The following is a 144,179-nucleotide window of genomic DNA, read 5'->3' as shown; positions in this document are numbered from 1 at the left end:
TTCTTTATGCTGTTGAAGTCCAATTTATCAGAAATTGTTATGGTTTGTGCTTTTGGTATCCTAAGAAATTTTTGTCTAACCCAAGGTCACAAAGATTTTGTCCTATTATTCTCCTAGATGTTTTATAGCTTCAGCTCATACAATTAGGTTTTTAATACATTTCAAGTTATTTTTGTATATGATGCAAGGCATGGGGTCAAGGTTCATTTATTTGTTACATGTGGACATCCAATTGTCCCAGCACCTTTTGTTGAAAAAACTGTCCTTGTTTCATTGAATAATCTTGGAATATTTGCAAAATCAATTACCCACATATGTGCAGTTCTATTCTGAGATTATTATTCTGTTCTGTGGACATATCTGTCTATCTGTGTATCAGGGTCAGGCTTTTGAAAAGTTCATTTTGAACTGGCATTTTAAGGGAGTGTGCGATATGCTGCAGTCCAGACCTAACTGGGTGTCTATTATGTAGCAAGAGGCTTTGCTTACTTCAATATTTTGAGGTCAGTATTATAACCATTCTATAGATAAAGAAACTGAAGGCCAAAGAGGCTAAGCAAGTGGCTTAAAGCCATGCCGTTTGTAGTAGAGTAAGGATTTGACCTCAGGTCTGTACAATTCCAGGCCTCATTCTCATTCCACCACCTTTTGTCCCACTCAATAGGAACCAGCGAACTGGGAAGGAATAGGACATAAAAGATGGGTATTTTTCCTACTTCCTTTGAGTCTTCACAAAGAATGTATTTTTTAAGTACATTCCTAAATGGCCAGTTATTCAAACATAAATGCAAACATGCAATTACAAATTGTTTCTTCTGAATTCGTGCTATCTTAAATACTGGAGGCTGCACCAACCTTAGTATGTTCTAGAAGGTATCTGTGAAGTAGTAATACTTTTGTCCTATATTCATATTTTTCATAGTAAATCAATTCCCTTTTGTTTATATAAACAGCTGATTTCTGGTCCTGTTTTGATTTCATTTTTTTCCCCTACTTAATCCTGACGCACAACTTTCTCCAGAACGTTGAGTGTTTTAGTTTCCTGGTAATGTCATTTTCACCAGATGACCTGGATTCCCTGGCCACACATTTCTGCAATTATGTTAGCAGCTTCTGTGACTAAACAAAATCCATGCTGGGATAACAGCACACTGGCGAATCTCATCAGATTGAACATAAATCTGGAGTCCGCAGATCTGACCCAGCTCGGCCTCACCCGTGCTACGTGACTGGCTGAGTTGCATAATCTCTCTGTGTTTCAGGCATGTCAAGAGTAGGATAATTAATTGTCTCAAGATACTCAGAATGTCCCATAATCCACGAGGTTATCCCTTCCCTGCAGAGAAAGCAAGGAATAGAGCAAAACAAGATGTGGGAGAGCCAGGCTGCAGGGCTGGCAGAGGGTGTGAAATGTGCCCTCGATGCCCAGCCGGGGCTTTGTTTTTCCCAGACACCCTTTCTGAAAAGTCGTGTCTGGGAACTCTTTCTGTGCTCATCCCTTCTAATACCCTGAGTCACCCTTCCTCAACTCATGCTTGCTAGCATTCCTAGCACTTGGAATAAAACAGGACTAGGTGTTTTATACTGTGTAACAAGACCCACAGACCCTCCTATAACACCGGCCATGTGGCTCTAGGCAGGTTCTGCCTGGACATCATCCAAAATTGGCTGGACTGGAAGACCCAGAACTTCTGAAATTTAAAGTGCCTGGTAAAGTTGCCATTAACTGATCTTTGTTATTTACTATTCAAACATGTTTTTCACCTGATATTTATTTAACAAATACTTCTGTGATGCCTAAAGTGTCTCGGGAACTATTCAAAGCACTTTATACATTTTTATCTTATTTAATCTTTTTAAAAACCCTATGAGGTTGCCTCTATTATCATCCCTATTATGCAGGTAAGGAAACTGAGGTACAGAATGCTTGGAGTATCCTACCCTAGATCACACGGCTAGTACATGGCTGAGCAGGCATTATCTGGGATTTTGATCCCAGAGTGTTTGTATCTAAGTACTACACCATGTGGTCTCTTCTAAGTATGGAATGTTTCTAGAGACTAAGTGTCCCCTGCAGCCTGCAACCTGCTGGACACAGAGGACTGAGGTCATACCCAACCCTAGAAAAATCTGAAGGGTGAGAGACTGGGTCCAGCCCCAGCTCTCGAGAGAGGTTGCTGAGTTAGGGAAGCCCATGCTCCCAGAGTTTGTCAGAAGAAAGTTTATTAGTTATTACCCTATGCTTGACATTGAAGTGTTTGTTTCCAATAGGCCAGAAGTTGGCCACACAGGAGGGCAGGAGCACACAGCCCTGGGATACAGGTTAGTTCTCTCCCAGGATGGCATCTCGGGCTGAGGGAAGAGTGCTTTCCCCACCTCCAAAGGAAGTCATGGCCCTGCCCACCAGTCTTCCAGTCTGCCCAAGGTCCAAGGGAGGTGGGGGCAAACGAAGGGGGAAGGAGGGGGGGTGGCAGAAGCAGCTTCAACTCTAAATGAATTTGAGAAGCTTTGACTATCACATTGGAATGGACATTTTAATTGCTGAACTGGGGCTGTTTGGGGATACTAGAATAGCCAGGGGATTTTTATGTAAAAGTGACCAGAAAAGTCATGGGGTCTGCCATAAGATATCCACCACAGAGCAGGGGAGGAACCGGCCCTAGAGAATGAATGTAAAGAAGTAATGGGACTCATTGTGAATGTTTGCTTTATGGTGACACCCTGCAAGTTCTGCGAATGTATTATAAGATTACATGTACAAAGTGCTGGAACAGTACCTAGAATTAGCAAGTGTTCATTTATCTTAAATATTAAACAACAAACAAAATGCAAAAAGACAATATTTGGGGAGCTCCATGGCATTGCCTATCTAAAACTTGAGTTAGGGAACCGTAAGTGATGGTGCACTGATTTGTTCCCAGTGCCTAGAATGGTTTCTGACCCCAGGAGACCTTTGAGAAATATTTGTTGAATGAATAACAGAAAGAATGTGCAATGTTCTTTACAGACATACTTATTTAATCTTTTCAACTGTCGAGTGAGAGCTGTTATGAGCAGAATTTTATAAATGTTGAGATTAGGTACGGAGTGAATAACTCATCCTGCTCACACAGCAGGACAGAGCCGACCAGGACCGATAGTCCTGCCTCCTACTGAAACCCCACCAGACACGTACTCCATTCCGGGGATGCACACTTCTCAACGCTGGTCCCTTCCTCTGCTCCCTGCTATCCAAGAAGTCAGGACCAGCTTTGGAACCACATGGGAAAAGGGTGCTAATGAAGGACAAAGTTGACTCTCTTTTTTTAAAAAAAAAAAGTTTTGAAGCCCTTAAAAGGTTTTCTTAAACCTTCTAAGTACCAGATTACCAGATTACCAGAATCCAATAAGAACAAGAAGTGGACAATAGTTAATAATATGGTTTTGTGTAGAGAGCGCCTGGGAAGGCACATGGGCATTTCTTTAATTATTGTCAGCTGAATCCAGTGGCGTGGGCAAAGCCACGCCCTGGAAACACATTCTGCCAAAAGGCAGAAGTGTTGTCGCTTTGACCTTCAGCCCAGGTGCCAGGGGGTGGATTTTGTTATTTAAATCCAGCCAAGCACCAGGAATGAATACTACCCGGGCCCACACTAGAATTCAAATGGTCTCCTTTGTCTTGACTTTTAGTAAAACTTCCTGTTTTTCTCGCTATATAAAATAAACACGCTGTATGGGCTCGGAGTCACTGTTTCTGTCCCTGTCCATGTCAGAGGACAGTGGTCCCACCGGCCCCAGCTTTTTCCTTCTATCTCTGTGTCTGTCTCTTTCTTTTTCTCAATCCCCAGCCGCCCTACTCAGGAACTGGACTGCTCTTTAGCCGCGCTGGATGTGGAAAAGAGAGAAATATTTACAGTTTTGTATATTTGAAAGTTACTGAGAGTAGATCTTAAGCATTCTCAGCACAAAAAACTGTTAGCTAGGTTAACTATGTGAGTTGGGATGTGTTTATTATTTTGCTCTTGACAATCACTCTACAATGTACATGTATATCAAATCATCATATTGTATGCTTTAAATATCCTATATAATAAATAGATAATATGCAAATTGACCATTACACCCTCACAAGATGGCTGCCTAAAATCAGGCCAGCAAGGGGGTTAGTGAGAGATGACCAAACGACTGAACAGCAGGCTGCGTGGGGCAACCAGGCCGGCAGGGGGGCCGTGAGGGGCAACCAGGCCAGCAGAGGGGGGCAGTTGGGGGCAAGCAGGCCAACAGGGGGGGCAGTTAGGGGCGACTAGGCCAGCAGAGAGGGGCACTTGGGGGGAACCAGGCCAGCAGGAGGGCAGTTGGGGGCGATTAGGCTGGCAGGGGGGCAGTAAGGGGTGACTAGGCTGGCGGGGGGGGGGGCAGTTGTGGGCAACCAGGCCAGAAGGGGGGGCACTTAGGGGGAACCAGGCCAGCAGGGGGGGGGCATTTGGGGGCAATTAGGCTGGCAGGGGGGCAGTAAGGGGTGACTAGGCCAGCAGGGGGGGGGGCAGTTGGGAGCAACCAGGCCAGCAGGGAGGGGGCAGTTGGGGGTAACCAGGCAGGCAGGCAGGTGAGTGATTAGGAGCCAGCAGTCCAGGATTGTGAGAGGGATGTCCAAGGGGTCCGGGATTGGAGAAGGTACAGTCTGGGCTGAGGGGACTGCCCCCCCATACAAGAATTTTGTGCACTGGGCCTCTAGTATACAATTATATCTGTCAATTATTCCTCAATAAAGTGTAAAAAACTAAGAGATAGAACTAGAGTCTAAAGCACAGAGCAGCCGAAACCGGTTTGGCTCAGTGGATAGAGCGTCGGCCTGTGGACTGAAAGGTCCTGGATTCGATTCCGGTCAAGGGCATGTACCTTGGTTGCGGGCACATCCCCAGTGGGAGGTGTGCAGGAGGCAGCTGATCGATGTTTCTCTCTCATCGATGTTTCTAGCTCTCTATCTCTCTCCCTTCCTCTCTGTGAAATATCAATAAAATATATTTTTTAAAAAAAAATAAAGCACAGAGCATACCAGGGTCAACAGGCCATGAAAAGTGTATTTTGCCACATTGTACAAGCATTCAGGGTCAGCCCAGCTGGGCAGGAAGATGGGCAGCTCATAAGGATAGCTTGCCCATTGACATCATTCAGGCAGGATTAGCCTATAGCATCAGTCACAGCTGGAACCCAAAGATACCAAAGCCAGCTCTTCATGCAAAGAGTGGAATGCCTTGTCCCACAAGAAGCCAAGGAGAAGAAAGCCCAGATCTTGGAAGGTTGAATCTAACTTATGGCAGAACCACAATGTTTCAAATTTTATACCTTCATAGTAAGTTTTGAAATCAGGAAGTGTGAGTTCTTTTTTAAAATTGAGGGAAGGCAAAGGGTAGGAGGGTAGGGGGAGGGGACAAGATGAACCAAAGATTTTATATGCATAAACTCTGGACATAGACAAATAGTGTGATGAAGGCCTGGGATAGGGGGGAGTGTGGGCTAGAAGGGTCAAGGGGTGGGGGGACATCTGTAATACTTTCAACAATAAAAATAAATTTTAAAAATAAATAAATTTAAATTTAAAAAATAAATAAAAATAAAATTGTTTTTGACTATTCTGGATTCCTTGTAATTTCATATAGGTTTAGGATCAGCTTGTCTATTTCTGGAAAAGAAAAGAGTTAAAATTATGATAGGATTGTACTGAATCTGTCAATCAATTTGGGGAATGTTGCCAACTTAATAATATCAAGTCTTCCAATCCATAAACACAGGATGACTTTTCATTTATTTAGGTCTTCTTTGATTTCTTACAGCAACATTTTGTAGTTTTCAGTGTACAAACCTTGTACTTTATTTGGGAAATTTACTATTCAGTATTTTATTATTTTTGATGCCAGGGTAAATGAATTTTTTTTTCTCATTCTATTTTCAGATTGTTCATTGCTAATGTGTAGAAATGCAATTGATTTTATATATTGTTCTTGTATCTTGCAACCATGTTAAATTTATTAGTTCTAACGGGATTTTTTGTGAATCCTTAAAATTTTCTATACATAAGGTTATGTCAAATAAAGATATATTTATTTATTTATTTTCAATCTGCGTGATTTTAATTTTCTTTGTCTAAATGTTTGTTTTATGACTTTTCTGCACTAATTCTGCACCACCTGTATTCTTTGTCACATGTGGCCACTGAGGTCTCTTCTCAGTTTAGTAATTAGCTAATGACTGGACAGAGATTTCTTTTACTTAAGCTCATAGAACCAATAATTTTCCTAGTCTTTACCATGGGTTTCTGTGTGCATGTTAGGGGACATTTTCAACACTCAGGCAGTTTACAGCTCTGCCCTTGCCTTCAGTTCCCACTTGCACGGAGCCTCAACCCAAAGGTGACAATGAAGGTCTATTCAGGTCTTTCCTGAGCAGACCCCACCCCCACCCCCATGGATGTGGGACTTTCTAGATTCCCAGAAATATGTCAGAGCTTTACAAAACCCCTATGAATATCACATCCCTCATTTTTTTTTCTTATAAGTTTTTACTGTTGCTTTCCTTATCAGTTTCTTGTTTGCCCAACTATTATCCACTGCCTTGGGCAATTGCAAAGTTAACCAATTGCTTCTAATTGTTTCAACAAGTGCTCCTGGGTAAAAGGCTTTTCTCTTTGGACAAGCTCTGAGTCAAGCAAAGAAAGCCAGTCTTGCCAACATGTCTCCCAGGGCACAAGCAGGAAGGTAAAATAATGACAATTCTCTGCTAATGAGGCTTTAAAGCGGCTCCCACCCCACTCTACTCCCTCTGGTGGCTGCCAGACTGCTAGATTTCAGTGTCCTTTCATTTTCAAGCTGTTAATCTTCAAGGCTACTGCTGAGCTGAAGGGAAGGATGGACATAGAGCAACTTAAGACACCTTAACGCTTGCTGTACTTGCTGAGATTTTGGACATTTTTCTTGCATAAACACTTCCCAGATTGCTGTACGCCTTTGGTTAATTTCCTGAGTTCTGAAAAAGTTGATTCTGACCACTTTTGCCAGTTTTCTTATTGTTTTTGTGGAGGAGAGAATTTTCAGAGATTCTTATTCTGCCGTTTTCACTTACATCACTTCTGCCTAGCATTTCATGTGCATTATAGCATTGTGTTCAGAGCTTGGGCTCTAGCAGCCACTGCCTGGGTTTAAATTCCAACTCTACCAGTTACTAGTTTGTCACCTTAATCTAGTATTTCAACTTCCCTGTGCCTTAGCTGCCTTTTCTACGAAGTAGAGACATAATGACAGTATCTTCTCCATGGGATTGTCACAAGGATTAAGAGTGAATACCTGGTTTGGCTCAGTGGATAGAGCGTCGGCCTGTGGACCAAAGGGTCCCAGGTTTGATTCCAGTCAACGGCACATATCTCTGTTGCAGGCTCCTCCCCTGCAACCTATGAATATCACATCCCTCATGGGCCCTGGTTAGGGCTCATGCAGGAGGCAACCAATTGATGTGTTTCTCTCACATTGTTGTTTTTCTCTGTCTTTCCCTCTCTTCCACTCTCCCTAAAAATCAATAGGAAAATATCCTCAAGTGAGGATTTAAAAAAAAAAGAAGAAAAGTGAATACCTGAAGAAAACCTAGTGTGCTGCCTAGCATGTAGTAACTACTCAATAAACATTGGTATTCTTGGTACTGCTATTATTGTTATTGTTATTGTTATTTCTCATTCCTCTAAACATTGCTGGAGACGGTGCTATTAATTCTATCTATTTGACAAACGAAGAAAGGGAAGCAGAGAGAGGTTCAGGAACCTGCGAGGGGTCACATAGTTGTAGTCCTGATTGGGCTGCTACACACCAACATGCCAGGTGATCCCCAAGTTTACATCTTCATATGCCCCTCACTAGCCATAACAGAAGTCAAGGCCTGAAGACAAATATAACAAAGACTGAGCTATGAATCTGTGAACACTGATCCCCTGAGCCTGGAGGCTCCCACTGCACCTCCCCATCTCAGTATACCCAACAGAGAAGGAAGAGAGAGACAGGCTATGCATACAGATGGCACAAAGTAAGACTAACGGGAACTAACAAAGTGAAAAGTACAAATGGAGAAATGGCTCGAGGGAGTAAAAATCAATGAGATGAAGCATGTCATTTTCTCCATTTCTTGATTTTCACCCCTACTTACCATTGAGAGGAAGAAGGTTCTTTCATCCATTCCAATTTATATTTATAGTTTATCCTACTTTCTAGAATCTGGTGGCATCCAGAAGACACAACCAGCAACTCCAAACTTCTCACCTTGCCTTAGTGAGCACTTAACTAGTAGGTACAAAACCCTTGCAGGCCAACTCCCAGCAGTTGCCTCCTCTGCCACCTGCCTTAACCAGTTCCATTTAACAAACAAATATTGAGCACCATCTTTGGTTAAAGGACGCCGTGCCCCTCCCCACCCACCCCCCAGAGGGGTTTTTTGTTGGTGGAGGAGAGTCCAAAGGTAAGGATCCATTTCCAGCTCCAAGAAGCCAAGAGTTAAGTATGAAAATAAGGTAGGGCTCAAGCAACAGAGAGCCATTAGCTCCAGGGGCCACCACCCCATCTTCTTCCCAAGTGCTTTGCTATGGCTGACTTATGGTATCTAAGTACTGTATTTTATGAAGCAGAATGTGATACATGTCCACCAGGCTGTAGACTCCTGACTATGAGGATGACATCATATTCATATTTGTTTCCCCATAGAACCCAGCCCAGGTCTCAACTACTAGTATATTTATTATATATTTACTAGAGGCCCGGTGCACGAAATTCGTGCACGGGGGTGGTGTCCCTCAGCCCAGCCTGCACACTCTCCAATCTGGGACCTCTTGAGGGATGTCCAACTGCCCATCTAGGCCCGATCCCACCAGACATCCCTCTCACAATCCAGGTCTGCTGGCTCCCAACTGCTCGCCTGCCTCTGCCTGATTGCCCCTAAGCCCTTCTGCCTGCCAGCCTGATCACCCCCAACCACTCCCCTGCCAGCCTAATCGATGCCTAACTGCTCCACAGCCAGCCCAATTGCCCCTAACTGCCCTCCCCTGCCAATCTAGTCGCCCCTAACTGTCCTCCCCTGCAGGCCTGGTCCCCCCCAACTGTCCTCCCCTGCAGGCCTGGTCCCCCCCAACTGCCCTCCCCTGCTGGCCCGGTCCCCCACAACTGCCCTCCTTTGCTGGCCCAGTCACCCCTAACTGCCCTCCCTGCTGGACTGATCACCCACAACTGCCCTCCCCTGCAGGCCTAGTTACTCCTAACTGTCCTCCCCTGATGGCCTGATCCCCCCCAAATGCCCTCCCCTGCTGGCCTGGTCTCCCCCAACTGCCCTACCCTGCTGGCTTGGTCCCCCCCAACTGTCCTCTCCTGCAGGCCTGGTCCCCACCCCCAGCTGCCTCCCCTGCAGTCCTGACCCTCCCCTGCAGTCCTGGTTCCCCCCAACTGCCCTTCCCTGCTGACCTTGTCTCCCCCAACTGCCCTCCTCTGCTGGCCCAGTCACCCTTAACTGCCCTCCCTACTGGCCTGATTGCCCACAACTGCCCTCCCCTGCAGGCCTGGTCACTCTTAACTGCCCTCCCTGATGGCCTGGTCCCCCCCCCCAACTGCCCTCCCTTGCTGGCCTGGTCTCCCCAACTGCCCTCCTCTGCCAGCCTGGTCACCCCTAACTGCCCACAACTGCCCTCCCCTACAGGCCATCTTGTGGTGGCCATCTTGTGTCCACATGGGGGCAACCATCTTTGACCACATGGGGGCGGCCATCTTGTGTCTTGGAGTGATGGTCAATTTGAATATTACTCTTTTATTAGATAGGATTGACCTAATCCATTATTTAGCATTTGCCACCTTTCTGGACAGAATGGCTGGAATTGTCAGAAAGTTCTTGTATCAACCTTAAATAGTATCCCTGTAGCCTCTGACCTTCAGTCTTACCTTTCTTCTCGTGACTATCATAATTATAGAATACTAGAGGCCCGGTTAACAAAATTCGTGCATGGGGGGGTGTCCCTCAGCCCAGCCTGCACCCTCTCCAATCTGGGACCCCTCAAGGGATGTCCAACTGCCCATTTAGACCCAATCCAGCTAGGATAGGGCCTAAACGGGCAGTCGGACATCCCTCTCACAATCCAGGACTGCTGGCTCCCAACTGCTCACCTGCCTGCCTTCCTGATTGCCCCTAACCACTTACGCCTGCCAGCCTGATCACCCCCTAACCACTCCCTGACAGCCTGATTGATGCCTAACTGCTCCCCTGCCAGCCCGTTTGCCCCTAACTGCCCTCCCCTGCAGGCCTGGTCCCCCCAAACTGCTCTCCTCTGCAGGCCTGGGACCCCCCCAACTGCCCTTCCCTGCAGACCCGGTCGCCCCCAACTTCCCTCCTCTGCTGGCCTGGTCACCCCTAACTGCCCTTCCCTGCAGGCTTGATTGCCCCCAACTGCCCGTCTTTGCAAGCCTGGTCCCTCCCAACTGCCCTCCCCTGCTGGCCATCTTGTGGTGGCTATCTTGTGTCCACATGGGGTCAGTCATCTTTGACCACATTGGGGCAGCCATCTTGTGTGTTGGAGTGATAGTCAATTTGCATATTATTCTTTGATTAGATAGGAGGATTAGATAGGATAGAGGCCTGGTGCACGGGTGGGGGCCGGCTGGTTTGCCCTGAAGGGTGTCCCGGATAAGGGTGGGGGTTCCCTTGGGGCATGGGACAGCCTGTGGTGGTTGGCAGGCTGGCCACACCCCCCGGCGACCCAAGTGGAGGCCCTAATATCTGGGATTTATTTATCTTCTATAATTGAAACTTTGTAGCCTTCAGCAGAGCCAAGCCTCCTGCTCGCTCCATGGCCACAGCCATTTTTGTTGGGATTTATTTATCTTCTATAATTGAAACTTTGTAGCCTTAAGTGGAGGCCAAGGCAGGCCAGGGTGGGCGGAAAGCTTGGCTTCCTCCTTTGCCAGGGAAACCCAAGCCTCCTGCTCTCTCTGTGGCCGAAGCCATCTTTGTTGGGTTAATTTGCATACTTGCTCCTGATTGGCTGGAGGGCGTGGCTTGTGGGTGTAGTGGAGGTACAGTAAATTTGCATATTACTCTTTTATTAGATAGGACTAAAGGCCCGGTGCACGAAATTTGTGCACGTATGTGGGGGGGGGGGGGGGTTCCTCAGCCCAGCCTGCACCCTCTCCAATCTGGGACCCCTCGAGGGATGGCTGACTGCCCGTTTAGGCCCGATCCCACTGGACATCCCTATCACAATCCAGGACTGCTGGCTCCCAACTGCTCGCCTGCCTGCCTTCCTGATTGCCCCTAACCACTTCTGCCTACCAGCCTGATCACCCCCTAATCACTCCCCTGACAGCCTGATTGATTCCTAACTGCTCCCCTGCCAGCCTGTTTGCCCCTAACTGCCCTCCCCTGCAGGCCTGGTCACCCCCCAACCGCTCTCCCCTACAGGCCTGGGTCCCCCCCCGCAACTGCCCTTCCCTGCAGGCCCGGTCGCCCCCAACTTCCCTCCTCTGCTGGCCTGGTCACCCCTAACTTCCCTCCCCTGCAGGCTTGATCGCCCCCAACTGCCCTCCCTTGGAGGCCTGGTTCCTCCCAATTGCCCTCCCCTGCTGGCCATCTTGTGGTGGCCATCTTGTGTCCACATGGGGGCAGGATCTTTGACCACATGGGGGCAGCCATCTTGTGTGTTGGAGTGATGGTCAATCTGCATATTACTCTTTTATTACATAGGATAGAGGCCTGGTGCACAGGTGGGGGCCAGCTGGTTTGCCCTGAAGGGTGTCCTGGATCAGGGTGGGCATTGCCTTGGGGTGTGGGGACCCAAGCAGAGGCCCTGGGATCTGGGATTTATTTATCTTCTACAATTGAAACTTTGTAGCCTGGAGTGGAGCCAAGCCTTCTGCTCGCTCCATGGTGGCAGCCATTTCTGTTAGGATTTATGTATCTTCTATAATTGAAACGTTGTAGCCTTAAGCGGAGGCCAAAGCAGGCCAAGGCTGCAGAAGGTTGGCTTCCTCCATCGCCGGGGGCAACCCTAGCCTCCTGCTCTCTCCAGCTCCGTGGCTGCCGCCATTTCTCTTGGGATTTATTTATCTTCTATAATTGGGATTTATTTATCTTCTATAACTTTGTAGCATTGAGTGGAGGCCTGGGCTGGCAAGGGCAGGTGGAAAGCTTGGCTTCCTGCATTGCCAGGGAAATCCAAGCCTCCCTCCTGCTCTCTGTGGCTGCAGCCATCTTGGTTGGGTTTATTTGCATATTCCCTCCTGATTGGCTGGCAGGCATGGCTGGTGGGCATGGCTTGTGGGTGTAGCGGAGGTACAGTCAATTTGCATATTACTCTTTTATTAGATAGGATTCTCCTCCATCTCCAACATGACAGCTACCAAATACTTGAAGTCTGCATTCATCTGCGGCCCTGCCCCCTCAAAACTCTTCTTTTTCTTCTTAAACATACTCATAGTCTGAAAGGGGCCATAATCTTGACTCAGTAACTAGACACTGGGGAGAGGAGGGAGGAAATCTTGAGTTCAAAGACAATGAATGGCTTGGATTGGCTTGAGGTTTGGATGAGATCCAGTGGGATGATTCTATAATTCATTCTCAGGGAAGAAAGACACAAGTTCCTGGAATGCTCAGGGAAAAGAGTGGACTTTGGTCACTCTCTCAAGGGCATCCAAGGAGGGACATTCTGTAACTGGACACAGCAGCTGGTGATGCTTTCATCTGCCAAGCAGTTGAATGTAGGTTTTCTGCAGACTATTACTACCTTACTGGAGAACTAAAAGGAGCATGTGTTTTATTCAACCCACAGAAGAGATCTCAGAGATCATCTCATGCAGCCCTTTCCATTTATAGACAAGATATCTGAGGTTCAAAAGAAGAAATGAAGTAAACAATCACCTAAATGTATCTTCACAGATAAAAATTTCCAACATCATTGACTGGGCTCAGGTCTGGTCCTCTGCAATTACAATTTTAGGCAAAAACAGAAGGGCTCTCCCTTCACCTTGTCAACAGTTGTGCATCATGAATCTTTCTCCTGTTTTAACTCACACAAGTTGACATTTCAGCACCAAAGCCTAGATGTTTTTCTGCATTTACAAACCCAAAGTCCTCGGATGAAGCAAGGTGAGAAGGCCTTTTTTGACGAAGGGCTACTTTCCTGGTGCAGAAGGAATGAAAAACTGCATTGGCCCAACAGCTCAGGATCAAATGCCATTCTACACAGTGACTCAGGAGGGAACCTCACCATCGGTACCTTCGCAAATATGTGCCTTTTTAAAAAATATTTTTATTGATTTCAGAGAGGGAGAGAGAGATAGAAACATCAATGATGACAGAGAATCATTGATCAGCTGCCTCCTGCACACCCATTACTAGGGATCGAGCCTGCAACCCAGGCATGTGCCCTTGACTAGAATCAAACTCGGGACCCTTCAGTCCACAGGCCAATGCTCTATCCACTGAGCCAAACCAGCTAGGGCAATATGTGCCTTTTTAAAAACCAACAATGACATGAAGTAGAGGGAGAGAAAATTCATTCTTAGAAAAATTAGATCTGAGACTGATCAAATAATAATTCTTAAAATTCATATTTGTGGAAACTTAGCAGGCTTTTTCTTATTTGAAAATTGCCTGTGTAGATTGTTTAGGATTAAAACGTTAAGATGCATGTCATTTAACCATCTGTCTCGTGTTTGCTCTCAGCATTGAAATTGTGGTTAAATGATACATACTGTACATTTAAATGTTTGGAAACACGGCCAAGACTCATTTTTTTATAAAGCAAACATTTAGCTCACCATTTCCTCTGAGTAATTTTCAGAACACGTTTGTCTATGCCTGTCCTGGAGGACCACGATTAATTCAAAGATAGATATGCTCATTTCAATGCTTTCCATAACATAAGAAATGAAACTCATATTGCCCGAATATGGGTATTAGGGTTACCTAATCCAGTAACTTCATAGAAAATCTCTGAGGCACAGCTAAAGGAATTCCTTGAATCTACGGAAGAAACTGACCTTTGCTTGGTCACATTCTCCTGCGCTGCTCAAAAAGACGAGTTTTTGCCCAAAGTAATACCAGGTTGGATGGATGGGACATTTCTACAAGCCTCAGAATGTGCCATTTCCTTAGGCATTTTCTTTCTTGCTTTGATTAAGGTCGAAAATGCCATCAACTTGACTCTTTGAGACTTAAGTATCAAAATGCCATGCTTAGTTGGCAATCATCCAACATCCCTTAGCTTTTTGTTGCCAGTTGTGGCCAAGATAACTAGCTGTGCACCGAAACTTATGCCCTTTTGGTTGGAGCATGAACCAAAGTGGTGAATGTCACAGCTAGATAAATGGGGAAGAAGCCAGTGCGCCTATCCACACGGTGAAAGGGGGCTGGATCCTCGAAACACTGCATGGAAAGCAGGATGCCAAACCCACTTTAAACTTTATGGGAGTGAGCAATAACTTTTGTTGTGTTAAGCCACTGAGGTTTAGGGGTTCAGTTGTTACAGAAGCTTGCTCTATTACTAACACATAAATCAAATGGGAAGCATCTCAAACACATAAAAATATATCCCAGCCCAGTAAATTACACAGAGACGCCACCTGCATGCTCTGCTGATTAAGTGATGAGACTGCAGATCCCAAGGCTATGACATCAGTGCCCTCACCTAAGAAACAGCAATGATCCAACTCAGGTCAGTCCCAGGAAAATCCACAGTAGCCACTAGGGAGGATTCTGCTGAGTTGCCCAAGATACAGCAGCCCGAGTGTGTCAACATAAAACCCCAAAATGATTTCTACCCTTTCTTAAGTGTATTAAGAATTAAAAATTGCATTAAAAATTGCAAAGAATATTAAGACACACAAATCATTCTGTTGTAAATTTCTAGAACTCCCTTAAACCCTCTGTTCTATCCCACTCAATAATGACAGGCTTGGCTAAAAATGCCCTTTACAAAAAGGTGCCCGTTTTTTATGACTGGACTTTTTATTTGGTTTCATCAACTTAGTCAAAAAGGTCACAATTAAAATCAGAAAGGAAAGGGTAAAAAAGACATTGAATTCACTTGGCACGCGACCCACTGAGGAAATGGCTACTGTAAATACAGCCCTAGTTTAAAGCCCTCTGTTTGCTTAGCTGTGCTTATTTAAATTAAATATTGGCCTTAACACAGTCCAATATTTACTGTCCAACCCCCATCTGCTCACCTGAACTTGGGGTTCTTAGTTTGCAGAGAAGCAAAACCAATGAATTAAATGTTTATGATGTTTTTATTTGCATTTAAATCCAGGTGAATCACCAAAAGTTTATTCCAATGGTTCCACAGACACTAGCCAGACTAGCCTTAGAGACTTGAAACTTCAGCCTGCCTTGAAGCAAAGCCCTGAGCATTTCAAGCACTTGTTTAGCACTGGAGCCCATATTTCTAAAGAGAACCCAAATAAAGCAAGTAGGCAAATTCTGAGCTGCTGCAATTAAGACAGAGCTGGTGGCACCAGAGCCCCTTTACCACTGCCCCCCTTTCTCTATGACACCCCATAGGGCTCCTTTGCCAAACTTTGATCATATTCTGAAAACTATCCATCTAGTCAATCCTTGTTGCTACCAAGAAAGAAACTGAGGCACAGTGACATGTCTACATCCACTGAGCAAGTTCGTGGCTGTTCTAGGACTGGAAACTCTCCAGACTCTCAGCCCCGTGCTCTTGCCAGACAGTGGGTTGCTGCTGCCAGTGTTTCCTCTCTAGATGTGTTCATTAATCATTTTTTAGAAAACTGTAACTCCCATGACCACCCAACCTCCTACTCAGCTTGGTTGTAACTGAACTCTGGGTGAGAAAGAGATCATTGCACAGGACTACCCTTTGGAAAGGAAATACATGGAAGTTGACACAGGAAAGTGCTCTCCTAAAAGACACGATGCATCACCCATCACTGGAGTATTGGTTCATTCTGCCTTCTAGGCTGACTGTTCAAGAGCAGGCCATGTTATGTATTTATGGCCTTTGGCGCCTTGCAGGATTCAGTCAGGTGCTCAGTGTCTACTTGTGAGCCAGGACTGTCCTTCTGGGTCACTTTACTGTATTGAGGACAATGATGACCTGCCCGTTACCCTTCGCTGTGTCAGACCTGGGCAGCTTGCAGCAAAATCACTGGAGAAGACTTGAAATTTCTAGGGCTGATGTGCCTAGAATTGGACTACTTGGCATTTATCCAAATGTGCTAGAAATGTGTGGGAGAAGGAAAATGTTTAAAAAGCCCTTGGAAATGCAGAGTGTACAATACAAACTAATCAGGCATCAAAGCAAATACAGGCTTCTCTATTCCTGTGTCCTTTTAACCAATGTTATCCTCCAGTGTATCCCTTCACACTAGGGTTGGTCGGAATTTTTCTGTATTGGACTGGCAACTGCCTCTCCTCCAATTCACGTTATAAATAAATGAGGCCTGATAAACATAACTCCAAGGGAAGACATCAGTCTAGCAGACTCAGGTAGTCTTGCCAGAGTGAAGAGCAGATGCCTCTCACCCTAATAAGAGCTGGAGAACAAGGTGAGGGCACAGAATAAGTCTAATTCCATCCAAGAAAGTGCTTTGCAAATTCCAACAAAGCCTGTTGCTGTTTTCTATTGCTACACAACAAACGACCCCAAACTGTGGCCTAATGCAACAACCATCACCTATTACCACTCAGGGTTCCAGGGTTGACTGGGCTCCACCAGGCAGTCCTCCTCTGCTCAAGGTCTCTCCACGGTGGCAATCAGAGATCACTTTGAAGGTTTGTCCACTCACACAACTGGTGCCGGGTCTGGGGAGAACCAAAGAGCTGGGGGTGAACAGCTGGTGCTCCTCAGACATCCCTCTCTACCCTCTGGGTGGTCTCTCCACATGATCCCTCCTGCATGGTGGCCTCAGTGTAGCTCTTCTCACATGGTTGCTCAGGGCTCTAAGGGCATGGGGAGAGGGGGCAAGAGGCAGAGAGAACAGAGAGAGACCAAGAGCCAGGTAGACGCTGTATCACCTTTAATGAGCCAGCCTTGGAAGTTGTGTGGAGATACTTCCAATACATTCTATTGGTTAGAATAGAATTTTGTGAGAATTTTCAACTGAAAATATTCAAGAACACCCAAATAGTGAGTAATATATTTATTTTTATAATATTCATTGCAAATTGATTTTTTAAATTAAATTCAAAATATTGTGGTGTGTGAGGATGGTTTCCATTTTGGATGCATGGCAGTTAACTTTAAAGCCCCCACAGTGGTTTTCAATCGTGCTTACACATCGGAATCACCTGGGGAGCTTAGCAACTCCCAGGCCACACTCCAACCAAAGTAGAATCTCTCAGAGGGGAGTCCAAGCAACACAAAATTTAAAATGTGCTTCAAACTTAACTCTAATGATGCTCACATTTTAACCTGAGCAAACTCAATGCCAATTTCTTATCATAAATATGTTTTATTGATATATAATTGACATATAGCATTATATTCATTTGAGATTCTAGACTTAGCTCATTAAAAACTGGTCTACATCTGAACAAATGTCCCGTTGGGCATTTGATAATCGTGAAGACCGAGAAACCAGTCATTTGTGCAGGGCTGTTGGGCTCTGAGACAGCCAGGCACCACCAGTTCCCTACTAAATGCCAGTAACACTACTTCAATTATTGTCACACTCAGGATGCTCCCTAGAGGGCAGAACCGGCTCCACTGAGAATGTCTGATTTAAAGGAACCCAAGGTTAAATCATAATCTAAATATTTCTCTTGTCCGAGAAAATGACTAACCCCTATTTCATTTGCTTAGTTCATTTTAATTTTGTTATTAGCTTTTCTAAAATTGGGGGCAAACTATTATTGTGTCCCATACTTGACCTTCACCATGGGGGGATATTATGTACTGGAAGTTAGCCAAGTCAAAGAGAATCCAAATAAAAGTTGTTTTAGTTTTATGCTGTTCCAAATTAGCCACACCAACCATTCTGTTAGTTGGTCTAATAAATATCCCAATGTTGATAGCCTGCAATGAGGGAGTAGAATTTTTCTCCTTGTTAGGCTCTTGGGAAAAACAACAACTAAATTTGCCATCCATCAAATTCCCTTAAAATCTTTAAAGTTTGAATGCATACCATTAATTTGAGTTGGTATATGTATACTGAAAAGAATAAAGAACAATATAAAGAAAAGGTTTTTGGAAGTTGTGTGACAATACTTCCAGTGCATTCTATCAGTTACAAGGCAGTCACCAAGCTAACCCACACTCAAGGGGAATTAGACCCACATTTTGATGGAGAAATGTCATAGAATTTGCAGACATATTTTAAACAAATAATATTATTGTGTCCAGAATTCCAGCATCTTCAGATGAGGAAGCCGCATAAACAGCCCAGGTCTGTCTGACACCAGAGTCTGATTTCCACCTCAGCTCAACACCACATGGATGGGATGTCTGGGAAAAGGGCAAAAACAAGGCAGGGACACACTATGGAACCTGCAGCATTTCTCCAGCAAACCATGAGAGCTGTCCTGGCTGGGGGGTTGGGGGCCATGTGGGACAGTCCCTTCAAGTACGCTTTCACTTTCACCTTTAGATGTTGGTTTATATTTAGACAAGTCCCAAATTTCATTCATATTATTAATGTCTAAGTCTAGAGAAAAAAAAGACATACTAAAGCAAACATGCTTCAATTCCAAATCTGGGTATTTATCCAAAGAAAATAAGAACACTAATTCAAAAAGATATATGCACCCTTATGTTCATTGCAGCAATATTTACAGTAGCCAAGATATGGAAGCAACCTATGTGTCCATCGAAAGATGAATGGATAAAGAAGATGTGGTACATATATGCAATGGAATATTATACAGCAATTAAAAATGAAATATTGCCATTTGTGACAACATAGATGGATCTAGAGGGTATTACGCTAAATGAAATAAGTTAGGCAGAGACAGACAGATACCATATGGTTTCACTTATAACTGGAATCTGAAAACAAAATAAATAAACAAACAAAACAGACTCATAGAAACGGAGACCAAAAGGATGGTTACCAGAAGGGAGGGGGGCAGGATGGGTGAAAAGGGGAAGGGGAACGTAGTCAATAACATTGTGATAACTTTACATGCTGATGGATGATTGCTGGATTCGTGATCACATTGTAAGATATGGAAATGTCAGATCACTATGTTGTACAGCTGAAACTAATATAATCAAGATAAGATTGTGCATCAACTGCACTTAAATTTTAAAAAATTTTAAGTACATGCTTAAATAATTGGGCTGAACCTGAACTTTTAATTTTTTAAATATTGTTTACATTATTGCTTTAATTATTAGATTCAAAATGGCCTGAAAATTGACACTATTATTCCATGTTTGGTAATTCCCTTCCTCAGCACATGAAAGAGTTTACTCTGTTAGGTCTTGAGATGTGCCAAGGTAATTATACGTTTGCACTCCTGGAGGCAAGACTGTCTCACATGACTAGATATTGTCCACCAAGACCTTGTCTGTTTCAGCTCTCAGTGTCCAGTTTCTTCTCCAGGAGAGAAGAGAGAAGGAAGCCAAAGTTCTAATGTCGTTGACTCTTTTTAACTTACTTTCTTTTGACTACAGCTATTGATTCTTTTACAGTACAAGTAAAATTGTTTCCAGTCATATCTATATGTTGAAAAATAACAGACACCCTCCAAAATATTATCTAGAATAGTTTTCATCGTTTCCAAGGCCCATGTGAATCATAGTGCAAGTGATGACATTTATAGTTTGACACAAAATGAATCAATGACTGAATAAGCAAATTAAAACATAAAATCACTAGGAAAGTCAAAGTGGAATGGTGAATATGGTGACAGAAATGACAAGAGTGTCATCTGAATGTTATCTTCTAGTGGTTTGAAATGAGATTTTATTTTAGCTAAGGCATGCAAAACCATGTGTTTTGGATAATTATTTTAGATGCAAGCATTATTTGTGTTTTAAGTCATTAAATAATTCTTAAGAATTCTATTCTGGAAGAAGAGATTTTGTTTATAATACATTAGATGCATGTTATAGTACTTTGTGTTGTGTAATTTCATCCCGAAATCCCAAGAGTCTCCACCACAGACTCTATCCCTCTGATACTGGGGAGGTTGTAACAGTGTAGGATTAAAGAACAGGCTGTTTGCCAATGGTGTGCAACCACTGCTCTCAGAGATTCCACAGGTTTTCCTGTGACCCTGTACCCCCTGGATCATAGAATATACATGTTGCCTGGGAAGGCATGTGGAGACCCACATGGGTAGAATCTTGTTTGTCATATTTGAACACAGAAATCTGGTCTTTGGTCCTGTTGACTAAGGAGTGTCATCAAAGGTCTCCAAATAGGTGATTGACATGACTGTGTCTTACTTATTCTGGGAGGAGAGAGGAGAGATTGAGAAGGGGAGATAGCAGAAGAAGTGAGACCATAGAAAATTATGCCAGAAATAATGAGAGCTCAAATAAGATCCATGATGGTAAGAGCAGACAGCAGGGAGTCTAGGTAGATAATTCTCAAAGCACCAAAGGATACAGTGCTTGCCTTGAAGTCAGAGGGCAGATTTCACTCCCCAAGTCTATGCTTATTTTCTCCCTGTTAAATACACTTATTCTTATTATCAACCAATCAGAGAGAATCAGGTTGTTGAGGATCATATTCCTTTTCAGACAGATTCTCTTGAATTTGTACCATTTTTACTTTCTTTAGGGCTTTATTGCCTTTCATCCTGAGTCCACTAGGTCTGTGATAATAGCTACTGGCTCAGCCATTTCACATGCCTCCTTCTTTCTCATGCCGTGCTATTGTTGAAAAAGACTAGTCCATTTGGCCAGCCCTGTACTCCAATTGCTCTTCTCCCTTTTGCTTTCCTTTTGCACAAAGGCCACAGAAATCTGTTCTATGATTTCTCTGTTGTTTACATAATAGCTACTTCAGTCCTCTGTCGTGTTTTTATTTTCCCTTGGGAGGAAAAAAAATCCTATTCTCCCCATGATTCATGAGAAAAAATGAAGAGTGTAGTTCAATTAGCACTCATCAGAAGCAAACACTGGAGTGTTCCAAGTAAGTAGCAATAAATGAAGCTAGTGGAGAAATTATTGAGGGCTAAGAAAGGATGGGGAGGGCAACGCCACAGCAATAAGTTAAAATATAGCATTAATAATCTTTTTTTTTTATCAGACTGTGTCTTTGTTCTCAAGAGTCTACAGGATGATTGGTTTTATCTTCACATATTCTCAGCAGCATTCTGAGTGGAACCCTTACGGGGTCATGGGCAGCAAAACGTAAAACTGAGTCATAAAAAGGAACATTCGATTTCCAGACATCTCAGTCTATGACTAAAGTGGTGGTCTGCTCGTAAGGAAAGTGTAGGGAATTCTGTTCTCTAAAATAAACATTCAAAATTATTCTGTGATCAGCTACTGACCAGTCAAGACATCCTAAAAAATCTGATGGGGCTGGGAAGCTGGAAACTGCTTAAATCAGGGTTTGTTAATTGCAAGCAATAGAAATTGACACTAGTTACATTAAGTAATATCTATAGATATAGATGATATAGATAGATATATAGATATAGATATAGATGATATAGATATAGATAGATATAGATATAGATATAGATATAGATATAGATATGACACAGACATGGATATAGATAAGGGCTATGGAATAACTCTCAGAAATGAAAGTAAAGCAATAGAGAGTGGTCAAAATTTCAGAAAAGCATATATTCAGGGATGCTCTGGAGATCTAGGTAAGAGGAACCAAGGAACAGTCTGTTCAGGGCACTGCCATCAGGATTCATCAGTTCAACCATAACTCTCTCTGATTATTCCATGTGATAGCCACATCCTAGGAAGCGAGCTTCTTACTAATGTAGCTTTGATTACCCACCTATTTCTTGTTCAGGAAAGACAGCAGTTCAGGAAATTCCTTGATTGGCAGTTCCTCCAAACCTGAAAGCAACAGAGGAAGTGTAGTTGATCCTCCAAAGGAAATAAAGGATGCTGGGCAGGCAGGAGCATCAGGTGTCCTCTAAGGGTCCCATGCTAGACACTATTCCACCCACTCATCTAAAACCCACCCACCCTCATGGTATACCTTCAGCCCATTTTCACTCCAACCCCTACTGACCTCTTTCTCTTCTGAATACATACAATACCAGCAGTCATTCACATAATTATGCATTCACAAAATTTTTTGAACCTTCACTATGTGCCAGGTACTCTGTAAGATTCCCATTCTTCTCCCAATAATCCTGCTTCTCCTCTCCATGGTGGTCGAGTAGGCCTGACCATGCCTTTGGCTATGTTACTGTACTCTTATCTGCTCTCAGAACACCTCATACTCTCTCTGCAGAACTTACTATACTTGCATTGAATCAATAAATTACTTGATTAGTATTTCAGTTTCTACTTCCCACCTTGAAGACGTGGTGGAATAAATAGCCCATCACATTAATAGAAGAAAATAAAGTCTTAGATGTAGCAGCCCCAGAGTTGACCAGATCAGATCATCCAAACATTTACTGGACTGGTTCTATGTTTTTTTAGTTTTTTTCTGCATCCAAGTCTATTCAGATTCCATGAGGTGAAGTCATTTTCTTCTTTATCCCTTGTTAATTAATTCCTTGGGTCAAGAAGTACAATATATATATTCAAGTAACTCTAAGGGTAAGTGGTTTTTACCTCAATAAAGATACTAAATTTTTAAGGAAGGAAATAAATGTGAAAGTACCTAGCACTATTTGAGGCACATATGGGTACTCAATAAATGCTTAGTAATCAGGAATCTGCTGAAATTTCTTTCTGAGGACCTCTCAGCTTTTTACATCAGGCACCAAGATAAACTTTCTCCTTACCCTATTATGGTATAAATATACCAGAAAACAGAGCTCTTTTGAAGGCCTATTCCCTTGCGTAAGGATTTCTGACACGTCAAAATACCATTAAGTAGTTTGAAAGTCAAAACACTTCTTACCACAAACCCTGGAGAAATAAAACTGCGACTCATTAGAAAAGCTGAGAAAAAGCCATCTTGAGGGTTGTCCAAAATATTGTATCACTATTGGAAATTTTCTCTGGGATGTTTTCTCTCTAAATATTGCAAGAAAAAAAATAGTGGTTTCACCCATGGCTGTGTCTAAGGCCATAGGCTCAGATTTCACACACAGATGCATTGACAAGCTCCCTTCTTTTTAAAAGAGAAAGGAAGACCAGACTGATGCTTCCTCATTTGCATTTGCCTCCCTGAGCTGTCTCTCAGCGTGAATGCCATAATTTTAAAACCAAGTCTATTTTTTTTCCACATCCAAAATGTCTTTATTTACACCCTGGAAACGCTGATGCCAATTGCCTTACAAATCTGGGGGGTGGGGGGATCTTAATTAATTGTTGTTGACAAGACTGTGGCATTTCTGATAATGGTAGGCACAGAGCTTGTCAGCACTGCGTCTGTTGCCATGGTTACCTGAAAGGTATGACAACAAGTGTAGCACCTGAAATTAGTGTCGCAGAATACAGAATGACTGCATATCGCTTAGCTAAATGACCCCACATGGAACCTTAGCTGATTATTAGAGAGGAACACTATCTATGTTCCTTCAGGTGACAGGGTTGTCTCTTCTAGATCCAACAGACTATAGTAAAATGATCCCCTTGAAAACTCTTTTTTTTTTTTTAAGGTCTCACACATTTATTACTGAACCAACCTACTATTGCAGGGGAAAAAATCAACAGAGCAAAATCACAAGTCCATTAATTTTCCAATTAAAATGCCCCAACTGTCCAGATGGTAGCATCTTTTTAATCATTTAAAGGTGTAGGAAACCTGGATACAGCATACATATGTGAGTCATCTCTCATGTGTGATTTCTCATGTCCAGTTTGGTTCTTCTCCAATGTCTCCTCTTCGAGTTGTACCTGATTTTATTACCAGTTTTTAGCCGAATCCATTGGGGAATGGGCCGATTCTGCTTTTGTTTCTTGGCCAGGAACCTCTTGATCCTGAAAGTCTTGTGGGAAGACATGGTGAAGGAGAAGCGAACGCGCACACTTCAATGGCGGAGAAAGAGCCCCTTGAAAACTCTTTAAAGCAATCTTATTTTGTTGTTTGAACAGTTTAGAAATGCTATGCCACCATGATTGACCAATTGAATGACTTTAGGCTATACAATGCCAGCTGTGGCCACTACCCTGAAATGGCTGGTTTTGTTCCAGCCACCATAGTCATGGTGGGAATCAATCTAAGTGTATATTTTATTATCTCAGTGTATATTTTACTAACTTAAATCAATGGAACAAATTGACGAATGTTTTTGAACTGTTTATACATGTAGATGTGTTCACAATTTAAAGATTCTTGGCAATGTTTACTGAGCACCCTGCCCTGTCTCCTTCCATCAAAGGAGAAAGTTGAGAGTCGGAAATAAATCTATTTAAGGTTGGCCCCACTGGTTTTAGAGGCTCACACAGAGCCATTCTCAGCACCTGGGAGGTCCTTTAAGGTAAATAAATATAAGAATCAAATTTCTCCATAGAGAAATAATGTTAACTTTATTACAATATTTACCAGAGAGGAAGAATTAAAGTCTTAATAATGAGAGAAATAATGCTTTCCCTAATTAAGACTAGATTGTCCTGTTAAAAAGAAACACACACACACAGGGGGCTCAGTAAATGCTGCCAACACACACACACACACACACACACACACACACACACACTGTTGTGAAATATACTAGAAGATTGAGGGATAGTGCATCAACCCACCTGTGAAATGCTAGACATCCTAAACCCACTGCATTTTTCTAAGAGGAAGCATCCCCATGATAATTGGAATATAGGAACCTACAAAAAAAAAAAGATGGGATGCCCAGATTCCCCACAAAACCCTGCCCCAGAAATATACAGGAGAGAAACTCTTTCTGGCCAAGAGCTGAATGCTGTTTTTCCTTTGCATCCAGAAAAATAAAGATAATACAAAGGGAGTATTATTCTTTCCCATCTGATACAAACGCTGGTTGGAAGGGGGAGGGGGCGCGTGCACATACACAAACATACTTGCACATCTGCATAGGCATAACACCTTCATAAGCATGAGTATGCCGTCATGATTCGCGTTCTGGCATTTAGTGAGTCTAATCTCCCTGTTTCTGTGACCTTTCTGAGCTGCCTGGGATAGCCTGAAAGTTTTTAGCCTCATTTCCCTGGTGGTTCCATGTCAGAGAAGGGGAAATCAAAAGCCCTTATTTCATCAGCTGACACTGGCGGGGACAGCAGAGGGCTGGCAGGCTGAGGCTGGCAACCAGCCCCTTTTGTCACAGAGGAAAATTACCAGAACTCTCTGCAGAGTGAGCTAAGAGCAGCGGGCAGGGCTGTCCGGCACTCTCCTCTCATCTGAGACTGAGCAGACAGAGCTTTGTAAACAAGGGACAGAGCGAAGCCAGGATTCCACCCTGAAGCAGAGCAGGCCACCTCTGACCAGGTGGTCCTCCCGCCACTTCCAGGGACATTGGACAGAAGCATGAAACACCAAAGGGAAAACATCGCCGATGCTTTCTAGAACAGCAGCAGCACTGGGAGTAAACAGAATGGCCCTCACGGCTAGGGTGGGTGTCAGCTTTTCCTAAATACAGCCGTGGAAAGGGAAGGCCCTGAGACACCATTGGCTTCTCCAGTCACCTGGCAGACATGAGCCGGTGTCGAGGCATATATTAGTTATATTAGTTTTGAGCCTCATGAGGGTAAAGACCCTCTGACTTATTCCCTGCTACATTCCAGCTCCTCATAGAGAAACTGGCTCACAATGTGCTCAAAAAAGATTATGTGAATGAATGAATATTACCTACTTTTCCACCAGAACCAACTGTAATCATAAAAAAGTGGATATGTGCATGTGTAGAGGGTGCACATGCACACGTGTGTGTGTGTGTGTGTGTGTGTGTGTGTGTGTGTGTGTGTGTATCAGTGTTTCCATTAAATTCTGGTTTGTGAAGTACTAAAGCACTCAGGAAAATGTAATCTTTGTCTATGGGTAGCAAGTTAGGTCATGCAAGTAGAATATGGTCTGGTCAAAATGTCTAACTAATTAGAGATTTTGAGTCTAGCAACCCCTTAGATAAATCATACATTTGAATATTTTAATATTCCATTCTTATTTTCCCTTTGTGGGTAGAAGCCTAGGAAAGGGCAAACAGGGACAATTGCACCAAGATCAGCACTCTGTGGGAGTGGATAGAGAAGCAGGCAACTGTCAGCTGGCAGTTGAAATAGAACTGCTGCCTGTTAGTTCCTGAAACGCAACTATAGGTATCTTACCATTGTCTTCACCCAGGGCAAGGAGGGGCTTATGCTCTGTGGATAGAGGTCTCCTTGTCAACCCTCAGGTACTTGTTATCTCTCCCTGGTACCTACGTTCAGAAACACTTCTTCCCACCAGCTGTACTTCCTATTGTTAATGCTCTTGTTCTACTGATCACATCTACTCTGCACATTCTCATTAACCAGTTCTGTCTATATGCCAGTTTCAGGAGAGGAATTAGTCTCTTTCCTCTCCTCTGGCCCTTCAGAGCTATGGCCCTGAATGGAGGGCAATTGGTCTGGATATTCCAGAACAGAAAAGAAGAACCACTCTGTCTTTGGCCCCTTTCCAGCAGAATTTTCTGTGAGTGAGGTAGCTTCTGCTTTCAGAGCTAAACATGGTAGCACAACTTCCTGGAAAGATCGCTGTCAATGATAAGGGCAGCCAGGCTCCAGGTGCTCTTGTCTCTATCACCACTTCTCTTCTTTAAACTAGAAAAATGTTCTTAGAGTACCTTTTCCGTCTGTATTCACACATACAGGGTAAAAAGGCACAGCACTAAATATTATTCATCTAAACCTGCTTCCCAGTTTAGGCCAGCCAATAGTGCCACCCACATGGATGCCCACCCAGTCATTCCATTAGAGGGGCCAACATATTTTCATATAGTTAATGAGCACAGCCAAGGCATTGGACTCTGAGTTCTTAAGCAAAATGAGCCGTCAGTGGAAGACAATTGATATCTAGCTCTTGGATTGGAAATAAAGGAAGCCTGAATGGGCCCCATAGGCCCTTTGTGTTGCAAAGGTTATGTTTTCCAGTGAACTGCAGCTAAATAGGCTGAAAGGGAAGGTTTCTAAGTGCTGGAAGAGAGTATAGAAAGGAAAACAAACAGAACAGAGAGACAGCTGGAGTGTGGAAGCCCGAGTTCCTCCTGAACTTCCTCCAGGGAGACCTTACATGTTCTCCTCTCTTCTCTCGGGAGCAGGAATAGACGGACACTGCTCTGGCACATGTTCAGATTGGGAACCCCAGCTCAGTTTCTGAAAATCCATGGGGGTTGTTCTCTCTGGCCCTGAACTTGATATACTAATATAAAGAGGTACAACCTTGTTTTTACTTCCTTCTTGTCTCTAATTCCCTCTCCACGTGCTAATCTCTTCTAATTTCCTCCCTCTCTGTATCCTACATAGCTCTGTCCTTAGTCTCCATCCCATTCTCACCAAAGTAAATGGGAAAAGAATTCTCAGGAGGGGGGAAAAAAGTATAACTTTCTCATCACAAAAATAAACTTTTAGTGTTTATCCTTAGAGATTTTCTTAAATAACATGTGTTTTCACTCTGTGCATAGCTATTAAACACCAACTCTGTACCCAGCTCTGTGAGGAAGATATCAAGGTGAATAGAGTACAAATCCTGCTACTCTAGGACTCTCAGTATTAGAATAATTTGTGTAAGTGCCTTAAGGTTTTTATACAGAGAGGAGTAAGGCATTGTGGGGATTCAGTGAAATAAACTTTTTAATTGTCCCCAAAGATATTGAGGAAAGCTTTTTGGAAGGGGCAACATTTGAACTGACTCTTGAATGAATACTAATTCTCTATGCAGTCAAAAAAAAAAAAAAAGAAAGAGCTATCAGGATCAAGAAAAATCATCTTAAAACATGAGAAGATGAAAATAACTTTCGTATTCAGGAGATTGTATTCAACAGCAACATTAGAGATGAAATCCCACAAGTAGGTAGAAGCCAGGGCAAGGAGGGCCTTATGCTCTGTGGTTCGAGGTTTGGACATTGTCTCATGAAAATTAGAGAAATTTGAGTGTTTTAAGCTACAAAGCATCATGATCAAATTTACATATTCAAAAGATCCCTCTGGCTATGGTGCTGGGGATAACCCAGCCAGTGCTAGAGCAGAGGCAGGAAAGCTAGTCAGGAGGTAACTGAGAAGTCCAAGTCAGAGATGATGAGGGTCTGGAGTAAGGCGGTACCATGGGTTTGGAGAAGAGGGCTTCATGTTATTTGTCATTCAGTTCTCAAGGCAACATTTTTTTCCATATATTGTAATGTGGGATCAGACCAGAGACTATCTGCATCCGAAGGCAAGAATTGTGTGTTTTCTTTGCTCCTCTTTATTCAAAATTATCTTATCCTGAGCCTAAACTAAGCTCTTCCACACAAAATCAGTGTTGGTGGTGGTGGTGGATTGTCATTGATGATGACGATGATGATAACAACCCATGTAGAATGTGAAATTAAACTTCAAGCTATCCTGAATTAAGATTTCCACAAAAGGTTTGAGGTTGTATCTTCAAAGAGAAAGTCACCATTATTGGTTGAGGCCATTGTTGCCTTCAACCAGGACACCCCCAGGCACTGAAGAATCAACGAACAGAAATATCTACTGATTTAATGATTCTGTAACTTAAGTATAGAATGAGAGGCCTCATTATATGCATTCTTGTTGATATTGACTCTTCTCTTTGCTGCTCTAACCACACCCCCAAAATCTTCTACTATCCTGCCCCTTCACACCAAACTTTCACCAAATTTCCCATATCTCTTGTCTTTGTAAATGCTGTTCTATATAACTAGGAGCTTTTTTCCTCCACCCCATCTGCCTGGGGAAAAAACTCCTCTCTCAGTTTTCAGCTCCAAGGTCATCACTGCCTCTTCTCAACCTTCTCTTATCCTAGAGTGGACTTGGTTGTTTAGTACTTCATGTGCCCGTGACACTGTGCTCAAAACTGTTACAGTCCTTAGATATCACATTGAAAAAAAGAAAAACTGGCTGAGAGAATGAACCAGTTAATGAGAAACTATAATCATTGGAAGATAGCAATAAAACCAACAGTGAAATACAGATTAAAAATTAATATGATCCAGCCCTAAATGGTTTGGCTCAGTGAATACAGTGTCAGCCTATGGACCAAAGGGTCCCAGGTTTAATTCCAGTCAAGTGCACTACCTTAATTTCAAACTCCTCCCTGGCCCAGGCCCTGGTCAGGGCTTGTGCAGGAGGCTACCCTCAATGTGTTCCTCTCACATTGATGTCTCTCTGTGTCTTTCCCTCTCCCTTCCACTATCCCTAAAAATCAATGGAAAAAATATCCTTGGATGAGGATTAATAACAACAACAAAATTTTTTTATGTGATCCAGTAATAACCAATGATTAAGAACAGGACAAAATGACATGTATGTGTAGATTTTTCTAGAGAGAGCATCAGTAGCATATCAGATTCTCAAAGAGGTCTGAGAAACAAAGTGTGTAGAAAGATACTTGTTATACACAACGTGAGAAAGAATTAACATAAAACATTCTGAAAGAAGTATAATACTCCAGTGTCTTTCTGTTGAGTCTTAATTATGTTTATGTAATTGATTCAACAAAGAACAGAAATTGTAAATGTAAATACATCAGTTAAAAAGGCAGTTTTTAATTCAAAGAGGGATAATAATAGAGTGATCAAGAGTTCTGGTCTCAAATCAGACAAAGCCTTAGAAAATATGCAAAATCCAATAGGATATAACTTAGGTATCTTTACCTAAAGATAGGATATGTGTTGTATGGTCCTAAGAATATAAAAAGATATAAGGATTCTAAAGTGTGTGAAGTTACATTTCTTAAGATCCTATCAAATTCAAAGATTTAGACATAGAAGGGGAAAGTCATGTACATACCAAAAGAGCTTATCGGCTTAGTGGGAGCCATGAGCTTTTCCCAGAAAACAGAAAAATTAGGTAACATGTATAACTTGCATTCACGGAAATTGACTAAGGGAACGTTCCCCTCATAAGTCAAGGAATCATTGACATTACAACATAAATAAGGTTAGCACATACCCTCAAGTTCTCAAACAAGAATCCAGATACCCTCCTGGCCTACAGCTCTTGTAGTAATAATATAAATTGCAATAAAGCTTCACATGCCAAGGTCTTTCCACTTGTCCTCACATGGTCTGCAGGGTCAGGGACTGAGGGTTCATCCAGAGTCAAAAGAACTTTTTATCATGTATTCCTAAAACTTAAAAATGGGGGCAGGGGAAACTGACTTTTTTTTTTTTTTGAAATGCATATATGAATCATTTTTCAGAAATATATTTTACTTGCCCTTACTGAGATTGCCTTTGCTTTCAAAATGCATATTTGAGTCCCTTTTTAGATGTTTACTGTAATTCCCACATATATACATATGAATCTTGAAAATAAAATAAAAAGACTCAGGCAAAATAAGATGATCTTGGCCACAGGAAGTATGTAATAGCCATTCCAGGACCTCCCAGCAAGAGTCAATCTCCGTATCTCTGGAGAAGAAAGCGTGGGAGCCTGAAACACCACACCAAACCAGAACAGCTGAACCCCTTGCCTTCCTTTCCACCCAATATTCTGGATGGGTTCCCTCCTCCATGTCAGATCATCGTATAGGTTCTTGCTATTCAAAATGTGGTCCCCAGACCAGAAGCAGCAGAAGCACCTACTTGTGAGAGAAATTCAGAGTCTCAGGCCCCACCCGAGACCTATGTGGTCATAATCTGTATTTTCCTAAGACTTGCAGGAGATTCCTGTGCATGTGAAGATTTGAGGAGTCCTGATGTTGCATATACTGCCTATCCTGCCATGGGCACCTGGAGGAAAGGAGAAAGAGAAGGCACTCACATGTCTACTTCACAGATAGAGAAAGGCAGCACAGAGCTCTGGGTTCTTACCTGGTGGGGCAAGAATGAGATTTGGACAATGATGACAGCATGCCTCTCTAAGATGGACTGGGAGTTTGCAAACTTGAGTGATTTCTTTAATTTAATTAAGTCTCCTTCTACTTTTATTTTGACTACAAGCTAACAATTTTTGACCATTTACTGTATGCCATGGACTGTTTTAGCCCTTCGTGTGTACTATCTCAAATAATCCTTTCAATGATCTATGAGTAGCTTCTACTGTTACTCCCATTATGCAGAGGAGGAAGGTGAGGCACAGAGCCACTAATTAATGTGCTCCAAGTCACACAGCTAGTAATCCATGATTCCCTTCAGGCAATCACCCCAGAGCTCTCATTCTTTTTCTCAACACCATTATCACTGCTCCTACATGGGGTAAAGGTGGGCTGCAGGGCAATGAGCAGAACCTTTATACACATCCATATTCAGATGCTCGAGCTGCAGGCTGGCCAAAGAAGGCAACAAGGAAAGTTCAAGGTTGCAGAGTCAGAGGCACACATTTACTTCAAAGAGAAGGTCATCACTCCATGGGGAGGGGCCTTCCTCTGGCCACTCAGAAAGAGCTCCCAAGCTGCGATACATGGTGGAAAGGCTGTTGGGTAAAGCATTTTGCTGAAAGAGGGAAAATTAAAACTGATGTCCTCCTGGAATGAAGCACTCAGAGCTACTGGCAGTCACCCCAAGATGCATGACTGAGATGAGTGTTTCCCCACCTCTGCTCTTCTCCCTGAAGAGATTAGGCAAGGGGTCAAGTTACGAAGAGAGCAGGTGGAGAGCAAGGAAGTAGTGGGGACAGTGGTGGCTGGCGGAAGCACTATACAAGGGCAGCTGGGAAGACGGCAACTAGCAGGAGACAGGGGCAGACGTCCAGAGGAAGTGGTTTTCATTAAGGCTTGCTAAGAGCAACAAAGGTTCTGGGAAAACTCAGGATGCCGTGGGAAGGTGAGTGACCCAGAACTTACAATATGTGCTTCTGGAGATCAGAAGATGTCTACTGACTGTGACATTTTAAAATCTGAGTCCCAGTAGATACACAAGGCTTCAAAGTCTTAAAAATCTTCATGTTAGTCAAAATCCAGCCTGATTCCCTTGAAAGCCACCTGGTCATGCTCTCAAGGCTCCTTTGCTCTCCTGGATTTCAAAGTACAGATGCCAGGTTTCTAAACAGGGCAGTCTACCTTCAAGGATCAGAGGAAAAAGCAAGAGCAGGACGAAATGACAAGCACAGCTGGTCTGTTGCAAAAGGAGTTGTTTGTGGAAGGCACTGGGGCTGCGTCAGTTCTGCCGGATCTTGTGCGAAAATCAAAGTGATTATACCCAGGGCAGGAGGCTGACGTGTTCTCACTGCAGAAGCAGGACTTGAGAAGATGAGTTTTCAGAAGTTCTATCTGAGATCCCAAGGCGTGAAGATTTCGGTGGTGTGGCCAATGGGAGAAAGAGAGCTGGTAATGTTGCTTTCTTTAATCTGAGCCTTTTATTTTATTTTATATGGGAAATTCTCTCTTCTTTAAAAAATATGTCTTTATTGATTTCAGAGAGGAAGGGAAAAGGGAGAGAGAGAGAGAAACATCAATGATGAGAGAGAATCATTGATTGGCTGCCTCCTGCATGTCCCCTACTGGGGATCAAGTCCGTAACCTGGGCATGTGCCCTTGACCAGAATCAAACCTGGGACCCTTCAGTCCTCAGGTTGATGCTCTATCCACTGAGCCAAACGAGCTAGGGCAGGGAAATTCTCTTTACCCTTACAACAAAGAGATTTTTTTTCAATCTCTTAAATTAATGTTTGAGCCATAGACCAGAAATAAAAACATGCTTCATTCAAGAAATAATCACAGATTTGTCTTGTATTGTCTTGTCTTGTTTTCTGTTGTTTATTTTATTTTTTGTGTGGTCCCCATTTCTGAATTTTTTTTTCAGCATCTTGTATTTGTAATCTGCTTAGGAAAAGGTGAAGGCAGCCCAGTTCTGCAGATGAAGCTGAGAGAAGGTTCTTTTCCTGCAGGGAGAGTGTGTTCCACTCTGTGAACAATGGCTTAGCAGACCTGAATGACAAAGGAGAGGGTAATTGATGCCAAAATTTACAGCTTTTTATAATGTCTATCTACTAACCGATTTTTGAAGTTATAGGTGTTCTTAATTCATTTGTCTTTTAATTTTACATTACATTAACAGTGATTAACATGCAACCTTTACACTACACAGTATTCTCTGTCTTTGCATTTACCTATATAAAGCAAGTTTTAGGCTTTTGTATGCATGTGTCCAAACTCATCAAATTGCATACATTAAATTTGTGCAATCTTTGTATGTCAATAAAGCTGTTAAAAATAGCTAGTATTTTGCCAAAACCGGTTTGGCTCAGTGGATAGAGCGTCAGCCTGCGGACTGAAGGGTCCCGGGTTCGATTCCGGTCAAGGGCATGTACCTTGGTTGCGGGCACATCCCCAGTGGGAGGTGTGCAGGAGGCAGCTGATCGATGTTTCTCTCTCATCGATGTTTCTAGCTCTCTATCCCTCTCCCTTCCTCTCTGTAAAATATCAATAAAATATATTTTTTAAAAAAAATAGCTAGTATTTTTTTAAAGAGGGATAGCAGGTTCTCAGGCTACTTCATCACAAAGGGAGGAAGGTGGGGAGAGTCTTAGTGCAGGAGAGACAGGAGACATCTTCCTCACTACTCCAGGTGGGACCCGGAACACTCATCAGACTGCATTTGAGAAAGGGGCTAGACCTGTGTTGGGGTTTGTCCCAGAAGCCTTTGAGCATAGTAGAAGCTGAAAAAGAGCCTCCCTAGTGAGAACGACATCTCCTGGGACTAGCTTCACAGATGGGGAGGAGCAGCTTCCAGCAGGATACAAGCATTGCAGTGGCTGGAGAGCAGGTCGGTTGGGTCCGGCTGCCTACAGAACCTTCACAGCATGACTGAGATGGAGACAAGGCTGCTAGGAGCTACAAATTAAGCTGCTTGTGTACAAATAACCTTCCAACCAAATTAAATCATTAAAAGCAATCATGCTATTCTACTTAAACATAGCATTTGCTCCTAAATTCTTCCTTCTGCACTATCACAAAATGGTGTATTGTTTTCCATTTTAAGCCTAAAATCCTCAGTGATGGTTTTGGAGAATTCAGTGGAATCCAAGGGAGAGAGCCTAATTACGGAGACTTAGACACATAATGAGGTTGGGTTTGTTCACCAGGAACCACTACCAAGGAAGAACCTTAGGAGTAAAACTAAGATCTTTCTGGGGTCATAAGATGGGTGTCCACCCTGGTTTTCTCACTCGTTGAAATGAGACCTTCCTCTAGTCACAAACTCTCCCAGGAGCACCATCACCTCATCTGTTCAACATCCCATAAGCACGTCTTGAGCCCTAAACATTCTCCATGTTCACCAAACTGAGATGGTTGTTATAAAGGACCAACCTTAGCACCAGAAAATTTCCAAAACCCTTCCACAAGAACATGGTTGTGCATTTCCTATTGCTTCATTCTAAAAACTATCTAAATGGTAGAAAGCAATGGATTCAGTGATACTCTTAATACATGTCTATTTACTAATTAGAAGAGCATCAAAAAAAAGAGCATCTATGCCCATCAGAAAAGTAGTGGTAAATACATTTGCAAGATGCAATATTCACAAGTCTAATGCTTGATGCACAAACTGATCATTGGTTCCTCACAGGAATTTATATTTCCCAGGACCACAAGGACCCCTCTCTGCTCAAAATGTGCCTTGTCAGTCTAGGTGTCCAAAGGTTAAACCACATAACACCAAATACCGGAGCTCTGGAAACAGTGCTGTGGACATGGTCCCCCTCCAGGGAAACCACCTCCCCCAACTTAAAGTACCATTGGACTCAAAAGAGCCGTGTCTGGAAATAGTCCTGGCTGTATTTTAACCCCCAAAGGTCCATCATTGCCTGAGATCATCTCAAAATCCTCAAAATATCTTTGAATTCCCAAGCCATTATAGTCAGCAAATTTGGTGTTATTTGTATTTTTATCTCAGTGCAACTGCACATTCTGGAATTCCCCTCATGCTCTCTACTGCAGACCTCATGCTCTACCATCAATGGAGAATAGCCGAAGTGGTTTCTGGGATTTTTTATTATAGCTACAACTATAGTTTGGCTGGGCAATAAGAGAAGGACAGGCTGGTTGTTTAGAAAAAGTACCTAAATGTTTATCAATAGTACAATGGACCAGAGAGAACAACAAATGCAAACATCCCGAGGCAGGAAGTGCTGTAGAAAAAGGTCAGAGAGGATAGGGAGCCAAAAGGGAGAGAAAATGGTGCAAGACCTGGCTGAAGTCATAGGCAATACTTGAAGAATATTTTGGTGATTCTGGGTTTTATTTAAAAAGCAATAGGACCCTCATATCCAAAATATGTATTAAAGAAAAATTCCTACAACTCAAATAGAAATAAACAACTCAATTAAAAAGCAGGTAAAAGGTGTGACAGGCATGCCACAAAGGATATCAATATGGCCAACAAATATTATGAGTGTTCAACACCATTAGTCATCTGAAAGATACAGGTTAAAGCAAATGAAACATCACTACATAGCCACCAGAATGGCTAAAATTAAAATGTGACAATACTTAGTGTTGGCGAGAATAAGAGGTACCTGGAATACTCTTACACTCCTGGGGAGTGTGTAAATATTTGTACAATCACTTTGGGGAAATGTGTGGTGATACCTACAAAAGCTAGACATATGTGTCGTCCATGACCCCCCGCCCCCTTGGGCACATGCCCAAGGATTCTTATGTCCACCAAAAGAAAGTTCATGGCAGCTCTATTTGGAACAAGCCCAAACTGAAACAAGCCTAAATGTCCATCAACAGTAGAATCACTAAATGCATTTTGAAATATTATAACAGAATTCTGCACTAATGCAGACAACATGAATAAATCTCACAGCCATAATGTTGAGTGAAAGAAATTAAACATAAAAAAGAGTACATACTGTATGATTCCACTCACAAGAAGTTTAAAACTAGACAAAGGTAATCTATGGTGATAGAGGTGAGCCGTTTGGATGAGAGGGTCGTGCAGGAGCTTTTTGATGGCTGGAAAGTTATTCCATTGGTCTAAGTGGCAGTTACACATAAGTAAAATTCATCAGACTGCATGTTAAGAGGTGTGCACTTTAATGCAAGTAAGTTATGCCTGAGTTTTTACACATGATGGGGAGAGCAATGGAGGATGAATCCAGGGAAATTGCTGGAAGAGGCGGATGGGTTCAGGGACAGAGGCAGAGGCAGAGAGTCTAGGAGCAAGTCCTGAGGACCCAGCACTGAAGGCTGGGTGGAAGGGGTGAGGCAACCAGCAAAGAATGCCAAGAAATCAGAGGAAAGCAGCATAGGGAGGGACAAGAGGTGGCTGAGAGTAGTTCTTACTGATGAGATAAAGAAGGATGGAAATAGGGTGATGGGTGAGAAAGTCCCTCCAGCCTCATTTGTAGACATAACATACACAGAAAAGTCATAACTTTCTATGAGATTTAGAAGTTATTTGGGTGACTCATAGATACAGAGAACAGAGTGACAGTTGTAAGAGGGTGGGGATTGGGGCAGGGTGAAAAAGGTAATGGTATTAAGTGGCACAAATTGGTAGTTACCTAAAGGTCATGGAGATGTAGATTACAGCATAGGGAATATAGTCAATAATACCATGATAGTTGTGTATGGGACCAGGAGGGTGCTTGAAGCACAGGGGACCACTCTGTAAAGTACATGATTTCCTAACCACTTTGCTGTACACCTGAAACTAATTAGAAAAATACTGAATATAAACTGTAATTGAAAAAAATTTTTAAATAATTTTTTTAAGTTACCTGAGTGATTTAAAAACTTACTGGAGAAGCCTTTCTCCATTCAAGGTAAGTGGGAGTCACATCCAGGTGCCATGGTCAAAATCCAGGCCCTGCAGAAATGGCCACGAGATGGCCTGGTTCCCCAGGAGAAGGCATGCTGCCACCCTGACCTGGACATCCGAGTGACCTTCAGGGACACCCAGCCAAATGCAGGGAAGAAGGGACCTGGATGAAGAATAAGCTATACTGATAAACGACTTCAGTTTTTCAACTTAGGGTCACTCACAGGAAAGCATTAGAATCAGGTAGGGTTTAGAGTTATAGGGTATCAACATGTACTGAAGCCAACTTTGCAAAATGAAGGATTTCTGCGATGCACCTGAAGGACACGCCTTGTGTGCAAATACCATTTCCTTCTCTTGATTTCTAAAGCACTTTGGTGAAAAGCTTTCTTAAGACATCGTTCTTATGCTTTCCTATATTGTGTTTATTTATAATTTTTTTTCCTCTTCATATTAGACTGTTAACTCCCTGAAGACAGAAACTGAGTCTTTTCACCTGTATCTTCCCACTCCCCCGGGGCTGCATCCTGGGCCTCACTGACCTTGGATGCAGCAGATGTGGGGCACATGAGCACGTCCAATGTGAAGACAGACCCTGGAGGGTGAGTCCGCCTTGCAGGCATCCAGTTATACTGAATCGCACCACCTTGAGCCTGAGTCATTGCTGTTTCTCTGAAAGAAGTAAAAATACATTGTTTAAAATTCAAGAAGGCATTTCAGAGAAACACAGATGGCCTTGTGGCAACATAAATAGCAGGCAGAAGAATGGAGACTGCGTTCTGAAGGAAAAAGACAAGGTCACCTTGCCCTCCAGTCTCATTAGTGGAAATAACACTTACAGGAAAGTAACATGTTTTTAAAGATGCTTGCAAGTTTCCTAGGTGATCATGAAATTGCTGGTGGCACTATGAGTTTTTCAAAATTCACAGAGCATGCCCTCTGAAATCAACTCAACTGGCAATTAGGACAAAACAGGGTCATGGAGCTTTTCTTCCCTTCTTTGGCTGCTAATTAGGAGATCTGTGACTTATTGGGGGTTTTTATGTTACCTAATGGGCTAAAACTCTTGATGGTGGTGACTAATAATATTGATGTATTCGAATTTAATCTTTAACTTGATTTCCTAGGTGATTAGATGATGCTCAGAGAGACTGGTCTTGTTATTCTTTGATAGATTCTTTACATGGTATATGGTAAATGCAGTAAAGCAAGAGGAATAAATAATTTTACCCTCATGCATTCTCCCTGACCCCCACGTGCATCAGCAGGCCTGTTGAGGTCAGCAGTCTTCACACATAAATGGGTGTTCCCAGTAGGATGTGCAGGAATCCACATTGACCAGTCTGCCTGTTGACCCAGTGCCTTTACTGTACAGAGTTCATGTCAAAAGCTCATAAAGAGTAGCGTGGCTCAGTGGTTGAGCGTCGACCTAAGAACCAGGAGGTAAGGGTTCGATTCCCGATCAGGGCACATGTCTGGGGTTGTGGGCTAAATCCCCAGTGTGGGGCATGCTGGAGGCAGCCGATCAATGATTCTCTATCATCATTGATGTTTCCAGGTATATCTCTCTCCCTTTCCCCTTCCTCTCTGAAATCAATAAAAATATATATTTTTTTAAAGAGTAGTGTATCAAAGATGTTTTAAAAACATGAACCCAGAATCAAGTCAAGTAGACCTGGTTTGCTCCTATCTGTGTCCCTCACCAGCCTCAAGAAAGCTTCTTAACCCCTCTGAGCCTCAGTTTTACTCAACAGTCGAAGGGCAATGGTGATGGTACCCACCCCATGAATGTTTTTAGAATTAAATGAAATAGGACATGTAAAAAACTTAGTGGAGTGCCTAATTCCTGATAAATGCTTACAGAACTATTATCATTATTTTATTAATCTCTGAATGTCTTATAACTTAATCATTCTTTACAAGATCTGATCCACTTTGCAATCATTACTCCATCCAGGGAGAGAAGAAAGGATCCCTGCTGGTGGAGGAAAATCACAAGCAAGCTAGTTATATGTATAGAATTCCACCTTCATGCTTAGAAGACAACTCTTTAACCAAGGTTAGTTAGGACCTCACAGGAAGCCTTTAGGATTCTACAGAGGTGACACTGCTAAAATATTGCACATCGTTGTATGTTTATGGTTCCAATGTTAAACCAAGATCTTTGAAGAGTGGTCCTCTACATCTTGTTCTTTCTACTGCCAGTGGAGAAGGATATCTTGGATTGATGCTGAGATGTTGCCATAGGGATAGCAAGCACAAGCTAGTCAAGGAATACCCTGCGAGATGAGTGGAACTTACAGAGTTTGCATTATTGTTCATGAAAGGGGGATGGTTGGACAGTGACCATTCACTGGGAAACTCTTGGCTTTTCCCATGGCTGATAAATGGAGATTTTCAACCTTGTTTACCAAGGACACTCTGAAGGGGACACTATGAGAGATGGGCATTTCTTTGAGGCTGATTGACCTCAAAAAAGAGAAGGCATGAAGTCACTTCACTTCAGGTAGATGACAAATACACATCAATATATATAAACTAGAGGCCTGGTGCACAAAATCGTGCACAGGTGGGGTCCCTAGGCCTGGCCAGCTGGCGATCAGGGCTGATCAGGTTCCCCGCCTCCCTGCCTCCCCACCTCCCTCCTTCCCTCGCCACCTGCATGCCACCACCACACAGTTCCCTGCCTCCCCACCTCCCCGCCTCCCTGCCTCCCTCCTTCCCTCCCTGCCTGTGCCTGCACACTGCCACCTTGCAATTCTTTGCCTCCCCACCTCCTCCTTCCCTCGCTGCCTGCACACCACCACTGTGCGGTTCCCCACCTCCCCACCTTCCCCCCTCCTCCTTCTCTTGCCACTCATGTCTTCTGCCACCCACTCCCAGTTCCCTGTCCCAGGCTGGGGCCTGGCCCCGATCAGACAATTGGGACCTGTCATCTGGGGGGAGGGACTGGGAGGTTGACTCTCAGGCCTCAATTGGGCAATCAGGGCCTGTCAGGTGGGGGAACAGAGAGAGGGACCCAGGAGGTTGGCCACCAGCCCCGAGGAGGGAGCCAGCCCTCAGCCCCCTGGGAAAGGGGCTGTGTCCGCCGCCACCCACCCCCGGTTCCCCATCCCAGCCCGGGGCTTGACCCCGATTGGGGCCTGCCAGCCAGGGGGAGGAACTGAGAGGTTAGCCTTCAGGCCCCATTGGTGATTGGGGCCTGCAGGCTGGGGGCAGCTTCTGCCCCCTGGTGGTCAGTGTGCGTCATAGTGACCGGTCGTTCTGGTCATTCTATCATAATGGTCACTTAGGCTTTTATATATAGAGACTGGTGGCTCGGTGCACGAAATTTGTGCACAGGGGAGGTTTCCCTCAGCCCAGCCTGCACCCTCTCCAATCTGGGACCCCTCGGGGGATGTCCGACTTCCTGTGGGATTGGGCCTAAACCGGCAGTCAGACATCCCTCTCACAATCCGGGACTGATGGCTCCTAACTGCTCACCTGCCTGCCTGCCTGATCACCCCTAACCACTCTGCCTGCCGACCTGATCACCCCCACCTTCCCCCCCTTCCGGCTTGCTCACCCTTAACTGCCCCCCCTGCTGGCCTGATCGCCCCCAACTGCCCCCCCCCTGCCAGCCAGATCACCCCCAACTTCCCCCCTGACAGCCTGCTCACCCCCAACTGCTCCCCACTGCCAGCCTGCTTGCCCCCAACTGTCCCCTTTGCCAGCCTGCTCACCCCCAACTGCCCTCCCCTGCCGACATGCTCACCCCCAACTCCCGCCCCTGCCAGCCTGCTCACCCCCAACTGCCACCTCCTGCTGGCCTGCTCAGCCCCAACTGCCCCCCCCTCCCCGCCAGCCTGCTCTCCCCTAACTGCCTCTACCTCAGCCCTGCCACCATGGCTTTGTCTGGAAGGATGTCCAGAAGGTCTCCCAGAAGGTCTCCCAGTCTAATTAGCATATTACCCTTTTATTAGTATAGATACCTTTGACTAGCAAGTCTCGGTGACAGGTCTGACCTGGGCACCAGGGTCATTGAATCAAAGTGCAAACAGAAGGTAGTGTTCATGGCCGAGATGAACTGGAAGAATTAAAAAGAGGAAGGAAGAAGTTTGAAATGTGCTCAACAGAAGTATTCTTAAAATAAAAAATCAAAAAAAATATTTTTCTCAGCTGTATGTCCACTCTGATCTTATCTCCATTTAAATACCAACTTGTTAACATTTTTGAAATGGAGAAGTCAGCTTCATTAAGTTACAGAACCTCTTCCTGTCTAGACCTACAGCTCCTTAATTTCTAATAAAATTGAGTAAGTAATACCCCAAATGCCAGTGTGAAGTCCAGGACTGGTCAGAATCATCTGGGGCACGTTTACATATGACAGATGTCATGAGCTTGCCCCACAGGGACTGACCTAGAATCTCTAGGGGTGGCCCCATTAATAAAGCACCCCTAATGACTGTGATGGTGACCAACTTTGGGAACTCCTGAAATAGACCATTTCCATGCCCAGCTTTATAAAGCCTTCATTTGAACATCACTAATGGTCCTCATTAATGACCCTCCTTAAACTACCCATCGGGAAGCTTGCCCAGTAAGTTCCAAGAAGATAACATGATGCCAATAGCCGGTCTATTGGATAAGACTATTTATCCAGGAGTTTTCTTTTCTCCTTCCAAAGTCCTAACACTTTCCACTTAAATTGGCCTTTTCCTTGAGCCATGTCTGAACTTCCCCTGTCTCAAAGTAGAATCCAATTACCTCTTCACACCCTGAAGATGTTTTTAGTTGAGTCTTGTAAATGCCACATCAGTTTGCCTTCTGAACATATTGGCTAAATGTTCAAAATAATAATTACTCCAATAGGGACTCGGTAAAATTCCTAATGAGCCCATGAAGTGAGTATCTGCTTAAAAAAAGGGGGGGGCAGCCCTAGCTGGTTTGGCTCACTGGATAGAGCGTCAGCCTGGGGACTGAAGGGTCCCAGGTTCGATTCCAGTCACGGGCATGTTCCTTGGTTGCAGGCACATCCCCAGTAGGGTGTGTGCAGGAGGCAGCTAATCGATGCTTCTCTCTCATCGATGTTTCTAACTCTCTCTCTCCCTTCCTCTCTGTAAAAAAATCAATAAAATACATTTTTTAAAAAGGGGGGGGCATTACATTTCAAGTGTGTGTGTGTGTGTGTGTGTGTGTGTGTGTGTGTTGCAGGGGAGGAATTAATCTTGTATTCCAATGGGAGGTAAACAATCTGACCTTGTATCTGGAAACTGGAAGACAAGTTTCTCCTTTATCATTTTGGGAAAAAATGCCAGGAGTGAGGAGACAGGAAAAGTGATGAGGGTGAGAGAGTAGTGTTGTGGGGTTTTTTATTAATAATAGTTTTTAAATGGTATAACATGTATTGTTGTGCCTAATCCACCATAAATCATATTTCAGAAAAAAAAATCTTTTAACCTTCAGTCTTCCTTTGTGGGGAAGAAAGATGTCATGGAAACCATGTCTGTGCCTAAAGCAAGCAATAATGAAAACAGCTGTTTCCATGACTCCACAAGGAGATGTCAGCCTCTACACAGAGACATGTGTCGAGCATCAGGAATTCTCCCCTGGCTTAGATGCCTTCCTTCACTCTGCCCAGTTACTCTCCGTCAATAGTCTATCCTCTCACATTCTCCTTCCAGTTTGACTTGAATTTGTAAAGTCAAGTTCAAATCTGATACCTTCTCCAGAAGCTTCCTCTACCCTCAGTTAGAAGAGATTCCCTACCCCTGAATGTTAGCTCCCCAGATCTTGCATTAGAGCTGTAGCTCTCAATCGGGATGATTTTGTCCATCAGGGGACTTGTGGCCACTTCTGGAGAAGACATTGTAGATTGTTTGCACTGGGAGGACACTACTGGCATCTAGTGGGTGGAGGCCAGGGGTGCTGGGAAACATGCTACAGTGCACAGGACAGTCCCCACAACAAGGGATTATCAGCCCCAAACGTCTGCAGTGCTAAGATTGGGAAATCTTACTTGAGAGTGATTTGTGTCCTGGCTCTGAGGCAGCCGGTGACACAGCTGAGCTCTCCCTCCTCTTGGCCTTTTCCCTCCTTGGCTTCCAGGACACCACACTTATTGAGCTTCCTCTGAGCTCACTGGTCCAACCTCTTGTCACCTCTGCTAAACCACCACCCCCCTCAATTTCCCACTTCTAAACATTTGAGTGTGCCTAAATTCAGTCCTTGGACTTCATTCCTCTACCCATTCTCACTCCAGTCTATCACTTTAAATATCTATAGACTCACTGGACCCCTTCCCTGAATCTAGATCTCAGCCCAGACCTTTTCCCTAAATTCCAGGTTCATAGATGTCAAACATCTCTCCCTTGGACATCTCCAGGGCTTCTCAAACTCAGCATATCCAAAACTGAGCTCCTGGTCTTTCCCCAAAAACATGCTCCTTCAATTCATCTCAGTGAATGGCAATTCCACCTGCCCAGTTAGTTGTGCATGGAAATAACTTTGCAGGCATCCTTGAGACCTCTCTTTCTCTCTAGCATTCATTCAATCTAACATCAAGTCCTATTGACTCAAAACATATACAAAATCTCACCACTTCTCTCCACTTCCACAATTGCTTCCTTGGCCAAGCCACCACCATCTCTTCACCTAGAACAGTGGTCGGCAAACTCATTAGTCAGCAGAGCCAAATATCAACAGTACAACAATTGAAATTTCTTTTGAGAGCCAAATTTTTTAAACTTAAACTTCTTCTAATGCCACTTCTTCAAAATAGACTCGCCCAGGCCGTGATATTTTGTGGAAGAGCCACACTCAAGGGGCCAAAGAGCCGCATGTGGCTTGTGAGTCGCGGTTTGCCAACCACTGACCTAGAACATTGCAATCGTCCCTGACTGGTCTCCTTGCTTTACCTCTCTCCCCTTCACAATACAGGAGCCAGAGTGTTCCTTTTAAACTGTAAGTCACCATACTATTGTCTGGATCTACAAGTTTTTGTTTGTTTTTCTTGTTGGTTCATTTGTTGCTTTCAGTTTTATATCCCACACACATGAGTAAAATCATATTATTCTTAACTTATTTTGCTTAGCATGATATTCTCAAGATCCATCCATGCTGTCGCAAATGGCGGTATTTCATCTTTTCTTATGGCTGAGGAGTATTCCATTGTATATATGTACCACATCTTCTTTATCCAATCATCTATCAAAGGACATTTTGGCTGTTTCCATGTCTTGGATACCATGAATAATGCTACAATGAGCATAGGGGTGCATATATCATAGGGATATGAATAAATGTTTTCTAATTTTGGGATAAATACCCAGAAGACAGTTTTCTGGGTCATATGGTAACTATTCTTAATTTTTTGAGGAGCCTCCATACTGTTTTTCATAGAGGCTAGGGAGGTAGCAAAGGGAAAAGGGGTCAAATACACGGTGAAAGAAGATTTGACTTGGGTGGGCACACAATGCAATATGCAGATGATGTATCATAGAATTGTACACGTGAAACCTATATAATCTTATTAACCAATGTCGCCCCAATAAATTTAATTTAAAATAATAATAAAATAAAATCTAGGTAAGTCAGACCATGTCCCTTCTCTATTCAGAATGCTCAATGGCTCCTATCATTCCAAAGTAAAAGCCAAAGTTCTGAGAGTATTTTATACAATTTTATATGACCATCTGCTTCAAAATCCCCCGATCTACCCCGACAGCATCTCACTGACTCCTATCCCACACTCCCCTCCTTCACTCTGCATCCACACCGGCCTCCTCACTCCTCCTGAGTCTGCCTGACACATTTCTATCTCAGATCCTCCCTGTGCCTTTGTTGCGCCCTCTGCCTAGACTCATCTTCCCCCAAAATCCCCATGGCTTGCCCCATCAGTCCCTTAGGCCTTATTGAAGCTTTACCTTTCCAGGGAGGCCTTCCATGGCCACACGATTTAAAAGTGTAGGCCTCCTCCTCCACTTGTCAGTTTTAATCTGTTTTCCATAGTGCACATCACATTCTTATCTGACTTGTTGTCTAATCATCTCAGTAGGCTGCGGCTCTCAGAAGGCTGGGAACTGTTTCCATTGCACCCAGACTAGCGCTGTCCACAGTAAATGCCCAATGAGATGAATGAACGCAGCCTCAGTGAGACTTCAGATCCTCCACATCACCGCACACAGCATCTTGATCGCTGCTCATTTTTCTTCTCCCTGTCTGACTTTGCGTTCTTGTATAGGCAGTCACTATACAGGGCCCTCTGGTACACATCAGCAAGTAATTTCATTTAATTTATTAGGAACTCAATCCGTTTTTAATTGAATCTTCAATCTGAATGCTTAAGATGTCAAAAGGTATCCTGGCCACAGTGAAGGCTTCATCACGCTGTCTTAACCAGCTCTACCAGGAGTAGGCAGAAGCTCCAGTCCCTTCTGCCTCAAAGGGCAGGTGTGAGCGGAGTTCCTGCACCATCTGGTGGGCATTCTGGGAACTACACTTACTGAAAGCTTGTCTCCTGGTATATGTTAAATGTTTGTCTCCTCCCCACCCCAAAAGCAAAGCCATTCCTCTTCTCTTCCCCAGTCCTTGACTTCCCAAACTTTCCTTGACTATGTGTGCTTTAGGTTGAAGACTCTCACTGTTTTTCAGGAAAAAATTAATTCCCTCCTAGGCCCAACAAGGAGAGAACCGAGGCTGCTTGAGGCTTTGACTTCTCTCAAGCTTATTCCTCTCTTAGCAGCTTCATCCAATCAATTCCCTAAGTCAGGAAACCCTGTAGGGAACATCAGTCTTTAATCTTCGGATGGCTGTCTTATGAGACATGTTTTCAGTACATCGTGGGAGGCCGTCCCATTATCCGTTCCCAAAACTTAATACCCACCAATCTGGTGGAAATTCTGCACTGTGCCTTTTATTCCACTATCAGAAATAGGTTTTAGATGTAAATACCGCAGGGAGAGGTAACAGCAAGATTTCTAATCTTGCCAACCTAAATGACCCATAGCCAACCTACAGGCAAGTGTTAAAGAGTGAGGGCAGAGGAGAGCGGCGACTTGTCACTCAGAAGGCGGGTCTAAAAGTGGTCACTGAAGGCCAGGGCCTGTGACAAAGAAAGGCCAACAGAGCCTCCAAATTCAACTTCACACACCTCATAGCTTTTCTCCTGCTCAGTCTGCCCAGCCAGGGTCATGCTGCGATCACTACCATGTATTGGGGATTGGGGAGAGAAAAGGGCAGATCAACCTTCTGGAAAATTCTACATTCAGATAATGTATAAAGCAATTCTATGACTCTCGAGAACCCCAAACAATACCAACTACAACCACCAGAGTGTGCCTTGGAAAAGATTGTAGACACCGATCCAGGGTTTGTAATCAGCACATGAATTGTTTGATAGGAATTTGCATTTCTGAGGTATAGAAGGTTCTTGAATCACTTTAGTCAAGATGAGGAGAGTTGTTTGGTTTTGTGATATCTATAAAGAAAATGAAAGAGTGTGTAACCTTAACTAAACTTAAACTTCAGGCCAGTATATCTGAATTTCATCAGAAGCAGAAGGAAGAAAATAAACATTTATTAAGAGCTTATTTATGGAAAGCACTAAGTAGGCATATTCCACTTGTTTATCTAAATTTAATGACTCTCTTTGAGGCCAGCTATGTGACCTGGAGCTAGTAGCTTAACATCTCTGAGCCTCATTTTCCTCATCTGTGAAATCATGCCAAACAGTTTCTCAAAAAGTTAAGCATAAAATTACCATCTGATCCATCAACTCCACTTTTGGGGATAGACCCCAAAGAGGTAAAAAAAGGAACTCAAACATAGTTGTACACCAATGTTCAAAGCAGCATTAGTCATCATAACCAAAAGGTAGAAACAACCCAAATATCCATCAATGGATGAATGAATAAATATGCAGTACATGCATACAATGGATTAAACCATGAAAAGAAATGAAATTCTGACATGTGCTCCAACAATAATGAATCTTGGAAGCATTATGCTGAGTGAAATAAGGCTGACATGAAAGAACAAATATTGTATAATTCTACTTATATGTGGTACCAAGAATAGGCAAATTCAATTCATAGAGACAAAAAATAGAATAGAGGTTACTAGGAGCTGTGGGGGGGGGGGTGTGGAAGGAGGAATGAGTAGTTGGTGTTAATGAGCAGATTTTCATTTGGGGATGATGAAAAGTTTTATAAATGGATAGTAGTAAATGGTAGCACAACATTGTGAATTGCTTAGTCCTACTGACTTATATACTTAAACATAGTCAAAATGGTAAATTTTATATTACATATACTTTACTGCAATAATAGATATGTAGATAGATGGATAACAGTGCTTAGTTATTATTCAGAGTTATGTCTTTCTCAGTCCCCAAATCAATCATCCTACTATATTGTTTAATTCCAAATGTATTGAATTGTGGTTTTGATATATTTTACTATATGCAAAGAGTATGTTAATAGATGTTGTGAATTAATTGGGGTAGTTTTAGTTACTGAAGCACAAAAATGAAAAACATTAATGAATTCTTCCAAGTACAAAATACAAAGTAGAGAGGGATCTCCCAGCTTCTCCCTGAGCGGATTCCTTCCTGGACTAGCTCTCTCCCCAGGGAGACCCCAGCAGGGGAGGCAGTTTCTCATCTTCTATAGTTTGATGAGAAAAGGCCCCACGGTGCACTTTTTTCCATTTACAGTGCAGAAGATGACTTTTCCTCCAAATTTAATTGAGATGGAGCATTCCAAGACCAGACAAATGTCATGCATCAGATGATGAGTAAGCCAGACATCATGGGAATGACAGTTACAGGACACAGCTATTTGCCAAAAATGTGGCCTATGGGATTTAAGGACCATGTCATGCTGCCCCGATTGATGGTTTTTATTTGGATGACATGAAACCACTAATTGAGTTTTCTTTTGAGGGGAAAAATGTCCAGAGAGTATCGGAGGGAGAGAGGGCTGCACATGCAGGTGCACACGTCCACGTGCTCACGGCCACAGGGAGGAGGGGAGATGCCCCGAACTCGGGGAACTCTGGACCTTATAAGAAGTAGCCTACTCTTCCCAGTGAACCAAAAGCAGCAAGGGATAAAGGATCATAAAATACCTGAGTGATGCTTTTACCTACAAGAAAAGTAAGCCAGGAGGCCTATAAGTTTGAAATCAAGTTATAGAGGATGAACCTGTCCACATAGGGCATTTGCCATATTTTCTCATCTCTTTCAAATCCTGCAGAAGTGCATGGTCAAAACTGAAAACATAAAAGGCTGTAAAATGTGGATCTATATGGCTCTCCAGGGGGTTCGGCCATGCTCAGAAATCGTACTTGTGAAGGCAGGTAAACATGTGACACAGGAACAAAAGCAGTGAAGCTTAAATGTTAAAGCAACTCAGTGGACAGACATTAACTGAGCACCTGCCCCATAAAAGGTACTGGACTAAGCTCCAATAAATAAAGAATAAAACATGATCTCTTCCCCATTCTACATTATAATCTAGTTGTGCATTTTTTAAAATATATTTTTATTGAGTTCAGAGAGGAAGGGAGAGGGAGAGATAGATAGAAACATCAATGATGAGAGAGAATCACTGATCGGCTGCCTTCTGCATGCCCCACACTGGGGTTCGAGCTCGCAACCAGGGCATGTGCCCTGACTGGGAATTGAACCAGGACCTCCAGGTTCATAGGTCAATGCTCACCCACTGAGCCATGCCAGCTGGGTGGTGGTGTGTTTTTTTAAAAATCTAGTTCCATAAACAGAAAACTATCCCAATTTGAATAGTTCATGAAATAAGTAGTATAGGGAGCAGGAATTCCAATCCTAGATAGAAGGGGGAATCTGTGTGTTTAACTCCTCCTGTCCTGAGTTCTAAAGGACATAAACCCAACACAGTGAAAAAAATAAAAGGGGGCTATTGTTGATGAAAATTCAACCAATGTCTGGAAGGAGGAGGAGGAGGATGAAGGCACGTTAAAGTCCAGAGGAAATCACAGCCTGCAGTCTGCATGGAAAGGAATATGTTCCAGTAAAAAAGCTCCTCTACTCTGCCAGACCCTGATGAGGTCTTGAACTCAGGCTCAGCAGGAATGATGGAGGCAGCGAGATGAAGGTGCATATGAGAAGGCTCTGCCCCACTGCCCTCACCCAAATCATCTAGAAGCCAGACATCATCCCCACCCACCCCAGCCCGTCTAATCCTCAGAGAGCTCTCCAGAAAACAAATCAAATGGCACATAAGGGAGGGGAGGGAAGGGGAGAGGAGAGGTGGAGAGGGGAGGGGAGGGGAGTTAGATCATTGGACAAAGTCAGCGAAGGTGTGAGTGTCTCAGAAACATATTAGGTACTCTGACCCTGAGAAATACACATCTTTTGGAGGAAGTTAGTTGAGTGGTAGTTTTGGGGTTTCTTGTTCCATGGGAAATGATATTCTCATTCCTGGTGAGTTCAATTTCCAATCATCCTCCTGAGTTTATCTCTGTTGAGAAGTCACCTCCCATCAGTGAAATTCCATTTGGCTCCTGGTGTGGTCTTTGGGAAGACTGCCATTTCACTGTTGATATTCATGTCATGTTGGTTTAGCTGGAACAGTGCTAACAATCATTGGGCTGATTCATACTATTCTCATGACATAAAGATCAGAAAATCCTTAGTCAACTAGGTTAGTGATTTTCAACCTTTCATCTCATGGCACACATAAACTAATTACTAAAATTCTGCGGCACACCAAAAAATATATTTTGCCAATCTGACAAAAAAAAAAGTACAATTTTGAGTCATTCACACCAGATGGCTATTGTTGTGTTGGCTGTTGTCATTTTTTTATTTGTCGATCTATTGGAAAAGAAGTCTATGCAGCTGACTAAATGGTCAAGTATTACATGTATTAAAATTTCTTGTGGCACACAAGTTGAAAATCGCTGAACTAGATAATGCCATCATGAAGTTGGTGGGTGATGGCATTTCCAGTCATGCAGCAATTCACTGGACAAATACAAGTCAGGTGCTGTGTGGATGCTGGAGATACAGAGATGGGACAGAAAATTTATGTGGCCTAAGTTATAGAACCATTAGGAGAGAAGGACATTAGGTTAAAAACCCTAAACGAAATGTAAAATTGTGACAAGTGCTAAGAAGGAGGAATATACATGCGGTGCAATTACAGTGTGGGAAGGGGAGCTTCACCTCATTGGGGAGCTCAGAAAAGGCTTCCCTTGAGGAAATGCCTATTAAACTAGGATTTGAAGAAAAGGGGACTATGTGAAGGAGGAATAAATGGACATCCAGTGAGGTTTCCAGACCTACCACTGAGTGAAGACCAGGAACCAAAGTACAGCCCACTGTGGCCAAGTCCTGGAGCGCAGAAAGGCTAGCAAGGCAGGTGAGAGCTGGGGCATCGGGAGAAGAGGGGTTACATTCACCTAAGGGTCCTGGGATGTCACAGAAAAGTTTGTAAAAGATGAATGATTGATTGTATGATCCAGTGTCATTGCTGGGTATATATCCAAGAGAACTGAAAACATATATAAGCACAGATGGCCATACCAGCATCATTCACCATAGCCAAAATGTGGAAACAGCCCACAAGTTCAAGTGATGAAGGGATTAACAAAATGGCATATCCATGCAATGGAATATTATTCAGCACCCCCAAAAAAGAAATGAGGTACTGCTATAAGCTACAAAATGGAAGACTATTGAAAACATTATGCTAAGTAAAAGAAGCTTGTCCCAAAAGACCACATACTGTATATTTATAGTTATAGAAAATGTCCAGAATACACAAATGCATAGTCAAAAAGGAGATTAGTGATTGCCTAGGGCTAGGAAAATGGGTTAATGAGAGGTGACTGCTAATGGGAATGCGATTTCTTTGGGGGAATGATGGAAATATTCTTCAAATTAGATTGTGATGATGTTTGTACAACTCTGTAAATATATTTAAAATTACAAATTTTATACTTTAAATGGGTAAATTGTATGGTATGTGAATTATATGTCAATAATACGTTTAAGGTATGATTAGATTTCTGTTTTGGGGAAATCATCCTGGTAGCAGTGTGGGAAAAATTAAAGGAGTGTACCAAATCAACACAGTGAAGGAGCTACTTTCACAATCCAGGAGGGTGCTGATGACAAGACTGGACTACAGTGGTCATGGTGGAGACGGAGAAAAGTGGACCATATAAGAGGAATTTAGGAGGCATGATACACAGGGGATGGTATCCGGTTGGCTACTGGGAATAGGGTGAGGGAAGAGTTCAGGTTGGCACCCAGCTCATGGCCAGATGGATAAGTGGTTGCATTCACTAAGCTAGAGCATGCTGAAGGAGGACTGAGCTTGTTTTATGGACAGGGTTATCGGTGGATTTAGTTTAGAGGGGCTTTTGAGACATTCCAGTAAAAATGTTCAGCAAAGAGATACTGGATTAGTACTCAGAGAAGACAGAGCTGAGGACAGTGATGTGTGGGTTACCAGCATGTTGTGGCAATGAAGCTGGGCTTGAGCAAGGTCACCTGGGAGAGAAGAGGCTCTGTTTTAATGGCTTGCCAAGAGGAGGATACGCCCACACAAGGGAAGCCAAAGAAAGGTCTAGAACAGCCGTGGGCAAACTACGGCCCGCGGGCCGGATCCGGCCCATTCGGCTGTTCTATCCGGCCCGCGGAGCCGAAAGAGCGGAGGGTTCTCTTGCTCTCCCCTCAGCTCCTTCACCAGCAGCATTGTTAACATGGCAACGTCGGGAAACACGGCCGCAGCTCCTTCTTCTGAGTGGGCGGATTTATATCCGCCCATTCAGTAGAAGGAACAACCTCTCAATCTTCCAGAGGCTCCTTGTAATGCCCGCGGACGCGTCCCCCGACATCACCCTGGGAATGCGTAGACACGTTATCGTGGTGATGTAGGGAGACGCCCCTGGAGAGCACAGTATCAGAGCATTAGCTAAAAAGGAGACCAACAACACTGTTCCCACTGAAGTTGATGTTTTAAAGACCAAAAACATTTCAACCCAGTCTACATTGCCATCTACATCTACGTCCCGGGCATAATTTGGAAGTCGCACTAAAGAAAATGTTTAATTTACTGTTTACACATTTTGTTCTTTTCTATTTGTTTTAGTTTTAAATTATTTTATTATATTTAAGTTTAATTTGAAAGGCTTTTGTACCTTTCCTTTGTTAGGCAATTTTATTTTGCCTTTGCCATCTTCAATATAAGGTATGTTATTGTGCTATGATTCCTCCATTTTTTGAAGTTTCAAATTATAATAATTAGTGTTTACATTCTTCTTGTTAAAATATTTGAAATGAATAAAACTATTGAAATAAAAAAAAAAAAGACCATACCCTTTTATGTAATGATGTTTACTTTGAATTTATATTAGTTCACACAAACACTCCATCCATGCTTTTGTTCCGGCCCTCCGGTCCAGTTTAAGAACCCATTGTGGCCCTCGAGTCAAAAAGTTTGCCCACCCCTGGTCTAGAAACATAAGGGGAAAGGCAGGGGAGTGGTGGCAGAGAGGAGTAAGTGCTTCAAGATGAGTCCGTGACGTCAGGTAATGCTGTGAAGTCAGCGAAGGTGAGAGCCAGTCTGTGTGCATTGGGGTTAGCAGCTTAGTGTCATAGGGCTGTAATGCACTGGAGTGATGTGTCAGAGCCAGACTGCCATGGGCTGAGAGTGAAGCAGCGAATGAGAGGGGAGGAAATGGAAGTCAGGTGTCTTGGTTAGGTCCCCAGAAGCAGACTCTGGGACAAGAATGCGAGTGCAAGGCATCGATTAAAATGCTCCAAGAAAATATTAGAGGAGGGTAGATGAATGCATGGATGGATGGGGGCAGAGAGAGCAATAAGTGGAGGAAGGAAGGAAGGAAGGAAGGAAGGAAGGAAGGAAGGAAGGAAGGAAGGAAGGAAGGAAGGGAGGGAGGGAGGGAGGGAGGGAGGGAGGGAGGGAGGGAGGGAGAAGGAAGGAAGGAAGGAAGGAAGGAAGGAAGGAAGGAAGGAAGGAAGGAAGGAAGGAAGGAAGGAAGGAAGGAAGGAAGGAAGGGAGGGAGGGAGGAAGGAAATAAGGAGATAGATTAGATAGATAGATAGATAGATAGATAGATAGATAGATAGATAGATAGGTGATAGATAGGAATGTCTCTGTGTAGCTGTAGAACAGTCCATCATAGGACTATATCATCATTCAAATCTGACTAATTCCCTGATGTTGGATACCAGCTTTCTTCCTTATACCTTGTTACTGTCCAGTCTAGGGTCAGACCTAGTTTATGTGTATCTATGCAGTGTGACCATGTCCAGTTTACTTAATGTCTCTGAGCCTCAATTTTCCTCACCATCAGGGTTGTACATGGACATGTATCACTGGTGTGTGAAGTACCCACACAAAAGGGGAAGGCTTCCTGTGGATGGAGCGCTCGGGGACAGCAAGGGCTCTGTTCTACATAGCTCAGTTCAAGGAGGTCAGTTCCTGGGGAGAGGAGCTCAGTCCACACTGCAGTTCATCTTCTGCAAACAAGCAAAGACATACATCTAGACAGAGAGCAAGGCTCTGGAACTTAGGAGCATGGCATGCTGTGGAGGTGAGGTGCTGGGTGTGCTTACATCCCGTCAGCATCCCTGCTCAACAACCGGACTGGCAAGCCACTCCAGTGTCACCTGAAGAAGGACCTTGGGAAGATAACGGTGCACCTGTGAGTCAGAAGCCATGAAGCAGCCCCACCCACCCCCACTGTCTCCCAAGCACAGGGGGAATGCTGGGGAGACCTCGGCTAACCATGGCCCTGAGACACTGCCGGTGGTAACTAAGGACAGGCCAGCTCTCCATTCCTCCCCACAATCTCTCCATCAAGGTGAAAATGCCTCATAGAAAGGTGAGGGGAATCCTGATGGGGCTACAAAGGGTGTCAGTGTCCCCACAGAAGTCCCATATAGGCTCCGGGTGAAGTTGCCAGGAGAGAGACTATAGGTGTCTGAGGCTCCCCTGAAGGAGCCAGCATTGGCCCTGGCAGGGTGACTCAGTTGGTTAGAGCATCTTCTCAATACACCAAGGTTGCTGGTTCAATCCCCAGTGAGGGCACATATAGGAATCAGCCAATGAATGCCTAAATAAGTGAAACAATGAATCAATGTCTCTCTCTCTTCCTCTCTCTCTAAAATCAATAAATTATGTAATTGATTTTTTTAAAAGCCACTCAGATGTACAGAACCAACAGCCAGGCTGTTAGCACTGGTGCTGGACACCACAGCTAGAAGAAAAGAGAAGGAAGGGAGGCCCAGAGAATCTACCGTGCAAATGCCACACCACCCCCATCCCTGAGAAAGTATCCAACAGCCCAGGGCAGGGCCCAGAGGGAGCACAAGAAGCCCCCAGAGTGACTGTAAATGAGCAACTTTTTGAGGTCAGGAAAATGTTCTAAAATTGGATTGTGGTGATGGTTGCCCAACTCTGTAAGTTTATTAAATCTCATTGAATTACACACTTAACAGGGGTGAATTTTATGGTATATAAATTATACCTCAATAATGCTATTAATTTAAAAAAGGAAACCAGTGGATGTAAAATTCAAATGGAAAATGTGGCGTCCCTGTCATATGCAAACCAAAATAGAAATTGCCAGGATGACTGATGTCTCAGGAGCCAGACAGCGAGGTTGCCTACCCTAAGCCAAGGTTAACCAAACTCTGTTCTAACAATATAGCGATCTTCCTGCCCATACAGAGCCAATGCGCTCATTTATCCCTGCTCATATTTAATGCACCTGGCACAGTGCTGGGCACACATAAGCCATCAGCTGAGTGGTGTTTCACTGACTGCTCAGGACCATGGGTCAGCCAGGCCGAGCAGTAGAGAGGAGAGGTTTGGAGATCTGACAGCCAGTCAACAAGTCAGGACCAGAGGACGGCTCTGCGGGGCCTTGCAGCATTGACCACAAGAGTCTGGAGTCAGATCCTAGTCCACCAAATCGGTCTGCAACGTGCTTCAATTGCCTGGGCTCTTCCCCAGCTCTGCCACATGCTCATTTAACCTCCGCATGCCTCAGTTTCCTCGTCTGTAGAGCAGTGCTATTTTCATGGCACCGGACACTGGTATTAATGGAGGTAACACCCATCAAATACTTGGAAAATTCTCAATGTTAACAATTATAATTAGGATTATTCCATAACTCACAAGCCTGAGAAATGTTAGTGTCTTAGAGAGCATGGCTGCTCATGAGGTGTTTTGTGTTTTTTTTTTCCAATCAAACTGAAGCAAAAGAAAAAGCAGGAAGAACTTGGAGGAAAAGGGGGAGAGACGAATCATAAAATTCAAAAAGCAGTTCTTGTTACCAATACTCCAAGGCAAAACTGTCCTTTTTTCATGATCCAAAATCAGTTTCAGCATCAAGGGCATGCAGGTGATGGATGATCATGGTGTCCTGCTACGGCGAGCCTGTGTTCGTCATCCTCTCTGCCTGCTCCCCAGACTGTCCTGATCCTGTAGGAGAGATTGTCTGTGCCACTCCAGGAAGACATTGCTGGTGAGGCAGCAGCGTGGGGTTGGTGAGTCACACAGGGGAATGGGTGGCAGACAACATCAATTATCCTCAGTCCCCACAGCTGTAAGCGCTGTGGAGGAGGGCATACATACACACACAGACACACAAAGGCCAGCTGTCTCTGGTTCTACGTCAAATGCTTGCAAAGGCTCCTGTGTGATTAATGGCACTGTATTCCTTTTCATTTTACTCACTAGAGGCCCGGTGCACAAAATTTGTGCATGGGGGCAGGGGGGTGTCCCTCAGCCCAGCCTGTACCCTCTCCAATCTGGGACCCCTCGAGGGATGTCCGACTGCCTGTGTAAGCCCGATCCCAGTGGGATCGGGCCTAAATGGGCAGTCGGACATCCCTATCACAATCCAGGACTGCTGGCTCCCAAATGCTCGCCTGCCTCTCTTTCTGATTGCCCCTAACTGCTTCTGCCTGCCAACCTGATCACCCCCTAACCACTCCCCTGCCAGCCTGATTGATGCCTAACTGCTCCCCTGCCAGCCTGTTTGCCCCTAACTGCCCTCCCCTGCAGGCCTGGTCACCCCTAACTGCCCTCCCTGCAGGCCTGGTCCCCCCCAACTGCTCTACCCTGCAGGCCTGGGTCCCCCCCAACTGCCCTCCCCTGCAGGCCTGGGTCCCTCCCAACTGCATTTCCCTGCAGGCCTGATCGCCCCCAACTTCCCTCCTCTGCTGGCTTGGTCACCCCTAACTGCCCTCCCCTGCAGGCTTGATCACCCCCAACTGCCCTCCCTTGCAAGCCTGGTACCTCCCAACTGCCCTCCCCTGCTGGCCTGATCACCCACAACTGCCCTCCCCTGATGGCCATCTTGTGGTGGCCATCTTGTGTCCACATGGGGGCAGTATCTTTGACCACATGGGGGCAGCCATCTTGTGTGTTGGAGTGATGGTCAATCTGCATATTACTCTTTTATTAGATAGGATAGAGGCCTGGTGCACAGGTGGGAGCCAGCTGGTTTGCCCTGAAGGGTATCCCAGATCAGGGTGGGGGTTCCCTTGGGGCATGGGGCGGCCTGGGCGAGGGGCCTGTGGTGGTTTGCAGGTCAGCCACCCCCACACCCCCCGGCGACCCAAGCGGAGGCCCTGGTATCTGGGGTTTATTTATCTTCTACAATTGAAACTTTGTAGCCTGGAGCGGAGCCAAGCCTTCTGCTTGCTCCGTGGCAGCAGCCATTTCTGTTGGGATTTATGTATCTTCTATAATTGAAACGTTGTAGCCTTAAGCGGAGGCCTGGGCCGGCCAGGCTGCAGAAGCTTGGCTTCCTCCATCAACGCGGGCAACCCTAGCCTCCTGCTCTTTCCAGCTCCGTGGCTACCACCATTTCTATTTGGATTTATGTATCTTCTATCATTGAAACTTTGTAGCCTTGAGTGGAGGCCTAGGCTGGCAAGGGCAGGCTGAAAGCTTGGATTCCTCCATTGCCGGGGAAACCCAAGCCCCATGCCCCAAGGGAACCCCCACCCTGATCTGGGACACCCTTCAGGGCAAACCAGCTGGCCCCCACCTGTGCACCAGGTCTCCTGCTCTCTGTGGCCGTAGCCATCTTGGTTGGGTTTATTTGCATATTCACTCCTGATTGGCTGATGGGCGTGACTTGTGGGTGTAGCGGAGGTATGATCAATTTGCATATTACTCTTTTATTAGATAGGATATTTGTATATTCCTGGGAAAGGGTAGAACAAAACAATTCCACAAATGACTTAAAGGCATATGGCATTGTTATTTAAAATCAGAGAGAAAATGAGGTAGGTGGGGAAATACAGAGGAAACAACCTAACCTGACACAGGATCCATGGAGCTCCCAGGACGGGTCTGTCTAAGTCACATGGCACAACATCCTTCCCTCATTCCCTGCATTTTAGCCTGGGTCAAAGGCTGAAATGATTGATTGGCAAGTGATGATTAATGAAAATGATACTATAGCAAACACTCTGGATCTTAAAATATTATACTAAACTAGGGGCCCAGAGCTTGAATTCGTGCACCTTGAAAGGAACTGTGGGCTGCGAGGCTGCAGTGGGCACAGGGACAGGTCTCAGGGCCGCCAGCTGCCGCTCGCACCCACTAGCCCCTCCTGCTGTGGCCCCCGGTCCCATCTGCCAGAGGCCCCACTCCCGCTGCTGCTGCTCCCACACACTGACAGCGCCAGCCCCACTCGTACCCACTGATGGCGCAGAGTAATTGGGGCCGGTGCCGTCAGTGGGTGCGAGCAGCAGCTGCTGCCCCGATCACCCCTCAGGAGCAGGAGGAGGTGGAGAAGCGCTGAGCAATCGGGGCCAGCAGCGGGTGCGAGAGGCAGCTCCGGCACCAGCAGCAGGTGCAAGCACCCGGTGGGACCACAGCACGTGGGAGCAAAGAATTTTCAGTAATTACCAGAGGCTCGCCCCAATGACAGCGACTGGTGCCCCCCCTTGGTCTGGCGCCCCCGCTACCTGCTCCACCATGACACCACAGCCAGTGCCCACCATGTTCCGTGCTCTGCCACCTGCTGCTGATGCCCACCATGTTCCATGCGCGCCCCCTGGTGGTCAGCACATGTCATAGTGACCATTTGTTCAGTTGTTCCACCATTCGGCCTATTTGCATATTAGGGTTTTATATATATAGATTTGGGGGATACAAAGAATCACAAAAGCACCCACATCCTCGGGAATTTAAATTTACCGCAGAGTCAAGTTATATGCATTCAAAACAAAATACCAATTGGCTAGCTTGACAATTGTTTAAGGTGTGATCTAGCCAGGCCACTATTAGGGAAATATCCCATAGATGCTTGAGTTTCCACTTATGTACAATAATGTTACTAAGGGCTGTTTGTTGTCGCCCAGATTCTAGTAGTAAAAATTGGAATAACCTAAATGTCCAGCAATAAAAGAATGATTATATACATTCTAATAAACCCTTGCTATGGAATAGTATGTAGCCGTTAAAAAGATCACTTTATTGCTTAATCAGATCAACTTATGCATACTGACACAGGAAATGCCCAATGTACACTCTTCACGAAGAAGGCAAGTCACAGAAAAATAGCCATAACCCAATTATATTCTGCACTGGTTTACCGGGGCTGCTATAACAAATACCACAGACTGGCAGGCTTAAACAAGTCTATTTTCTCACAGATCTGGAGGCTGGAAGTCTGAGATCGAGGTGTCAGTAGGCCTCTCTCCTTGGCTTGTCTTCTCATTGTTGTACCTCTGTGTGTGTCTGTCCTACTCTCCTCTTCCTATCAGGACTCCAGTCATATTGTACTCTAATGACCTCACTTTAATACCTCCTTAAAGGTCCTATCTCCAAATGCAGTCACGTTCTGAGGTTAGAACTTCAATGTATGAATTTGGGTATATATAATTCAGCCCATAATATGCTCTCTAAATATTCTCTATGATTTTCATTTTTAGTTTATATTTCTGAATTGCTAGAAAATTTAAAATAAATTCATATGTTACATTAAATTAGCAATTCACAAAAAACTAATATATTTTTCCTTTTGTCTAAAAATACTTTCAAATAAGGTTTTTTCTTTTTCAGTGCATCACTGTAGGGAAAGCCACAGCAAGGGTGGGCAGCTGAGAGATCACGAGGCTCACCTCTCAGCACCAGACAGCACATTGCTGGGTGTTAGAACTGAGTATTTTACACATGAACACCTTTGCACCCCACCCCTCCTTTCCAAGCCAGCCTCAGCCCCCTGCCCGGCCGGGACTCTGGTTAAAGCCATCCTCTAATCTCATCCAGCCTTTAATAGTCAGCATCCTCCTGCCGTCGGGCACGGTATTTCTGTGGGATGACAATGTCCAGAACACAGCCATGAGGGCTGACAAAGCACAATGGCAAGGAAGGGCTTTGGCACCACAGGTGTTTATGAATAAAATGTGGAAAGCTGGGCATCAACATATTTGGGCAACATAGCAGGTTTTTCACTATTTTGATGAATATGGAACTTGCAGTATCACAGAACGTATCTTTCACAGCTGTTCTAACAGCTACATTTTTTCTCAATGGGAAGAAAGTTGGGAGTCTATGACAATACAGGCCTGCCTCGTCCTAAAATTATATATGTGTTTGGTAGTTGAAATATTAAGCTACCAATGTTTAAAGGAATAACCTGAGGAAAGTTAGAGAAAGGAGGCACAATTAAAAAAAAGAAAAACACATCAAAGCTGCTAGATGCTTAGTTTTGTTAGTTACATGATTACAAAGACCTACTTTTATGGAAGTGTTAGTACACAGGGACATATGCGCAATTTTATCAGAAACAAACATTAAATGGCAGTTGAAGGCAGGGAGAGATTTGTTTCTGAGATATCACACCGAACTTTCTCGCACAATCTAAGGGTTAAAGTTCGGCACACAATATGCCACATTTGCCTCTAACCCCACACGCATTTTAGTGCCAAATTTTAACTTTCCTATTATCTGTATTCACGACTTTATGCTGTGGGAGAGTGTAGGAAACACTTCATCAGCGCTGACTTTGAATGCGGAGCTTCTGTGCAGTCAGAACCAGAAAAAACAGAAAGGAGGAACTCCCGCCAGGTTGGAGCAACGTTGAGAATGAAAGACTGCTGAGAAATGAAGATTAAGAACAGAATTTCTAGAATAAAAACTTCCCTTCAAATGGATTGCTAGGTCAAGAAAGAAAATTCCCCCAAACTCCCTTTTCAACAAGGATTTCAAGAATGGATGGAGCTTTTCCTTTTTTTAGGACCAAATTTTGAGTTTTAATATCAGAAATGTTTTTACACATCTTTATTCTTCAAAATTGATGTCAAATTACAAATAAATAGTCTACACGATGTAGCTTCTTCATCGTGTACACTTCTTCAGGGAGAAAACCGCAATCACCAAGAAAACACTGAAAATGAACTCATTGTAAGTCACCACTGGTAAGTACAGAGAAAGTGTTACATTTCAGTGTGGTCCCACGTCACAGTTTAAAATGGAGGCCCCTTTAAAACATTACAGATGTACATAACTTTCTTACAAATGAACCCACACATCAGGTGTTTTTTTTAATTTTAACATTATATCACAGGGACTGTTTAAAACTATAAAATCTTGTGAATTTTAGGAGCAAGGTTATGCCAAGTTCATCTATTTTTAAACATTGCTGCAAATAGTGCAAACTTTAGAGAACATCACAGATAGCAAACCCATTACTTAAAAACGAAGTACTTAGAAAGTAGATTCTACTTTCAGTTTTGTCCAATTGATTGGTAAAAACCTTTAAATGAAGTTTAAGCAAAAAATTCCAGTGGGGAAGTGGAGCTGTAGGGAAGAGGAGGTAGCCAACAATCTATGCGCGATAAACTGCTGCTTACTGTCACAGCAACGGTTATCTCCAGAAGTACAGAAAACAGGAACCATTCTTTTAGGATCTACTCTATATTCACATGTGTATTAGATTTAGCAATTGACCTTGGAATTCCAAGTTTTCCTCCTCAAGTACCTTGTGGTTAAAGCAGTATTTCTTATAACAGAATTATAGTAATTGGGGTTTTTTACTAGGTGTACCGGACCGGTTAATAATGCGGATTTTTTTCAATAGATGGAGTTACACATATGTTGATATATATGCGATTTGATAAGTATGCTATTTTGTTGTATTGACAACAAGCTTCATATGTCAAATTTGCTGAAGGTGTTAACATCGTATTTTTACACTTAAAAATGTCAAATTTTGTGCCCCCAAAAAAACCATTTGCAGGAAAGTTATAATTCATTACTTTATTTTGAAGAAAAGTGCTGCTGAATACTTCGGGAAGCTTATGATGAACATGCTCCATCTCAAGATACTTGTGAATGCTGGTTTAAACGCTTTAAAAGTGATGATTTCGATGTGAAAGACAAAGAACATCCAGGTCAACCGGAAAAGTTTGAAGACCAACAATTACAAGCATTATTGGATGAAGATGCGTGTCAAACTCAAAAACAACTTGCAGAAATTGCTCAGCAATTTCTGATCGTTTACAAGCAATGGGGAAGATTTTAAAGGAAGGAAAATGGGTGCCACATCAACTGAACGAAAGACAAATGGGAAACCGAAAAGTCATCAGTAAAATGTTGCTTCAACAGCACGAAAGACTTTTTTGCATCAAATTGTAACTGGCGATGAAAAGTAGATTTATTTTGAGAATCGCAAACACACAAAATCATGTGTAGATCCAGGTCAACCATCAACATCGACTGCAAGGCCAAATCGCTTCAGAAAGAAGACAATACTCTGCGTTTGGTGGGATCAGGGATGTGTGGTGTATTGTGAGCTTATATAACCAGGTGAAACCATTAATACTGATCGCTACCAACAACAAATAATCAATTTGAACCACGCTTTGATAGTGAAACAACCAGAATGTTCCAGAAGACACGGCAAAGTAATGTTGCTTCATGATGACGCACCATCACACACTTCAAAACCAGTTAAAAACACATTAAAAGATCTTGCCTAGGAAGTATTAACCCACCCGCCATATTCACCAGACCTTGCTCCTTCAGATTACCACTTGTTCTGATCGATGGCACATGCACTTTCTGAGCAGCACTTCAAAACATACGAAGAAATGGAAAATTGGGTTTCTGAATGGTTTGCCTCAAAACAAGAAAAGTTTTATTGGGACGGTATCCACAAATTACCTGAAAGATGGGGAAATGTGTAGCTAGCGATGGACATTATTTTGAATAAAGCACTTCTGATGTAACTCTTGAAATAATTGTTTTCTTTGATTACAAAATCTGGCATTATTAACCGGTACACCTAGTAAATCAACTTTTTTCTTTCTGAAAGTGTAGTATTAAAAGATACCGTTTTACAAGTCACTTAAAATGGGTTGGGTTAGAGCCCCAGCCAGCATGGCTCAGTGGTTCGGCGTTGACCTAGGAACCAGATCACAGTTTGAATCCCGGTCAGGACACATGCCTGTGTTGCGGGCTCGATCCCCAGAGTGGGGCGTGCAGGAGGCTGCCGATCGGTTTCTCTCTCTCCCCTCACCCTCTTCCTCTCTAAAATCAACAAAAATGTATTTAAAAACAATTTTTTTTTTTAAAAGATGGTTTGGGTTAGAGAGTAATTTGTCTGAAAAGAGATTCTACATACTTAATTTCATATTCTGCTGTGACATCTGACATTTTAGGACTAAAAGAAATTATTTAAAATTTATTAAAATGGAACCAGCCTTGAGATTTTTCTGAAAAGAAATGTTTATTCCAAATCAATAAGCTACATATTCATCTGACACTATTTCAAGTCACAATTATCAACATCTCTCCTTTGAAGAACTGAGCCTTCTTTTTCTAAATACAACTTTTTAAAACCACTGGAAAGCAAACAATTATTCTGAAGCTAAAGCATCAGAAACAAATTCCACCCACTCTGTTTTAATTTTTGGATCACAACATCCGATAGAGAGGTTCCATTTAATGTCTTTCAGTTTTATTTCTTGGCAGCTTTTCCTAACTATGATAAACTATAATGAAGACAGAAGCATTCAAAACATAATATAAACATAGAAGGCCACTAGTAAAAGTTCAAAACCAAACAAAATACCATACTGCAATAATCTTCAAATGTGATGTTTGTGATATGACCAAAAACTGTGAGCCCGTCCTCAACATGCCCACTGCCCTACACAGACCCCTGTTCATGTTTTGTCTTTTGATGCTTACAGTGAGAAACCAAGAAAATAACTAATATGACATATAAAAAACATGGTACCTATGTTTTCTTAAAGTCTTGAGTTGAACACATCTTAATCGGTGCAATATTACTTTTAATAATGCTCAAATAACAATAGACAAGCGATACATATGAAAAGACTGTATTACACAATGTTTTTAGTATCACAAATAAGTTGCACACAAGCATAAAAACCTACAAGTCTTAACTCACCTCATTAAGTTCTCATGTAATTTGTTGAGAATACTATTATCTTAAGCATTCTAAGTTTTTTCTAATATAGACAACTTATGATAGAAAGGGCTAGTGCTTTTTCAATAAGCACTAACACACACACACACACACACACACACACACACACCAGTGCAAGCCATCAAAACAAAGAATCCTAATTTGGAAGTGAAACAGATTAAACATGTAGATGAAAACTAGGGGAGTGGGACACAGTACATTTCCATTATTAATGTATCATATATACTAGTATAGACAATTCAATGTACATATGATCGATGAAATAAAAAATAACTTTCCATCCTTTAAGTTCTACCATCTAACTTTTAGAATTGCTTCCTCATTTCAACAGCTAACTAGAAGACTAAATACTTTGAGGGCAAGCTACCCAAGACAAGTTACCCACTGGTGCTGCACTTGCTGTGTTTTCTTCTTTACTATTAAATCAGAACCTTCTACTGCTATTTTGTTCCATGCAGCACCAACCAAACTTCATTTTTATCTAATAAAAAATAAATGAATAGTCCAGCCAGTGTGGCTCAGCGGTTGAGCGTCAACCCCTGAACCAGGAGATAAGGGTTCGATTCCAGGTCAGGGCACATACCTGGGTTGCAGGCTCAATCCCCAGTAGGGGGCGTGCAGGAGGCAGCTGATCAATGACTCTGTCCATCGTTGACCTCTCTTTCTCTCCCTCTCCCTTCCTCTCTCTGAAATCTATATATATATATAAATGTATAGAAGAAGACACTGTCAGGCATATATTCACAAAGTCTTAATTTCTTAAAACGTAAGTATGGGTATATTTATTTCTCTCAAATGCATACAAGACAATAATTACACAGCAACAAAGCTTCTGTTCAACAATGATTTGATTCATAAGCATTTGAAATTTACATAATTTCACATTCATAACCTTACATTTTTTAAATACTGTAAGTAAAAAAGACCCCCAAAATAACCAATTCTTATATTTCCTATTTATCCCTCTATACATCCAAACTTTATAAAGTTACAAACTGAACATTATACAGAACATATAAATCATGTTTAAAAACTTGAGGTTTTAAAATCACTGTTCCCCGTATGATTCAGGAGACTCCTCATGCCGACAAGTGCAGTCCTGGGGGTAAAGGAAACTGCAGGAGGGGAAGAAAGAAGAGACAGACACAGGTTTGCTGTCTTAATATTTTACTTGTCCTGTCAGTTAAAAATGGTGATGTCATGAGAAGTAACAGTTTAGGTTTAGTATGAGGAATGGAGTTTGCCTCACAGTTTGAGACGTGCATTTCAAGTATTTTCCTATTTGATCTGAGCTCCCTGCAGCAACCTGATGCCCAAGAGAATAATTATTTCCTTCCATACATTCGCTCAATGTCCGCCTGGTAATGTGTTTTAAGCTCTTTGCGTTTCAGCTTGAAGGCATCTGTCACCAGACCAGTTTCTGGGGTCCACGGTTCAGGGCTTAAACGAATTTTCACTGGAATTTCAAACTTTTCCAGACTTGCTGAGATGGTGTGGGAAAAAATACAAATACAAAGTCATGAAAAATGTATCACTGAAATTCTTAGCAAAGAGTCATTGAGCACCCATCAAAATGCATAAGCAACCACCCACGAATCTCACTTCCAATCAAGTTATCCCTCAGAAATGCTAGTATAAGTAAAAAAAAAAAAAAAAAAAAAAAAAGATATCTATTAGAATAGCAAAAAGAAATTAAATACATGTCCATCAATATAATGAGATAAATTATGATTTAGGCATAAAAAATAATGCAATTCAGTCATCAAAAATGAGTTAGATCTATATGGTATGGGTGTATTGCTAGGCTTAAAAAGGCAAGGTTTTTTGTGTTTTTTTTTAAATATTAGATAAACTTATATGCATCTAGATGCTAGGACAAAAAGGATACATAGTAAACTATAAACTGTATACACCTCTAGGGGAGGGATCCAGGATTAAGAATAAAGAAATGTCCCTTTTTACTTTACACCTATTTGTTTTCTCTGAATTTATTATAAAGAGCATAATCACGTCAGAAATTAAAATGTAATAAAGTTAGAAGAGACTCCTGTCACTGAACCAGGATATTCACTGATAAGCTATAAAAGCAGAATGTTTGCTCACTATGGTGTTCCTAACACACTAATACCCAGTAGATTCTCAATAGCAGAGCCAGGGAAGCAGGGAGGGGAGATTTAGTTTTGAAGAAATGCACTTCCTTAGTAAGAATGATTTATTTTTCTAACATTCATTCAACAAATAGTTACTGAAAAATATTGTGTGAAGTACTTCACTAAACACTCTCTAAAAAACACAAAACTAAGGTTTCTACCCTCAAGTAGTATATAATCTAATAAGGGTAAACACCTAGCCATAATAATTTACCTATGGATAAAGTACGAAGTGAAAGGTACAAGTGTCTTGGGAACAAGAGAGATAAGTTAATTTTAACTTATAAAATAAATACAGAGATAACCAACAGGTTTTATTCTTCAACGATTAAAAGAATCTCAGGAATGGTGTCAAGAGGAAAACTTCCATGAGCAAAGAAGTCAGTAAGGCTGGGACCATAGGATTTAAGGGACCAGGAGTCTGACACCTCGGAGACGTGGGGGAGGGTGAAAAGCCAGTGCTGAGAGATTGCTCAGCTCAGCCTTGCACTCTATGGCCTTACTCAGTGACATGATTTAAACCAGTGTTTTAGAAAAATAAACAGAAATGAGGGCTCAAATAACTGAATATTTCTTCTTTATTTTGTTGTGAATTTATATGTTAAGCAAATATTTTTTCTTCCCCCTTTTTTCTTATCATAATATGTATTAATAAGTTGATTTTATTACAGTATTTAACACAGGATAGCAAAGGAGTAGAGTAAACATCACTTAGGGGTTTGCATCCTCTCTGGGGAAAGGTAGGCAGGATAGTTGTATCATGCTAGGCCAGTGATCGGCAAATGCATTAGTCAACAGAGCCAAATATCAACAGTACAACGATTGAAATATCTTTTGAGAGCCCAATTTTTTTAACTTAAACTTCTTCTAACGCCACTTCTTCAAAATAGACTCGCCCAGGAAGAGCCACACTCAAGGGGCCAAAGAGCCGCATGTGGCTCATGAGCTGCAGTTTGCCGACCACGGTGCTAGGCAGAAGCCTAACTCAATTATTGTGTTTACTTGGAAATTAACTGTGGTTTAAGGAGTTGTACAAGGGTGCCAAGGTGACAAGGGGTGGACTGTGATGGTCAGTTTTATGCATCACCTGGGCTAGGCTAGAGTTCCCAGTTATTAAATTAAACACTAACCTACATGCTGCTCTGAAGGTGTTTTGTGGGTGTGATTAAGTCTATAATCGTTTTATTTTACACTAGAGGGCCGGTGCACGAAATTCGTGCATGGGGGGGTTCCCCCTCAGCCCAGCCTGCACCCTCTCCAATCCAGGACCCCTTGGGGGATGTCAGACTGCCAGTTTAGGGGATCGGGCCTAAACCGGCAGTCTGACATCCCTCTCACAATCCGGGACCACTGGCTCCTAACTGCTCACCTGCCTGCCTGCCTGATCACACCTAATTGACCCTCCTGCTGACCTGGTCACCCCCAACTGCCCCCGCTGCAGGCGTAGTCACCTCCCAACTGCCCACCCCACCGGCCTGGTTGCTCCCAACTGTCCCACTGCCCCCGCTGGCCTTGTCGCCCTTAGTGCCCCCCCCCCACCAGCCTGATTGCTCCTCACTGCACCCCCTGCCGATGTGGTTGCCCCCAACTGCCGCAACAACCTGGTCACCCCTCACTGCCCCCCCGCAACAACCTGGTCACCCCTCACTGCCCTCCTCTGCCGACCTGGTCGCCCCTCACTGCCACCCCTTGCCTGTCTGGTCACCCCCAACGGCTCCCCCGCCCCCCGTGGGCCTGGTAGCCCCATGCAGCCTGCCGCTCAGTTGTTTGGTCACCCCTCACTAACCCCCTGCTGGCCTGGTTGCCCCACACAGTCTGCTGCTCGGTCATTTGGTCGCCCCTCACTAACCCCCTGCTGGCCTGGTTGCCCCACACAGCCTGCTGCTCAGTCGTTTGGTCGCCCCTCACTAACCCCCCTGCCAGCCTGGTCGCCCCACACAGCCTGTTCGGTCGTCCGTTCGGTTGTTTCGGATGAGATGGATGCTTAGCCTTTTATATATATATAGATGATATAAGTTATCCTAGATCATCTCAGTGGGTCTGGTCCATCAGTTAAAGGCCTTAGAGCTGAGGCAGCCCCCAGAGAAGTAATTCGTTGTGGACCCTTCAACAGTCTGCCCTCCAGAGTCCCAACCCTGCCCACCAGACCCAATAACCATGTACACCAACTCCTTACAGTAAGTCTCTTAATCGATATAACCCACTGGGTCTGTGCTGTAAACTTGACCCCTGTGGATTTGGATTAGGAACGAAGTTGGATGCCTTTTTCACATCACATATAAAAATTAACTCCAAATGGATTAAGACCTGAATGTAAGAGTGAAAACTAGAAAACACTGGAGGTAGCTTTGTGACCTGGATTAGGCGACAGTTTCTCAGACGTGATACCAAAAGTATAAACAACAAAAGAAAAAATTTAAATAAACTGTATCTTATCAAAATTTAGAACTGTTGTGCTTTAAAGGATGCCATCAAGAAAGCAAAAAACAATCAATAGAATAGGAGAAAATATTTACAAATCACATATCTAATAATGGACTTGTAACTAGAATAGATAAATAACTGATAAGTCTCAATAATAAAAAGACAAATAACTTCATTAAAAAATGGGCAAAGGACCTAAATAGACATTTCCCCAGAGAAGCTATACAATGGCCAACAAGTACATGAAAAGATGATCCATATCATGAGCCATAAATCAAAACCACAATGAAATACCACTCCACACCCCTAGGATGGCTATCAAAAGGATGGACAATAACAAGTGTTGGCAAGGATGCAGGGAAACTGAAAGCCTCATACAACATTAGTGGGAATGCAAAACGGTGCTACCATTTTAGAAAATAATTTGGAAAAAATATTCTATAAAATAGTCTGGTAGATCCTCAAAAGGTCCAACAAAGTTAACACAGACTCAGCAATTCCACTCCTAGGTATTTACCCAAGAGAAATAAATGCATCCACACAAAAACTTGTATACAAATGTTCATAGCAGCATTATTCAGAACAGCCAAAAGTGGACAAACCACCTCCCAGTACAGAAAGTGTAGAGAAGAATATCAGACAATTCCCTGGGGGCTGTGGTGGCCAGGACACCGAGCAGGGCCTTGGAAACAGTGGAGAAAAAACAAGAAAATGAAGCTGCACGATGAGAATATTCTGAGGCATGTGCATCATGGGTTGGATGACCTGTGTGTTGCAGGGCCTGAAAGGGGAACTGAGAAGTCTGTTCTACTAATGGTAGGAAACTATGATTCGTTTCCTAGGCCTTGTAATATAATAGGATAAATAATGTAAGTGCTCTCATCCCACCTCAGTTTGCAGAATCACTGTAAGAATCACTCACCTGAAATAGCAGCTTCAGACAGCACTCTGAGTACCTCATTTTCCATCTCACAGCTGTTGCACAGCTCCTCCCACGTCCCTTTAAGTCCTTTCTTTCGAGCAAGTTCTGTGAGTTCCTTTTGATTTGGCACAACAAATCCAATGACGTAAGAATGGTAACTGAAATAGACAAAGGACAACTTAGCAAGGTCATTGAATGGCACACCATTTAACTGATTATGATTACGCTGACATTTTAGTAGCCAATCCTTCACTGCTTTACAGAAAATGCACGAGGCATACTGGGCACTGGCATCTGAGCTCACGCAACAGCCACCTTTTCTGTCTGACTCACAGCACGTTCCAATGCTTTGGCAGAGTTCATTGCTAAATAAACCTTATTATAACATTTCATGATCATTTTCAAATATGCACAGGAATAGTGCCATGAATACATTTTAAAAAGAAAATAACAATTAGAAAATTCATCTTTTAAAAAATCAATAATTCACATCAACAGGTTAAACAAAAATAAAAGCTAATGTAAATAAGAAGTTTTATCTAAAATAAGTTGGCAATAAATCAAAGTAACGTGATTATACTGATTTTCGTTTGTTATCATGAGAATTTATGTTGAAAGAGGAACCAAGCCCAGCCGGTGTGGCTCAGTGGTTAAGTGTCAACCTATGAACCAGGAGGTCATGGTTCGATTACTGGTCAGGGCACGTGCACAGGTTGCTGGCTCTGTCCCCGGTGGGTGCATGCTGATCAATGATTGTCTCTCATCAATGATGTTTCTATCTCTCTCTATCTCTCCCTTCCGCTCTGAAATCAATAAAAATATTTTTTTTTTTAAAGAAAAGACAGAGGAGCCAAGTTGCCTGCTAAAGCAGGAACATCATAACATAGCAGCAACAGCAGGAAGAGAAGGGCAATTCTGGTTAATAACACACAAATAGAACCCAGAACCGTGGCTTCATTAACAAAAATACTTCATTAAAGGGCCAAATCATTTATATATAAATGTAATAAATCTAACTGGGGCTGTACCTCAAAGTCTGTTTCAAAAATGGCTTTTCTGATAGCAGAGCTTATTTTTTCATAATCTTATATAATAAAAGCATAATATGCAAATCAAACAAACAGCAGAATGACCGGTCGCTGTGACACACACTGACCACGAGGAGGCAGATGCTCAATGCAGGAGCTGCCCCCTGGTGGTCAGTGCCTCAGCGAGAAGCTGGGCTTACAGCTGACAAGTGCAGCGGCAGTGGCAGGAGCCTCTCCCACCTCTGCTGTAGGCAGACATCCCCTGAGGAGTCCTGGACTGTAAGAGGTGCAGGCTGGGCTGAGGGACAACCTCCCCCCTCAGTGCACAAATCTTGTGCACCAGGCCTCTAGTCTTACCTAATAATAGACAAACATGTAAACTAACCGTACCTCCACTACGCCACCAGCCAATCAGGAGTGATTTGCAAATTAACCCAATAAAGATGACAGTTAATTTGCATACACAGGCACCGAGTGACGGGGGTGGGACACAGGAGTTCTGCCCCACCCCGTCTCTCAGGGCCTCTGGGCAGCATGGGAAGGCGGGGCCAGAATGGAAAGAGGCGGCTCCCGGAGCGGAAAGAGGCGGCTCCGGGGCCTGAGCAGAAAGGGGCTGGGCTGGAGTGGAAAGGCGGTGCCGGCAGCCAGGGAAAGGAAAGCCCATTCTAGCATGAATTTTCGTGCATCAGGCTTCTAGTTATCATATAAACTGCTGTAGTCAGGTTCCTAGGCTGGCCACACAACACTTGGGCATTACAGTGGAGAATAATTACATCAAGTACTACTGCCAGGGAAAGTGAATCAGAGCACCAATCTAAAATCCAACACATTTTCATCTTGGTTGCAGGTTCCTCCCTGGCCTGGGCCCTGGTCAGGCTCATGCAGGAGGCAACCAATCAATGTGTTTCTTTCACATCAATGTTTCTCTCTGTCTTTCCCTCTCTATTCCACTAGTCCACTATTCCTAAAAATCAATAGAAAAAAATATCCTCGGGTGAGGATTAAATAAATAAGTAAATAAAATCCAACACCATTTTCCGAGAATGCACTTCTAGGATTTTAACTTTAAACTCCCCTTCCCAGCTGCCTCTAAGTCATCATGGACTTTTAACACAGCCTAAGGAAGAAGCCCTCAGCCCTGATCAGGATCCCAAGCAGGCTTACACCCCCCAATTCCTTTCTTTACTCCCTTTCCTCTGGACTGGCTCTGGGAAGCCTCCCTGTGCAGAGGGACAGGTAGCTAGGTGTCCCAAGGCGGCAGGAAGGAGGACTTTCTCTTCTTCACCTCCCTACCACAGAAGACATTGCAGTGAGATATAAAGCAGAAAACAGACACAGAGGAAGATGAGGATGGAAGCATAAAAAGGGAAGAATCGGTGGGTGAAAGGCTGTAATGAGAAGAGGCTGTTCCCAGAGACAACAGATCAGAAGGAAGAGTTCTTGGTACAATTTTACAAAGAAGACCCATATACGAAGGAAATGCCAATAGCACACCAAATGTTCTAAGTAAAAGTTGCATGAATTCTACTTTCTTACCTGTTTGCATATGCACAAATGTTATCTATTAGTGGAAGATTCTTCAAAGCTGCCTCTACTTTCCCAAGAGAAACATATTCTCCTGCCTGAAGTTTTACAAGGTCCTTTTTACGATCTGTGCAAGACAAGGCCGGGAGGGGGATACATGGCAGGATAACATTAATAACACCTTTAAGACACATAAATATTGGCCATTCTCTAAGCAATTTGCTACCAATTAAGTTCATTATAATACTTATACTAAAATTAAAAGTATGTAATAAAACTAAGTCCTAATTTTGACATTATTAAATATATTCTTTTTTTAAAATTAGCTTCTAAATAAGGGCCTCCCTTCATCAGGGCTTTGGTCATATTCCACTGAACAGGTATGTTCCTGGTATACATTAATACCAGGGAGGTAAAGAATATACTCAATGCCACCTGAACAATCACTCTACCTGGAGAGATACATGTTCCAAAACATATCTCTCCAATGCGCTATGGTAGTGCTAAGTATTAAGACTCTCCAACCTGCTGCTTTGGAAAAAATTTCTGCCAGCGAGACCTGAGCTGAGTCTTGTGGAAAAACTGAGCAACAGTCAAGTGGACCAGTGCTGGCAGAGAAAAGAGATGTGCCAGCTCAAATTACCGCAGTAGAGAAGGAAGAAACCACCGGAAGTGGAGATGAAAGTGGAGAGGTGAACCAGGCCACACAACAGGGGAACCTTGAACTGAGCCTCTAGGAGCCACTAACAGGTTTCAGCAGGAAGTGGCCCAGTGGGGTCAGCATTTATATGATCACAGAAGAGGCAGCCTAACATACTACCAGGATAAGAGAGACAGAGAGAGAGAATGCTCTTGAGGCCTATGTCATAAGGTCAATCAATGGGCTGTGGGTTAGATATGGGGAGCTGACTAAGCATCTTCTCCTGGGCCTCCAGTCATGACTGGGCGAGAAATGCCAGTGACTGAAGAAGAGAACCTCAGAGAAGAGCAGGGGAAGGTATCTGTCACCCCATCGAGCTGTCAGGCCTTCCTTTGTCCTCACAGGTGAGGCAAGGTCATGTCCTAACAGGAGAGAACATGTCCAATAACCTCTAGACATCAAAGAAGTCACAAAAAACAATGTTCCCTATTACAAATCTGACTCTTTAAGGGTTAACTAATAATAAGATACCACTGCTGCTGAACAGATTCTGAGACCTCTTTATCTGTCTCACCTTATAATTCCACACACCCCTAACTGTAAACTTTTATATTCTATGGATGATGCAACAGACCATACCAACATTTCATAAAAATACATTCTTACATTATTAAGCAGCTTCTCTAAATACACTCACGTTCACAAAAAAGTATGAGACACTCACCAATAATCTTTAAACAACCATCAGGATCGAACTCCCCAATGTCTCCAGTACAGAGCCACCTCTGCCCGTTTTCATCTTCAAAGAAATCAGCCTTTGTTTTTGCTTCATTTTTGTAGTATCCCATTGTCACATTCTGGCCACCAATAAGAATTTCACCCCTGGGATGTGGTTTATCTGTATTAAAGTATCCACCTAGTAAGCAGAATAATTTAGAGTTAATTCGGTATTTTTATCCCTATATGAATCATGTGAAAATTTGAAACTGTTAGTTTCTAAACAGGGACATCTGATTTCAATCCAATTAGAATTTCCCAAAGGAAGTAAGGCAGATACTATGAATTAACAAAATTCATCAATGTAAAACTGAAGTTTTAGGTACAAAACTTCAGTTGCTTAAACATAAGCACTTATGCTTTTAAACTACTATTCTGATGAGAAAATTATTCAAAAATCTAACATCTATTGTATAAAATAATTATATCACTACACAGGTAAACTTTAAATATTCTGTAGAGATTCTTAAATATCATACTAATGAAAGTATTAAATCATGCATTTAATAAGAGAATAATAAATTTCTGTATCAAATCAAATTCCTATATATTTAGATGATGTTTTCTTACAGATAATTTCAGAATATTCCAAGTTTAAATTTATTAAACATATTCACTAAAAAATTAACATCTCAGCCTTAGAATCTTTATTTTTACTTTGTATAAAAGAAAAAAAAGCATTCAAACAAATCATAAATAATATTTACATGTTAACAGGATCAAATAAAAACTTTTTAAAGTAATTAGTATTTGCCCTGACCGGGTGGTTCAAATGGTTGGAGCATCATCCGATACACCAAAAAAAGGTTGCACATACCTAGGTTGTGGGTTTAATCCCTGGTTGGGGTGCAACTAATCAATGTTTCTCTCTCTCCTCTGTCCTCTCTCTCAAAAACCAATTAAGAAACATAACCTCAGGTGAGGATTTTTTTAAAAGTAATTAATATTTAAGTGCATATAACAACAGATTTTTATGAAATTACAGTAAAAATTTCTTTCTGATAATTCTGGGTTGAAGACCTCATGGAAAAGACAAAAAAAAAAAAGGAAAATTTTCTTAATAAAAAATAAATTTTATTAATTTTTTTAATATGTTTTATTGACCTTCTACAGAAAGGGAGAGGGACAGAAACATCAATGAGAGAGAGACATCGATCAGCTGCCTCCTGCACACTCCCTACTGGGTATGTGCCCGCAACCAAGGTACATCCCCTTTACCAGAATCAAATCCGGGAACCTTGAGTCCGCAGGCTGATGCTCTATCCACTGAGCCAAACCAATTAGGGCTAAATTTTATTAATTTGCTTCTATAAAATAAAAGTTATGATTATGCCTAATTAACTGACATATTTATTTAGTACATTGTTTTATTTTACCATAATTGTTACTTGTATCCTATCTAATAAAATATGCAAATTAACCATCACTCCGCTACACCAACAAGCCACGCTCACCAGCCACACCTAACAGCCAATCAGGAGCAAGTATGCAAATAAACCCAACCAAGATGGCTACGGCCACAGAGGGCAGGAGGGAGGCTTGGGTTTCCCCGGCAATGGAGGAAGCCAAGCTTTCCGCCTGCCCTTGCCGGCCTAGGCCTCCACTCAAGGCTACAAAGTTTCAATGATAGAAGATACATAAATTCAAACAGAAATGGCGGCAGCCACGGAGCTGGAAAGAGCAGGAGGCTAGGGTTGCCCCCGGCGATGGAGGAAGCCAAGCTTTCCGCACACCCTGGCCGGCCCAGGCCTCCGCTTAAGGCTACAAAGTTTCAATTATAGAAGATACATAAATCCCAACAGAAATGGCTGCTGCCACGGAGCAAGCAGAAGGCTTGGCTCCGCTCCAGGCTACGAAGTTTCAATTGTAGAAGATAAATAAACCCCAGATACCAGGGCCTCCGCTTGGGTCACCAGGGGGTGTGGCCAGCCTATAAACCACCACAGGCCCCTCGCCCAGGCCGCCCCATGCCCCAAGGGAACCCCCACCCTGATCCGGGACACCCTTCAGGGCAAACAAGCTGGCCCCCACCCATGCACCAGGCCTCTATCCTATCTAATAAAAGAGTAATATGCAGATTGACCATCACTCCAACACACAAGATGGCTGCCCCCATGTGGTCAAAGATCCTGCCCCCATGTGGACACAAGATGGCCACCACAAGATGGCCAGCAAGGGAGGGCAGTTGGGAGGGGGACCAGGCCTACAAGGGAGGGCAGTTGGTGGCGATCAAGCCTGCAGGGGAGGGCAGTTAGGGGTGACCAAGCCAGTAGAGGAGGGAAGTTGGGGGGGACCCAGGCCTGCAGGGGAAGGCAGTTGGGAGGGACCCAGGCCTGCAGGGGAGAGCAGTTGGGGGAACCAGGCCTGCAAGGGAGGGCAGTTAGGAGTGACCAGGCCTGCAGGGGAGGGCAGTTAGGGGTGACCAGGCCTGCAGGGGAGGGCATTTAGGGGCAAACAGGCTGGCAGGGGAGCAGTTAGGCATCAATCAGTCTGGCAGGGGAGTGGTTAGGGGGTGATCAGGCTGGCAGGCAGAAGCGGTTAGGGGCAATCAGGAAGGCAAGCAGGCGAGCAGTTGGGAGCCAGCAGTCCTGAATTGTGAGAGGGATGTCCGACTGCCTGGGCAGTCGGACATCCCTCAGGGGGTCCCAGATTGGAGAGGGTGCAGGCTGGGCTGAGGGACACCCCTTCCCGTGCACGAATTTCGTGCACCGGGCCTCTAGTTTACTAATAATAAGCAAAATAAAAAATTACAATTCTTCAGAATCATCTTTGAATCAAGCAAAGTAAATGCATCCATATAGCTGTAGATAAAATATATCTATTAATAAGGGACAAAAATGAGCAGTTTGAGTACTTTTATATTCTAAATAAGGAAGAAAATGAAGCACAATACTAACTTTTTAAAATACATTTTTATTTATTTCAGAGAGGATGGGGGAGGGAGAGATAGAAACACTGATGATGAGAATCATTGACTGGCTGCTTCCTGCATGCCCCACACTGGGAATCAAGTCCACAACCCAGGCATGTGCCCTGACCAGGAATCAAAACGTGACCTCCTGGTTCATAGGTCGACACTCAAACACTGAACTACACTGGCTGCCAGGCAGCACAATACTAATTTTAAAGTTAATACTATACACATTAATGTTTTGTGGTTAAAATGTTATTACCTTCCTCCCAGTTCTTTAATTTGATTTCACAGCAAACTAATGGTGCTCCCACTCTGCCGGTATTGTAGTCCCACACTAAAAAGGCAAATGAAAAAAAGTCTTTGGTTACAGTAGTTAATAAATGGCTTCATTTTTTTAAATTACCAAAAACCATGATTTATCCCAAAGCTTAGATATCACCAGAGAATTCTTAAAAGCAGGTCACAAATTGGTGAACCACAGGCTGGGTGGCCCACACTGAGTTTTTCTCTTGTTTTGCTTTGTTTTTAATCTAAATTGATTCTTACAGTTAAAAAAAAAAAATCAAGACATTTTACATGTTAGGGTGGAATCTCCAGGAACAATGGGCCCACCTTCCCAGTACATCAGTAATTATAGTCCCCATTAGAGGGCACATAGTCTGCTCCAGGTCCCCAAATTCCTCACCTACCACATTTTTTTACATCAGGGCCTGTTTCTCTCATGTAAGAAGCTGCCTGGTTCATGATTTTATAGCACCCCATCTTAAGAAATGAAGACCTCGGAAGCTTCCCTCACATATCAGTTATGCCACCACACCCTATTTAAATTCACACAGTGAGAGTTCAAAGACCAGGCTGGAGATTAAGATGGCTAATTTTCAAGAAATTGGGAAAAGAACCTACCATTCATCAGAAATAAAATGCCAATATTTAATACTCTACAGAGTTTCATTTACAACAAACTGTAACTGATTAAACACAGATTCAGTGTGAATCTTAAAAAAAAATTAAGATCCTCAAGAAAAGAAACCATATATGCATGTACTAAAGAGTGCTTATTTCCCACAAAACAAATAATATAAAATACAGAGAATATAACTGAAAACAGGAAAATACAGGAGTAATGTAAGATAAACCTGGGATATGAAGAGTACACAGAAGTACTCAAGGTAAATAAGAAAAAAATCAGCCCCAGCTGGTTAGGCTCAGTGGATAGAGCGTCAGCCTGCGAACTAGAAGGTCCCAGGTTTGATTCCGGTCAAGGGCACATGCCCAGGTTATGGGCTCAATCCCCAGTGGGGGGCTTGCAGGAGGCAGCTGATCAATGATTCTCTCTCATCATTGATGTTTCTATCTCTCTCTCCCTCTCCCTTCCTCTCTGAAATCAATAAAAATATATATATTTTTAAAAATCAGCAGTGAAGAGGTTCAATATCTATCAGTATCCAGAAAATACAAAGTAGAAACACAGCTTTCTCTAATAGGGGAAGCAAAGTAACTTCCTCCCATAAAAGGGATACATGAGGCCCTATGGCAGGGGTGGGCAAACTTTTTGACTCGAGGGCCACAATGGGTTCTTAAACTGGACCGGAGGGCCGGAACAAAAGCATGGATGGAGTGTTTGTGTGAACTAATATAAATTCAAAGTAAAGGAGCGGAGGGGAGAGCAAGAGAACCCTCCGCTCTTTCGGCTCCGCGGGCCGGATAGAACAGCCGAAAGGGCCGGATCTGGCCCGCGGGCCGTAGTTTGCTCACGGCTGCCCTATGGGGTTCACCTGGGGAGCGAGAGGATCTCCTCCTCAACCATGTCATCATGGGAAGGATGAAAACTATATTCTCTTCTCTCTATACTTACACAGCCCACCAACAAGAAACATTTCTGAATGTGAGCCTTAATACACATACCTAAACAACTAGACCAGTGGTCGGCAAACTCATTAATCAACAGAGCCAAATATCAACAGTACAACGATTGACATTTCTTTTGAGCCAAAAACCGACTTTTGTGCATGTGCCACGAAGTTTCAATTGCACTGTACGTGCGCACCCACACATGGTATTTTGTGGAAGAGCCACACTCAAGGGGCCAAAGAGCCGCATGTGGCTCGCGAGCTGCAGTTTGCCAACCACTGAACTAGACAAAGCACATCAATTTTCTACATAAACGAAACTTAAGAACTGATGTAATAAATGTACAGAATACAGCCAATGATTTTTACTAAAACTTCTTTTCCAGAATGCTAATCCTATATAATAAAAGGCTAATATGCAAATTGTCCCCTCGACTGGGAGTTTGACCAGGGGCGGGGCCGGCGGGTCAACCGCCTGTGGCCCCTCCCCTCAGCCGGCTCGATTGGCCCCCCTACGTCAATTGGGGGCGGAGTCGGCCCACCAACTGACCGCGGCCCCTATCCCTGGCTGGCCCCACCCCCGATCGCCCCCCCCCATTGGGGGCGAGGCCAGCCTGCCAACCTCCTGCGTCCCCTCCCCCCAGCTGGCCTGACCCGAGTGGCCCCGATCAGGCCAGGCCAGCTGGACCCCACCAATGCACGAATTCATGCACCAGGCCTCTAGTTTATAATATTCCCTAGTTTATAATTTAGCATGAGAAACTCCTCTAGCTGAATTGCTATTAGATATACCTAATACATTCTAAACCCTTATGTCAATAATCACAGAACATGGAATTTACCACTACAGTGCCAGAAAGATACCGTAAACCCTCTCCTACATATTTGTAAAAAACAACCCATATCCAAAAATGGGAGTCAGAGTACTGAGCCTCTGCTGGACACTCCACTCTGTGGTAGCACTAACCTTCTGTAATTGTTCCAGCCCCAGCAGACTCAGTGAGTCCATAGCCCTGGCCAACGGAACAGCAAAAGCAGATATTCATGAATCGCTGCGTGGTTGCAGAAAGTGGAGCACCTCCACACAACAAAAGCTGAATATTTCCACCTAGCAAGCTCCGAACTTTCTGGAAAATAAACCTAGAAAAATTAATCAGAGAAATTATGGAATTTTAAAGCTGAATGGAATCTCCAAAATCATTTAGGCTTATCACCCAATTTTGATAGTAAGTGCCTTATCCATGGCCACAACCCAATTCAAGAGATTCTCTTAACCCACTACTTAAATCTTAATTTTTAAAAGTTCAACTAAATAAAGAAGATATGATCTTTTCTTAAATTTTTTTCAACTAATATTTGAATTCAAAGCTCTCAGGTTTAATTTTATATAAAAATGGAAAACCCTTGCTAATGGACAGAGCAATTTGTTTTATATTATTCTAGACTACACATTATACTAATACTGAATAATCCTATTTTATTTTTAAAATTCAGTATTAAAAGCAAATTATTTTTTTTTGCTTTAGCTTACTTCATTAGAAATGTCTACATATTTATATACAGCAATCTAACTTTTAAAAAAATTTCACTAATTCAAGTTCCAATAAGTTTATTGTTTAAAAATATCTGGTAAATTAAAAAAAGAAAATAACTCAAATATTTAATTGAAATGTTTCTGAAAATACACTAATAAAAGATTACTTACAACCTTGGTCAAAGGAAGGGTTTAATGTTGTTGTTTTTTAAGTAACTTTGAAAAAGGCAAAGACCAAGTGGCAATCTTCTATACCAGTGGTCGGCAAATTGAGGCTCGCGAGCCACATGCGGCTCTTTGGCCCCTTGAGTGTGGCTCTTCCACAAAATACCACGGCCTGGGTGAGTCTATTTTGAAGAAGTGGCGTTAGAAGAAGCTTAAGTTTAAAAAATTTGGCTATCATAAGAAATTTCAATCGTTGTACTGTAGATATTTGGCTCTGTAGACTAATGAGTTTGCCGACCACTGATCTATACTAATAAAAGAGTAATAGGCAAATTGGTCAGGACGCCCTCATAGTAATGACCAAACAGCAGGCTGTGCAGGGCAATAAGGCCGGCAGGGGGGTTAGTGAGGGACGACCAAACAACTGAACAGCAGGCTTCGTGGGGCGACTAGGCCGGCAGGGGGTTTAGTGAGAAACAACCTAACGACTGAACAGCAGGCTGCATGGGGCGACCAGGCCGGCAGGGGGGGCCGTGAGGGGTGACTAGGCCGGTAAGGGGGACAGTTGGGGGCAACCAGACCAGCAGGGGAGGCAGTTGGGGGCGACCAGGCTGGCAGAGGGGGCCGTGAGGGATGACTAGGCCGGTAGGGGGGGGCAGTTGGGGGCAACCAGACCAGCAGGGGAGGCAGTTGGGGGCGACCAGGCTGGCGGGGGGGGGGGGGGCCGTGAGGGGTGACTAGGCCGGTAGGGGGGGCAGTTGGGGGTGACCAGGCCAGCGGGGAGGGGCTGTTGGTAGCAACCAGGCTGGTGCGAGGTGGGAGGGGGCAGTTAGGGACAATCAGGCAGGCAGGCAGGCAAGTGGTTAGGAGCCAGCTATCCCAGATTGTGAGTGGGATGTCTGACTGCCAGTTTAGGCCCAATCCCCGGGATCAGGCCTAAACTGGCAGTGGGACATCCCCCAAGGAGTCCCATATTGAAGAGGGTGCAGGCTGGGCTGAGGGGGACCCCCCGCCCCCGTGCACGAATTTCGTGCACCGGGCCTCTAGTTTAATAATAATATTAACAGGCTTTACAAAGTAGGTTATATATCTCACTAAAGAGATAACTAATAAAAGTAAGGAAGGAAAAAGCTTATAAAGTTTTAAATAGAGTAAAACATTTGAAAAACATATTAACCCATATCTATCTATCTATCTATATATATATAGATATAGAAATATATATGTATATATAGATATATAAATACAAATACATATATATATATATGTGTGTATATATATATATATATATATATATATATATACACACACACACACATATAAAAGGCTAATATGCAAAGTGTCCCCTTGGGAATTCGACAAGAAGACTGGGAGTTCAAGTGCTTGCTATGACATGCGCTGACCACAAGGGGGCGGCGCGGAACAAAGGGAGGCCCCGGCCAGCAGCCAGCAGCCGGCAGCCAGGGAAGGGAAGGGAGTTCCTAATTGCCAGCCAGGCCTAGGGACCCTACCTGTGCATATATTTCATGCACCAGGCCTTTAGTATTCCCATAAAAAATAATCTTGAGAATAATTAGAAAATAATACTTTCATTTCTAAATTCTACAATATTGTATAATTAAAACTTACTCTATTAGCACTACAAAAACAAAAATTTAATAGATCTATGGTAAAACTGGTCATTTAACACTTTAAGCACAAAAAATTAGTCACATTTTATTGCCATTTTATATTCATAACTAGAGGCCCAGTGCCCGAAATTCGTGCACGAGGGTTAGGGGGTGTCCCTCAGCCCAGCCTGCATCCTCTCCAATCTGGGACCTCTTCAGGGATGTCCGACCAGGGATCGGGCCTAAACAGGCAGTCAGACATCTCTCTCACAATCCAGGACTATTGGCTCCCAACCTCTCGCCTGCCTCTGCCTGATTGCCCCTAAGCACTTCTGCCTGCCAGCCTGATCACCCCTTAACCACTCCACTGCCAGCCTGATTGATGCCTAACTGCTCCCCGGCCGGCCCGATTGCCTGTAACTGCCCTCCCCTGCCCGCCTGGTCACCCCTAACTACCCTCCCCTGCCAGTCTGGTTGCCCCTAACAGTCCACCCCTGCAGGCCTGGTCAGCCCCAACTGCTCTCCCCTGCTGGGCCAGTCACCCCTAACTTCCCTCCCCTGCAGGCCTGCCCCCACAACTGCCCTCCCCTGCAGGCCTGGGCCCCCCCCCCCCCAACTGTCCTCCCATGCAGGCCTGGTACTCCCACAACTGCCCTCCCCTGCTGGCCTGGTCTCCCCCAACCTCCTCTGCTAGCCTGGTCACCCCTAACTGCCCTCCCTGCTGGCCTGATTGCCCACAAATGCCCTCCCCTGCAGGCCTGGTCTCCCCACAACTGCCCTCCCCTGCAGGCCTGGCCCCCCCCAACTGCCCTCCCCTGCTGGCCTGGTCCCCCTCAACTGCCCTCCCCTGCAAGCCTGGGTCCCCCCTAACTGTCCTCCCCTACAGGCCTTGTCCCCCCACAATTGCTCTCCCCTGCAGGCCTGGTCGCCCCCAACTGCCCTCCCCTGCTGGCCCAGTCACCCCTAACTGCCCTCCCCTGTGGGCCTGGTCACCCCTAACTACCATCCCCTTCAGGCCTGGGTCCCCTCCCTTGCTGGCCTGGTCTCCCCTAACTGCCCTCCTCTGCCAGCCTGGTCACCCCCAACTGCCCACAACTGCCCTCCCCTGCCAGCCATCTTGTGGCGGCCATCTTGTGTCCACAGGGGGGCAGCCATCTTTGACCACATGGGGCGTCCATTTTATGTCTTGGAGTAATGGTCAATTTGCATATTACTCTTTTATTAGATAGGATTGACATAAACTTAAAAGCAAAGAGAAATAATTAAAATAATTCAAATCACATTAAGTGTCCATATAAAATATAAGCACATTATTAAATCAAGTGGAAAGTTTTGTCAAATAAAATGGCAATCTTTTAATTGCTCATATTCGTATGCAAGATGGAATTTTTAAGGAGTCCCTCTTATTTTTTTAAATATGTTTTTATTTATTTAGGAAAGGAAGGGAGAGGGAGAAAGAGATAAGAAACATCAATGATAAGAGAGAATATCATTGATCAGCTGCCTCCTGCATGTCCCACACTTAGGATTCAGCCTGCAACCTGGGCATGTGCCCAGACCAGGAATCAAACCATGACCTCCTAGTTCATAGGTCAACGCTCAACCACTGAGCCACGCCAAAAGTATCCCTTTTACTTTTTAAAATAAATTTATTTCTTACCACTACTTCAATTAACAGGTCTACTGATCTGAACAAAGCAACTCAGTTATCCAGAGGGAGAACCTTTCCTTACCTGTCACACAAGGGAGTACTTCGCCCTTTGGAAATCTGTTCCATTTTATAATTATAGGCCAGAATAAACAGATTACGTTGAAAACTACTCATTTCATTTACTTTATTCATGACATTTTTGTAGATTCGATCCATGATTTCCTAGACGTATAAAAATTAGTTAATACAGTTAATGATGTTATCGGCTGCCTTACACATATTAAAATCTTCACACCAAATTAATAGTTCTATCAATATTGAGACATTTCAAAAGATATAGCCCATCAGGAACACATTTTTAAGATACAGCCAAAATTAGTTTAAAAATGAGGTTTCTGTGAAAATAACTTAATAGCAAACATATAAGTAGATGTTCATTAGTAGTAAAAAGAGAAAAGCATTTGGGCAGTAATATATCATTATTGATTTTTTATATTGCTTTTTTTCATCTTATTTATTCTGAACAAAAAACTGAACTCATTAAATAAACTATATGAAATGATTTTAGTTATAGAGTACCACATTCTTCGCTCTCAAGAGGACCTTGGGTTATTTTGGCTGGTTTTGTCTTTCAATGCTGCACCCAGGATATTTTCCTTGTCTGCATTATATTTTGCTTGCTAGGCCTATTACTACTATGAAATATACTTTAATGACTTCAAATAGTTTTTCCTCTACAATTTCAAATTATATTGAATTTTTACATGAACTGAAAATTTAAAGCAAGATAGTACTAAGAAAACAATATACCTATAGAAATTCCAAAATCGCCGGTCATTTATGTTTAATTTTGGAATAACTATGTAATTATACTTAGACATAATTCCCAACACTTTCAAACAAAATCAGAAAGCCACATAAGACTTACATACGGAGAGAAAATCATTGTGTCTCAGTTCCATTAACCTTACTCTCAAGGTCCCTCCCATTCAAAGTGGCACCAACTTCTCGGCCACTTTTTTTGGTGTCTAGGCCAGACTTTCCTGAGGACTCAGGAGGTAATTACACTACTTGCTTAGAAGGAGGTGATCTTAACTCTTCTCTCCTATCTCCTGCTGAGGTTCAAGTTTCTACTAAAAGCAAGCAAACCTCATGAAAAGAATTTGAACAAGAAGCTATCTAGAGAAAGGCAATGATGATATGGTAATAAAGACGGACTATATCTATAGAGCTTCAAGTAATACAGAAAATCAATGAGGATAAACCCTACATGACCTCCTCAACCACAGTATCTTTCCCACTGGCATGTATGTCTGTAGCAGGTGACACTTCTTGAGAACTCAATACTAATTAGTGGTCAGTTCTTACCGGAACCGCTGCCATCAGTGTTGGCTTCAACATGGACGTATCCCCTTTGCTTCCTTTTTTTATTTTTGAAGACTATAGAGAGAAAAAGTGATCAATATGTAGTGATTCTTATTTTAAAATTCAATTAAATTCTTAGATTTAAAAAACGTATTATAAATTCATCATTTTAACTTACTTATAATTTAAAAAGCAAGTGCTTATTTTAAAATGAACTGTCATCTTCACAATATAGTGCCAAACTGTTGGGGAAAATGTGTTAAAAATGACCATGATTCTTCTGTATCTCAAGTCATAGACACTTAATTTACCTGATCTGCTAGCGTCTGTGGTGAAGAGTAACCAATGCGGCATCCGTGAGACAGACAGACAAGCTCCGCACTCAGCTCTAACACGTGGGCCAGAGGCAAATAGCCAATGTAAACATCTTCCTCTCTGAAAGAAAAGGGAGGTGTGAGAGGAAACGGTCAGGTGCGCTCTCTCTGAAAGTGACTACAGTGGGAGCAAGCTTGAGGAGGCACATGGGAAGGCCCTCAGGGCATCAATTTGACTCCACGTGTGGTGTTGTGTGAGAGGAGAGCCAGGGAGGCTTACTTTAATAGACATAAACACTGGCCTCCCGCACATTTACTCGCTAAGACATACCCCAGGCGTGGAATCCTTTCTGCCATCCCCGTGATGCCAGCAATGATGTTGCTGTGGGAGATCATGACCCCCTTGGGAAGTCCTGTGGACCCACTTGTGTACATGATTACTGCAATATCTGAGGGTGCCGGTGTGCTCTGAGGCTTGTTTTCTGTATTGGAGAAAAACACGTACACAATACACTTCTAAGAAATCTAGCCAACGCACTGATTTTTTTCAAAATAATGTGTTTATTAACTCAATTCAACAATTATTCATTGTAATCACACAGGTCAAGAAAACAGATCAAGTCCCGGCACATAAGGAACATATAGTCTGTTGGGAAAGACTAACATATAAATCTATCATATAATAAAAGCTATGAAGAAAAATAAAGCAAGACAAGTAAAGCCATTTAGATGAAAAAGTCAGGAGAGGCCTTTCTTGAATTGATATTTTAGTAAAGACCTGAAGAAAGTGAGAAAGAGAGCCAGGAAAACCCTGAGAGTGGGAGATTGTTTCACGTAGAAAATAAGCAGGTACAAAGGCCCTGAGATACGATGTGCTTGGCATAAGTACAGAGCAGTAGGAAGTGTGGTGGGGAGGAGCAAGCAAGAGAAAAGTAGCAGGAAGGAAGGGGAAGCAGCAGCTGGGCCCACACCATGTAGAGCCTTCGAAGCTATGCTAGGACTTAGGATTTCACTTGGGGGGAAAGCAATGTTGCTTTGTCATCATCCTGGACAAGGATCACTTTAGCTGCTGTGTGGCTACCTAACTTAAAGGCAAGGAAGGAGGTACGAAGATAAAAGGCTATTCCAGAGATGCAACTAAAAATTAGGGTGGATGAACAAGGGTACCTAGACATTTGCTAAAAATGTTCTCTGCTTCGCAGTGGTAAGTTAACTTGGCTACACTCGGAATTCTGGATTAAGTGGATCATGGGTGGCACTGATGATCTGCCTGAGTTAATCCGGGAACTACCCTAAATGTGGACTTCCTAAGTAAGCAGGGGAAAATTTTCAACATGTTCCCAAGTGAACCCTTCCTCTCCTGCCTGCAGACATATTTTTTGACAATTGTTCTCATTCAGGTCCTCACTCCCTAATCTACATCTACGCCTTCATCCCACTTCTTGGAACTTGCTCTCTGAGGTGACATCTGCTAAGTCAATGGTCCCTTGCCCTCCTTGTGTCATCTGACTCGCCCTGTGCACCTGGTCCTGCTGACTACTGCCTCACTGAGACATGATTTCTCCCTTCCTCTCTGGCCAATCCTGGTGGCATCTGAATGCACCAATCTCCATGGGTGACCTCACCTACTCCACAGCTAATTAAAACCTAACTGCCAGGCACCTAAGCTGTTTGTTGTAGCAGCACTTTAAATAGGAGGTGCTGACAGCAAGCAATCTCATCGCCTTTGGGGGCTAGAGCTGTGCCCCTCGAAGTGAATTGGGAGGCTCTCCATCCATGGTAGAAGAAGAAAACAAAAAAACAAACTGCTTCTGGCTTCTAAATCTCCTAACTCCACACTTCACTGCAGAGTACGAGACCTGTACAGTCACTGCCCACTAGACAGCGACATCTGAATGCCCCACCAGCACCTAAAATTCAATCTGCCCAAAATTAATGTCAGCATAACCCCATTCAGAGTTCAGCCATTGCTTACATTGAATTAGTCACTAAGTGTCCAACTAGAAAGGAAATATACCCCAGCATCTAAGCAGCTTTCTATGATATCCTTAAATACCAATATACTTGCTAACATTTTCTGACACCTATTTGAGAGAAGGAAATCCTGGAGTCACCGTGCCTAGGTGTGCTAGTTGGAGGATAAAAAGATGTCCCCTCTGGAAGAGGTACAGTTGGAACAGAGAGTAAAAGGAGGGATCTGGGTTTAGCTATCTTTTAATACTCACAAATAATTATTCCACAGAGGACAAGTTTAATGCCATTATTTATAAAACTAACTTTAAACCATCTAAAATTACCAGAAAAAGGAAACAGAAAAATTGTATAAAGTAAAACGTGTTTAAAACTAAATTCAAATAAATACTATTTTTAGAACGTTCGTAGATTACTGCTTGCATTTTTCCTTACACCTTTCTTGAAAGGGCAGATGGAAGTATACCCAGAGTGATCTTACTCCCAGAGAGATGGTCTAGACCAGCCATGGGCAAACTACGGCCCGCGGGCCGGATCCGGCCCTTTCGGCTGTTCTATCCAGCCCGCGGAGCCGAAAGAGCGGAGGGTTCTCTTGCTCTCCCCTCCGCTCCTTTACTTTGAATTTATATTAGTTCACACAAACACTCCATCCATGCTTTTGTTCCAGCCCTCCGGTCCAGTTTAAGAACCCATTGTGGCCCTCGAGTCAAAAAGTTTGCCCACCCCTGGTCTAGACATTATTCTGAAAAGCATGGTCCCGGCAGAGTACAAAGGGACAGGGAGCTGCGACATACCCGTGCTTGCCTTGGCTCCCAGAGCCTGCACTGCGGCCATGGTATGCACGATGACGCCCTTGGGGAACTCGGACCAGGTAGGTGGCTTACCATCAACAGTGATGATGTGCCGCAGGCGCGGAGCTAAAGAAACTATATCCTGGAAACACACAAGCATTCACCATGTTCATTATTCTTCACGAAATAGCTTAGCAAATGGTCCAGATCACAAGGAAAGCAGTTTACCATATTCAATGAATTATTAACTTCTTGCCTCAAAATAAAGGGGGGTGGTAGGAATACCCCTTTTTCAGATGGAGAAATTATTGGTCTGAAATTTAAATTACTATTCTTTAGCACCAGATTTACTGGTATCTCTGCTCTTTGGTAAAACCCTGATCAACAAAGTTACTTCCTCACAAAATGGGCATGTAAACATAGGCTGCCTAAACTGCAGCGGAGCCAATCCCCTTATGTAATAAGAGGCTAATAGATGCAGAGGAAGGGTAAAGAATGGCACTCACTTATAAACTTGTGTATTTTTTTTTAATCAGAAATTATTTTTTAATGGGGAGTTATCCAGAAATTAAAGAAGCCCATTTTTCCTGTAGTTTCATAAAGTCTCTCCTTTCCCTTTAAAAAATTCTCAAAACTCATAATGACTCAATGCTTCAGAAATAAAATTATCAGTTTAAAAATAACCCTTCAAAATTAAAATTTAATTAAAAATAGACTAGAACATAGATGAGCACAATAAAGAAAAGGTTTATAAACTCCACCTTAGATATGGGAATATTAATAATTTTTAACTCTCTTGCACTAGTTATATGTATATATGAAATCCACTTTTTCTTTACTAAAGGAATAAAATGATATTCCTTTAAGTTTATAAAGATAATAAGGATTTTAAAGATCATAAAAGAACTAAGCATCAACAACAGAGCTCATGACACTGAAAATTCAAAAGTATCGGACAGTTATTAAAACAACTCCAGTCCTCACCTTCAACTTTGTTTGCAAGAGTTCTTTACTAGTAATGATGTTGGTCACCTCTGTTTCATTTAGTCCATGAACAATTGCCGGACCTCCTAGTGTCGCATACAACGTAACAACTATAGGGAAAAGAAGGACAAGTCAATACTTGAACATTTCAAGGGTACACTAAACGTAGGTAAAGCCTTTGAAAGTGTACATGAATCAGAAGGGAGCATATTGAACCCTCCATCATTAGATCCATAGTTTATGATCTAACTGTACTGTTTCCCCAAATTCTTAATATGCTAATTAACATTATGCCTACTTACCTTAATTTCCCCCAAGGTTTTCAATATTTTAAAATTTTAAAATATTTAATTTTATTTTGTTTCACCTATAGATGTTACTATGGGACTGTCATATTGGAAGTAATCATATCTGACTTCTAAAATGTCAAATCTCAGATGTTAACTATTTGGTACTAAAATATGAAAAAAAATATATACCAATACAGATAACACACTGTCAGATTTAAGTTATTACATGTTACAGTAATAGCATGAACAAGTATCAGTACTGCTTATCCCAAAACAGAAAAATCTAAAGAAAAATATTCTTTAAAATGTTGAAATTAAATAATATGGTAGATTTTTAATTGCTTTCTGCTTAACTCAATAGAGTAAGACTTAACGTGACTTTAAGAAATGATTATTTTAAAGTTTCTCAAAAGAAACACTTTATAAACCTAAACCTGTAAAAATAAAAAGGTGTAACAATTTAAAGGGGGGAAAAAACAGTGAAGGCATTTACAGCAAGAAATCTGGTAAAAGTACCTTTTCTGTTTCATCTAGAACAGGGGTGGGGAATCTTTTTCCTGCCAAGGGCCATTTGGATAGTTTTAACATCATTCTCGGGGCCATACAAAATTATCAACTTAAAAATTAGTCTGCTGTATTTGTTCAGCCATTTAATTAACTCACCCCTAATACCTTGGCAGGACCAGACCAAATGATTTCTCAGGCCTGATATGGCCGGCAGGCTGGATATTCCCCAATCCTGATCTAAAGGATAAGATAATGTCCATACTTAATATCACATTTTGGCACCAAGAACTCTCAACTAAGCTTCCAAGACTACCTCACAGACTGAGGCATCATGAATACCACTCAAACACAATGTAAAAATTCTCTATTGTTTAGCCTAGCACCTGGATTTGAGTATTGGAAGTATTTTAAAGGGCAACTGCTACCTCTGATAGAAGTGGCCTAGCAAAATGATGCCACCTTCAAAGGGGAAATCCTGAGAGATGATAGCAGTGTATAGACATGGCTCCTTATACCCAGATAGTCCCCTATTAGTAGATTCAAGTCCACTTACTACAGTGACTGCACCAATTGTTCCACAACTAGTTCCTTTTCCCAAAAACAGATCAGTAATTTTAATAACAAATTCTCCATTGACTGAATGCAAGGTGAAAAATAACAACAGAATTTTACTCGTAAGAGTGAAATATTTATAATAAAAGTCAGTATATCTCTCCCACAATAATGTAGGTCCACTCTTCCAGAAGACAAGAAAAAGAAAGCCCACGTACGCTGAAAGTTATACATAAAGCACGCCTGTGCAGCAATCATCCACTCGGCCCTGGTTTCACAGAAGATAGCAATGTTGGTCTTTGGTTTCTGACCCAACACCTGTAAGCCATTTCCAAAATTCAAAGCTCTAACGTAGACATCTTCATAGGAGAGCCAATTATAGTGTCCAAGAATAACCTGGTAAAACAAACAAAAACCATACAAATAGCTTTGAATATAACCAAAATATTCGTTTCTAGAAAGCCAGGATGTGTTCCGAATTTTGACAAATCAGAAAGTTACGTTTGCATGTAATTAAGCTATTTTTTAACAAAAAGTGGGTTTCAAGTGAAAAATCTGTTTTGAAAATTAGCTATTTTGTGATATCTTCTAGGACAATTCAAATTTTATGCTAAATCTTTAACTGTATTTTTTTGTGGGGGGGGGTGTTGTTTTTTGTTTTCAAAAATATTCAGGGTCTGACAGGATCTTAAAGGTCACATTTCTGGCTCAAGGGTCATATACTAATAATTCACTTATAGATTTTATTTACTTAAAGGATTTGGCTAATAATTGAAAATTTAGCCTAGTATCAAACATTACTGACACCAAAATTTTACTTTCTCTTTATTTATGAATTCCTGGATTCAATATCAGATGGTAAAATACAATACACAAAAAGAAAACTGGCCAGACCCAGGCTAAGAAAAATGTTTATGACGGTTCAATTTGAATGGCTGTATCTGACACTGGATAAGCGAAGTGAACAAGTCTCTTTCCGTGACCAGGTTTGGACCAGAATACTCACTGGCACCGCCAGACATTCAATATTTCATCTGTGCTTTCCAGAAGTTCAGGTAACATTGAGTCTACATTAGTAACAATCTCCTTTTAAAGCTGGTTAACGTATTTTTATCTTTAGGTTAGATCAGACTATAAATCCCCAACTACATACAAACTGATTTAAAAGCTCCTTTCACTGCAAAAATATATACTTCCCAAATATGGCTTTGTCATCAATATATGTCATACACCTTAAAACCATCAAACCATATTCATTTTCAAAAATGCATACAACATTTAAGAGATTTTCAGAAATAAGATGGAGATAAAAATTGAAAAAGGATAAATGCTGCCCTCTAGTGTCCTATTCCATAATGAACTTAAGAAAATACTTATTTTGATGGATAACACGACTGTATTTAAAACACTTATTTAATGTTAGTGGTCCCAAACTCTCACCTTGCTCTTCACCCCCACAACATGTTCAGCATGGGGAGCTCCAAAACTTCAAAAGGAGCTTTGTGGGGGTGAGAAGACAGATGAACATGCAGGAACTGGATTGCAATTAAGAATTTTACTCTCTAAAGATAAGCATGAGCTACCTCCTAGCTACTCCTAGATTCAAGAATCTAAATGTCTAGCTTTTAAGTGTCAGAGAATATATGCATTCCGAAAAGGCATCCTATATAATAAAAGCCTAATATGCTAAGTGTCCAGTCATCTGTTCAACCAATCAAAGCATAATATGCTAATGATATGCTAAGGCCGCTCAGCCGCTCGCTATGACGTGCACTGACCACCAGGGGGCAGACAGTCAACCAGTAGACCAGTCGCTATGATCACCAGGGGGCAGATACTCCAACTGGTAGGTTAGCTTGCTGCTGGGGTCCAGCCAATCAGGACTGAGCGAGACGGGCCAGACATACCCTGGAGCCATCCCACGGTCCCTCCCCGCTGGCTAACCTCCCACGTCCCTCCCCGGCCCCAATCATGCACTGGTAGGGTCCCTCGATCTGGCCTGTGCCCGCTCTCAATCTGGGACCCTGCAGGGGATGTCGGAGAGCCGGTTTCAGCCCGATGCCACAGGCCAGGCTGAGGGATCCCACCGGTGCACGAATTCGTAAACCGGGCCTCTAGTCACATATATAGTCCAAATATGTAAAGCCATATGATGGTGCCACCTTGTGGCAAAGAAATCAAATCATGAGTTTAATGCAAGTATAACCAAAATCTGACTTTCATTTAATTCTTTAAAACAATGAATCTTCCAGCAGTCACCTTTCCCATAAATGTTACATTTAGAGGACCTCATAATTTTATCTGACTTGTGCTGGAACAGTTTCTAACCCTAATTTTGTCCCTATGATGAGCCCAGCCTGAGATTAAATTTATTTATTCCCTGCCTATACTTCTGACAACTGCTAATCCAGAATCATAGATCTCACCACTTCCCTAGCATCTTCATTTTCTCACCCTCTGCCACCCTTCTCCACTTCCAGGTGATGATACTTCACTGAGAAATTAGAAATTAAACAGAAACTCCCTTAACTACCTACCACCAAGTTCAATAACCTTCACCCATCTGTACCAACACTGTTCGCAGCAGAGTCCCTCAGGTGTTACAATGGCTGAAGTGTCCCTGACAAAAGCCAAACTCACAAGGACTGTGCTTTGAAGAGCTTCCCAAATTTCTATGTCCATTCCTGACCACCCCTAGTCCACCTCTCCCCCTGAACTAATGAATCCCAACTAGGCAACCTGCTTCCATTCTTATTCCTCTACAACCCATTCTCGCTACAGTAACTAGTGTTGTTTTTTTAATGTATAAATCAGCTTATTGCTCTGTTTAATACTCCACAGTGTTTCCCCTGTCTGGTAGGAATGTATCCAAAAACCTTACCTGGCCTAAAGGCCCTAAGGGACCTAGTAGTGCAGGTTTCCCTGTGCTCATTTCCAGCCCTCCTCCCTTCCTGTAAATACAACTTTGTTCTTTCTGTCCTTCAAACTGGCTGGGCCAGGACAGGAACTAGGATAAGGCAAGGCGCCTGGGGCACAGAATTCAAGAAGCACACACTCCCTGGGTCTGTCCCTCTTCTCTGTAAACCTAAGGGGAGGATTAAGATTATCCCTATAGTAACTTCCCTCCCTCACATTTAATTGGCTGGATTTTTATTCCATGACAGGTATGATATACACATGTGTAAATATCAATGTTATCATTCACACTAACACTGCCTGGAACACAAGAACTTAATTTACTTTGCTCAGGAACATATGAGATTAGATGTTTGATAATGCTAATAATGAGCTTCCCTTATCTCAAAAGAAAACAATAAAAATAAATGAAGATAACATACAGAACATTCTATAAAAGCACATAAATAACCATGCAGGACCCTGAAGAATGAGACAGTCTATTAATATCAAGTTCCGGGTCACTGAGAGCCTAACCCAGGGATGGGCAAACTTTTTGACTCGAGGGCCACAATGGGTTCTTAAACTGGACCGGAGGGCCAGAACAAAAGCATGGATGGAGTGTTTGTGTGAACTAATATAAATTCAAAGTAAAGGAGCGGAGGGGAGAGCAAGAGAACCCTCCGCTCTTTCGGCTCCACGGGCGGACAGAACAGCCAAATGGCCGGATCCGGCCCGCGGGCCGTAGTTTGCCCACGGCTGGCCTAACCCCTATAGGCATCAGGACTTTTTTTTACTATAACCATTTAGAAGAGAAATATTTCAAAATTATGTACTTTCCTGCCTTCTTAACAAAGTACAGCTGGCTTCATTTAACCTTTCTCTCTACAAATAAAGATCATTATAAACAAACTAGAGGCCTGGTGCACGAATTCGTGCACATTAAAAGGAAATTAGAATAAATATTTTAATATCGCTATTCACTCTTTCTCTATAATAGAAGTGTCAACCAAATTCACAATCGACAATGACAGATGGAAACACACGTGTGATTGGCGCAAGAGCTTTATATGTATATCGCACATGCGTGAGTCAACTTAGCCTTTTATATATATATAAAATAAACTTGCTTAATTAGACCTGCTTTCTGATTTAGCTCAACTTTTTCCACCCCAGCGAAGCACCCCAACTTCTCTTTCAGGTAATTGTCAGCAACACGAAGCAAGTTATTATTGTAGATCACACAGGGAGAACAAAGGGTAAAATATTGAAATGCATCAGTGTTTGACTATATTCTGTGCAGTGAGAAAACCTAAAATCATTTTCAAGGTCCACCATTTCTTACTTCTTTTCAGTCAGGTCCAGTTTCTAAACCAGCCGTGGGCAAACTACGGCCCGCGGGCCGGATCCAGCCCGTTCGGCTGTTCTATCTGGCCCGCGGAGCTGAAAGAGTGGAGGGTTCTCTTGCTCTCCCCTCCGCTCCTTTACTTTGAATTTATATTAGTTCACACAAACACTCCATCCATGCTTTTGTTCCGGCCCTCCGGTCCAGTTTAAGAACCCATTGTGGCCCTCGAGTCAAAAAGTTTGCCCACCCCTGTTCTAAACTTTTTAAATCTCCGTTTTCCAGCTAATGAAAATAGGATTCTACCGAGTCTCCTATCTACCTACTCCAGGGCTTCTGTGAGGATCAAATGTGATGAGGCACTGGAAAATGCTTCATAAACATTTGGTTGAAGTGTAAAATGTTTGCACCTGGCTATAAAGCAAGTCATGTTCCTGGGCTGAAGAAATTGCAAGGAGGCTAGTTGGTAGGGGGAGGAAGCCAGGTGTTGCTATGTGATGTCATTACCCAGCGCCCACAGCCACCATTCCTGGGCTGGGCTGAGTCATATTTTGTGCCATGGGTTCTTGGCAATGTCGACTGCAACTGGGTGGGCTGTCACTCCGGGGTGGTGGCGGGGCCTGTGTCTCACTTGGGGGAAGCCAAGTGTTCTTTTGTTGGTGCCAGGTCCATGGTGCCATTTCTTTGTAAATGGCCAGTGTGCATCACGGCAGCTCCTGCATTGAGCGTCTGCCCTCTGGTGGTCAGTGTGTGCCACAGCAACCAGTCGGAGGGACACTTAGCATATTAGCCTTTTATATATATAGATTGTGGGGAGGGAGGCAGAGAAAGTGCAAATATTCAAGCAATCTGGACAGTTGGTAATCATCACAGTGATGGTAATGAGGAAGGCAGCCAACTTTTACTACCGTTTGCTAGGTGCTAAGTGTGCTGCAAGAATTAGCTTACTCAACTCTTTACAGTAACTCTAGACATAGTTACTATTATTATTGCTACTAGAGGCCCAGTGCACGAAATTCGTGCACGGGGGTGTGTGTGTCCCTCAGCCCAGCCTGCACCCTCTCCAATCTGGGACCTCTCGAGGGATGTCCGACTGCCCGATCCCAGTGGGATCGGGCCTAAACGGGCAGTCGAACATCCCTCTCACAATCCAGGACTGCTGGCTCCCAACTGCTCGCCTGCCTGCCTTCCTGATTGCCCCTAACTGCTCCCCTGCCAGCCTGGTCACCCCTAACTGCCCTTCCCTGCAGGCCAGGTCACCCCTAACTGCCCTCCCCTGCAGGCCTGGGTCCCTCCTAACTGCCTTTCCCTGAAGCCCTGGTCGCCCCCAACTGCTCTCCCCTGCCGGCTTGGTCACCCCTAACTGCCCTCCCCTGTAGGCTTGATCGCCCCCAATTGCCCTCCCTTGCAGGCCTGGTCCCTCCCAACTGCCCTCCCCTGCTGGCCTGATCGCCCACAACTGCCCTCCCTTGCAGGCCTGGTCCCTCCAACTGCCCTCCCCTGCTGGCCATCTTGTGGTGGCCATCTTGTGTCCACATGGGGGCAGGATCTTTGACCACATGGGGGCAGCCATCTTGTGTGTTGGAGTGATGGTCAATCTGCAATTTACTCTTTTATTAGATAGGATAGAGGCCTGGTGCACGGGTGGGGGCCAGCTGGTTTGCCCTGAAGGATGTCCCGGATCAGGGTGGGGGTTCCCTTGGGGCGTGGGGCGGCCGGGGCGAGGGGCCTGTGGTGGTTTGCAGGCCGGCATCACCCCCTGGTGACCCAAGCGGAGGCCCTGGTATCTGGGGTATATTTATCTTCTACAATTGAAACTTTGTAGCCTGGAGCAGAGCCAAACCTTCTGCTTGCTCCGTGGCGGCAGCCATTTTTTGGGGGATTTATGTAATTGAAACTTTGTAGCTTTAAGTGGAGGCCTGGGCCGGCCTGGGTGTGCAGAAAGCTTGGCTTCCTCCATCGCCGGGGGCAACCCTAGCCTCCTGCTCTTTCCAGCTCCGTGGCTGCTGCCATTTCTGTTTGGATTTATGTATCTTTTATCATTGAAACTTTGTAGCCTTGAGTGGAGGCCTAGGCCGGCAAGGGCAGGCAGAAAGCTTGGCTTCCTCCATTGCCGGGGAAACCCAAGCCTCCCTCCTGCCCTCTGTGGCCGTAGCCATCTTGGTTGGGTTTATTTGCATATTCGCTCTGATTGGCTGGTGGGCGTGGCTTGTGGGTGTAGCGGAGTGATGGTTAATTTGCATATTACTCTTTTATTAGATAGGATTTTACATATCAGAGGACTGAGGCACAGAGATAATATAACTTCCTCAAAATCACATAGCTATTAGTAACAGGATGAGAATCTGACCCAGGCAGCCTCATCCCAGGACCCAAGTACTAAATCACACTGCTTTGCCTGCACTAGAGAAGGGAGCTGGGATGTGACTGGGTAGAGGGAAGGTGAGCTGCTCACAGAAGACTGCCTCAGCTGCCATGTGAGTAGATCAGAATAGGGATTAGAATATTTTTGTTTTCTTTTGAGATAAGAGAGTCTCATTATTAGCATTATCAGATATCTAATCTCATATGTTACTGAACAAAGCACAAGGCCAGTTTTAAAGAGGGGGGGGATCAGACTCCTGCTTTTTTCTCTTGAGCCATTTGGTTTGGGTGCTACCTTTAACAAAGGGGCTGACAGAGGGGAACAAGTATGGAAAGATGAGCCAAGAGTTCTGGTCTGGGAGAGTAATGTACTAGTAATAACCAAACCACAAACCCTGGCCAAGAGACGAACCACTGCATAGATTAATTGCGATGTTAATGTCCTAGAACTCAGAAAACGAGTATCATGCACTATGTAAACAGGGTAAAAAATGTGACTGCAACAAGAAATGAGACAAAAGTAGGCATTGGGGATGAGGAAAAGAAAGCAAAGTCAACCCCCAAGACCAACAATAAGGACTTCTATTATATTTTTGGATAATTTAGAGGGAATGTCATAGTGAAATCTCTCTGTAAGCACACTGATTATATAATTCCTTATTTTCTTCTCTCTAATGTGTATAAAATACAAGAAAAAAAATGTAGTGTTGTTGGTGGTTAGATCACCATGTCTGAACCAGCCTTGGGCTCTTTTCTGTTATTCTTTGCGACTCTGTTCTATTTCAGGTACACGTACTTTAGAGATGTTCTGGAGATCCAACAGTTTCACTGTTCATTTCAAAAGATGATGGAACAATGCACTTGGTGCTGGGGAGGCTGCAGTCAGGAGATGCTGACACATCCCAGGTGCTTAGCTCTGTGACAGTCTCATAAAACCATATGACATTTAAAATGTAAGACATCAGTCCCGAAAGAGCTTGCCAAGCCTCTGCTTCTTTGCTTCTGTCTTTCTACTTGTGCCCCCTAGAAAGAGGCCTGTCTTGATGACGCTGATGCCCACCTTATTGTGGGCAAAGTTAGAGCAGAATCATCACACTGCCTATTTTCTTCCCTTACCTCCCCACTTGTAGCTCAAATACTTTTAGGATAAGATGGAAACAAAGCTTCAGATCATTAATTGGAAATAAAGGTTTGAGTATCTTTGCTTCAAACATATCAGATACACTCTAGGGTTAATTCCCAAAGCTCAACCCCTCAAAACGAAGAGGAAACCTTTAGATATTGCTACCTCATTAGCTTTCTTCTGCTAATTAAAGATTGTCTTCAAATATGGAAACTATGAAATGAAGACACACTTCGTCAAAAGCTAGGTCTGCACTCCCAGCTGGCAAGCACTCCGAGTAGAAGCCACATGGCCTGCACAACCCCACTCTTACATCATCTGTGAACGGTCCCCTTCTCACTGTTCCTGCTGCAATACAATGGGTGCATATAAGAGACCAAGAGGGAGAAAAAAGCCTACCTTGTTTAACGTGCAGTGGAAACCCACTGTCTAGTCTGCAGACCTGCCCACAGCTGCCACTCAGACCAACAGAAAGCAGCCTTAGCACAGCACCCTTTCCCACTGAGGAAGGCTAACAGAAAATATCTGCCTCATCTATTATCCACAAAACCTAAAAATTAATTCACTTTCTAATGAGCCTAATTTCAAACCAGGAAATATAATAGGATTTCTGTACCAGAGTTTATTTCAAGACTTCTAAAAAAGTTTGATGAATCGCAAATAAAGAAAGACAGCCTGGGTTCCAGTTCTGGCTTCACCCATTGCTAGCTGTAATGGCCTTGGGTAGGTTACTCAACCTATCTGTGCCTCCCGGTTGTCATCTAAAGTAAGTCTGATAACACTAACTCATAGAGCTATTGTAAGTTTTAGCTAGGTTGATATATGTAAAGCTCTTACACAGCCTTGCTTCGAAGAAATGCTAATAAATACCAGCCATGATCATTATCTCCATATTACAAATAAAGAAACTGAGGCAAATTTGCTAAATAACTCTTCCAAAGTCATATAGCTAGCTAGTAAGTGAAAAAGCTGAGATTTAAACCTGTACTCTGGATCCAGAGTCCAGATTCTTAACCCCTGTGTTATACTGCCTCTAGGATGTCTTATCCCCTGCTTCAAATCAATAATGGCAGGTTCTTCTGTATTTGTGAAGAGAAATTCTTAAAATCCATGCAACTGCCACAACCCAAGGACAAGACATGATAAGTGTCCAATGGAAGCTACATTCAAATCACAGATAGCAGGTGCCACCCTAAAACCTAGAGCGATCTCAAGCACACAGAGGTGCTTCTGGAACTGCCAGGAGTTTGGGGTTTCATACCCAAAACTGCCCTAGACATTCTATCCCAAACCTTGGTAGGCATGCAGGTGCAGAAGTGCCCCACACCAGCAAGAGTTCTTAATGTCTTTGTGCAAATTCAGGACAAATCGATGCTGGCGACTACAAAGAGGTTAGAACACAGTCTAGCCCCCTTCCTACCCTGTTTCTCCTGCCATGTCAGCGAATTCCAATAGAAGTAGGCCAGTCTTGTCCCTTGCCACCACTTCCAAAAGTTCATCTTATGCATAGAAAATTCAAAGGCAACGAAAGATCACCTTACCTTTTTAAAAATTTTTCCATTTGGTTGTATTTCATCTTCCTCATTTAAAACTTCACGTGTTCCCAAGAGTCTTTTGTCCTTAAATTTGTTTTTGGCGTATATAAAAACTTTATCTAGTGTATCACAGCCAGGGTATAATACTGAGGCCAAGCCATCCACACTGTTAACAGATCTGTATGCAGAGTCGGGTTTTGAATTTACAGGCTTTGCTTTAATTCGGTTTGATTTTTCTTGTCTTGACTCAGACAAAAAATAATATGGAATGTATGTTAAAATAGTATAAAGTGATATGATAAAATGTATTAAACATAAAAGAATGGGGTGGATGGTCTGTTTTAGCTTCATGGTTGATGGTTTTGAAGATACGTGGTTATTCATAAGTGCTCAAAATGTAGAAGTAACAGATTTCCGTAAGAATCTAAAAGGAAGAGAAAGAAATTAGTTCAAAATCATTTTAAATAACTTTAAAGAAAAATTCTTCATATTAGATAGACAAATGAAGATTTTTTTTCCCCCATCAAGCAGCAGCTAGTACACTGGTCGCAGTCAAGTCCTACCCATGTTTGATATCTGTGAGATTCGTCTGTATTTTATCTACTAACAATGGAGTTACCACAGAAAAGTTTTCACACCATTCTGAAGGCAGCTTTTCCAAACTAACCCCAAGTATCCACAAACATTTCCCAGTGGCCAGGAGGGAGCAAGCCAGAAGACCTACAAATGAATGGAGACCAAAACTGTACCCATTTCCTGTTCTTCCGTGTCATTACATTAAGGATGGCAGCACTTTGCATCTTCACCATAGCCTCCTCTCCTGGTCCAGAGGAACTGTTAGTCTCTGCATTCTTTCCCAGGGAGCTCCCCCTCTCTCACTCTAGACAGCAAAAAGCAACTGGAGTTAGCAAATATGAAATTCACTTCCCATAGTGGTTGGTTCTAGATACTTTTCAATTTAGACAGTTTAAACTGTGAAGCAAGAAGGCAGTAAACTTTGGTCATTTTATACATTGCATTCATCAGATTTATTGAGATACTACTCTAAGTACAAGGAATGCAACAGTGAACAAAAGTCTTAGTCCCTTTCCTCATGAATCCTACAGTCATTAGGAGAGGTAGATAAATACACTGTATGTAGGTAGCACCCAGGATCGGCTGTGCCCTCTGCGGAGCAACAGGATGCACACTATAGAAAAGATCAACTTCTCTGAAATAGGCCAGCCAAGTTATTAAACAAATAAACAAGCAAACACCACCACTGCAAGAAGCTATAGAAAAGGGGAGGGAATCAGAATTCAGAATTCAAAATTGCTATAAAGCATGTAAAATAGCCAGTTTAAGTCCAAGTTACAAGGCATGCAAATAAACAGGAAAGTGTGATCCATATACACATATGGGGAAAGCAGGCAACAAATCGTTCTTCAGAAGGCCCAAATGTCTGATTTTTGCAGACAAAACATCAGAACAGCTATTATAATAAATATGTTCAAAGAACGAAAGGACATGATGCTTAAAAAATTAAAAGTCTAACTCTGCAGTTTTACAAGACAAGGACACCTCCAAATCTGCCCACGCACAGCTGGTAAGAAGCCAAGACTCCCAACTGACCAAAGCTCTGCTCACCATGCGGAGCTGTTCCCTGACAATGTATTGAGTAGTACTTTGGAGAATGAGTCCAGAGAACCTGGGGTTTTGCCATGGGCATGGGGAACCACTGAAGGTTTCTGTAAAGGAAAATGGCACAATGAAAACAAAGGTCCTGCCACTTCCAGGCATCAGAGCTGCAAAGAACAGATGCACCTTAGGAATCCAGAAGAATGATCTTATCTCATGAAATTTAATTTTGTATGTTTGCATTTTGAATTATAAAATAATCTTGTGATAAAAAACCCGTTTTTATCTACAGATGACATGACTGTAATGTATAGAAAATTCTAGGGGACTTCTGGTCAAGATGGCAAAGTAGAGATGCATAATGAACTACTTCAGGGTAAAAAAAACGCTCATGTCTGTAATTTTATATCACAACATTTCAGTTAAAAAATGTAAATCAAATAATGGCAAAATATTAATACTTAATTAAGTGGTGAGTATATGGAGACTCAATATATTATTCTCTCTACTTTCCTGTATGGTTTTCTTTATAATAAAAAAGGTTTTAAAATGTCCCCCCCCCCCACAAAAAAAAAAAAGAAAGAAAATCCTAAGTAACCCACTAAAAAACTAATACAACAAAGAGTTCAGCAAAGGTTGCAGGATATAAGATGAGTATACAAAAATCAATTGTATTTCTGTGCACTAGCAATGAACATTCAGAATATGAAGTTAAGAAAAGAATTACATTTACGATATTTAGGATTAGATATAACAAAAAGTACAAAATTTGTGCTGTGAAAACCACAAAAATTGTTTAAAGATACTAAAGATGTAAATAAATAGAAATACATCCTGTTTAAGGATCATAAGACAATATTGTTAAAATGGCTACATTCCTCAAATTGTTGTAGATTCAACACAATCCTTATCAAAATCTTTGCTAGCCTTTATACTGAAATCTGTAAGCTAATCATGAAATTCACATGGAAATTCAAAATAGCCTGAACAGCCAAAATTTAATCTTGAAAAAGAACAAAGCTGAATTCAAAACTTACTATAAAGCAGTAATAATCAAGACAGTTTGGCACCAGCAAAAGAACAGACAATATAGGTCAATGGAATAGAACTGAGGGTCCAAAATAAACCCTTATATCATGAACAACTGATTTGCAACAACATGACACGATAATTCAATAGTGAAAGAACAGTCTTTTCAACAGATGGTGCTGAACAACTGGATAGCTAGATGTAAAACAACAAAGATAGACCCCTATCTTATACCATACAGAAAACTAACTCAAAATAGATCATATAAGACCTAAAACTAAAACTAAGTACTGATCACTACTAAGTGTAAACACCTCAGGAAGAGTATAGTGAAAGGTAGAAGCTAGTTCTGGAATTTTCTGAGTCTTCTTAAACCAAATAGCAAGTTATGCTCTTAAAGGCTGAGAGGAAGGTGGAGAGAAAACGGAGATTTTGAAGAGATAACACTACAAAATTTGGAAGAGCACCAAAAGCAGGAGGTGCTCAAAAAACAATCAGCCACTCCAGTAGAGCAGGGTGGGGATGAGGAGGAAATGAGAGCAGGTGTTTAAGGCCCCAAATTGTAAAGTTCAAATTGTTATGGCCTCTGAGGCTGGGGAAGAAACTCAGTTTGTATTCCAGTGTACACAAATGCATAGTTTAGAAAGTAAGTGTATATAGAGGACAGCTAACCTGAAGGTAGCAGAAACTGAAGGCAAGGAAATTAGATTTAAAAATAGCTGAGATAATCCTTTACTCCTAGATCAGGAGGCTAGGGTGGTGTGACATGGAGCCAGCAGCTGCGATCGATGCCCACTGCCTGATGGCCCAGAAGATGGCAATGGTGGCAGTTGTTCCTCCAGCCCTTCCCAACAACTGAAATCTTTCTGCTTAATATAGTGAAGATCTTCTGTTCTGAACGAAATAGTCACAAATTAGCATAGCAGCAGTGAAAGACTGGAAAATCTGTTCATCTTTTCCTCCACATTCCCAATCTAGTTAAGAAGGCCTCCTCCATCGCAGGCTAAACCTATGGTCACCTATATTTTTCATAGTATTTGCATAATTTTTACATTTAGATTTTCAATCAATATAGAGTTTACTTATCTACATTGTGTAAGGGAGAAAGCTAACCTTTTCTTTCAGATGAATTGCCTAAAGCCATTTATTCAATAAGCCACCCTTTTCTCAGTTAGCCAAAATGTCACTTTCAGTAAATTCCCACTTACACTTGGATCTGTTTCTGGACACTATTCCATTTCTTGGATCTGTCAACTGCTTTGCTAACACCACACTATTCCAAATGTAGTACATTTGCAGCTGTGTGTCAACCAATCGTATCAGAGTTACATTAGAGAATCTTTAAAATGATGATTCCTCAGATATGTCTCTCTCCTTCCTCACCTCACAAAACTCTAGTGGTGGCACGTTTTTAAATGGCATCCGTGTGATTTTTATGTACACTAATGCTTGAGAACTTACTGCTTTAAATATCTGGTAAGACCCTCATTATCATTATTCTTCAAAATGTTCCTATTAATTCTTACAGACTTATTCTTCCACATAGATTTTAAAGATTTAACATTTCTGCAATGAAACCATTTGAAAAATCAAAAGGAAAACAAGATTCAGAAAAAAATAACACATGAGGAAATATGTGGAGCTCCTAAAAATTAAAAAAAATCAAGCAACAAACAGAAAGGAAAACTGGGCAAAGAATTATGTACAGAGAAGCCAAAAAAGAAGAAATGCAGATGGCTAATACATATAGACAATATGCTCTCCTTAACTTGCAACTGAGATTAAAATGAAGCCATACCAATTTTTATCCAACAGTTTCACAAGTATGCAAAAGACTGCAATATCCAGAGTCCACTGAAGCAACCTAGCAGTATTTATAACACACACAGCCCTGGCAGGTGTGGCTCAGTAGGTTGAGCGTCAACCCATGCACCAAAAGGTCACCAGTTCGATTCTGGTCAGGGCACGTGCCCAGTTTGCATGCTAGATCCCTGGTTGGGGGTGTGCAGGAGGCAGTCGATTGATGTTTCTCTCTCACATTTGTATTCTTCTCTCTCTCTCTCTCTGACCCCTCTCCCTTCCTCTCTTTCTTAAAAAAAACACAAAAAACAATAAAAACATTTTAAGTGTATTCATAAACTTAATACAAAGAATGCTATTGCTTACTTTTTAGTTGTCATTAGAAATTAAAGTTTCTAAGGGTTAAGAATTCTAATTAATATAGAATGTGTTTTCAGTAAAAGTTTTAATACAAGCAAATGCATTTTTAAGAAAATTAAAATGGTTTGTCCTAAAAAAAAAAAAAAAAAGTACTTCTGAATAAGATGAAATAAACTAAAAAGGACAAGTTGTAGAAGCTTTATGGAAAGGAAATCTTGGGGGGGAAATTTTATGGATGGTCAATAAGATTTAAATGAATTTAATTAAATAAGTGAATTTAAATATCAAAAATAACTGATACATAATTGGAGTTTAGTTCTTTCTCTGTTAAAAGGACAAAGTTTTCCTGTACTACTGGTATGCTTTTAATAAGAGATCATACAGAAAAAGCAAAGATTTTGTCTTATTAAAATCATTTCCTGTGCTCTATTATCATCAGTTTTTTTATTGTTTATGTAAACCAAGTCTTAATATTAAAAGAGCTAAATTTTACTTACAACTATTTAACTTTCCGTATTTGCCTGTGAAGTCTTTGTCACCATGATTAAGTAGATAACTAAATATTGTTTCACAGTGACCTGTGATCCTATTTGACCGAGTGTTTTAAAACTCCTGGTGTGTTTGGTAAACTTCCTATACATACAAAATTAAACTGTCTTTTTCTTTTTGTTAATCCTAACTCGAAGATATCTTTCTTCCATTGATTTTTAGAGAGAGTGGAAGGGAGGGGGAGAGACAGAGAGAAACATCAATGTGAGAGAGACACATCCCTTGGATGCCTCCCACATGCACCCTGACAAAGGCTGCAACCGAGGATTTGCCCTTGACCACTAGAACTGAACCAGTGACCCTTTAGTCTATGGGACGATGCTCTAACCACTGAGCCTCTGGGTAGGGCTAAAATGTCTTTTTTTTTAATTTATTTTTTAATGTATTACATAAGTCTCCTTTTTCCCCCATTGACCTCTCCCTGGCCGCCCCCAACCCCCAGCAAATGCCCTTACCCCACACACACACCCTACCCCCCCCTCTGTGTCCACTGGTTATGCTCATATGCATGCATACAAGTACTTTGGTTGATCTCTTACCCCCTTACCACGCTCCCGCACCCGCCTTCCCGCATTGAACTGTCTTTTTCTTAACTTGAAAATAACTTTGAAATTTTTTCAGAAAGATCCCTGAGAAATTTCAAGGGACATCTCTCTCTTTATAAAAGGAGGAAATAAAATTAATTAGACCTATTTGATATGCTAAAATTACACAAAAACTTTAGTCTAATAAGAAATAATTATATTGTACTTATATGCACATATTGTTAAAATGAATTTTCCAAAAATTATATAAAATTCTAAAGAATCTACAATGTCTTGATATGTTTTCACTTGTAATTCTAGTTGTTATCTGAAAATACTGTATTGTAGAAAAAAGCAAATTTCTTTGCCAACTGCAATGTAATCAGAGATCTTTAACCATGTCATCTTAAGCCTGTCATTTACAGAGTCATCATATTACTCATACTTTTTTGCAGAGATTCATGAAGAGGACTCTGATACTCTAAAATACAAGTTTCTGATAAGTTATAAGATCATACCTTTGAACTGGGTGAAAATTTGCAGAACTCAATGAAAAACTGGATTCATAAAGCTTCTAACAGAAAGATAAGGCTTAATAACAAGACAATGAATTTCTGAGGATTATAATTTTATGAGTTTTTATTTGAAATAGTACTGGTTCTTTAATCTTTCATTTCCCAGATATAAGGAAACCTTTTCTCTTAAGTTACCTATGACTTAGAGCAATCTGGCAAATTATATCTTTGTAAGCAGAATTGAAACGTTTATCTTTTTCTCCCCACTTTATCCCTCCAGAATTTGGAAGCTCTCAGTGAGTATTATTTTCATTGCAATATTGTTATTTGCCTAAGTTCAATAAGAACTCAGTACTACATAATACAGTGGGTTTCACTCTCCCTTTTACTAAAGGAAAAACAAAGGATTTTTTTCCTTTCTAAAACTCTATTAACACAATCTTTAACAGCCTTGAAGATTTCAACTCTGACCATTCAACAGTCACTTCTCTATGAATGAAATTAGACTCTACAGCTAAAAATCAAGATCATTAATGCATGTAATCACTTTCTCTACACAACAAATAACAAGGTCAAAAAATTCTGGACCAGAACGTCAGTTAAAGACATTATTAGAAGATTGAGTCATAGCACCATCTGGATTAGATAAATTTTCAGATCACAACTAGAAAATTTGATGAAAAAGTAATAGTTTGGTCTTTTTCTTTTTAAGAAAGCTATTAAACTTGTATTTATTCTAACTTCAGAAAATAAAATTTTGGCCCTAAGGACATATACTGGGAGGGAGAAAGGGAAGAAAAGGAAAACCAGAAAGTCTTTGCCATGGATATATTTAGATTAAGAATTGAAAAGCAGCTGAATAGAACCAACTATCTTTCCATAAGAATAGAACCAACTATCTTTCCATAATCTTCAGTTATCTACTGTAAACTTTTTTAGTCCTTCTATTATAATAACAATAGGGTGCTTGAAAAGTTTTCTTGAACTACAAATACAGTCCCCAGGACTTCATAACCCTGATCCTTTTTCTTTTTTTTTTTTTAAACCTCACCCGAAGATATATGTCCAGTGATTGTTAGAGAGAGAGGAAGGAAGGGGGGGGCGGCGGGGGAGGGGGGAGACAGAGAGAGAAAAACATTGATGTGAGAGAACAACATCAATAGGCCACCCCCTATGAACGCCCCTACCCAAATGGAACCCACATCCTAGGTATGTGCCCTGACTGTGCACTGAACCTGCAATCTTTGGGTGCATGAGATGACACTCCAACCAACTGAGCCACCCGGCCAGGAGCAGACACTGTTGTTGTTTTTTAATCTACATTTATTCCATCTTCCTTTTCCAGATAAAGTCTAAGCCAGATGTTCTTAAAACAAAACAACAACAAGAAAACTCTAGGTCTTGGCATAAAATCAAATAGGAAACAGAAAATTGGTCAAGAAAACTTATACCATTTCAGGTTCACACAGAATAGGAATTATAACACATACATTGAGAAGCATACATGCATACACAGACCCTAGTCGAGGGGTGGGCAAACTTTTTGACTCGAGGACCACAATGGGTTCTTAAACTGGACCAGAGGGCCAGAACGAAAGCATGGATGGAGTGTTTGTGTGAACTAATATAAATTCAAAGTAAACATCATTACATAAAAGGGTACGGTCTTTTTTTTTTTATTTCAATAGTTTTATTCATTTCAAACATTTTAACAAGAAGAATGTAAACACTAATTATTATAATTTGAAACTTCAAAAAATGGAGGAATCATAGCACAATAACATACCTTATATTGAAGATGGCAAAGGCAAAATAAAATTGCCTAACAAAGGAAAGGTACAAAAGCCTTTCAAATTAAACTTAAATATAATAAAATAATTTAAAACTAAAACAAATAGAAAAGAACAAAATGTGTAAACAGTAAATTAAACATTTTCTTTAGTGCACCTTCCAAATTATGCCCGGGACGTAGATGTAGATGGCAATGTAGACTGGGTTGAAAGGTTTTTGGTCTTTAAAACATCAACTTCAGTGGGAACAGTGTTGTTGGTCTCCTTTTTAGCTAATGCTCTGATACTGTGCTCTCCAGGGGCGTGTCTCCCTACATCACCACAATAACGTGTCTCCGCATTCCCAGAGTGATGTCGGGGGACGCGTCTGTGGGCATTACAAGGAGCCTCTGGAAGATTGAGAGGTTGTTCCTTCTACTGAATGGGCAGATATAAATCCGCCCACTCAGAAGAAGGAGCTGCGGCCGTGTTTCCCGACGTTGCCATGTTAACACTGCTGCTGGTGAAGGAGCGAAGGGGAGAGCAAGAGAACCCTCTGCTCTTTCGGCTCTGCAGGCCGGATAGAACAGCCGAAGGGGCCGGATCCGGCCCGCGGGCCGTAGTTTGTCCACGGCTGCCCTAGTCTCTACTACTAATTACTGTGAAACCTTGTACAAGTAACTAAATCTTAATTTGCTCACCATTAATGTTGATGGAATTCAACTAAATCTCTTTTTAAGACTATATTCTACTGATGCCTAGGACTCCCAAATCAATTTGTAGTATTGGCAATCATCAACAATGAAGATTAAATAACCCTAAGAACCCATTTCTTTCTTCTATAGAACGTATTTTTCCACACACACACACACATTTTGAGGGAGGTAGGGAAAGTTCCCCTACTTAAAAAAAAAAAAAAAAAAAAAAAAAAAGCAAAAACCACTCTATGAGATTTCTAAGGTCCATCTCAAAAGTTCATTTTCCAGCAGACCAGATGGTCACCAAAGATGGTGAATGAACGATGGGTGCAAGAGGCTGGGTGAAGCCTTGACTTCCTTTCCATTTTGAGTCATTGTCAATGTACTATCTTAACAACAGCAAACATACTTTTTAACATACAATCTAAAAACACTATGGGTGATCTATGAGAATGTGCTACTATTTCACAGACTTATCCAACAAAGATGAAATGGGCTCAGATCTGGGTTGGGTTTCCTGACAAATAAAGAACTTACTGCTTCAAACACATGCACGCACATACACACATGCACACACATTTTAATGCAGTAGGCAAATCTTGTTTCATACCTTCATCCTGACCTCTGACATCTATCCTGCACACACAACTAGAAGGACAAGAGTCGCCAGAAAAGGAAACTGCCAGATGGTGCTTCCTCAAGTAGACAAATGTGTGAAGACTAAGGTCCATTAAAAAGCATCTAAGTCCATTTTTACACACCAAAATTTCCCTTCGCTCTTAGGACTACAAGACTTAACAAATAAAAATACAAGATGCCTAAATTTGAATTTCAGATAAACAATGAACAAATGTTAAAGTACATGTATCCCATTCAGTATTTGACATTTAATCATATACTGAAAAATTACTTGATGTTCACTGGAATTCAGATTTAAATGAGTGCCTTGTATTTTATATATGGTAAACCTATTCCCATGTCCAGTCCACCTCCACATGCGACACATAATTAGGATGACCAACCATTCCAATTTGCCTAGGACTGAGGAGTTTCCCCAGGACACAAAACTTTCAGCATTAAAACCAGGAAAGTCCCAGGCAAACAGGGATGAGCTGGTCACCCTACAATCAACAATCTCATGGAGTAAGCCAACAAATTATAGCCCGAGTCCCACCACTAGTTAAGTTTGATCTTCGTCTTTGAAAAAGCATTCCTGTACTTTATTTCCACATAAATCACCATTGATCTAATACACAAAATTTACAGTGAGGATAAAAATGAAATGCAGTAGATATAAAGGACTTTGGGAAAACTCAAAGGCATTGTGAATGCTAGTTATCAGTATAGCTGGATGGGTACAAAGTTCTGTTTCATGCAGTTTCAAAGCCGACAGGTACTTGTTTTATTTAAATGCTTTATATGATCTACTGAAGGTACTATTAGTTGCAACACTGGTTTAACTGCATATAAAAAAATGTTCAATAAACTTGCTCCTTTTAGAACTCTAGCAATAAGTTCTGGGTCTGCTGCTGCCCCACCTCCACTTACTCATCATGTAATATGGAACAAGTCCCCGAACACCCCAGCTTCAGGTTCACTGTAAAACTGGGGTGATAATAAATACCAAATAAAACTCCCTTTAGGAGCAAACAAGGAAAGGAGGTGAAAGCACTCTACATAAACTATAATATACAATGTATGTTTTAATAGTACTTAAAATTTTGTTGTTCATACAAAACTATGTATACTAATATTTTTCTTTTATCTTACTTCTTACACCTGGCCAATAAATACCCAAGTCAATTCAACTGTACTCTTACTGAGAGGTCAGGTTCTAGAGACAGACAGACTGGGTATCTGTTCAAATCAAGGGAAATTATGAGAAAGTTACCTGTGTCACTTTGCCATAACACCTTATTCCCATGTCAAAAGCTACTGGAGGAGTACATAGACTATATTAAGAAAAGACAGGCAAATGCAGTCCTCTGTCTAGGAGGGGGAGGAAAAAGTCACAAAAGGTTGACCATGATGAGTTGACTGGATCCATATATTTCTGGGCAAGGAGTCGAGAGGGAACTATAGGCAGTAATAACGGTAACTCTAAAAATACAGAGATAGAAGCATTGAACAGACTGTCAAACTATAGCGGGAAGGCAGGGGAGGTTGGGGAGCACGGCTGTAAGAGATCAACCGAAGGACTTGTACGCATGCATATAAGCATAACCAATGGATACAAGACACTGAGGGGGAGAGGCGCAGGTAAAGGCATGTGCTGGGGGGGAGGGGAGGCCAGGGGGAGGTCAATGGGAAGAAAAAAAAAGGAGACATATGTACTACTATTTGTAATACTTTAAACAATAAAAAAAATAAATTAAATTAAAAAAAAATACAGAGATATTCAAGAACAGGGCAATTCAAGACAACACTAAGTACTATAATAGGTTGATAAATGACCCCAAAGGTATCATGACCCCAATCCTTAGAACCTAGAAATGTTGCCTTTTTTGGGAAAAGGGTCTTTGCAGGTGTGATTAAATTAAGGATTTTGAGATGAGGAAGCAATTTTGGATTATCTGGTGGGCCCTAAATGTCATCACAAGTGTCCTTACAAGATGGAGGCAAAGGGATATTTGACACACACAGAGGAGAAGGCAATATGAAGATCCAGCAGAGGGATTTGAAGATGCTGGCCTGGCAGGCTACAGTGTACCACTGATGCAGCAGTCACAGAAGCCAATGCAATGATGAGAAAAAAATATAAGGGGTATAAATATTGGAAAAAGGGACATAAAATCATCATTGTTTACAGATAATTGGCTGACAAGAAAAGAAAAATTCAAAAGAACCATCTGAAAACTATCCAACTAGAGGGAAAATTCACTAAGGTATCTTGATATTAAGTACATGATAAAAATTTGTAATTGGAAAACAAAAAGGAAAATATTTCTTAGTCACAATAACAAAAGAACTTTAAACATTTAATGTACACATCTTAAACAAATGTATTATACACACACACACACACATATATATATATATTTATACTCATACATGCATACATATATACATTGCTACAGAAAGAAACTAAAAGACCTGAAAATATGGAAAGACAGACTAGTTCCTGGGTAGAAAGGATAAATATAATTCCACCAAAATTAACCTCTAAGCCAGATACAATCCCAATCACAAAATCTTAGTAGGACTTGGTTACTTGTTTGTTTTGTATGAGTAATTGATACATGAACCCCAAAGTCTATCTGGAAGAAAACATCTTTAAGACTAGCTAATAAAATTTGGAACAAGAATTAGTGCATACTTGCCCAGGAGCTACACAGATTGTCAAAGTAACCTTGAACTTCAAGACTCAGCTGCAGCCTCTACATGAAGTCCTCCTTGGTCCCACAGACAGAGCTAAATGGATCCCTGTGTGCTCTGATTCCTCCCTCCACTCCTGCCTCACACACAGGGCCATGAAAGAGCACAGAAGAAGAAATCGCAAGTACCTTGACATAGTTGAAAGACAGGAAATATGGGGGGATTTAGAAATGCAAATGGAATATAGAAACATGTTGTAGATAGAATGAGATAAGTTCTTAAGCAAGGCATTTGACCAAATTTATTTTTTCAGAATGATTACTTCGGTCACCACAGAAAAGAGACTAGAAAGGATTCCAGGTATGTAGCTATTACAAGAACCCAAGAGAAGAATGAAAAGGTCCAGAGTTCATGGCAGTAGTTCCAGAAGCAGAAGGACCAACTGTAGAGACTTTTCTGAGGTAAGACAATAGGATATAAGAGGTGTGAATATTAAAATTTGAAGATTAATGTCAACATTTCTGACAAGAGATATAAGAAATACAGGAGAAAGAACAGAAACCTATGAGAGTGCATGTGTAGAGGGGTTGGCTATTAAGTGTATAGCACTGACAAGAATAGAGTTAGGATACTGTCAGAAATACAGGACTAAAGATGTAGACAGAGCTAAAGATGTAGATTTTAGAGTCATCACTGATTCTCTCCATAATAGAGTCAAAACCAAAAAATCTCTCAAAAATAATAAGAGTATGAACTGTGCAGGTCCATTTACATATGGATTTTTCAATAAATACATGGGTTTTTCAAAGATACAGTATTGTAAATTTATTTTCTCTTCCTATGATTTTCTTAATAGCATTTTCTTTTCTCTAGCCTCCTTTTTGTAAGAATACATTATATAATACATATAACATACAAAATGTATGTTAATCAACTGTTTATATTACTGGTAAGACTTCTGGTTAATGGTAGGCTAATGGTAGTTGTTTTGGGGAAGTCAAAAGTTTTCTGATGATTTTCAACTATACCCTTAACCCACCCCCTGCCAAGTTGCTCAAGAATCAACTGCATGTCCTATATAATAAAAGCCTAATATGCTAAGTGTCCGGTCATCCAGTTGGCCGTTCAACCAATCAAAGCATAATATGCTAATGATATGCTAAGGCCCCTCAACTGCTCGCAATGACATGCACTGACCACCAGGGGGCAGACGCTCCAACCAGGTTAGCTTGCTGTTGGGGTCCGGCCTATCAGGACTGAGCAAGATGGGCTGGACACACCCTGGAGCCCTTCCGTGGTCCCTTCCAGGCTGGCCAACCTCCCACATCCCTCCCTGGCCTGCACTCTCTCGCAATGTGGGACCCCTTTGGGGGTGTCGGAGAGCCGGTTGTGGCCCGACAGCAGAACAACCAATCGCTATGACACGCACTGACCACCAGGGAGCAAATGCTCAACACAGGAACTGCCCCTTGGTGGTCAGTGCGCTGCCACAGGGGGAGCACCGCTCAGCCAGAAGCCAGGCTCACAGCTGGCGAGCGACGTGGGAGCCTCTCCCACCTCAGCAGCAGTGCTGCAGCAGCACTAAGGATATCCCCCACTCCCGGACTGCAAAAGGGCAAAGGCCAGGCTGAGGGGCACCCCCCCCCCCAAGTGCACGAAATTTCATGCACCGGTCCTCTGGTTCACTTATAAAATACTAGAGGCCCAGTGCACGAATTCATGCACATTGAAAGGAAATTAATTAGAAGAAATATTTTAGAGGCGAGGAGGGACCGAGGGAGATTGCCCAGCCAGGGAGGGACTGCGGGAAGGCTTCAGGGCGTATCCGGCCCGTCTCGCCCAGTTCCAATTGGCCGGAGCCCAGCAGCAAGCTAACCCATCAGTGGGAGCGTCTGCCCCCTGGTGATCAGTGCGCATCATAGAGACTGGTCAAACGAACGGTTGGACACTTAGCGTATTAGGCTTTTTATATATAGATAAGGATTAAGGACAGACTATGAAAGCCAGCTAAGAAAGGTAAGGAAGCCAAGAGAAGTGTCCTATAAGCCATGAGGACATTGTCAGGAAGCTACAGAGAAAGGGGCAAGTAGTTATATTAAAGTACAACAAACAGTTGTACTGAAACAATCCATCATATTTTTTTCCTTCTTGATCACATAATTTTTAAGTTATATCTGTACATATTACTCAACATGCTAGCTATTCAAATACATACTTTATCAACAGTGAGTCTGCTCTTAGAGAATTCCTGTGCTCCCACTAATAAGTGCATACTGGTCATTTCAATGTCACGTTATTGGCCTTCCAAACTTTTCTAGTATTGTGCTCACATCTTTCAACTCAATTTAACCAACATTTACTGATTATCTCACATCTATTTTTGTGCTAGGTGACAGAGATGCAAAGATTGAGTCATTTAGCAAACATAAGTATCTTCTATATGCTAGGTACTGGGTGACTAAAGCACAAATATCCCTGTCCTCATAGAGCTGTCTTTGCAGTGGAGGGATGCATTACACACAGCTACTCTCCCCCCAAAAAAGCCCAAAAGGAACACATTATGTTTTAGACTTATCTAAAAAGAAAAGACAGCAAATACAATTATCATTTTATAAAGCAATTTGAAATTAACAAGAAACACAAAACTAATTAATTACCTATAGTTAACATGCCTGTCCTCTGGCTTCATACAATACAAATAAATATTATTAACTTAAACATGCATACAGTCAGCTCTCAGTTATCTGTGGGTAAACTATCCATGTACCAAGAGCAATTCTCTAACACTGACTCATGTTTCTGGGTTTTATCCCTTGCAAACTTCTACCATGTAATCTTCTAACACATGATATAGTGTAAGAACATACGGTTTAAGACTTTCATAATTCAAATATTACACATGCCAGTTTTACTACGTCCACCATTTTTCAAATGAACTCCCAGAGACACATCCCTAAATCCAATACATTTCAATTCATTTCCCAGAGCCAAGTCACCAAAAGCTCTTCAACCCCATCCCAAAATTAATTCATCTCTAAAGCTGCCTCCAAGCATGAGCCTAGCTTTTATCTACTAGCTTACCTTCTCAAAATTAAAAACTGCTGGCATTCCAAACATGTGTTCCTTCAATACTGTGTATATATACTATTCTAGCATTTTGTAAATATCACATATCATGCATAAAATATAGAGATTTCTTAAATTAAGAAATAAAACTTCTAACATTTTCTCCCAGCACCTAGAGATGGGTTGCATGCACACCCAAGAGCACATGTACCCTATAAGACAGACATCATCCTTATCCTAAAGAAACTGAAACTCGGAGGTTAATTTGCCGGGGTCACAAAACTAGAATGAGAGAACCAGATTTTCGGATTCAAGCAATAGTGTTGCACCAAGCTCAAGCCTGCTGTCACTCCTCTGGACCACACCAATCTCTCCTTATACTGCCTTCCTTGACCTCACTCCCAGCCAGCTATTGCTTCCCACTTCCCTCAAAATGCTGTTAGAGAGAACAGGTATTCTTTTTATGCCTCAGAAAGCGATATACAGACTAAATATTTTGAATTTCTAAGGAAGGCACTACGTTGTCTAAATAGGCATCAACCTATATAAGTCAGACCGAGTTTCAGAATAAATGATGAATACAAATTCTTAGATTCTAGCACATGAGCAATATGGGAAGTTATATAATGCAAATGGAAAATGACTTAGGGAAATATTGTGAATATGTAAAAAATGATTCCATGATTATGATCCATGTGATATAGTTTCAATTAATGTTAATTCTGTTTACATTAAAATTATGTCAAGTAAAGTGCTCAGATTAATTCATTCTGGTTTTCTTTGGAACTAAAATAAATTCCTCACCTCACCCTTCCCTAAAACAGGAGGTATAAGTCCAGAGATCAAGTCAGTCTTCAAGGGGAAGAGAAGGTTTATGGCTGTTTTAGTCTTACAGTAAAAAATAAAAGCCAAAGTAAAAGTCCAGAATGAGGATCACTGCAGTCCCAATAAAAGTAAAGTAAGTACAAATAAGAAACTTCTGTGGTTGAAGTAGGAATTTTTACAAGTTTGACCAAAATGATAATGAATATAATAAAACTCAAAAATCGATGCAGAAAAATAAACAATTATATACCTACAAAATCAACTTAGAACTAAAATAATATTTAAAAGGTTAAGACTATGCAGCAGGGTAGTTATTATTTAATAAAACCCATGCAAGTAATCCCAGTGAATTCCAAGTAGTAAACACATCAATGAACACAAAGGGGGAAGTGCACAAAACTAATAAAATTTCAAAGAAACCTAAAACAGAGAAATACAGCATAGGTAACAAAAAGTCTGAGCCACGTAAAATGAAGAGGTGGAAGGGAGGTAAAAGAAAAAGAACCCTGATGGAGAAGCAGATCATAACTCTGGTGAACAAGAAAGTATTACAGACAAGGAAACCGAGCTCCAGACAGGCTAAATGGCAGGGACAATGCCACACTGCCAGGCCTGCTGTGCACAGTGTCACACGGCAGTGCCCACCGAAAGCCACAGCAGCAGGATTAGAAACAACCTGAGCCAGAACCCAAATGCCCTTCCTGTATCAACTCAGAGCCCACATGGCTCTCTTCACCTGCTGGCTGCTCAGTCTAGGGCAGGGGTGGGCAAACTTTTTGACTCGAGGGCCACAATGGGTTCTTAAACTGGACCAGAGGGCCGGAACAAAAGCATGGATGAAGTGTTTGTGTGAACTAATATAAATTCAAAGTAAAGGAGCGAAGGGGAGAGCAAGAGAACCGGATAGAAGAGCTGGATCCGGCCCGCGGGCCGTAGTTTGCCCAAGGCTGGTCTAGGGCCTTCCATTCCTAGGACCTTCAATCCATTCAGCAGTTACTTTCTACGTTGAAGGAAGCAATAAATAAATGAATTTATGCCAGGATTTAACTGTGTTTGTCCTCCAAACCTTTTTTCTGCTTCTCTCCTGGGATGATTTATCCTCACAGCTTCCCTGGTCCCTCAAAACATTGATGCCTCCATTTTACCCATCAATCCTGCTCTTGGATATCCCCATTTGAGTACCTTCCTCAGACTCAACCCTTCCTTCAAATCTAGCCTATTTCCCCCTTTTGCTCAGCTGACCTTTCTCTGGCTATTCTGCCCTCTGTATTGCTCACTCAACATTAACCACATGCTGTACCCACCTTGATACAGCTTGAATACTCTTGTCCTTAGGTGATTAATATTTCCCAGTCCCCTCTAAATGATGTATGCTTTTATTTATATAATGGCTTTGCTCACTCACCAGAATCAAAATACCAGAAAAACAAAACCAGAGGCACAGGGAAACTTAGAAGTGGTGATTGCTGCACAGATGTATGCTTGTCCAATTCATCAAATTATATAAGTACAGATTTTATTATATCAATTAAAGGATAGAGAGAGAAGAAATGCTTCTGTAAGTATGGTATTCTAAAAAGACTATCATGAGTGAACTAAAACTGGGCTGATTTTTATAGGAATTGAACAGCTCTTGGCAATTTTTTGGAAATTGCTCAGGGCTCCAAGATAAGGTACTGATTTGTATCAGGTCAGTCACAGGCCTGTCTCCTCTATTACTACAGAAGAGGTGGCGCTCCTCCTAGCCTGTGGAACTTCGTACTAACAAGTAACAACACTTTCCTCAACTGAATTCAACCTCTCCCTCTCAACTCACACTTTCCCAGTTACTAAATCCAATGGATGGTACTCAATTTTCCTCTCACAGGCGCACTCCACAGTAGTAACCGCTTCCTCACCCCTTCCTCCCCGTGGCTGCAGGGACACCTGCTTCTGGCTGTCCTCTCCCCTGGCCACTCCTCAGGTCTCCTTTGCAAAGGCAGCCTCCTCTCCCCAGCTCCATCCCAGGCCTCCTCCTGTTATTAGTCTAGTAGTCTCTGCAAAGGCAATCTCACTCATGCCAGGTTTCAGCCATCACCTCTACACTGATGGCTCCAAAATGGTAAACTAGTAATCACAAGAAATCTCCATCTCCTTCTCCCTCCCCTACACCATTAATCGCTATGTCTGAGATTTTACCTCTCCATCTCCATTTTCTCAATATTTGTGCTCATGGAGGGAGAAACCAAGATGGCGGCATAGGTAAGCACCTAAACTGCTGCCTTGCACAACAATTTCAAAACTACAACTAAAAGACAGAACGGACACCATCCAGAACCACAGGAAAGCTGGCTGAGTGAAAATTCTACAACTAGAAGGAAAGAGAAAAGCTCACAGAGAATTGGAGGTACGGCAAAGGGTCTTTGTGCGCACAGAGAGGAAAGGCAGCTGAAAGCCTGACTGACTTTCTCTGGCGGAAGGGGGAAGGAAGCCCCCGACCGCACTGAACCCCAGTTCCGGGCGAGCCCCTGGGGACCCATGCTCTTACGGGGGGAGTCTGGACTCTCGGGCGGAGACTCGAGAGCTGGGGAAGGCAGAAGTCTGAAGGCGCGCGCGTGCCAGTGCGCACAAAGGCTGCGGAGGTTGCCACAGGCTTTCCCTAGTGGAAGGGAGTCAGAGGCTCCTGACTGCACTGAGCCCCAGTTCTGACTGCACTGAACCCCAGTTCCAGGCGAGCCCCTGGGAACCCACGCTCTTGTGGGGGGAGTCTGGGCTCTTGAGGGGGAAGTCTGGACTCTCGGGCGGAGACTCGGGAGCCGGGGAAGGCAGAGGTCTGAAGGCGCGCAAGTGCGCGCAAGGGCAAGGCTGATGGGAAGCCAAGACTGAGATTCCACCCCATCCAAGCTGAGCACAGAGGCTATTGCAATTTGGCAAGTCTAATCCTATAAGGCTGTCTCCAGCACCGAACTTCTCCCAGCATAGACACAGCTGATCTTTACAGCCAACTGGCCTGGAGGTCAATTCTTCCCAGTGATACCAACAACAATCAAGACTTAATTACAACAAGGCTGTACACACAGTCCACAAAGGGGTGCATCAAGAGTGTCCACCTCAGGTTAACTGGGGAGGCAACCCACTGGGCCATATTGGAAACCTAGCACACAAATCTACCTTACCAACTCAGGGAAGCAGTGAAAATGCGGCGTCAAAGAATCAGATCACAAACGAATGAAATGGAGGAAAACAAACGACTGGATATAGAATTCAAAACCACGGTTATAAGGCTTTTCAAGAATATCCTAGAAAAGGCCGATAAATATAACGAGACCCTCGAGGATATGAAAAAGGACCAACTAGAAATCAAAGATACACTGACTGAAATAAAAAATATTATACAGAGACCCAAAAACAGACTAGAGGAACACAAAAATCAAGTCAAAGAATTGAAATACAAAGAAGCAAAAAACACTCAACCGAAAAAGCAAAAAGCAAAAAAAAAAAAAATCCAAAAAGTTGAAGATAGTGTAAGAAGACTCTGGGACAACTTCAAGCGTACCAACATCAGAATTATGGGGGTGCCAGAAGAAGACAGAGAGCAAGATACTGAAAACCTATTTGAAGAAATAATGACCGAAAACTTCCCCCACCTGGTGAAAGAAATAGACTTACAAGTCCAGGAAGCGCACAGAACCCCACACAAAAGGAATCCAAAGAGGACCACACCAAGACACATAATAATTAAAATGCCAAGAGCAAAAGACAAAGAGAGAATATTAAAAGCAGCAAGAGAAAAGCAGTTAGTTACCTACAAGGGAGCACCCATACGACTGTCAGCTGATTTCTCAACAGAAACTATGCAGGCCAGACGGGAGTGGCAAGAAATTTTCAATGTGATGAATAGCAAGAACCTACAACCAAGATTACTCTACCCAGCAAAGCTATCATTCAGAATTGAAGGGCAGATAAAGAGCTTCACAGATAAGAAAAAGCTAAAGGAGTTCATCACCACCAAACCAGTATTATATGAAATGCTGAAAGGTATTCTTAAAGAAGAGGAAGAAGAAAAAAGTAAAGATAAAAATTATGAACAACAAATACATATCTATCAACAAGAGAACCTAAAAATCAAGTGAATTAAAAACCAGAGGAACAGAATAATCTGGTGAATATAATAGAATCAGGGGCATAGAAAGGGAGTGGACTGATAATTCTCAGGGGGAAAGGGGTATAGGGGGTTCATGAAGAGACTGGACAAAAATCATACACCTATGGATGAGGACAGTGGGGGGGAGGTAAGGGCAGAAGGTGGGGTGGGAACTGGGTGGAGGGGAGCTGTGGGGGAAAAAAGGAGAAACAATTGTAATAATCTGAATAAAGATTTATTAAAAAGAAATATTTGTGCTCATGATATAAGGCTCTTAAGAATCAAATGGGCTAACATGATAGTACTTTGAAAAAGGGGAGAAAAACAACACTTAAATCTGAGTATTAGTATTAATTAAACCTTGAAAGCAAGGACTTCCTCAAATTCATCTTTTTATTTATTCCCCACGGCACACCTAGCACAATGCTTTGCATGCAGGTGGCCTTTAGTAAATGTACTGCAATAAATTATTTGTATTGGCTTAATACATGTTCAATTGAAATATTCACATGTTAAACCGCTTACATTTCCCAAATCATGTCATCATTTTTATCTCCTAAGAGGTGAGAATCACTCTGTAAAGTGTAAACTATACTGATACTTTTGATAATAATGATGTAGCTTATCTAAAGTTAGAAAATCCTGTCACCTTTTTGGGCCTGGCTTCCCTGAAAACATCCAAATCCCATCCTCAAGTCCAAATCTCACATAAAGATTCTTGCTTCCCAACAGTTCACTTTCAGAGGGGGAAACTTAAGCATTACAGAAATATTTAAGCTTTAAGTACCCTGAAGGTAGGCAGAATGACTACTTGAAAAAGTTCCCTATCTGATTTTCATATCTTTCAATGTGAGTGACATTCTGATTAGGAACAAATACTGCTCAAAGGTTCTCAAACTCATTAAGTACCTTTAATCATAGCCTCAGAATGCAAGATGGTCATTCCAGTAAAATCTCACCACATCAGTTCAAATAACTGCCTAGATTTCATCTAAATCGCAATCCTCATTATAATCTTCATTCACACACTATTTTTCCTTCACTACACATCATAACTTGTATTTCTATATTTATTCATATGATGATTTGCTTCATGTCGGTTTTCTGGTTTCCTCCGTGATGTCAAGGATCACACCAATCCTATTCACTACTGTATCCCAGCATCTTATATGGGGCCTGACACACAACAGGAGTCAAAAGGCTCTCACTGATTAATTGAATGAGGAATGAACTAATCATTTAAGCAGAACCAGACAGCAGGGAAGCACATAAACAATGAGAAAGAACTTGAGACTTTGAGATCTGACTCCCCCAAACCAAACATGGCATGATTTTCCCCATAATTTGCCATCTTTCATTTCTTCCATCTTTCTTTCCTTCAAGGACATTTTACTCACAGAATAGCTCAGCTTTAAATCATCCAGTCCAAATGTCTTACCAATCCAGTAACTGAGACCCAAAGACACTAGGTGACTTGTCACATCAACCCTTACATACAATGGACCTCTCTGCCCTATACCCAACAACACTGCCATCCCACAAAATTAACTCTTTCTGTACAAGAGGAAAAGCCTGACAGAAAATGCCAGAGTGACTACAGAAGCCTTACTAATCCACAGGGTCAGAACTGCACAGGAAGATGCCAGAAAACAAAAGAATAAAGTCTGTGAAACAGACTCCCATGTCACAACACCTCTTCCTAGTAATAACCTTCTGAAACACTTCAGGAGTAGCTCAGCAGCACCCTTCAACTCTGGGGACTAATCTGGGGAGACAAAAAAGGTTGTCCTGATCATGAAACCTAGTTCTCTTGACCACCCAAACAAAAATCCTGCTGTGGCAACTATTCAGGCAGCCCAAGGAAGAGGCAGCCTAGTCCTATCCTAGCCTATCCTATTCTATCCTATATCCTATCCTGTATAATAAACCCTATATAATAAAACCCTAATATGCAAATCGACCAAACGACAGAACAACCTGTCGCTATACAGGAGCTGCCCCCTGGTGGTCAGTGCGCTTGCACAGGGGGGGCACAGCTCAGCCAGAAGCTGGGCTCACCGCTGGGGCTGCAGGAGGCAGTAAGGAGCGAGGGGTCCTGGACTGCGGGCCTAAGCCCGATTTCCCCCTCCCCGCCCCCTGGTGGGGGGGGACATCCCCTGGGGGTCCCGGACTGCGCAGCTGAGGGGACCCCCCCCCTCTCCAGAGCACGAATCGAATCTGGTGCACCGGGCCTCTAGTATAGTAATAAGAGGTGAGAGCTCTGGATGTTTAGACAGGATACTCTGAATTCCGACTTCTCTTCTCACTTGCTGTGATCTGGGGCAAGTTAACCCGTCCAGACTGCAGTTTCTCCAGCTGTAAAATGGGAATAACCACCTAGAGGACGGTTAACGATATAAAGATACCATGCATAAAGCTCTTAGTACAGTGCCTGGTATGTTATAAAGGCTCAATAAATGTCACCTGCTTGACATTTTAATTCAGCTGCAATCACTTTCACAAGGCCTATTCCCTCTCTAGCTTCCATATAATTTTAAAGACGTTGTTCCGACCATGCTATTTTTGAGGGGTCGTATATACAAGTAGAGCACATTTTTTTAAACCAAACTGGGCAAACCAGTTCAATGACTCACTGCCTGGGTTCCTCATCTATGAAACGGGCCTGATAATAACACCTACCCCCAGAATTTCTGGCAGTGAGCACGCCCTCGGTACTACCCATTCTATTGCTGGTATGTAATTAAAACGCACTTAGGAAAAAGTAAACCAACTCTCTCTCTCGACCCCAAAACATCGATCCGTCTTCATTCCAGTCCCATCACCACAGATCGTGGCCAGAACAAATACTAAGGTCGATCCACCTCACACACCCAATTTCTTCTCACACCCGCAGCAAGACACTCCCACCCACCCCTCCAGCAAGGTTTTCCAAAATTGCGGACTGTTTCCTCCCAGGGACCGCGTCAGAGCCCATCAAATCCAAGTTATCAGCCCCCATCCCACCCCACCCCATCCCCAAAGCGCCGGGAGACCCCGTGCATCCTTCCTCCACCGGACAGCGCCGCGTCTCCGGCCGCGGTCCCCGCCCCCCGACCCGCTCACGTGGGCGCTTTGGCCGAGGCCCCACGTCACCGGCTGCCCGGATCCCACCGAGGTGCCTCCCACTCTGCCCCGCAGCTGGTCCCCACGCCGCGGGCCGGCTCGGGACCCGGCGGCCGCCTGCGCGCACCCCCCCGGAGCCGGGCTCGGCGGCCACGTCGGGGCCCCGGGGACCCCAGGCCGGCCGCGCTCCTCCTCCGCGCGGGGGCCGCCCTCGGGCGCAGCCCGACCGCACGCCGAGGCCGCACCGCCCACCGGCCCCGCCGCTCTCACAACGGGCGCCGCACTCACCGCGACGCCGGGCTCCGGTCCCTGCGGCCTCGGGCCCGCACAGGCCTGGCTGCGCCCCAGAGCAGTCACGTCCCGCGCCGCCTCCTGGAGACCCTGGCGCAGCCGCCGCGGCCGCAATGCAAGGGGGCGACCGTCCGCTGCCCCGTCCGCCGTCGCCGCCTCGTCCCGGCCCGGCCGCGGCGACCACTGCAGCGCCGCTCCCGGCGCCGGCACACCAGCGTCTGTTAAGCCGAACCGCCCGGGACGCGCTCCCCAGGCCGGCGCTCGTTGCATATGCAGAAAGGCCGCCGCCCATTGGCCCGCGGGCGGTGGCGCGTGCGGAGCTGGGCCTATCGAATTCCGGCGGGGAGCGCGAGGCGGGCGGCCCGGGGCGGAGCGGGGTTACTACGGGTCAGTTGGCGGAGCCGTGGTGGACGGGACCCAGCCGCAGCCGCAGCCGCCGCGGGGCGGGAACGGGGTCGACCGAGAAGGAAGGGGCCACGGCGGCGGGAGGAGGGGCGCCAGGTTCTGCGGTCGCGACTAGAGCCGAGGAGAGGTGGGTCCCTCAGGATCTGCAGGAAGGGCCGTCCCTCCTGGGGTGGAAAAGGCCACCCCCAAAAAGAGAACTGAAAACGCAGTTATTGCTGTAAAGCCTTCATCTAGATCATGACATAATATGCATATTATTTTCATTCTTAACTGGATTCGTTATCCTGTTCTTGCATAAATTTCTGTCATTTTTGTCAAAATGATTTTTGGAAACGCCATCAGCGAGGCGGGGGGGGGGGGGGGGGGCGCAAAAATTCAAGGCATGTTCCTTTATTATTTCTTTTGTTTTGGCTTCAACCAACCCAGCAAAGAGCCCATCTCCTCTAAATGCACTCACTATTTATGCAAGATTGGCACTTGTTTTCAAATGATAAAGTTTACTCCAGATTATTGTTTTTGGACATTCTTATTATCTAAAAATGTTTCTGTATGGAGTTTGCCATTATATCATTTCAGACACTTCGGAAAGGAAAAAAGACATTGAGGGCAGGTAGGCTGCTTCCCCACAAGCAAACAAAAACCCCCACAAAAGACAAATGACAACTAAATAGTAGTAGTTGGGGCTTTTTTTTTTTTTCTTTACTGTAGAAAGTATTACAGAGGTCCCCCTTTTTTCCCCCATTGACGACTTCTAGCCCGCCCTCTGCCCCAGGCCTTCACCACCCTATTGTCTGTGTCCAAGGGTTAGGTATATATGCATACAAGTTCTTTGGTTGATCTCTTCCCACCCACACAGGGGCTTTTTTGTTGTTGTTAATTCAACATATTATTTAGTTATAACATTAAATCCTATTTGATAACACAGGAAATAAAACTGACTTGAAGAGTTTTGATTTTTTTTAAGTAGTGATGGGGCTAGATATAGCCATTTGAGTAGCATATCTCACTGCTACGATTCAAAACATTTCGTTAAATAGGTGAAAGGTGGCCTTCCTGAGCCAGCCTCAGGCTAAAGCAAGGGCTCAATTCCCAGGAGAATCTCAAAATCTGGGAAGCCGCCTGAACTTGAACTAGGTGGAGTGATGATTCACAGAGCAAAGCAAGCTCACTTACCTTGGGCCCAGGTCACTTTAGCTACAGACAACAATGGATACCTGACTCGGGCAACCTGTTCTTCCACTAGAAAATACTGTATGTTCCATTCTGTGGAAACGCTATTAAAGGATAGACCCTGACATAAATGGAATAGAGAATTTCTTACCTGAAAAGACTACCACCATTCTGCATGCAGAGGGAAGTATATTTTAGAAGTAGTAGCTCCAAGACCAGGAAAAGCCTCTAGAAAAATAATTTCCAAGGGAGGAAAAACAATATTAAACCTTAATTTTCCGTTAATAAATGTAAAGCAGACTAGTCAAATTCCAGCAACATCTTAGCATCTTTCTTCATTATCTTTGTTTTTTTTACTATCTATTCCTATTACAAAATAAATATGTAAATGCATGTATGTATTTATGTATACACATACACCTATGTATTATATATATGTTATATATATTTTTAAAAGAAAATATTTCTTGAAATTAAAATTATAAATTCTCATCTTGTTTGCTTAGGCTAAACAGAAATGCAGTATTTCTAATCTTAGAGGTTTTGTTTTTTTAAGTAAAATAATTATGAGCAGTTGCTTTTCTATTATTTTTTTTTATATATTTTATTGATTTTTTTACAGAGAGTAAGGAAGAGGGATAGAAAGTCAGAAACATCAATGAGAGAGAAACATCAATCAGCTGCCTCTTGCACACTCCCTACTGGGGATGTGCCCGCAACCAAGGTACATGCCCTTGTCCAGAATCGAACCTGGGACTCTTGCGTCCGTAGGCTGACGCTCTATCCACTGAGCCAAACTGGTCAGGGCAGTTGCTTTTCTTTTAGAAAGGTTTCAGTATATTTTTAGTTAGAGCTTTTTAGGATTATGGAATTTGGCTTCATTTTCCTACTATTTAGAAAAAATTCAATTCAAAAACTATAATGGCAACTGAATGAAAACATCTAGAAGATTCCTTTTATCATTTGGTTATTTCTCCAAATTATAGAAGCACTGAAGAGGAAATGATTTTTTAATTCTCATGAACACCTAATGATCTGTTTCATTAAGGGTCCAAGAAATAGTCTGTGACTATATAGCAAACTACTACTAGCATTTCCCAGAATCATCCCAATGTAAAACCAGGAGAACCTCATGTATGTAAGTTTAACAGAAACTCTTTGTTCTTTAATTTCTAGTGCAGTGGTCGGCAAACTCATTAGTCAACAGAGCCAAATATCAACAGTACAACGATTGAAATTTCTTTTGAGAGCCAAATTTTTTAAACTTGAACTTCTTCTAATGCCACTTCTTCAAAATAGACTCGCCCAGGCCGTGGTATTTTGTGGAAGAGCCATACTCAAGGGGCCAAAGAGCCGCATGTGGCTCGCGAGCCGTGGTTTGCCGACCACGGTTCTAGTGGATTAGGAAAGTCAGAAAAGATGACTCTGAGAAGTGACGTCTAACTCCTAATGAGCAACTGGCTATTTTTTTTTTATGTGTGTGTGTGTGTTTTTGTTTTGTTTTGTTTTCTGTTTGTTTGTTGTTGTTGTTGTTGTTGTTGTTGTTGTTGTAGGCAGAGCCTCTCCCAGAGACTAGGAACATATTCTTGTATTACCTGGCCTTGACCTGGCATCTTTAGTAATCCTGCCCAATTTCCAGAATCCATAAATATAACAAGGAACACAGCCCTACTATCTAAAGGTCCATTAGATCTCGCTTTATCATTTAAGGCATTTCACTCAAATGTCAAGTGCTCTGAGAAGCTCCCATGAAAAAATCACTTGTCCCATTCTCTGTGTTTGTTCATGCTATTGGTTTACTGGTTAGACCTCTTTAGGTTACAGAGAATAGAAAATGCAAATTACACTTGCTTGAGCAAGTGGAATTATTGACTTAGAGAACTAAAAGGAGTTTATGCATTAGATCCAAAAGAGCTGTTTGACTCTCCATTGCACCAGTTAGCTTTCTTAGTATCAGTGTGTGCTTCACTGAGCACTTCCATCCCATCCCCCTTGTCAGCAAGATAGCCAGGGGATCTGCAGACTCCTATCCCACTGGAAACTCAGATTCTCTTCCCAGAAACCTCGTTCCTTCCTTACTCAATCTGTGCGTTTAGAACACTACATATATTCGGTCTATCCCAGTTGACCCACTGACTCCACCCTGGGACCCTAGGTTGGAGTTCCGCGGTCTACATCCCAAAAGTACTAAGGAAATGTGTTGGGAGACAGGTGTAGATTTCCCACAGGGAAATCACAGTGCAGTTATGCATAGAGAGGCAACAGAAAGACTGGCACCACTCAAATTTAGTGCTTTTTGTGCTGTATCAAGTTTATCTCTTTCTCTAACTCCATGATGAGCTGTCTGAGAAGCAACAGCATGTATCCTTCATCTTATTTTCAGTCGAATCTACCCAATGTGCTGGGAGGTACAATGCCTGCATCAAGTCAACTCAAGAAACCTTTGAGGAACTCACCTACTGCATACTGTTCATGCATAGAGGTATACACACCAATGTTGGTACTTACAGTACACTTAATCTTGCCCAAGAAATCAAAGCGTTTCTTAAAAGTTTGACGGAAAGACTGTCCTCACCGTACATTTACTTCAGTTATTTCTTCTGTGGTATCTTTATTTTATCTTAATATTCCTTCTTCATACAATGAATACATCCCTATATTTTTTCTATATATTTCAATCTGTACTTAATTTATCACTTCCTACGTCTTCTAGTCTCTTTTAGTCTATTCAACATGTGCTCCTGGGAACAGCAACACCATCTGCAAGTTTATAAGAAATGCAGAATCCCAGGCCTCACCCAGAATTACTCGAACCAGATCTGCATTTTAACATGATTTTGCAGGTGATTCATGGACACATTAAAGTATGAGAATTGCTGGTCCCTTGCTCTAGACTAGTGCCATCTATTGAAGACATAACAGGAGCCATCTATGTATTTTTTTAAATTTTCTGTTAGCCACATTAAAAAAGTACAAAGAAAGCAAGCCAAATTAAATTTAATAATATAGTCTATGTCAGCCGTGGGCAAACTACGGCCCGCGGGCGGATCCGGCCTGTTCGGCTGTTCTATCCGGCCCACGGAGCCAAAAGGGCGGAGGGTTCTCTTGCTCTCCCCTCCGCTCCTTCACCAGCAGCAGTGTTAACATGGCAACATCGGGAAACATGGCCGCAGCTCCTTCTTCTGAGTGGGCGGATTTATATCCGCCCATTCAGTAGAAGGAACAACCTCTCAATCTTCCAGGGGCTCCTTGTAATGCCCGCGGACGCGTCCCCCAACATCACCCTGGGAATGCGTAGACACGTTATCGTGGTGATGTAGGGAGACACGCCCCTGGAGAGCACAGTATCAGAGCATTAGCTAAAAAGGAGACCAACAACACTGTTCCCACTGAAGTTGATGTTTTAAAGACCAAAAACCTTTCAACCCCGTCTACATTGCCATCTACATCTACGTCCCGGGCATAATTTGGAAGTTGCACTAAAGAAAATGTTTAATTTACTGTTTACACATTTTGTTCTTTTCTATTTGTTTTAGTTTTAAATTATTTTATTATATTTAAGTTTAATTTGAAAGGCTTTTGTACCTTTCCTTTGTTAGGCAATTTTATTTTGCCTTTGCCATCTTCAGTATAAGGTATGTTATTGTGCTATGATTCCTCCATTTTTTGAAGTTTCAAATTATAATAATTAGTGTTTACATTCTTCTTGTTAAAATGTTTGAAATGAATAAAACTATTGAAATAAAAAAAAAAGACCATACCCTTTTATGTAATGATGTTTACTTTGAATTTATATTAGTTCACACAAACACTCCATCCATGCTTTTGTTCTGGCCCTCCGGTCCAGTTTAAGAACCCATTGTGGCCCTCGAGTCAAAAAGTTTGCCCACCCTGGTCTATGTAAACCAAATATATCCCAAATATTATCATTTCAACTTGTAATCAATATAAAAATTATTAATGATTGTCAGGAACCAATTCCAACATGTCATAATTACAAAAGTTTCATCAAAAGGTTGGTGAAGCTTGGGGAGCTCAACAAGGGCTGAGCCACAAATGTAGTTTACCTGTTGGAACAGCTAAAAAGCATCTCCCCAAAACCTGAATAGGATTGCTTGCTGCCAGACAGCTCAGGGCATTTTAATCTACATGTTATTGCCTCCTGTTGGCCAAACACCTGAACAGCTGTAGGCTATTCCCCAATCTGACAATGCTTCTGTAAACCCTACCCTTTGAAACCTTACCCTTTGAAGTATATGTCTCCACCTTGCCATAGGACAAATTGTGTTAATAAAAAGCACTGGGTCCTGAGTCAAGGGGTAGTCTTTAGCTCCTTTAGCTGAAGCTCCTCTGATCCCCAATGCCTTTCAAAACTATCTTTCATCTTTGGATTCCTTATTGAATCTACGCAGCTCCTTTCTCCCAATTGCTGAACCCTTCGTAATGCTGGGACAAGAACCCCGGCAAATGATACACTTTTGTGGGGTACTCTTTGGAGCACAGTGTTTATTTTATACTAACAGCATCTCAGTTTGGACCAGTCACCTTTTAGGTGCTCCATAGGCACACATGGCTGGTGGCTACTGTATAGATCAGCACAGCTCTGACTGTAAGATGCATGAAAACAACAGAACATGTCTGCCTCACTCCCCCACTCATCCCAGTGCATCGCACAGTGCCCGATGCATAGCAGGCACTCATTACATATTTGTTGAATTAATAGACTTGAGAAGAGGGATACTTAAAATATTTAACCAGCACAGCAGAAGCACAAACAGAAAGGTCCTTGTTGAAATTGACACAGAAGTCAAAACTACAACTAAAAGACAGAACGGACATCATTCAGAACCACAGGAAGGCTGGCTGAGTGGAAATTCTACAACTAGAAGGAAAGAGGAAAGCTCACGGAGAATCAGAGGAGCAGCAAAGGAGGGCTGAGGTATGGAGACGCACGGAGAGAGGAAGGGCGACTGAGTGCCCGGCTGACTTTCTCTGGCGGGAGGGGGAAGGAAGTTCCTGACTGCGCTGAATCCCAGTTCCAACTGCACTGAAACCCAGTTCCGGGTGAAACCCCGTGGACCCAGGCTCATACAGGGGGAGTCTGGACTGTCAGGTAGAGAGAAAGGCACACGGAGATTCGGAGACCCGGGGAGCCGCGGCGGGTCTGGAGGTGCACGCATATGCGAGTGCTCGCAGAGAAAGCTGAATGCGGAGGTTGCTGCAGGCATTCCCTAGTGGGAGGGAGTCGGAAGCTCCTGACTGCACTGAACCCTAGTTCCGACTGCACTGAACCCTAGTTCCGACTGCACTGAACCCCAGTTCCGGGTGAGCCCCTGGGGACCCATGCTCTTACAGGGGGAATCTGGACTGTCAGGCGGAAACTCAGGGGAGTCGCGGAAGGCAGAGGTCTGGAGGTGCGCACGCAAGGGCAGGACTGACGGGAAGCCAAGACGGTCTGCTCCACCCTGAGACTCCGCCCCATCCAAGCTGAGCTCAGAGGCTTTTGCAGTTTTGCAAGTCTAATCCTATAAGGCTGTCTCCAGCACCGAACTTCTCCCAGTGTAGACACAGCTGATCCTCATAGCCAACTGTCCTGGAGGTCTATTCCTCCCAGTGATACCAACAACAATCAAGACTTAACTACAACAAGGCTATACACACAGTCCACAAAGGGGTGCACCAAGAGTGTCCACCTCAGGTTAACTGAGGAGGCCGACCCACTGGGCCATATAGGAAACCTAGCACACAAATCTACCTTACCAACTCAGGGAAGCAACAAAAATGCGGAGGCAAAGAAACAGATCACAAATGAAAGAAATGGAGGAAAACAAATGACTGGATATAGAATTCAAAACCACGGTTATAAGGCTTTTCAAGAATATCCTAGAAAAGGCCGATAAATTTAGCGAGACCCTCGAGGATATGAAAAAGGACCAACTAGAAATTAAACATACACTGACTGAAATAAAAAATATTATACAGAGACCCAACAGCAGACTAGAGGAATGCAAGAATCAAGTCAAAGATTTGAAAAACAAAGATGCAAAAAACACTCAACCGGAAAAGAAAAAAGAAAAAAGAATCCAAAAATATGAAGATAGTGTAAGGAGCCTCTGGGACAACTTCAAGCGTACCAACATCAGAATTATGGGGGTGCCAGAAGAAGACAGAGAGCAAGATACTGAAAACCTATTTGAAGAAATAATGACCGAAAACTTCCCCTCCTTGGTGAAAGAAATAGACTTACAAGTCCAGGAAGCACAAAGAACCCCAAACAACAGGAATCCAAAGAGGACCACACCAAGACACATCATAATTAAAATGCCAAGGGCAAAAGACAAAGAGAGAATATTAAAAGCAGCAAGAGAAAAACAGTTAATTACCTACAAGGGAGCACCCATACGATTGTCAGCTGATTTCTCAACAGAAACTATGCAGGCCAGAAGGGAGTGGCAAGAAATATTCAAAGTGATGAATAGCAAGAACCTACAACCAAGATTATTCTACCCAGCAAAGCTATCATTTAGAATTGAAGGTCAGATAAAAGAGTTTCACAGATAAGAAAAAGCTAAAGGAGTTCATCACCACCAAACCAGTATTATATGAAATGCTGAAAGGTATTCTTTAAGAAGAGGAAGAAGAAAAAAGTAAGGATAAAAATTATGAACAACAAATACATATCTATCAACAAGTGAACCTAAAAATCAAGTGAATTAAAAATCTGATGAACAAAATAAACTGGTGAATATAATAGAATTAGGGGCATAGAAAGGGAGTGGACTGATAATTCTCAGGGGGAAAGGGTAAGGGGGTTCAGGAAGAGACAGGACAAAAATCGTACACCTATGGATGAGGACAGTGCGGGGGAGGTAAGGGCAGAGGGTGGGGTGGGAACCGGGTGGAAGGGAGCTATGGGGGGGGGGGGGTTGAAACAATTGTAATAATCTGAACAATAAAGATTTATTAAATTAAAAAAAAGAAAAAAAAAAGAAATTGACATAGAATATAAATAACCAGTACTGCCACATTGGTGAGAACTGGCATAATATCAGCCCAGAATAGGCAACCTCGTCCAATCCCTTCATATCTCAGGTGAGAACGGGATTTAAACAGATAAGAATTTGTGCATCCTCACTCATTCCTTATTACAATAACTAGGATTGGACAGTCAGTTATTGTCCAATCCTAGTTATTGTAATAAGGAATGAGTGAGGATGCACAAATTCTTTTTTTTTTTAAATATATTTTATTGATATTTTACAGAGAGGAAGGGAGAGGGATAGAGAGCTAGAAACATCAATGAGAGAGAAACATTGATCAGCTGCCTCCTGCACACCTCCCACTGGAGATGTGCCTACAACCAAGGTACATGCCCTTGACCGGAATCGAACCCGGGACCCTTCAGTCCGCAGGCTGACGCTCTTTCCACTGAGCCAAACCGGTTTCGGCTGCACAAATTCTTATCCGTGTAAATCCTGTTCTCACCTGAGATATGAAGGGATTGGATGAGGTTCCAAACCAAAGAGGCTTCTACTGATCATTCATTAGTGAGCATCTACTGTGTGCACAGCATCATGGTGGGCCCAGTGGATGAAGAGACACAAATAATGATATTCATTCTCTTCCAAGAATACCCTAGTCAGTTAAGATTATTTTCATTTTCACTGGAACAGAAACCCCAACTCAAGCTGATTTAAATACACAAAGGCATTTATTCAGTTACCTGGTATGTAAATGAAAAGGTAGAGGTAGCCTTTGCTTCTGGGGCAGCTTCATCCAGACACCTGTCAGCAGTTTTTCTACCTCTCTGGGGCTATCTTCCTTCATGGGATGACTTCATCATCCTGGACTACTCCAGCTCTAAGCTCCCCTTCCTCAAATCACCAAATCAATAGAGGAGGAACCAAGATGGTGGCATAGGTAAACACCTGAACTTGCTGCCTCACACAACCACATCAAAACTACAACTAAAAGAAAAAACTGATATCATCCAGAGCCACGGGAAGGCTGGCTGAGTGGAAGTTCTACATCAAGAAGGAAAGAGAAAAGCGCATCTAGACTGGTAGGAGGTGCAGAGGTGTAGAAGAGCGAAGGTACGGAAGGCGCGCATGAAAACAGGCTGGCAACTGGGTCTTTTTCAGTCGTGAGGGAGATACAAACTCCTGACTGCTCTGAATTCCAGTACCACGCGAGACTCTGGGGACTCAGACTCATACGGGGAGAAACTGGACTTTCTGGCATCAGGCCAGAACACGAGGGCCTTTGCACCTCCTTGGAGATCCAAGAGCCAGTGTACCCAGTGGTCAAAGTGAGACCACACCAGATTACAACTCTTCAGATCCAAAAGAGACACACTCAGGGGGGCAGACTCAGTGAGCACCAAAGCCCCACTGAAGCAAGTCCTACCCCATAAGTGTGTTTCCAGCACAGCATTTCTCCCATTGTAGGCACAACTGGTCCTCACAGCCAATTGGTCTGGAGGTCAATTCCACCCAGTGATACCAACAGCAATCAAGGCTTAACTACAACAAGACTGTGCACACAGCCCACAAAGGGGTGCACCAAGAGCATCCACCTCAGGTGACTGGGGAGGCTGCGGACTGGGCCCTATAGGACACCTAGCACACAAAGCCACTCTATCAACACAGGGAAGCAGCCAAAAAGCGAGACAAAGAAACAGGTCACAAATGAAAGAAATGGAGGAAAGCAAACTACTGGATATAGAGTTCAAAACCACATTTATAAGGTTACTCAAGAATCTTCTAGAAACCTCTGAGAAATTTAGTGAGACCCTCAAGGATATGAAAAAGGACCAATTAGAAATTAAGCATACAATGACTGAAATAAAGAATAATATACAAAGATCCAACAGCAGACTAGAGAATCCCAAGAATCAAGTCAAAGATTTGAAATACAAAGAAGCAAAAAACACGCAACCAGAAAAGAAAAAAGAAAAATAATCCAAAAATTTGAAGATAGTGTAAGGAGCCTCTGGGACAACTTCAAGAGTACCAACATCAGAATTATGGGGGTGCCAGAAGAAGAGAGAGAGCAAGATATTGAAAACCTAAGAACAAGCTGAAGGAGTTCATCACCACCAAACCAGTATTATATGAAATGCTGAAAGGTATTCTTTAAGAAGAGGAAGAAGAAGAAAAAGGTAAAGATAAAAATTATGAACAACAAAGTGACAACAAATACATAAGTATCAACAAGTAAATCTAAAAATCAAGTGAATAAAAAATCTGAAGAACAGAATAAACTGGTGAATATAATAGAATCAGGAGCATAGAAAGGGAGTGCACTGACAATTCTCGGGGGGAAGGGGTTGTGGGGGGTGCGGGAAGAGACTGGACAAAAATTGAACACCTATAGACGAAGACAATGGGGGCGGAGGGTAAGGGTATGGGGTGGGGTGGGAACTGGGTGGAGGGGAGCTATGTGGAGAAAAAAAGAGGGACAACTGTAATAATCTGAACAATAAAGACTTATTTTAAAAAAAATATCACCAAATCAAGCCCAAGAAAGAATGGCTATCTTTTCCAGATTTTCTGGGGAACATCTCTTTGCATTGTGTTGGCCACATAAGGATTAATTTGCTTTCATTACCTCAACAGCTCTGGTCTGCAAAGAAATAAAACATACCTGTTAAAGTTATCCAGGACCCATCCCCAGAGCCGAGAGTAGGGTCAACAATGGTAGGCAGCATGTAGGCTTAAGTGAGGAGGAAGAACTTTGAGTAAAATTATCTCGGATCGGGGAAAGAGTGCTGGTGTTTAAAACACAATTCAGGACCTGTGTTTTTTAAGTTTGCTATTCCACTATTGAGAAGGTATAAACCAATCTGAAATATCCCTCCTCTTCACTCTCTTTTTTCTCTCCCTTTCTCTACTCCTCCCCCATTTCTTCTTCTCTTTCCATCCCCTTAAAGATAGAAGCACAAGGTGGACAGAATTGAGAATTATGGTCCATTTCAAAGCAAAATAGTCATTTTATTTTATTTTTTAAATATATTTTTATTGATATCAGAGAGGAAGGGAGAGAGAGAGATAAAACATCAGTGATGAGAGAGAATCATCCATCAGCTGCCTCCTGCACACCCCACACTGGGGATTGAGCCTGCAACCCAGGCATGTGCCCTTGACTGGAATCGAACCTGCGACCCTTCTGTCTGCAGGCTGACACTCTATCCACTGAGCAACACCAGCCAGGGCCAAAATAGTCATTTTAGTTTTTTTCTTTTGCTCCTTCAAATCTTGATTATTGAAAACCTTTATTATGTGTGTTTTTCTTACTAGATAAAGACAGTTTTTAGTCCAGAAATTTTAATAAGTAAGAGCATGTCATAATGTCCAATTTAAAAAAATAAAATACAGGTGAAAATTGTTTATTTTCATCTTGCCAATTTATTCCTATTTATACTGATTCTCTAATGATTTTATAAATATTTCCAGGATTCATATAGATAAAAAGCATTTTACATGTTTTATGTTAGCTGTTTCATATACTTTCCATGTAATTTCTAAATCATGATGCTCTAGTATTCATTATATCATCACATCTTGCTTAGAGCATATAGTATAAAATGTGGGAGTATCAAAGTAGTAACTAAAAGTCTAGTGAGAGTCCTTACTTTATCTCACCTGGGTACAAAACAGCTTTCATTAGGACTGGGGCACACCTACCTGTGACTTTAATACCTTGTTACTTAAAATGTGTTTTCTTTTTTTTTTTTTTTTAATATATTTTATTGATATTTTACAGAGAGGAAGGGAGAGGGATAGAGAGCTAGAAACATCGATGAGAGAGAAACATCGATCAGCTGCCTCCTGCACACCTCCCACTGGGGATGTGCCCGCAACCAAGGTACATGCCCTTGACCGGAATCGAACCCGGGACCCTTCAGTCCGCAAGCCAACACTCTATCCACTGAGCCAAACCGGTTTGGGCTAAAATGTGTTTTCATGGGTCAGCAGCAGCCGCTTTACCTGGGAGTTTGTTAGAAATGCAGACTCTCACGCCCCTCCTAGATATACTGAATAAGGATCCACATTTATCAAAATGTGAGTCCTATGCACCCTAATGTTTGAGAAGCCCTGATTCAACATTATTGTCAATAAATCTACCACCAGATGTATTTACTTGCCACAGAGATGGAAGCCAGGCATGAAAGGAAACAGCTGGCGCAGAGAACAGACACGGAGCATCTCTGATTTCTAGTGCCCTGCCACACTGAGCAGGGACATAGTGGAGCTTCCCATAGATGGAGGGAAAGCTGGGTGAAGGACAGACCTGAAGTTTACTGTAGTTGTTTGTTACTCATCCAAAAGGCAGAAGCTCCTGCCACCCCCTGAGCTGTGCTAAGGAAAGAAAGAAAGGAAGGATGGAAGGAAGGAAGGAAAGAGGAGGGAGGGAGGGAGACAGGGAGGGAGAGAAAGTGTGTCATTGTTAAAGAACCAAGTTTCTCCAATAATGGCTCCTAGTCTTCTTAAGGACAACCTTCCCCACTCACACCCCTCAGCAACCTGAGTGATGCCAGAGTGTGTCTACAATGTCAGAACATGCTTCCCAACCTCATTTTATACCAGTGGTGGTAATTCAAGAAAACCAAAGTAATCCAGCACACAGCACACATTGGTTTTAACTACAAAATTACAAATTCTCATTTACCTACTTTTCAATCAGCCACTTTTAGCAAGGGCAGAAAGAAGTAAACCACCAAATGGCCAACGAGTGAGAATTTGTTAATTTTGGTGAGATACTCCAATATAGTTGTTCTTATTACCACGATTAGAGCTAAATACTTTAGGATATGTTTACCAGAAGTAATGATGGGACAAACATACTCTGAAAGGGGATAAAGAATGTGATATGTAAAATTTTAAAGCTCTATATTAATCTACACAATCACAGTAAAATTCTAGCTAGAAGTTTATTTGTAAAAGATTATCTCTAGCATGAACACCTGTTGGATTGTCTTCCCAGCAACCCTCCCCCTACTTCTTCTATTAAAAACCACCCATTTCCACCCAGACCGGTTTGGCTCAGTGGATAGAGCGTCGGCCTGCGGACTGAAGGGTCCCGGGTGCGATTCCGGTCAAAGGGCATGTACCTGGGTTGCAGGCACATCCCCAGTGGGAGGTGTGCAGGAGGCAGCTGATTGATGTTTCTAACTATCCTCTCCCTTTCCTCTCTGTAAGGAATCAATAAAATATGTTAAAAAATTAAAAAAAAACAAAAAACCTTTGGGAAAGGATCCTTCCTCATTCTGTGTGTTTCTGGCATAACTGCTGGTCACCAAACACTGTCCACATTAACCACAGAAGTGAGTATAGGACCCAACCTACCAATCAGTACATCCTATCCCCTTAGCCACAGGTGTTGGTTCCGGGCAGTCACATGATCCAAGGAGGACCAATCAGAATCCATCCTAGGTTTTTTACCTTTTTATCCTGAGAAAGAAGCTGAGTTGGGATCCTCTAAGCCTAAAGTTTCCTGAGTACAGGTCAACTCTCTCTCAGAAGCCATCAGGCCAACACAGGATGAGTCCCTAAGGGAGCCCAGGAAAGAGAGGGGGACAAGAAACCCCAAACCTAGTGATGCTTGAGGTCAGGAAGCATCCCTATTTTGACCAGTAAAATGAGTCAGATCATGTGTGTTTGTTTAAGCTAGTTTGGGGTTGCTCATAACTCAAACTTCCTGATATATAAATAGGAAAATGAAAGTAGGGCTTCAGAATAAAATGTATTGAAGCTTAGGAAGTTAGCTTGTTACTATTAAGAAACTGCAGTTATGTCTTTAGAAAACAAAGTCATTTACACCTTCCTGGGTGCCTGCTTATATTCTATCATCCCGTCTCTGTTAAGCAGGAATCCTATTTCCAGGGCTTCCTTTTCTTCCTGCACTAGGTCAGGCAAGCTCAGGTTTCTGAGTAAATACAGCAAAGGAGAAGAATAAAGCAGTGTTTCCTTTTGGACACATTTGCCTGAATCACTCTCTTCTCTGTTTGGTTGATTGGATGGATGGTGTGAATTTTCATAGAAGATTCTCTAAATCAAAATGTTAGAATGAAAGAAGAATGCTCATATACTGAACCAGTGTTTACATGTATAGTATTTTATTTAACCTGATAAATACCCAAGTAAACATTTTCCTGTTTTAGTGAAGAAAACAATGAGACTTTGTTAGGAACCTCCTTGAAACTAGTGAGTGGTGGAGCCTGGACCCACACACTGCTCTGACTCCCAGGTCATGATTTTCTCTGAGGCACCACATTGTTCCCCAGGCAAACAGTGTCTGTCATCCTAGTGGTATGGTTGTATCACACCAAATGTCCATGTGCTCAAATATTTTGGTAACATAATTGGCATTCTCTAAGCCTCAGTGTAAAATAGTTAACATGTTACATAGGTAATCATAATATTGAGCCTAAGTTGAATGAAAGTCCAAAATGAAAAGAAGAGGCCTTCCTCCTCTCCCCAAAAAATGTAGAATACTGGAAAAGAATAAAGAGTAATGAATAAAGAGGAGGAGGAAAGAGAGAAGAAGGTAAAAGAGGACAAGGGTATTTCTGCCAGTTAAAAAGAGAACTCAAAACAAGAATCATTCATCAAAGATCATCCATCTCACATTATGAAACTGGTACATAAGGGGGGGAAGATATCTAGCTAAATTATCTGAAAAAGGAAAGAATAAACATAGTGTTGTTTTCTAAAAAAAAAAAAAAAAAAAATACTGAGCTTTAAATAACCATTCAGAATGGAAAAAATTGGAGAGTTCCATTACTGCCACTAACACACCTTCTTTTTAGTCTCAGGATTTGAGAAGCAGGGATGGAAAAGTTGGGAAGTCATTAAGGTTTGCTTTTGACATGGTCCCACTGAATGCTTTGCCCCATACAAACTCTCATTACCCGGGGCCCAACCCTTCCTACTGAGTCTTGTGTACAAATATGCCGGCCCCTCCCAGCCCTTCAAAACTTGCTGATCCTTATCTCATGACCTAAAGATATATTCTCTGTTTTTTTACTACGTAATTGTTTAGTCTTATGATACTAACATGGAAAAGCTTCTAAAATATATTGCTGCCTGGCAGGTTTGGCTCAGTAGCTGAGTGTCAACCTATGAACCAGGAGGTCATGATTCAATTCCCTGGTCAGGGCACAAGCTGAGGTTGCAGGCTCGATCCCCAGTCGGGGGTGTGAAAGAGGCAGCCAATGGATGATTCTCTCTCATCATTGATGTTTCTCTCTCCCTATCCCTTCCTGTATGAAATTAATGAAAACATATTTTTTAAAATGCATTAATAAAATAAAATGTATTGCTGCTTTACATATGTGTATGTAAAAAAATGCAGAGAAAAGGATTGTAAAGTGTACAATATGAGGGGGTAATGGGAGGGTGAGATTGTGAGATAAGGTCAATTTTCACCTTTTGTCTCATGTAGTTCTGTATTTTTTTAAATCTTTTATAGTAAGTACCTGTTCATATATTACTTATATAATTTTTTTTAATGAGTAAAGAAAAAAATGAGAAAAATTATAGTTTAGCTCATCCCAGGACACTTTTAAACAGCAAACTTTGCCCTGACTGGTTTGGCTCAGTGGATAGAGTGTCAGCCTGCGGACTGAAGGGTCCCGGGTTCGATTCCGGTCAAGGGCATGTACCTTGGTTGCGGGCACATCCCCAGTGGGAGGTGTGCAGGAGGCAGCTGATCGATGTTTCTAACTCTCTATCCCTCTCCCTACCTCTCTGTAAAAAATCAATATATATTGCCAGAGTGTATCTACACACCTGTTTAGAAACATGCAACCAAGGTACATGCCCTTGACCGGAATCAAACCTGGGACCCTTCAGTCCGCAGGCCGACACTCTATCCACTGAGCCAAACCGGTTTGGGCTAAAATGTGTTTTCATGGGTCAGCAGCAGCCGCTTTACCTGGGAGCTTGTTAGAAATGCAGACTCTCACGCCCCTCCTAGATATATTGAATAAGGATCCACATTTTGAGACTTTCTAAATGTCCTATAATATATATTGATGTTTTACAGAGAGGTAGGGAGAGGGATAGAGAGTTAGAAACATCAATGAAGCTGAAATACAACTGAGGCCTAGATGTTATCTCTAGGTAGGAAAGGTAACAGGTTAAAAACTGAATATGCTAGGGGAAGAAAGTTTAATTTCCGAGTTTTGCCCATTGCTGAGTACCTAGGGCTTTTCACCCTGGTGACCTTCTGTACCTGGCCTTCCATCCTTGCTCTGCTCGTCTATCTAACTGCCTACCACAGAATTTTATTCTTATGCACATGTAGGCAGAACCTACATAATCACAGTCAGCATTCCCTACATAGTCACCATGTAAAACAAACAACTGTTTCTATGTGCGTTTATACTGAATTATAGGGTTTAAAAAATTCAAGCTGAATCTTCTGTGAGAGAATGATCAAGTAAAAGTTGAGACTTTCTAAATGTTCTATAATATTTCCATTTTTACAAAAAGATGTATTCATGTTTGTTTCATGATTAAAAAATAAGTATACAACAAAATAACTTTGAAAGCATCTTTTGGCAAGTGCAAATGGGGTGGGGAATAGGTGTGGCTCATCTAAGTAGACCATAGTTAAAGCCGTTTGTGAACCATAGCCCCTTCTAGGACCCTCTTTCCTCTGCTACTTGCCCAGAGGGTCAATGACCCTAAGCTGGCAGGTTACTGGGTGAAATGACCTGGATGAAAAGAAACACATGCTTATCACATGACCACAGAACCAGGGTCCTCTGTTATTCGCACTTTCTAGATTTGCTGATTTCAGTATTAACAAATCCTCTTGTTTTTTTAAAATACATTTTTATTGATTTCCGAGAAGAAGGGAGAGGGAGAAAGAGAAACATCAATAGTGAGAGAGAATCATTGATGGGCTGCCTCCTGCACGCCCTTCACCAGGGATCAAGCCCACAACCTGGGCATGTGCCCTTGACTGGAGTCAAACCCAGGGCCCTTCAGTCCACAGGCCGATGCTCTATCCACTGAGCCAAACCAGCTAGGGCAATAAAGCCTCTTTTGGTTGCAAGTGACAGAGACCCAGATTCAATTACCTTATTCAAAAAGAAGAATTCCTTTTACCAGGTAACTAGAACAAAAAACAAAACATGCTGGCTTCATGTAAAGTTGCATTCAGCACTTGAACGTTATCCTCAGCAATTTGTTTTTCTGCCTCTCGGTACTTCCTTCCTTGTGCATGGGCTTCTTTCCCAAGTCTTTTCCTATAAGGAGCCCAAGCTGGCAACAAGTCACCGCAGGTTTTTAATTCTACCTTATATTTCCACCAAGCAACCCCAGTAAAAATAGAAAATCTCTAGCTCCAGAGGAATTCCTATTGTACAGTCTCCATTGGTCTGGCTTGAGTCATGTGCCTATCTCTGAACCAATTGCTGAGGGAAAGGGGATGGAATATCTTGATTGAACTGACCGAAGTCATGAGCAAATGGGATGGGAGCTGGGGATCAACCTCATTTGAACCACAGGATTGGGTTGGTGCCGGCCAGAGTGTTGGAATCCCAAGGTGCTATTATTAAAAGAAAGAGAAAATGTTGCTGGAACACAAAAACAAGGGATGTCCACCTCTTTCCCTGATAGGCAGCCACACTGAATAATCCATCTTCATTATCATTACTGTCCTTTTTATATCTCTAATCTTACCTAATAAAAGAGAAATATGCAAATTAACCATCACTCCGCTACACCCACAGCTATTCAGAGTGAGTATGCAAATTAACCCAACAAAGATGGAGATTAATTTGCATATGCAGGCTTGGAGCTGAGCAGAGTGAAGCCTGCCATGAGGGGAAGGGGGGCGGCGGAGGGAGCTACTGTAGTGGTGCTTCATACAGAAGCGAGGACTTGCGGCTCCAGGCGGCCCGGGAGTGAGGAGATGCCAGCTCCTGGGCCACCAGGGAGTGGGGACTTGCTGGCTCCAGGCGGCCATGGAGCGGGGACTTGCCGGCTCCCGGGCAGCCCAGGACCAGGGACTTGCCGGTTCCGGACAGCCAGGGAGCGGGGACTTGCCAGTTCCCGGGCGGCTGGGAGTGAAGCCAGGGGAAGGAAGGCCTATTCTTGCACGAATATCGTGCAACGGGCCTCTAGTGTCTATATAACATGCTCTGAATTTCATGTCTCAACCAACATGTCTTTTCTCTCCCAATCTGGAGTCTCAAGGAGCCCTCAGGAGATTACTATCAATGCTGGGAGAGGTTGTCTATGAACCACCTGTTTTGGGCTGAGAAGGAATAGTTTTCCAGGTGGGGAGCATTCATTCAACATATGTTTCATCTCTTTTATGTATTAAACCTATGTGTGACCCAGTGCCTGCCTACAATAATTAGCCTAGTAAGGATACAACACAACAGTATCAATATTAAGACAACATAATAAGGAATAGAACAGGGTTCTACACATTCTGATAAGGGAAAACTATGGAGGAGAAGGCTCCAAATCGGCTCAGGACAGTCAGAACACACTTCTACAGGGAGCATGTCCCTAAGGATGTATAAGGGTTAGGCAGAGAGGTGGAGGATTGCCAGGAGCCAATTCCAGCATGTCATAATTATAAGAGTTTTAACAAAGGTTGATGAAACTTGGGGTCTCAACAAGGGCTGAGTCACATATGTAATTACCTGTTGGAGTGGCTAGAGGGCACTTCCACCAAACCTGAATAGGATGATTGTCTACTGCCAGACAACTCAGGGCATCTTAATCTACCTGAACAGCTGTAGGTTATTCCCCAATCTGACAATGCTTCTGTCAACCCTACCCTTTGAAGTGTATTTCTCCACCTTGCCTAAGGACAATTTGTGTTAATAAAAAGCACGTGGTCCTGAGACAAGGAAAAACCTTTAGCTCCTTTAGCTGAAGCTCCTCTGACCCCCAATGCCTTTCAAAAGTATCTTTCATCTTTGGACTCCTACTGCACAGCCTTTCTCCAGAATGCTGAACCCTTCTTAATGCTAGGACAAGAACCCTGGCAGAGGATGAGGGGGTGGATAGACATTCCAGGTGGAGAAAACAAAATGTACCAAGCACAAAGGCAAGATGGACCATGGCCCATTTTTGCAATTAATTAGGCCAGGGTAACTATAGTTAGGTGTGTGTAGAAAAGTTACCTGAGACAAGGTTGTAAAGAACATGAATGAACTTGTCAGCCATGTTGACTCTGGTTGTTTGAAATTTATCTTGAAAGCTTTTAGGTGGAAGAAAAGTATGACTAAATGTGGTTTTGTTTGCTTGTCTAATGACTTCCTGGAGAACAGGTTTCAGAGGAATATGGCTGGAGGTAGGGAATCTACTTCAATGTAGTCTACTTCAGTGGTCTGGTAGGTTATGTTAAGGAGAAATTAAACAAAACACAATGAGGATGGAATAGAGAAGGAGTGGACTAGCAACTTATAGGAGATAGAACTGGCAGGACTAAAAAACTAAGGAGAGTGAAGGAAAAGAAGAGAAAGGGGTGTAAGAGGGTTCCCAGGTTTCTGGTTTGGGTAACTGGTTGGTTGATGCTGTCATTCCAACAGAAACTAGGGTTTCAGAATAAGATGATGAATATGGTTGAGGATATCCAGTTGGAGATATGTAATGGATACAATGGTCCCCCAGGGCTAGAAATGTAGATGTCATCAGGGACCAGGGGTAGGTGAAGCCATGTTTGTGGATGAGTAGGTCAAGGGGAGAGTATAATATGAAAAAGAGAAGTGAGAAGGAAAGAACCCTGGGTATCACCAACATTTAAAAGTCCAACAGATAAAGAGGAGTCAAGAAAGTGACAAAAATGAAAAGACCAGACATGGGAGGGTGAATAAAGATGTCTGCCTCACCAGGAAGGGTAGATTTTCCTCTTCATTGTCTTCTTCTTTCCTCCTCCTCCCCTTCTTCCTCCTCCTCCTCCTTTTTCTTGTTAATCCTGACCCAAGGCTATTTTTTCCCATTGATTTTTAGAGAGAGTGCAAGGGATGGGGAGAAACAGAGAGAAACAATGATGTAAGAGAGACACAGCTATTCATTGCCTCCCGCATATATCCCAACCTGGGCAGGGGATCGAGCCTGCAACCGAGGTATGTGCCCTTTACTGTAATTAAACCCATGGCCCTTCAGTCCTCCGGCTGATGCTCTAACCACAGAGCAAAACTGGCTAGGGCTTCATAGTCATTTTCAATATTCTTGGAAAAATGCTCTTATTCCCCTCTACCCTCTAACCCCACCCTCCTAAAGCTGCAGATTGGGAGTGGGGATAAGAAAAGGGTTTTCAAAAATATGCAAAAAGGCTGCACCTTCACACCATAGCCAGCTCTGGTACTTGAGCAGGTGATCTTTGCTCATTTCTGGCTCCTTGGATGTCTTCTAGACATGGCAGTCCCAAATACATGACACATTCCAGGGGCACTTTCAAGGCAAATATTATTTTTACAAATAATCAACTAGACTTGAGAAAGCAGAATCAGGAAATTCTCTCTAGGAGACCCACAGGGGTCTTCTTCACTACTAGCCTGCATCTGCTACTGTAAATAAGGAATGAATATTTATGTTGGAGCCATCTTGGTAGATTGTAGATAGACAGAAAAATTTATGTTATTTCTAGTTCATGCTGAGGAAGGACTAGGATGTGACTCCAATCCCAGTTCAGTCAGTTAGTAGTTCCTTGGCCATGAGCCTCTCTCTAAGCCTCTAATTTTCTTAGTTGTCAAATTGAGACAATGATCCTTACCTTATAACACTGTGAAGATGATATGACATCATCAATGTGTGTAGACCCCCTGGTTTCACATGAAATGTATAGAATGATTATATAATTGCTTTTCTTTTTTATTTTATTGTAGTAAAAATACACATAAGACTTGCCATTTTAAGTGTACAATTCAGCAGCACTAATCACATGCATGATGTTGTGCTGCCATCACCACAATTAATGCCCACTCTACCCTACCTCCAGCCCCTGGTAACCTCTAATCTTCTTTTGGAGGTGATGCATTTGCTTATTCTAGATATTTCATATAAGTGGAATTACACATATTTGTCCTTTTGGGTATAGCATATTTCACTTAATGTTTTCACGATTTATCCATGTTGTAATATGTATCAAAAGTCCATTCCTTTTTTATGGCTGAATAATATTCCATTGTGTGTATACAGCCCTTTATTTATTCATTCATCTGTTGATAGACAGTTTTGGGGTTTTGTTTTGTTTTTTGTTTGTTTGTTTTTTTTGCCACCTTTTGGCTACTGTGAATGATGCCCCAGTGAATATTGATGCACAATGTTCTGTTTGAGTCCTTGTTTTCAGTATTTTGGGTATATACTTAGAAGTGAAATTTCTGGGTCACACAGGAATTCTATGTTA

The 144,179-nt window shown here is 42.6% G+C and overlaps 2 protein-coding genes across 2 annotated transcripts; both read right to left on the bottom strand.

Moving 5' to 3' along the window:
* Window positions 1-23,895: 23,895 nt before the first annotated feature.
* Window positions 23,896-24,063, bottom strand: LOC308249605 (large ribosomal subunit protein eL39-like; the record flags this gene model as incomplete). The annotated part of the gene is made up of 1 exon (XM_080671148.1): window positions 23,896-24,063. One exon carries the CDS (start codon window positions 24,061-24,063, stop codon window positions 23,896-23,898), a length of 168 nt encoding a protein of 55 aa, XP_080527274.1.
* Window positions 24,064-62,674: 38,611 nt separating this feature from the next.
* On the bottom strand, window positions 62,675-122,471 carry ACSL3 (acyl-CoA synthetase long chain family member 3). Its single transcript, XM_080670868.1, has 15 exons — window positions 122,220-122,471; window positions 98,646-99,063; window positions 89,596-89,773; window positions 88,029-88,138; window positions 87,048-87,186; window positions 84,614-84,764; window positions 84,280-84,403; window positions 83,972-84,043; window positions 82,686-82,825; window positions 78,611-78,783; window positions 76,053-76,127; window positions 72,827-73,018; window positions 71,475-71,589; window positions 68,911-69,068; window positions 62,675-64,897 (listed from the first exon to the last, which is right to left on the bottom strand). Exons 2-15 carry the CDS (start codon window positions 99,021-99,023, stop codon window positions 64,740-64,742), a joined length of 2,163 nt encoding a protein of 720 aa, XP_080526994.1. The 5' UTR covers window positions 99,024-99,063; window positions 122,220-122,471; the 3' UTR covers window positions 62,675-64,739.
* Window positions 122,472-144,179: the final 21,708 nt, after the last annotated feature.

This window comes from Plecotus auritus, assembly GCF_963455305.1.
Source record: "Plecotus auritus genome assembly, chromosome: 5".
Classification (NCBI taxonomy): domain Eukaryota; kingdom Metazoa; phylum Chordata; class Mammalia; order Chiroptera; family Vespertilionidae; genus Plecotus; species Plecotus auritus.
The sequence above is the reverse complement of the archived record's forward strand: the minus strand, read 5'-3'. Positions and strand labels throughout refer to the sequence as shown.

Excerpts from the sequence above, each read along its gene's own strand:
- ACSL3 (XM_080670868.1), bottom strand. The coding sequence starts at position 99,023 with ATGAATAACCACGTATCTTCAAAACCATCAACCATGAAGCTAAAACAG. Across the intron at positions 82,826-83,971 it reads CACTGATGGCAGCGGTTCCG|GAAATCATGGATCGAATCTA; the intron begins GTAAGAACTGAC and ends TTATACGTCTAG. Across the intron at positions 71,590-72,826 it reads TGGTTGTTTAAAGATTATTG|ATCGTAAAAAGGACCTTGTA; the intron begins GTGAGTGTCTCA and ends TGTCTTGCACAG.